Here is a 125100-nt window from a genome sequence, read left to right on the forward strand (position 1 = left end):
CAATAACAAAGACTATAATTTAAATTTACCTATTTATATTTTTAAAGTGAGAAAAAATTTTTGACCTTTTTCCTCCTCACAAACCTTTGTGACGATGAGGACTAGATATTCCTAGAATATACATGTGAGAGAATACTCTCCCTCATCAATTATCATGAAAATTTCCCATTGCTTAGGGAAGATCTGGGCAGAAGGAGGTGGGAGGGACAGGAGACTGGCACTCCCTTATCTGTGATTTCACCCTGGCAATCTCCAACCACTCCTGTTCTCTTTTCCTGCTGGCTCTGGTGCCCAAGGAAGCCCCATTGGTTTTATCTTAAGGTGGCAGTTAGGCAACAGAGGAAAGTGACTGCAGCCTTTTGCTTTTGCTACCACTTGGTTTCAGTTGTTGGTTGGAAAGACTGACTACCTCATGGGTACCAAGCAGCTGGTGGAATTCATGAACCCTAGTGTATGCCTACGGTGGCCTGCTTGGGCAGTGTTAAGAGAGCACCAGGAGTTGTTGCACGTTCTATGTACTGGCCAGTCCCTGCGAGCCTTCACCCATCTGAGTGGAGCTGGGGGATGGCTGGAGAAAGGGACAAACAGTGGCTACTCACCTAGAACCTGGGGTGTCTAAGGTATTGTAGTCCTTAGGAAGTGTGGGGATGGGGGAGGCATTTAATGCTTTCCTTGTCTCGAGGCAGCACTGCAGCATGGCACCTCGACCACTTGACCGGCAGCAGCTGGGATTGGCAATATGACCCTGCTGCAGGGTTTAGAGGAAGGACTTGCATCAGAGCATTCTGATTTCAGAGGCTGTGCTCTGAAGAAAGGTGTGTGTGTGGGGGTAGGAGACTACTTTAATACTGTGGTAAAACAACACTATATGATATGTTCCATCCATTTCATTTCCTTTCTAAGCACACAGGAAGGCCATTTCCCAGCTCCCTGGCCTTAAAATGGGCCCTGTGACTAATTCTGGCTAATGTAATGTGGATTGATTTATCTATCTATCTATCTATCTATCAATCATCTATCAATCAATCAATCTATCATCTACCTACCTATTTATCTTGTATTACCACCAGGACACACACCATCTTCTTGCCCATTCCTTTTTTTTTTTTTTTTTAATGGGAATGGGGTTTGAACTCAGGGCTTTCCACTTGCAAAGTAGGCACTCTACCGCTTGAGTTAGTCCTAAAGTCCATTTTGCTCTGGTTATTTTGGAGATGGGGGTCTTGAGAACTTTCTGCCCAGGCTGGCTTCAAATCTTGATCTTCCCAATCTCAGCCTCCCAAATAGCTAGGATTACAGGCATGAGCTACCACAACCGGCTGTACTAGTGCAATGTAAACTAGCTGCGATACCAAACAAGCTCTAAATCGCATGACTTGACAGAGTTTTTCTTATGTTCACAAAGCTCCATAAAGCTCAAACTTAGTAGAATGAATTTTGGGGGAATTTTCAGTCAATAAAGCTACCCTAATACAATCCTTTGCCTTCCATTTTATTCTCACATGATTATAGCTTTAGCAATAATTAACCTTTTATTTTTCCATGAAACAGGATCAAATGACCCATCAGGAATAACCTGACTTGGACAAAATGCCATTCCACCAATATTACACAATCAAAGACAGCTTAGGATTCCTTTTCAAAATTTTAACCTTACTAACTCTAGACTATTTTCCTCCAATCTCCTAGGAAGCCCAGACAACTATATACTTGCAAGTCCCCTAACCTCCCCCACATTGAACTTCGTGAGCATAAGAAAAAGTCATTGAGATTTTAGATTTGTTTATTACTGCAGCTAGCTTAAATCATACTAGTACAGCAGGGTGTGGTGGCTTACACCTGTAATCCTAGTTATCTGGGAGGCTGAGATCAGGAAGATCAAAGTTGGAGGCCAGCCTGGGCAAATAGTTCATGAGATTACCATCTCCAAAATAATCAGAGCAAAATGGGCTGGAAGTGTGGCTCAAGTGGTAGAGCACCTGCTTTGCAGGTATGAAGCCCTGAGTTCAAACCCCAGTCCCACCAAAAATTTTTTTTAAAAGATGGCATATAAAAAATAAATTATACTAGTATAAACATTAATTTAAATCTTTTAAAATAATTAAATATTTAAAATAGTGAAAAGTACAGAATACATTAAACAATCATCTCCATCCCAAGATTTAACAGATAATATTATCACATTTTGTCCATGTTTTTCTTTAAGAAATCCATTAGATATAATAGCTACTAACCAATAAAACATTGCATCATTCCTTACTCCTCCCTAGAAGTAACTACAATCTTGAAGGTAGCATAGACCACCCTCATTTACATCTTTGCTTTTACTACAATATATTAGAGTATTATCTTGTGTGCTTTGAAAATGGACAGAAATGGTATTAAAAAAAGACTGCTATTTTTCATTTAATATCATTTTTTAGATGTACCCAGGCTGGCACATGTAGCTCGAATTCATTTCAACAGTTAGGTAGAAATGCAGCAATTTAATTATCCATTCTCTTATTGAGAGTTATGATTGTTCATTTTTTTTGCTTCAACAAACAATGCTACAATGAATTTCCTGGCAAATGTCTAATATAATAGTCAGGAGGGCCTTTCTGAGGATTTCTTTCATTTAAGTTAATACTTGAAAGATGAGAAGGCAGCCATGTAAAAAGCCAGGAAACAAGAACTTCAAGTATCTAGGTAGGTGCTGGTGGCTCATGCCTATGATCCTAGTTACTCAGGAGGCAGAGATCAGAAGGATCATGGTTCAAAGCCAACCTGGGCAAAATAGTTCACGAGATCCTATCTCAAAAAAACCCATCACAAAAAAGGGCTGGTGTAGGCCCTGAGTTCTGACCCCAGTACTGCCAAAAAAAACCCAAAACAAAAACGTCAAGTATCTTTGTCATCAGTCAGCTATAGCAATCCCTAGTGTCACTCCTGGACCCAGATTCAGGGCTACAGCTCCAAGCACTTGAGAGCTAGGGGCTTATTGCTCCAGGCCTTAGAAGTCAGAGACACGTGGCTCTAGGTACTCAAGTTGTAATTCTTGGCTTCTAGCAGTAGCAGAAGGCAGCACCTGCTAGTGCTGCAGCTGCTAGATGGGCCTTAGGTCTTCGGCCCCTTGGCTCCTACAGCAATTTGTGTTACAGCTCTTGGGCCTAGGGTATTGGAAACCTTGACCCTTGACAACAGCTAGTGTTACAGCTCTCTGGCTGAGGGTATTGGGACCCTCACCCCTTAAGGCTTAACAGCTCCCTGGAACTCTTCCAATGACTACAGCAGCCCAATTTCTCTCTCTCATCTTTATCCTGCCACCTTCCCCTCCCTTGTCTATGCTGCCTCTGCTTCATCATTTCTGTCCTTGGATGTTCTCTGGAACTCCTTAGCTGCCCTCCCACTGCTACTACTGCTGTGGCTACCAGTATTGCCAAGGCTGCTGCCTTCGCCACTTGCATTGATCTGCTGCTACTTCTGCCACCTCCTCTTCATGTTGCCAGTTCAGCCTACTGTACTACTGTACTGATAAAAGAAGGCAGGAAAAGACCACTCAAGAGAACCCTTTCAATGGGCCTAGTGGCGCATAAGAGGGCATCTCCAGACTGAGTTGAAAAGTGAGTTAACAGCCTGCTTATATAACCGAAAGGGGATGAGGCAAGAGTGTTTGTACCAATCATAGTCTTTTATGCAAATGAAGGATCTTATTCATAGCAATCATGGCACAGTCCTGCATGCAAATGAAGGACTGTATCTGCCCCACTCACAGCCTTTCATGCAAATAAAGGTTGTGTCTGCACCAATTATACCCCATCATGCAAATGATTGTCTGCACCAACCAGAGCACATTCCTTCATGTAAATAATGCGCTTGTTCCAATCACAGTCCTAAATGCAAATAATGTGTCTGCACCAATCACAGCCCATCATGCAAATGAAGGATTTGGTGTTTGTACCAACTACAGCACATTCCTTCATGTAAATTAAGAACTATACCTGCATCAATCAGTCCTTCAAGCAAATGAAGGACTGTGTTTGTACCAATCACGGGGTGGTCCTACATGTAAATGAAGGACTATATCTGCCCAATCACAGCCTGTCATGTAGATGAAGGATTGGGTCTGCACCAGTGATGGGACAGTCCTACCATGACCATAGTCTAAATGACTGTCAAAGAGGGGCTGCTTGGCTTACAATTCTCTCCACTCACCACATCCAGGCGTAAAGAGCCTGCCAAAAGGCCCACCTTTGACAGTTTTAATCATTCACAGAAAACATTAAAGGGGTGACTATAATAAAGATTTAATGAAACATTAATGCAGAACCAATAATTCTAATTCTAATGGTACTTAATAGTATCTTACCCCAGTGTCCCAGAGAGAGATGGGTCCATCTGATCTACCTCATCTGGCATAGTGAACAGGCCTTAAGGTGAGAGAGAATGGCATGCACTAGATCCAGTGAGGTTATAGTGTAGTGAAGGAGGGAGAGAATGTCAGGAGACAGGGGTAAAGGGAGAAGCAGATAAAGGCCACTCTGCTAATGGTGTTAGAGGCCACTGTAAACAGTTTGGATTTTCTCCAAATGCAAAGCCATGAAAGTGTTCTTGTTTTTACTAGGCTGGTCAGACAACACCCACAGTATTTGTAAGTTCCCTTTCCTCAGCTTCACTATTAATGAAGCATCTGCTGAATGAATGCAAGTTACTGCTTTTGCTCTCCATTTTGGAGGAATTCATTGTAATATATTATAAAAAGAAAAAATTATTTGAAAAATTCCTTTCCTACCCTTTTGTATCTGAGCAGCATATATATATTCAAAATGAAACCGTATGTATTCCAATTTTATTTTTCCATCAAAAACACTTAAAAGGGGTCTGGCAGAGTGGCTCAAGTGGTAGAGCACCTGCCTAGTAAACGTGAGGCCCTGAGTTCAAACCCTATTACCGCCAAAACAAAACAAAATAAAACAAAAAACCCACTTAAAAGGAAAAGCCCTTTTTTTTGGCCTGTTTTACAACCAATTTGTTGTTCCTTTTGTTAAAATCTGACTGACTTCATAAAAACTCAAAAGCATTTAGATCAATTTAAGAGCTAGAAAAAATTCTGTTGTTAATTCCAAAATTATCTGAGATGTGACAGAATCAGGGGATGATCAAACAAAGGAACTGAAAAATGGGAATGAAGAAAGTATAAGCCTGAGTCAGCAATGGTGGTACACACCTGTAATTCCAGCATTGGGGTGATGAAGACAGAAGAATCATGGGTTTGAGGACAGCCTGGGCTACATAGAGAGTTCCAGTTCAGCCTGGGTTACAGGGTGAAATCCTGTCTCAAAAAAGAAAAAAGTATATAACTATATTATAGTGCTAAAGATTGTACTAAAGAAATGACAAGTTATAAGCTATTTCTAAAAGTGGTTTGAATGTGGGTCATTCCTTTAGTTCTCATTTCTCTTACTAGCCCTTTGTAAGTTTGTAAAATTACAGTTGGGAGGGGGGACAGCACTCTACTCAGGAGCTTTCATTTACCTTATTCTTGATCATAGCAAGGCTTAGTCCTATTGCTGTATTTACATCTTGTTTTTCTTTAGAACATCCTTTTTGATAACTAGCACTTTTCATTTTAAAAGAGATCTACTCAAAGTCAGAAAAATGTCAATAAAATCAAATCTGATTGATGGTGAGATTTTCTCTTTTCTAAAACAACCTCCCCAACTGTTGTTTTTTCTTTTACTTAACAAATTGGTTATATTCTCACTAGGTAGAGACTTATTGCCAAATAGAATGAATACCAAAAGACAAGGAGCATAGCTGTGTTTATATAATAAAGCAGAATTAAAACCCCATAGCATCATATAGAATCAGAATGTGTTATAAAAGACTTTAAAGACCATCTTACACAACTGCCTATCTTTTGTGTGTGACAACCAAGGTTTAACTGAAATCAATATTGTTTTCAGAAAAGAGAAAAAAAAAAACTCAATAAAACAAGTCCAACTGCAGAAGAAAATTCTGTCTCATCTCTATGTAAATTAAAACCATAATGAAACTATATGGTGATGCACACCTGTAACCCCAGCACTTGGGAGGCTGAAGCAGGAGGATTGCAAGTTTGAGGCCAGCCTGGGCTACATAGTAAGTTTGAGGTCAGCCTGGGCTATACAGCAAAACTGTCTCCTCTGTCTCAAGGAAAAAGAAAATAAATGGTGAGGAGGAGAAAAATGAACCCTTTTATACTGATGGTGAGAATGCAAATTAGTACAGCCACTTTGGAAAACAGTATGGAGGTTCCTAAAAAGACTAGAGATTACCATGTGATCCAGCAACCCAACTTCTGGATGTATTTCCAAAGGAAATGAAATCAGTGTGCCAGAGATGCCTGCAGTTCTATGGGTAGTGAAGCAGCATTCACAATAGCCAAGAGAGTGAAACAAATTAAGTGCCTATCAACAAATGAATGGCTTAAAAAAAAAAAAAAGTGACTGGGCATGGTAGCCCATGTATGTTAGCACAGCACTCAGGAGGCTGAAGCAGAAGGATCTTGAATTTGAAGCCAGCCTGGACTACATAGTGAGGTCCTGTCTTTTTTTTTAAGGTGCTCTATACTGTATGTACACAATGGAGTACTATTCAGTTTTCTTAAAAGAATGAAATGCTATTATTTGCGTCAACACAGGTAAATCAAGAAGGGATTATACTAAGTAAAATAAGGCAGGGACAAATAACACATGCGGAATCCAAAAACGTTTGAAGTAAGAAATAGGAAGTGTTTACCAGAGGTTGAGGGCAGGGAAAGGGGAAACGTGGCTCAAAGGATACAAAGTTTCACCATGTAGGAGTAAATTCTGGTGATCTACAGCACAGCATGGTGACTATAGTTACCGTACGTATGGTTAAACATTGTTTTTTTTTTTTTTTTTTTTTAAAGTAGACTTTAAATGTTTCCACCACAAAGAATGAAGTATGGGAGGTGATGGATATTTTAACTCGCCTAATTTGCTCATACATGCATTGAAACAGTACATTGTAGTCTGTAAGTATAGTTTACCAATTGAAACTAAAAACAAAATTGCAACATAAACTGTTTCGTGAGGTAGGTTGCATAGGGACTAATGATAGTCTCTGCTGTCCAGAAACTGTACCGGTAGGAGGTTAAAATAATCCTAATTTTTTCCCACCCCCAGCAGTGCTGGGGTTTGAAGTCAGGGCTATAGGCTTGCTAGGCAGGCATTCTACCACTTGAGCCACTCCGCCAGCCCTTTTTTTGTGTGTGTGTTGGTTATTTATGAGACAGAGTCTCGCTTTATATCTGGCAGGCCTTAAATCCATCCTCCTGATGTCCACCTCCCAATTAGCCAGGATCACAAGTGTGAACCACGGCGCCCCGAAAGGCACTTTGATAAATACCATGATGATATTATGAGTAAGTGTGCTTTAGGCTCAGCGAGGATGGAAGAAGTGATTACACCCTAGAAGTTACACCCTTAAAAGACAAGTCAACGGCTTTAAAAAATGACTACGAAGTAGCCGGCCGTGGTGGCGTCGGCCTGTGGTCCTGGCTACTAGGGAGGCTGAGCAGGAGGATCGTTTGAGCCCGAAAGCTGCAGGTCAGCCTGGGCAACGGAGCGACACCTTGTCTCCAAATTCCAAAACAAAACAACTAAGAGTTCTTATTCTAATTGAACAAGTGGAGGATAAGGAGAGTATTCTAGCCTTAGGGAGTCCCCCCACCCCCAGCATCTCTTACACTTAAATTAGAGAGCTGAAGCTGTAAAGGGATGCTTAAAAAGGAAAGTGTGATTTTAAATTTCTGCGTGAGCTGCGCATTAGAATCACTTAGGAAACTAAAGAAGATCCGGAAGCCCAGACTGCATGCCATACCAATTACATCTGAATCCATGAGGGTGGAACCCAGAAGCCTAAAGTATTTTTTAATAAAAGGCTCCCCAGGTGATTCCAAAGCGCAGCCAAGGTTGAGAAAGAGACATAAAATACTGCACGTGGATTTGGGGGCGGGGGCGGCGGGAGAGCTAAGTGGCAGTAGACATAGAGTAACCGAAAGCCCTCGGATGGCTGGGCAGGGCGGCTACTATTAAGGCAAGAACAAAAGCCATCTCGGTTTTAAAGGCTGATTCTGTGTTGGCCCGCTGGGGATTTGGGTGACAGTACCGAGCTCAGAGTACACCTCACTCTATTAAAATAATTGTTCTGTCGGCGGCCCTTTGCCTAGCCCTAGTCCTATATTCTCGCACATTTTCCCACAGTTGTTTTAAAAAAAAAAAAAAAAGGCCGGAAGTGTTCTCTCCCACGCACGCAACACGCCTCGGACGTCTGTGGGCGGGGCCAAGGCTTGAGAAATCACGAGCGCGCCGCCACTCCAATTTCTTCGCGATTCCAGAAGCTCAACTCACGAAGTTCTAGTGAGGGCCTTCGCGGCCACGTTTGTGTCTCATTTAGGGAGCGATGACCGGTTCTTCTGGGCAAATGGTCGTCTTTAAGACGCTGGGGCGGCGGGAGAGAGGGGGCGAGGGTAAGGCCCAGGAAAGTGCTGACGTTCGCCATGACGCGGCCCGCTCCGCCGTCACCCCGGCTTCCGGCAGCATTCAGCCCCCCTTTTCCGCTTTCCCGCCCACGCACCGGCACCGCCCCACTCCCACGCACCCTCCGTGACCCCCCTGAAACTCTACCGCGTAGGACAGCCGCGAATGCAGTTACGGTTGCTATCTGGCGGCTCCCTGCAGGCTCCCCTTCCGCTCTGTCTAACGACTTCCGCTTTTGGCCGTCAACATGGATGCTGCAGCTGCATGGCGAAGCTGCTTCTGAGCAGCCGCAGAGTTGCAGCTTCATCTGCAGCAGCCATCACGCTTCCCCGCCCTCTCAGCCTCCCCCGCCCCCCCGCTCGTGTCCCTGAGGCTGGCGGGCTCGTCGCTACATGGGGGCGGGCCTCCACGGCCCGGGCACTGCTTCCTGTTCAGAGGCAGCCCAGCGGTAGGCGGCAGCTATTCTGCCCGCGCCCGCTCCGGCACGGTGACCGAGCACCCGGGAGGCTCAAGGGCTGCATCTTGTGCCGTTGCGCCAAGCCCGGCTCTGCTCCGCCATGGCCCCAGTGCAGCTGGAGAACCATCAGCTGGTACCTCCCGGTGGTGGCGGCGGGGGCAGCGGCGGCCCGGCGTCAGCCCCTGCTCCTCCTCCTCCCGGAGCTGCCGTGGCGGCGGCAGCTGCGGCGGCGGCTAGTCCTGGCTACCGGCTGAGCACTCTGATCGAATTTCTGCTGCACCGGGCCTACTCCGAGCTCATCGTGTTGACAGACTTGTAAGTGCCGGGAACCCATGCCTGTTCCCCAGCCCCCCCTTCCCGCCTAACCGGCTGAGATGGGGTTGCGCCTCCCTCCTCCCGAGAGCCTGCTGTTTGCTCCGCTGGGCTGCTTAATCTAGAATTCCTAGCTCATGGGGTTCAGGGGAGATGGAGGAGAAGCTTTGTATCGAGGGTCTCTTTGAGCATTGAAGGCTTGCTAATTTTGCATGCTGTTACACTTTCACTGAAGATGGTCTTTGGGATTTTTGTCCGAGTTCCCAACAGAACTCTATTGACTCTTTGCTGGAAGCCCGAGTAGAGTTCAAAATTTGGAACTAATGTTCGAACTTAAAAAAAAAATCCTAAAGATGGGAAATCTGTTTTACAGTCTCTTGACAATACGTTTTAAAGGTAGGTCGTAATTGCTTCTAACTGTTTGAATGCAGGAGATTGTGTTTAAGATAATCCAACATTTTGGGTCCCAAGTATTTAGTTTCTGAAACGTTCTAAAGGGTTTGAAGTTTTCACGAATTTAGTGAAAGTAACTAGCTTGCTGTTGTTATTTCAATCACTTAGTTACCTATGAAATGCCTTGGGACATGATTAGGGTGTTAATCCTTTTAGAATAGGCTCAGAATACACTAATGAGTCGGTGTGTGAAGAAAAGACACTAAAATTTTGGAACTCTGCTTTACATTTTATAACCCAGATTCAGAAAAAGTAAGTCAGAATTACTTTTTATCTAGATTAATTTTTATCTTTTATCTATGGTAAGACTTTAGGTCAGGGTTTTGAAGTGAAATACATTAGTGTGCACAAATTAAGCTGTATCATTTTGTGATACTTTGTTACTGGAAACTGTTAAAATATTTGTAGATGACTGACAGAATCAGAAACGTACTACTCGTTCAGTTTTGATGTACACTGAACAAGACAGAAAGAAGTAAAAGTTAAGCCCATTCTTGTGTAATGGGAAATTAAATAGCTGTCATGGATCATTGTAGTAATATATTTCTCCGAACTGTTTACTGTAGGAGTTCATTAAAAAAAAAAAATCCAAGAGCGTCTGTAAGGAAGTTTAATGTATGTGAAGGTCACCTGCCTTATATATAGTTCTTGGAAAAAAGAGGGCTACTGCTATCAGTGGTTGTGTGATTTATTTTTCCATAGAGAATTTGTAGAAATTCCTTGAATTGTGTTCGTTTTAGTATTTTAGGGCTTGGTTTATGAAGCGAGGAACATCTGTCTTATTGCTGTGAAATAAGTATATATAGTTCCATGTCCTTGGGGGATGAAGATTCTCATATATAATATCTCCAGCATAGAGCTCTATCAGATGCCTACATTTCACTTTCTAATGGGAGCCAGGTGGAAGCTGAGGCAGGAGGATCACAAGCTTGAGACCAACAAGTTCAAGGCCAGCCTGAGCTACATGTAGAGATCCTGTCGCAACAGACAAACAGAATATCCAGTGGGTATTTCAACATACCAAGTCCAGACCCAAACTTCTGGTTCTATTTGATGCTCACCCCCTCCTCCCTATAAAAAACAAAAAACCCCCCAAAAAAACCTTTTCTATCACTAAAACACCAATCTAAAAAATTTTGCAGTAATTCCTGGCTCCTTTTTCTTCACATCCCACATCCAAGTGTACATCAGCAAGTCCTGTCATCTCTGACTTCAGAGTTTGACTTCTCAACACTTCTAGCAAGTGTTGGTCCAAGCCACTAATCCTTAGCCTGTATTCTGCAACAGTCTGCTCATTGGTATCTCCCCCACCCCCAATCACTGGGATATATGCTCCATGAAGACAGGGATTTTTGATTTGTTTGCTGCTTTCCCCAGGGCCTAGAAAAATGTCTGGCACATACTTGAGGCTTAACTAAGTATTTAGTGAGTGAATTTCAGAATTGCCATTGTAAACTGTGGGTAAATTGGTACTGGGGTTTGAACTCAAGGCCTTGTGCTAGCCTAGGCAAGTATTCTACCACTTGCCTCATCTCCAACCCCTAAACCATGGATAATTTGATGGGGAATGGCACTGTTGCTCTTGATATAAGTTTAAAAAATTTTCGATTTGTGCTGACCAAAATTAGTTTAGGAACTTACTGTGAAAGTTTCTAGTGTCTTTCTTCCATCCTTTCTCTCTCTCTCTTTCTCTCTCTCTCTCTCTCTAGCTGTGTGTCTCTCTCTCTTCCTCCCATTCCCTCCCTCCTTCCTTTCCTCCTTCCCTCCCCCTCCCCCTTCTCTCTTTATTTTCTTCTTTGTTTCTTTCTTGACTGGGTCTTGCTATGTAGCAGAGGCTGGCCTGGAACTCTCAATCATCATCTCTCCACCTCCCAAATACTGGAATTGCAGGAATGTACTACCATGTCCAGCCAGTGTGTTTTTCCTTATTCCAGGTAGAAACTGTCAGAATTGATGTATTGATGCAGAGTCAGTGTTCTAAGTATGCTTTATAAGAGTCTTTAGGGTCACAATAGTTATTTCTGCAATACTTGATGCTGTCCTTGAGTGATTGAAGGTCAAAAGAACAGCTTTGGTAATTTAGATGACTTGATTTTGGCCCTAGATTTCTGAATATCTTTCCTTTTGCTTGTCTGCCTCCTCTCCTCCAGAGAGTTTACTCTCTGCCTTGACTTTTAAGGAACTTATACTCTCTCACGTTTTAATCTCTCTGAGTTAAAATCAGAAAATGCTAGGATCTCAGTCATGTAAACTTGTCTTACTGAACTTTAGAATAAATAAGTTTCTGTGCTTTCTTCCAGAAAGGGCTTTTACCCCACATGGTGAATTTCTTTTTCATAAAGGAATTTAAAATAGGTAGGAAGCATTGAGGGAAAGGGGAGGCAGGAAACAAAGCTTGTCCTTTGTCCCAGAAATAGCAGCACCTCTGATGTGAGATCCTTTTAGGGTCTCTGGGACAGGTTGGAGGGACCAGAACCTGGTTCCTGGTTTTTCTACCTCCAAAAGCTTTACTCTCCTCTCTTTCCCCCACATCCTTTTCATTTTCTGTCTCCCTTGAGGACAAGGATCTGTGGTTTCTCAAAGAGTATTCTCAGGAGCTTTTGCATGTAGAGGAACTTAGCAGTGACTGTTACTTGCAGTCTTATAATAGGGTCTTAATTTCTGCTTTATCCTTGTGGTCTGATGGCCCTCTCAGCCCATACCTAGATCCCTTTATCCATCCAATCATACGTTTAGCTTCCATCTGACTGTCTTCCCTGATAATAGCAGTTATCTACAAGACATAGCTTATTTTAAGTTTCCCTTCCTTGTACCTTGAATCTTTGGAAGTGCTTTTAGTTTTTCTGTTCCTGTGATACACGGGCAGGAGAAGAGTATTCAAGTGGCTGGTGTACATTCTTCTGGCTCTGAAAGGTGTGAGGCAGGCACGAGAGTTGTTTGGGCCATTGAGTCTTGACCATGGGGTGGGATAGAGATTAACAGAATGTGGCAGTTCAGGAAGCAGATGCAAGAGTGTTAGATGGTATAATTTATGAAGGAAGAATGTAAGATTGGTTGCTGGAGAACTAGCAAAAAGAAATCAAAATCTATTGGAGTTGTTTTAAAGCAATACAAATGTTTCATCTAGCCATCATGCAACATCATTATAATTACCATGAAACTTTTGTATGTTTAGCTTCCAGTTTCCCTCTCCATGACAAAACAAGGAGGGATTACTGCTTAGGACAAAGTATCCATTGGGTGTAGAGAGGCTGGCAACCAAGTACTGTTACTATATCTGTCACCATTTTGGTTCTAAAATACTTTTTCTTACTCTCTTATGATATAGTGTGCTGATGTAAGACTTACGCTTTTTAAATGCTTGTGGTTCATGCATTATCTTTTGAAGCATTTTGAATGGAGGGCAATGTTCCTCTGTTGGCTTTTCCTTTATGGCCATATTGCTGGTAATTGTCAGTATAAAGGGTTGGTAGCCTTTTGAGCCTGTATTAGCTGTTTACCCAGTTTTTCTGAAATACTAAGGTATTTTATAGAGTCAGGGTAAAGATCATTATCATATTTTGATGAAGGTACTCATATGTTTAATTAATTTTTTTTCTTAGATTGCCAAGGAAGTCTGATGTGGAAAGGTGAGTATGAAAAAAATTTAAATCTTTTTCATTATTGGTCTATCTATGAGTGGGGCTGTATGGGTATTGCTGGTATGGGGCTGTGGATTAGGACCCTAGGCCCAAAGAAACCTAAGGCCCATGTGCCTAGGAGTACTGGTAAATGTAATTTTCTCATTCCTGACAATACTTGGGTGTGAGGCCAGTTCTAGACCTTCTATTCTACAAACCTTTATTGAGAGACTGACCAGGTCAAGTCATTGAGGGAGACAGGAAGATATAGAAGGTATAGTCTGTAATGGAAGAAGCTGAGGAGCAAACTGGCTTTGGTTAGTTGGCTGCAAATTTGCCATTTGCTGTAATGATGCTTTTAGTTATCTTTAGAGAATTGACATTTGCCTCCTGCTATTGCTGTTTTATAGTTGAGAAAATTTTATTTCAGTTGGAGTTTGGAGCCTAAGACTTAATACTATTATGTTTCTATAGGCCAAAGGAACAAGATAAATTAAGGTTTCAAAGAGATCATGTGAGGGGGATTTAAATTGTAACCACAGTATAGCTACTTGACTGTGTCTTTTACAATACTTACACTCCTAGGTTGATTTAAAAAAAAAATACCAACTTGCTAAGGAGGTTTATAGTATTCATTAGTGGCTATAATCCACTGCCAAGTGACCCCCCCCTTTTTTTTTTAATAGAATTAGTCATAAATTTAAAAAAAGAGGTGAAAGAGACAATTGGAATTTAGCCTGTGTTGTGGTTTGGCTGCTTGCTTTTTTGTTTCCTTTTTTTTTTTTTTTTTTTTGTAGGTCTGGGGTTTGAACTCAGGGTTTCACACTTGCAAAGCAGGCACTTTAATGCTTGAGCCACACCTCCAGTCCATTTGCTCTAGTTATTTTGGAAATGGGATCTTGTGAACTCTTTGCCCAGGCTGGTCTCAAACCTCGATCTTCCCTATCTCAGCCTCCCAAGTAGCTAGGATTACAGGCGTGAGCCACCAGCACCCAGCTGGCTGGTTGGTTTTAAAAGAAGGAAACATAAGTCAAGTTTGTTTTGTCCTGTCTGGGGTAGAGCAGTGTATTTTGGAAAACAAATTAATAATATACAAACCAGTTTGCTCTGGGAGAGAAGCAGGGACTTCACATCTTCTGTAATCCTTTGCTGAGTTAGAGTGATAGTACTGAGGCTCCTAGCCCTGAGATGACTGCCAAGTTTCTAAATTTATTTTTTATTAATTTTTTTTGTGGTGCCAGAGATGGAACCAGGGAGTTAAGCAGCTAAGCAAGTGCTGCACCATTGAGCTACAACCCCAGTCCTGCCAGGTCTTAAAATACATTCAGCACTTCTGCTATGTCTCAGTCTTGCTTGTGATGCTCTGTTTGTTTTCTCTTATACTTCTTTGCAGACACTGGCAGAGTCATAATCGTGCCTTTGGTTTTTCTCTTTATAGTACTACTAATATTGTTGACTGATCTTAAGGAAGCCTTTCAGGTTGTTTGTGAGCTTCCGAGGATCTTGAGAGCAGCTTGACTCTGTAGCTCTCAGCAAAAACTTAACTTTGTGCATTGCATCCTGATGATATTATTGGCCAGATGCAAAGATGTGGGTTGGAGCTGTAAATCATTGAAAATATGTATTAAAAATTATTGGCTTAGAACCCACCTAGAGGGAGATAGGTATTTTGCTGGGTCTTATAATTAGCCTGGGCATGTTGAATTTTTTTTCCAGTGTCTTAAAGTAAACCGTGAAAGGTATGATTATCACTTGTGTAGCTGCCATGAAGTTGAGAGGTCTAGCTAACACACTGTCAACAGTACAAAGCTTTCAGTGAAGCTTTTAAAGCTTTATGAGGAGATAATAAAAATACTGGTGAGTATTGGGAGAAAAAGCCATAGAAGTGGGCATAGCATAAAAATAGATTTGGATAGACCATCTAGCTTTTATTTTTTATTTTTATTATTTATTTATTTATTTATTTTTTGAGACAGGGTCTTACTATGTAGCTCATATTGCCTTGAACTCACAGTCCTCCTGCCTCAGCTTCCCAAGTGCTTGGATTATAGGTATGCACAACAATACCTGGCTTTACCTTTTATTTTTAATATTTAACATACTTTTTTCACCTTGGCTTAGATTATTCATTTTTTCTCTGCTGCTGGGGAATGAACATAGTGCCTCATGCTTGCTTGGCAAGCACTCACCCACGTGAGCCATGCCCCTAGTGGCTTAAATGATTTAATGTATCCAAGTGTTTCATTGAAATTTGTTTGATAAAGTGTTGCACTGTTAAGTTCTTGATTCAGTTTTTCAAATTGTGCTCTTGCCACCTGGGTAATTGGCTCTTACTTTTATTGAAACATAGTTTCAAGCATTGGTAAAGATGTATTTCAATTCTCTTCTCTTATCAGAAGGGTTACAAAGTACCTATTAATTTCAACTGAAATTCATACTTTAGCCAGGTGCCATGGCGCATGTCTCTAACCTCAGCACTTGGGAAGCTGAGGCAGGAGGATTGTACTTTTGAGGCCAGCCTGGGCAACATAGTAAGACCCTGTCTCAAAAAAAACCAAAAAAAGAGATCTGGCGGAGTGGCTTAAGTGGTAAGAGTGCCTCCTGCCTTTCAAGCATGAGGCACGAGTTCAAATCCCAATACCACAAAATCATATTTCAAAACTTGTAAATTGGTCCCCTCCCCTCTGTGATTCAGTTAACTTCTGCTATATATCTGTGAATTTAATATATTTTAATAAACAGTTTTTATTACAATATAAAATTAGTTTAAAAATGTGAGTCATTACTAAAGCATACTATTGAATTTGTTGCATTGAGGTTAAAAAAATGCAGATGACATACAAAACATAATAATTCATATTTGGATAAATATTTTAGGAGGTTAATTTTGTCCTTTTTTTTTTTTTTTTTGGCGATACTGGTGTTTGAACTCAGAACCTCTTGCTTGCTAGGCAGATGCTCTGCCACTTGGGCCACTCCAGCAGTCATTAGGAGGTTAATTTTGTTGTAGCAGTTACAAAAAAAATTTGATGTTTTTAGCTTAGATGAACTAAATTGTGTATTACTCCTTCTAATATGTTGATTCGTTGAGAATTGTTTTGTTTTATAGGAAAATAGAAATAGTACAGTTTGCTAGCCGAACACGCCAACTCTTCGTTCGACTATTAGCTTTAGTAAAATGGGCTGACAATGCTGGCATAGTGGAAAAATGTGCGGTGAGTTAAACTTTTGATTTTACTTTGTATAAAGTAACTTTTTGGATGTTGCAATAGACAGTTCCCAGTTTTAGCTTTAGCATTTATCTGCTAATTTAAATGGCATTACTTATGTGAGTAACCAGATTTCTGTATGATAATCTATAATATTTCTGTGGAAACCTTGAATTTGTTTATGGATGCTTGATCAGAAAGAAGAGTAGGTAATATCTGGAGACATCATAATATGAGGGGACTTCAGATGTGAGATTGGAACAGAAGGGGGAAATGATTTGCTTAAAAATTGTGTTCTTCTTTCTCAATGAAACCCCAGCAGCACAGCAACTAAGAGATAGCATAGATAAATGGGACCTCATAAAACTAAAAAGCTTCTGTTCATCAAAAGAAATGGTCTCTAAACTGAAGAGAACACCCACAGAGTGGGAGAAAATATTTGCCAATTATACATCAGACAAAGGACTGATAACCAGAATATACAGGGAACTTAAAAAACTAAATTCTCCCAAAACTAATGAACCAATAAAGAAATGGGCATGTGAACTAAACAGAACTTTCTCAAAAGAAGAAATTCAAATGGCCAGAAAACACATGAAAAAATGCTCACCATCTCTAGCAATAAAGGAAATGCAAATTAAAACCACACTAAGATTCCACCTCACCCCTGTTAGAACAGCCATCATCAGCAACACCACCAACAACAGGTGTTGGCGAGGATGCGGGGAAAAAGGAACCCTCTTACACTGTTGGTGGGAATGTAGACTAGTACAACCACTCTGGAAAAAAATTTGGAGGCTACTTAAAAAGCTGGACATCGATCTACCATTTGATCCAGCAATACCACTCTTGGGGATATACACAAAAGACTGTTATTCCAGAGGCACCTGCACATCCATGTTTATTGTGGCACTATTCACAATAGCCAAGTTATGGAAACAGCCAAGATGCCCCACCACTGACGAATGGATTAAGAAAATGTGGTATCTATACACAATGGAATTTTATGCAGCCATGAAGAAGAACGAAATGTTATCATTCGCTGGTAAATGGATGGAATTGGAGAACATCATTCTGAGTGAGGTTAGCCTGGCTCAAAAAACCAAAAATCGTATGTTCTCCCTCATATGTGGACATTAGATCAAGGGCAAACACAACAAGGGGATTGGACTATGAGCACATGATAAAAGCGAGAGCACACAAGGGAGGGGTGAGGATAGGTAAGACACCTAAAAAACTAGCTAGCATTTGTTGCCCTTAATGCAGAGAAACTAAAGCAGATACCTTAAAGCAACTGAGGCCAATAGGAAAAGGGGACCAGGTACTAGAGAAAAGGTTAGATCAAAAAGAATTAACCTAGAAGGTAACACCCACGCACAGGAAATCAATGTGAGTCAATGCCCTGTATAGCTATCTTTATCTCAACCAGCAAAACCCCTTGTTCCTTCCTATTATTGCTTATACTCTCTCTACAACAAAATTAGAGATAAGGGCAAAATAGTTTCTGCTGGGTATTGAGGGGGGGAGCGGGAGGGGGTGGAGTGGGTGGTAAGGGAGGGGGTGGGGGCAGGGGGGAGAAATAAACCAAGCCTTGTATGCACATATGAATAATAAAAGAAAAATGAAAAAAAAATTGTGTTCTTTAGAATTTGTAAGGTTCTTTCTTAAAAATTTGCTTATTGATTCTTGACATCCTTATAAGAATAGCAGAGCCTGTATTTTCTTCCTATTTTACAGATGAGGAGATGATAAGGTTCCTAGAAATTACATGGCTTCTTCAAGGTCACAGAGCTGATAACAGTATTTATCTGTTCATTTGTTCGCTCATCTACTCATTCTGCAAACTTCTAATGAACGCGGGTTATAGGGCATGGTGGATAGAGACTTGAGGAAGGCTCAGAGTCTTTTTGACTGTTGAATCACTCTTTCGAATTCAAAGAAGTGACACGTAGTGAAGTTTACCAAAGATGTTAAAATTTACTCCCTAAAAAATTTTATGTTCAAGAAGCATGAGGAAGACAGCCATAAATAGGGACCTTGCATGAACTCATTGAGCTCCTAACTTGGGGAAGATGGTGTAGTGTTAACAGAGAGGCGCTTAGTTGCTCCTCTTTTACCTCAGTTATTCCTAATGAGGAGAATGGAGTTCATATTGGAAAGAATAACTATCACAAAACGAATAAAGTCCTGAAATAATGAGAGCCTTTATCCCTTTTTAGTTGAGGTCATCTCTTCAGGCCCAGCTTTACAAAGCCAAGTAAATTTCTAGCCACCGTCAGTTAAATTTGGGAAGTGGGGATGTTGTCTAAGCTTGACAAAAATGCTCAAATTCCTTTTTTTTTTCTTTCCATCCAGTTATATAATGGTATGTTTTCAGAGATTAAAGCAGAAAAACAACTCTGCTTTGGTTAAATTACATTTGAAGAATTTCAAAATTCTCTTAAGTTCATTAGGCTTCCTGGATAAAACTAGCAGCTCCCTGGTATTGAAGTAGCATAATAAACTTATTTCTAGCACCCTGACAAGTTGGGAATAATTTTATGGCAGTTTTTATATTTGTGAACCTATGAGGTGTTCCTGTTCCATAATACACTCCAGAAATCTTCAACACAGTTGTGTTTCTGCACATGATTTTCCTGACATCTCACCTCAGTTTTAGCTGCTGTCTTTGCTTTTTCTGTGTTTCATTAGATTCCCTTATCTTCAGAAATACAGCTTATATGAAAGTCATCAAAATGAAAGGAGGAAAAAAGGTTATGAGGTTGAGAGTTTTAAATTCTAGAATATGGATTCTTTTTTGGAAATAAAAAACCAAAAAACACCTGATTTTCATTGAAATTAATGTACAATTCCATCCCTAGCAGCCAAACCAATAGCAGGGCTGGAAGAATTCAGTAAGACACATTTTCTGTCTATGAGTAAACTGACACTTTTCTATATAACATCGATCAAAAGTTTGCTTAGGAGAATTTTTTCTTTCTTCTTTTTTTTTTTGGAAGCAGTGTCTTACTATGAGGCTCCTGCCTCAGCCTCCTGAGTACTGGGATTACAAGCCTGTGCCACTGCCACTGGGTTTTGGGAGACAGTGTTTTGTGTACTCTTATGTTTTCCTTATTGGGGGGGATAGTTTACATTTATTTATCTGTTGATGTCATTGGGAAATTAAAATTTGTATTACAGAAAGTCTTGTACATTGCAAAATGTTATTCAAAGAATAGTCTTTGTTATAAATATTAATAAACAGGCTTATTCTAAGTTTATCCAAGTTTACATTTCACTTCATTGTTTTGGAAATTTGTGCACCAAGTCTCACGAATCTCTTTTGGCTGAAATGAAGGCTCATGGTGTAGTATTTCTAAAAGGCCTAAGGTATCTTTTCAATAATTAGTTAATTTGGGGTAATATTTAATTAAAGATATCCAAACTTTTATTTAAAAATTGGGTATTACTGAGGTACATCAAAGCCATGTTCATTTTTTTTTTCAAATCTGATGTTAAACCCACAATTACACTGTGGGTATTTAAATTATCTGTTTGATAGTATTAATGTGCTTCAATAGTATAATATCAAGCAAAATTGGAAGCTCTTGGTTTTGATATAGCAAGCCATATTGTATTCAACTTTGACTAATTCATTGTACTGTGTAGCATTCTATTCATTTTCTGAACTAGCTATTCAAGTAAATCTCATTCTGAGTGAAGTCCCAAACTGAACTTACGTAAGTTTTGTTGTTTTTGTGAGTGTAGATACAGATGTGTTTGTGTCAGTGATTAAGTCCATTGTTCATATTTTGACACTTATGGTCTCAACCTAATGCTTATTTAACTAGTTCCATTAGAGGTTCTTAATAGATAATGATCTTTAGTTGTCAGACATATATATAACATCACAGTTTATACAACATTATACAACTCTGACAAATAAAATAGTGTAGGTAATGTTTTGTCTAAGGAAAAGAGAACATCTCTTACTTTCTTACAGCGTTACCCCTCCCCAACAGCTTAATTGAGATATAATTCATGTACCATGCAACTCGCTCATTCAAAGTGTATGAGTTGTGCTTGACATGTTTTCAAAACTGTTAATATTAAGGAGGTGTACAGCGCATGTTCTTAAAAATGACGCTGGACTATCTTTTGTTCTGAGCCATGCCACTTACTGAAACTGTATGTACATTTTTCACAGAATTTATTGTTAATTATTACCTTTTCTCGAAGCGATAAATTGCAACAGTTGCTTTTAATGTTTGTTGGCAACTGTTTTCATTTGTTTCAGTTATTTTGAATGGATACCCTAATAATTGTTACTTGGTAAATATAAAAAAAGATCTGTATATTGATGGTAGAATGTCAAAACAATAATTTTTCAGACATTTTCATTTTGGTCAATAATTCAAACAACCAGTTAGGCAAAGCATTCAAACACTGTGTCCTTTGTTTAAGGAAAGCATTCACATTTTTGTGCAAAGCAGTATATTATTTCAATTACATTTCAGAACTGCCAGAACAAGAAAGGGAAAAGCAAAATCATGTTAAGGAAAGAAAAAGAAGACCGAGTCACTTAAATAGGTATTTTTATTTGTAACAAATATTAAATTGTAAAGTATTTTGTACAATTTAATACTTTAATAGCATGGTATTTATTGTCTGTGTATGGTCTTGAGGAATTCAAAATTGTTGCAAGTATTTGTATGGGCAAAAAAGCTTCTACCAAATGGAATAAACAATGATTTTAAAAACCAAAAAAATGTATGAGTCAATGGTTTTTATTATATTCACACACGTGAACATCCATCACTGCAATTTTAGAATGTTTTTTATCACCTCAAAAAGAAAACCTGTACCCTTTAGCCATCAGCCCTAGCTCTCATCTAGCCCTGTGCAACAGCTCATCTCCTTTCTGTCTCTATGGATTTTCTTGTTCTAAACATGTCATATGAATAGAATCATCTATGCTCTTTTTTAGCTGGCCACTTTTATTTATGTTTTCAAGGTTCACTTATATTGTAGCTTGTATCAGTACTTTATTCCTTTTTATGGTTGAATTGCATAGGTATACATTTTATTTTACCCCTTCATTAGTTAGCTAGGGATTTGGTTGTTTTCATTTCGGGGCTATTGTGAATAATGCTGCTATAAATAGTCAAGTACAAGTTTCTGGGTGGACATATGCGTTTATTCCTCTTGAGTACATGTCTTGGAGTAAAGTGGGCTGGGTCATGGGTTTTGTTGAATTTGAGGAAACTGCTAAGCTGTTATCTAAAATGCCTGCACAATTTTAAAATCCCAGTAACAATGTATGATGGTTCCAATTTGTCCACATTCATGCCAACACTTGTTATCTGACTTTTTGAGTTTAGCCATTCCAGTAGGTGTGAAGTGGTATCTCACTCGCTGTGGTTGGTTTCTCTGTCTCTGTCTCTCTCTTTGTTTCTTTCTCTTTCTTTTTTCTTTTTTGAGACGGTGTTTCACTGTGCAGCTCAGGCTGGCCTTGAACTTGCTACATAACCTAGGGTGGCATCAAACTCAATCCTGCCTCAGCCTCCCAAGTGCTGAGGTTATAGGCATGTGCTAACACAGCTGACTTTCACTGTAGTTTCAACAGTCATTTCCCTTATGACTAGTAATGTTGAAATTATTTCATGTGCTTATTGTCCAATTTGTATATCTTCCTTAGAGAAATGTCTATTCAGTGCTCAAATTCTAAGGAGATTAGTGTTAATCAAGTTATAATTGGTATGTGAATACTTAAGAAATGAGCACAATCATTAGTGCCTATATGTTATCATTAGGTTCGCTAATATGTTACTTAGAACTAAACTTTTATCTTTATTAATTAGATTTCTCAGTCAAAGAAATGTAGCTGAGGCTAATGTATTTCGAGTTCAGCAAATATTTTCATTAATTACCCTTGTTTAAGGTGAAGTAGTGTGGGTTTGGTAAACTGGCATACCAATCGGGTTGATGTGCCTCTTACTAGAGCGAGGTATCTGGTACTTCTTGATCTTCAGTTTGATCTGGTAAGCATTTTCACAGTGACTTTAGTGAAAGGAGTCTTAGAATGGCCTAAATTTGAGTACAAACCTGTTCAGAAGTTGAGTGTGTTAGCAGTGTCATGGCTCCCATTAAGAAGTTAGCGTTGGTGGCATTGATAGAAATCCACTGTGCTCCTCGTAGGAGGTAGCATTTCTATTGGGTTAATCTACATACTGACTCTAAAGAGAAACAAAACATTTTTTTTTGTTTCCAGCTTTTCTGATTATTGGCTAGTTTTCTTTGGACAAGTGTCTTCACCTATGCCTCAATTTCTTCATCTCTAAGGTGATAGTAATTATCTGGTTCTGTTTCCTAGAGTTGTAAAAATAATAATAATAAAATAACTGTGGAAATACAAAGAAAGTGTACAGCACTGTGTGTGCACGATGCATTATTAATTCTGGGTGTCATGTTTTAAGTTGGACACTGACAGCCTGTTTGAGGGACACGGAAGAGGAAATGTTAAATATTCTAGAATAGAACTAGAAAAAAGTTTCAAGGAGGTAGTTCTCCGCTTAGATGAGCTCTGCTAGTGCATTGAATGGAGAACTGATAGAAAGGATTTTGTACTGGGCATGAAATTGGGCTATATCTCTTAATGGGCACCATTTATTGTTTTCTATGTTCTAGGTATAATCCTAAAGATTTTATGTGCATTAACTTTTAATCCTCAGAACAACTTTTTTTTATTTACTTATTTTTTCATTTTTCTTTTATTATTCATATGTGCATGCAAGGCTTGGTTCATTTCTCCCCCCCTGCCCCACCCCCTTCCCCTACCACCCACTCTGCCCCCTTCCTCTCCCCCCCCCCAGTACCCAGCAGAAACTATTTTGCCCTTATTTCTAATTTTGTTGTAGAGAGAGTATAAGCAATAATAGGAAAGAACAAGGGTTTTTGCTGGTTGAGATAAGGATAGCTATACAGGGCACTCAGAACAACTTCATGAAATTGGGAATCATCATTTCCATTTTACAGTTGAAAAAAACTATCTCTTGATGTTATGTAATGTTAAGGATGGAGAAATTAATTGGAAAACTTTTTACTTAAAGTGAGGGGAAATTACTGTTTTAATGTCAGATACTAATGTGATCAATAAGTTCTTTGTCAAATTACTGAGAACATTTTGAATAAATAGGAAAACAGTTTAAATTGGAGTTTATTTTGGAGCGAGTAAATGATGTTTAATGTAAAAAGCAGATAGTTTTCAAAGTAGTTTAACACATTTACCTTTTGCTTTAAAGATGATCTCAAGCTTTTTAGATCAGCAAGCCATCTTATTTGTGGACACTGCTGATCGCCTGGCCTCATTAGCTAGAGATGCCCTGGTCCATGCCCGCCTGCCTAGTTTTGCTATCCCATATGCCATTGATGTATTGACTACTGGCTCTTACCCACGCCTGCCCACCTGTATCAGGGTAAGTGCTTTGCCCTTGTGTTTGTAAAAGTTGAAGACTTTGGTTTTGGATTAAGTAGCCCCATTAAAAAAACCTATTTTTAAATAGTTAATGTAACTCACTTTTTTTTTTTTAACCTACAAGTAGAATTGTGGTTCTTTGAGATAAATTGGGACTGGGACTGGAATGTGAGTAGGTTTCAAAATGAGTCTTTTTATTTTTTTTGGTGGTGGGCAGGAGTGAGCAGATGTACAAATGTAATTTAACATTTATTTCAGGTATAAATACTACACACTAGTTCCTTTGTGGAGGTGTTTTAAAAATTTATTGTGGTAGCTTACTTAGTTGGTGCTATTGTATTTTATACCTTTCAGGAACAGGGAAAAGTGATAAGTTGTTTTCATAAATGGAGCATCAAGAAGACCATGTTATATAATGGTCTTAACTAGGTGACTAGAGGTCATTATTATGGGATATAGTCTGTAGAAATGAGTGTTGAGATTCTCTTGGAATTTAAGGAAATCTTGGAATGTAAGGAAACATTGTGTAAAGACAGGCACAGAAAAACAATTATGCCTCTTTGTACATTATCTTTAAAAATCACTTAAATTTTTTGTAGGATAAAATTATTCCTCCAGACCCAATTACCAAAATCGAGAAACAAGCCACTCTTCATCAACTTAATCAGATTCTTAGACATAGGCTTGTCACAACAGATCTTCCTCCTCAGCTAGCAAATCTTACAGTGGGTATGTACCTGATATTAGTTTTTTTAAGAATATTTTCTTAAATTACTTTTGGGGTTTTGTTCAAAGAATGTCATACCAAGTTTTGACCCACAGTTTTGGTGGTGTTTGAATCTGTGACTTGTCAGCTACACCATTCTCTTGAGTACCTAAAAATACAACACCAATATTTGAAGCTGGGTAGTGGGTGGGATCGCTGGGACTGGAGGTTAATAAAGGTCCTAGAGTTGAGCCTGGAGAACTTGCTCTTCATTTATGTTGGAAAAGCTGCCTTTGGTTTCTTAATGACCCGGATGCTGAGTACTCTTTATGCAGGAGCCAGTGACTTGTTTGGACACTTACAAAAGAACTTTTTTCTTATAAGCAAGACTCAAAGTTTTAGGTTGGCAGGAAGCTGCTTATTTTTTTTTAGTAAAGTACACTTCTTCCTCTTCTTCTAAAAGCAAATGGCCGTGTGAAGTTTCGAGTTGAAGGAGAATTTGAAGCCACCTTGACAGTGATGGGAGATGACCCTGATGTTCCGTGGCGCCTTCTCAAGCTAGAAATTCTAGTTGAGGATAAGGAAACAGGAGGTAAATAATAAGTACTGGTTTAAACCAGAAGTATTTATTTAATGTTTGGTGTTCTTATATTATTGAAATAGTACTGCAGAACAAATGTATATAGCAGTTTATTCTGTAATTTCAACTAAATTTTATGATAATCATAACCACTTACTAACTATAGAAGTTTCAGTGCTTCTAAGTATAATGTTCTCTAGTTTCTTTAGATAATTTCAGTTCTTTTACTTTTTTAAATTCATTATTAGTATGCACTTCCCTAGTTCACACTCTGACACGACCTTTCTGATTAACTGCCTTCTTTTCTCCTGCCAATGGAAGATGGGAGAGCTTTGGTTCATAGTATGCAAATCAACTTTATCCATCAGTTGGTGCAGTCGAGGCTCTTTGCTGATGAGAAACCTCTTCAGGACATGTACAACTGCCTGCGTATCCTTTGAGATGTGTGTTATAAGAATTTTGTGTCTCCCTCTTACCCCTGCATTTTCCATTTATGCTTCATCCTAAACTGTAGCAGCCTAGCCCCTCTTCTCTAATGTCTGCCTATTTTGTGTAGAAATAGGGTCAAGGAACCAACAGTGTGAAGAATAGTGATACATTTATAGTAAAACAAAATTCAAATTTTTACATTAACTATACAGGCAACCCCCCAGAATAGTTTGCCCAGTGTGGTGATACACGTCTATAATCCCAGAACTCAGGAGGCTAAGGCAGGTAGATATGAGTTCAAGGCCACCCTGGGCTACACAGTAAAACCATGTTTCAAAAAAATGTACTGTTTGGTGAAAAAATAGTATTATTTCATCAGTCTTGAAAAAATAGTATTTCATCAGTCTATATTTTCTAAAATACAGTGAATTAAAGGGCAATCTGGACTTGATGGTTTGTTTATATTGGGTCAAAATTAAATATAAAACCTTTTTTTAAAATTTATCACTTCTTGTGATGAGTCATTGGAAAAGTAGGATTACAGAAAACCACAAATTTTACCACTTTTTAGGATGAGTCATTGGAGAAATATGATTCCAGAAAATTATTTTGTAGCCAGCCTTTTCGGAATAGATCCTTTGTTAAATGAAATTTGCCTGTACTTGATTAGCCATTGGAGAAACATATCTTACTAGATTTGCTTAACAAGATGTATCAGATTCTTTCTGCCTATCACTTCAGTTAGAAGTGTTACATTCCCAGACTCTAATGTTAATTCGAGAGCGGTGGGGAGACCTTGTGCAGGTGGAAAGGTATCATGCTGGAAAGTGCCTCTCCCTCTCAGTTTGGAAGTAAGTAAAGTAGGTTCTGGTAGGTTCACGTTATGTCTTTTTGTTTTCTCTCTCATACATCTGATATAATATATACCAATAGTTACGTGCCTGTGGTAATACAACTTTATATAGTAAGGTCCCATGGTATTGTGTAGATCACATCTATTACACCTTTCTTAGAGCATTACATGTTTTAGATTCATAGACATTTATCTGTTTGCACTAGCTTTTTTTTTTTTTTTTTAGAAAAAATTAATTTACTCTGGATTCATACCAAATTGCTAAAAGACCATTAGATTAGATTGTTGAGTATTATTTTTAAAAACATTCTTACTTATCACAGTTTTCCGTTTTGAATTATTTCTTTTTGTTTCATTTTATTTTACTGGCACTACTGAAGTTTGAACTCAGTCTCACACTTGCTAAGCAGGCACTTTACCACTTGAGTCATTCCCTCAGCACTGAATTATGCCTTTTAAACTTTGTTTTGGAGAAAATAAGTACTGGGCTGTTTATATTCTTTTCATTTCTTTTTGAACTTGTTTTGATTCCCATTTCTTTTTTTTTTTTTTTTTTTTAGTGAAAGTGATAGTAAAGTTTATTAGGAAAGTAGTACACTTTTAATAGACTGAAAGCAAGTCATCTCAGAAAGGGAAATTGAGCACAACTTTGATTTCCATTTTCTGTAAATTAATCAGAGGCAAATAGATAACACTTAGAAGACAGGTTCTATTTGGGAGTTCTTTTTTGTGTATGCATGTATTTTTAAATTGCATATTTATGTTTTTTAATGTAATAAATATTGTATTGCATTACAGAATAGCTATCTTCCCAGTATTAATGTATTCCCTCCACAAACATTGAGGGCCTATCATGTTCCAGGTTCTGGCTGAAGTGCACAATAGATTATCTCTATTTTATTGTAAAAGTTAAGCTGTGTAAAAAAAAAAATTAATACTTTTTTTTTTTTACTCTTTAGTCAACAGGTTCTTGGGAGAAAAACAGGGACAGCATCTGTTCACAAAGTTACAATTAAAATTGATGAGAATGATGTCTCCAAGCCTTTACAGATTTTTCATGATCCTCCTTTGCCAGCTTCTGATTCCAAATTAGTAGAAAGAGCCATGAAGGTAAAAGATCTCAATATATATTTGGTGAAGGTGGTACTGGGGTTTTGAACTCAAGGGCCTCACGCTTGCTAGGCAGGTGCTCTACCACTTGAACCACTCTGCCAACCCTTCTTAGTGTTGGCTATTTTCGAGATAGGGTCTATTGAACTATTTGTGCATGCTGGCTTCGAACTGTGATCCTCCTGAATTATGGGCATGAGCCACTGGTGTCTGGCAAGATCTTAATATATTTTAATATTGGTTTGGTTAAATAAATATAACTCAACATTTATGTTTAAACTTTTAGTACAAATTCTTTAAAATAAGTAATCACGTTTTAAACCCCTTTGAAATTTGTTTTAAGTTAGTGTTATTCTTCTGGATTTGTTTTGGGTTTTTTTTTAAATACATCTGATACTATACCATGATTTTTAAGATGTTCTTTCAGTTTGGGGAGGGGAGTGTGGTGGGGGGATTGAACCCAGGGCCTCACACATGCTAAGCATGCACTCTTCCACTGAGCTTACTCTCAGCTTATTTCAAAAATTATAATTTAGATCAGGCCACCATTTTATTTATAAGGTCTGGCATTTGAGCACTGTGATAATTGCTATATTAATTATAGTTATCAAAGTAGTAATTATAGTTTTTAAATTATAAGATAATTTTCAATTTAATACATATTAGTTAAATTTTAACTTTATCTAAGTTATTTATGCTGGCTAACATTTTAACAGTATGATTCTGAAAGGAAATATCTATAAGCAAAGTAATCCGCTATCAGGCTTTTAAAATAAAAATGTTTCAGTTGCATATATGGTTTTATTGTTGTTGTTTATGCAGATTGACCACTTATCAATAGAAAAACTCCTGATTGACAGCGTCCATGCAAGAGCTCATCAGAAACTCCAGGAACTGAAGGCCATTCTTAGAGGCTTCAATGCCAATGAAAACTGTAGGTGTTTAAATCGACATTTTTTTTAAGGGTCTTTGTTAATATGGCAGTTTTTCCTGATACACTGTTTTGTTGTAGAGGCTGGCCATTTCTGAATTTTAACTTGTAATATACCACACGTGTCCTAATTTCTACCTTAATTTTCTTCTTATTTAGCTTGGACTTATTTTTGAAACGTTTGTATATTATCTTTCCTTAAAACTTTCTTCCTATTGAAATGGAAGTATTTTTACATGAGTCTGAATTTCTTTTAGTTTTTTTCCTCTAGTGATAAAGCAGCATTGTAAATATTTATAATGTATTTATGACATGACTGAGTAAAGCAAAATTCATCCCTTGTCTTAAATTTTTTTTGAGTCATTACTGTTTTAGAAGGGTTCAAAATAAGAACTGTCGATATAAACACATAGTGAGAAATACTCCAACTTTAATTACTTAGTAGAGCTTTGAGGGACATTCATTTAGAAAGCAAACCCTTTCATTCTATATAGTTTCTCAACATCATAACAAAAATATTTATTATCCCTACCATTTTTTCTTGGATACAGGGTCTCAATACATAGCCCAGGCTGGCCTTGAAATCGTGATTCTCCTGCCTCAGCCTCCCCAGTTCTGGGATTATAGACTGTGCACTGACATACCCAGCTCCTTCAGTTATTTTTGACCATGATATCTTGTGCCCAAGGTACAGAGTCTAATTGAGATGATGTAGGTGAAGTTCCTTAAAAGTAGGAAGTTAGGTACCGCATATCCTCATTATAGTGTCTAGCTCAGTCCATTACACTTAAAGCAGCTTCTTATGTATGTACTAGTAATCCTGGATTAAAGTCACTTTGAGAAAAGTAGATAAAAACACTGCCTTACAAAAAGGCAGAAGTTCAGAAAATTTTAGAATATATATTCATTCAAATAAGTTTTGGTGTTCTGTTGCATAGTAGGGTGACTAGAGAACTACAACGTATTGTTTGTTCTGTACCTAGTAGAGAGAGTTTTGAATGTTTGTATCATAAAGAAATGATAAATGTTTAAGGTAATTGGTATGCTCATTACCCTGATTTAATCATTGCATGTATCGAACATGTATCGAAAATCATATATCCCACAAATATATACATTTATTTTGTGTCAAGAAAAAATATGTGTTCATTCAAATAATATGGAAGAATAAAGTTGAAAAAAAGGATCTAAGACAAGCCAAAGCATTATCTTGTGTTTTTAAAGAGACTTAGGGGAAGAGCAGCTTAAAAAAAATGCAAACATGGACCTTAAGAATTGAAGGGTATGCCAGAAATCTGATGATGTATTGATTGAATCTATTTTTTTTGGTGGGGAATGTCCACTAATTGTCACCACTTAATAATCTTAATTAAGATCTTCAGGAGAGCTGGGTGCTGGTGGATCATGCCTATAATCCTCGCTTACTTAGGAGGCACAGAGATCAGGAAGATCATGGTTCAAAGTCTGTCGTAGGGGAAATAGTTCAAGAGAACTTATCTTGAAAATACCCAACACAATAAAAGGGCTAGCAGAGTGGCTCAAGTGGTAGAGCCCCTGCCTTGCAAGCATGAATCCGAGTTCAAACCCAGTATCACTAAAAAAAAAAAAACGCTTCAGGAGAGACCCCCCACCTTAATCTTTCAAGCAAACATGTTACATACGAGCTAAAAGTTATGATTGGAAGGTAGAATTGAAACTCACTGGGGCTAGAAAGGGCATTAGTCCTCCGCTATACCTTTGTTCTTTTTTCCTTTTCCTGATAGTGTTACTGAGATATAATTCATATACAGTGACCTCAGGCAGTAGTTTTTACCGTACTTCGAGTTGTGCAATTACCACCACAGTCTAATTTTAGAATATTTTGATCATCCCAAGAAGAAACCCTAGACTTATTAGCAGTCACTCTTCATTCACACTCCTAGCTCCTGACAAGTACTAATCTTCCGTCTCTGTAGATTTACCTTTGTGAACATTTCATATAAATGAATCATATCGCATGTGGTCTTTTGCATATTGTTTTCAGCATAATGTTTTTGAGGTTCATTCATGTTATAGTAGGTTTCACTACTTCATTTTTATTGTCAGATAATCCCCTGAATGGATATGTTGTATTTTATTTATCTGCTCATCATTGGTGGTTTGTTATGGTTATTTCTATGTTTTGGCTATTGTGAATAATGCTCCTAATGAACATTTGTCCAAGTTTTTGTGTAGACATGTGTTTTTATTTGTTTTGGTTTATACACCTATGAGCAAATGGCTGAGTCATGTGGCAACTCTTTGTTTAATCTTTTGACATGCTTAATACCACTTTAAATCCTCTCAGCAGTGTGTGAGGGTTCTGTTTTCTCCACATTCTCACCAACACTTGTTACTGTCTTTTTGTTTCTAGCCATCCTAGGGAGTGTGAAGTGATAATTCATTTTGGTTTTGACTTGAATTTCTCTAATGATTGTTGAGCATCTTTTCATGTATCTGTATTGGAGAAATGTCTATTCATATCTTTTTTCTGTTTTATAATTGGGTTATCTTTTTATTGTTGAATTGTAAGAGTCCTTTTTTCTGGATAGAAGTTCCTTTTTATCATGATATGCAAGATTTTCTCTGTTCAGCTGTCTTTTTCCTTTCTTTATGGCATCATTTACAGTAAGGATATTTTTAGTTACAGTCATTTTTCAATTTAATCTACGTGTTTTTGTTGTTTGTGATCTGATGTTATACTTAAGAATCTATTTTATAAACCTCGGTCGTGCAGACATACACCTACGTTTTCTTTTAGTAGTTTCAAATTCAACTCTTACATTTACCTCCATGATTCATTTTGAGTTAATTTTTGTGTATGATATGAGGTAGGGGTTCATCAGCATTCTTTTGTATGAGACTGTGCAGCTGTCCCAGTAATATTTATGCATGTATTTATTTTTTTATTCATTCTTCCCGGTAACATTTTTTGAAGACGTTTTTCCCTACTTACCACTCTTGTTGAAATTTCTTTTTTGTTCTTAAGGAAAACTTCTAAGCATTTTGCATCTTAATTTTTCTATTTCTAATTTTTCAGAATAACAAAATTCTAAAATTTCATTTACTTGGATTCCAGAAAATAGAGACTTAAGATCTTTTTATAGACTGATTTACCTTAGTATCATCTGTGAATAAAGTTTCATAAGTAAAAATGTTGGGATATTTAAATTACTTTAAAAGTAAACTCTAAGCCTATGTTTACGTGGAAATGGTTTTGTGTACTGTTCATCTAAGTTCTAAAGATTTATCTTTAGCAGCATTTTGTAGAGATGTCACTACCTGGGTAGCCAGGAGGTCTGAGTTCAGCTGTGTGCTCTTGAAAAAGTCATTTACATGCTTTGGGCCCCTTTCTTCGTCTGTAATTTGAGGATATTAGTGCAGGCTTTTCCTAATCTTTAATTCCAGTGGACTGTGCTACAGCAGTGTTTTCACGCCCTCGATATTTATAGAGTCCTAGGTATTAGAAAAGTGTTTCAGGGACTATGATTTGGAGGTGAGGGAAGAGCTCGCATGTGGTGTTGGTCCCCCCAGTCCTGTTTTTGTCAAGGCATTCTGGAAATGAGGACTGCTAGAGGAAAGGATCAGCTGATCCACTGTGCATTTGTACTTTTCCTGTAGTCTTATTTGATCCCTTTTGTGGTGACAAAACATACTTTAGAAAGATCCTTTCCTAAGACCAAGGACGATAATCTGTTCTTAGAATCCCTTACTGTACTTGTCCTTAATCAGTTTTTTCTTCCAACTCCTAACTGGAATACCCTGAGAAAATGAGTAACTTAGAGATTGGAGCATTTCAAGAAATGGCTAGGAGAATGCACACAGCTGCAGGTTTTAGACAGCCCAGACGGCAGTATGTGGTTTCATGGGGGTGGAAATGGCTCAGGGGAGGAAGCAGGACTTTGGAGAGATCAAAATAGACAGTGCAAGGCACTAAAGGTAACTTGATATAATATGGCCTAGATCACAGTGTTACCTAACTCTTGGGAGCTAGGGTGTGCTCCCTTGTGTTGTACAATAAATGGTCGTACCAGAATCGGGACATCATGGTCAGTTTAAAAGCTGTGAATCACATACAACCATTCCTAGTTGGGTTCAGTTGCTTCTTTTCCTTTTCTGTAAAGAAAAATAGAGATATTGCTAGTCATAGACTATATCCATAGATGTGCATCAAGATATTTTCCAACTTTTGGACGTCTTGTCTTCTAATGCCTTGTTTTTTTCAAGCATACTCAGTTTTGATAATTAGATTGAATTATAATTGCTATCCCAATTCCCAAAACTAATTTTACTCCATTGCTACACTTTAAAAATGGTTCAGGATTTATAACTGTATAGAAATGGTTTAAAAATCAGCAGCACTGTTTAAAATTTGTAAGTATTTTATATTATACTACTTAATGTAGTAAGTTCAGCAAAACATCATTGATTTTAACTAATATGTCCTACTGGTCTTGAATTATAAAATATTATAAAAGAAATTCTTGTTTGTGCCTTTTCTGTTTTTTTGTTGTTTGTTTTTTAGGTAAAACTTCTGGACTCAGATATTAAACATTTGTATTCAAACATGTATTTTTTGATAGTTTGTATAGATACTACCAATGGTAACTTCACCCATTTGAAATAATGCCAATTCATAAGAGGTTTTGGGTTATTGCTTTGATTCATAAAGGAATACAGATAATATACATTTGTTGAACACTTCACTTTTTAAAAAAAATCATTTATTTGGCTCTGGGATTCAGTCCAGGGCCTTGAGCATCCGCATGTGCTCTACCACTCAGCTATACCCACTTCCCCTGCTTTGCTGATTAAAGCCTTGTCATTTCTTCCTCCTCACTACCTGTGGCACAGAGGGGAAGATGTTATTGTCCTTGTTTGACAAAGTAGCACAGGGAAGTCATGCTTGATAAAAGACCTGTATCACCTCTCTTCTCCTTGCCTACCTTTCATCTGTACTATAGCTTTAGAGGCACTTGGTGACACAAAGTGGATATCCTTTTACAACCTTCAATCTCATCAGCACTTGGTGAGCTTTCAGTGCTTTGCTCATTTATTGGAATTCATTTTGCCAATTTGTGGGATTAAGGGAAAAAATTAACTGGGCCTGGTGGAAATACTATGAAACTCTGAAGAATTTTTTATTTCATATTTAGGTGGGACTGGGGTTTGAACTCAGGGTTTTGTGCTTGCAAAGCAGGTGCTCACAAAGTAAGCACTTTACCACTTGAGCCACACCTCCTAAAACTCTAGATCAAGTATATTGTCAGCTTTGGGGGTTTGTGTTTAGCAGTTGCCTATAGTCTTTTCTTATTTCATCTGTGACTTGAAAATGAGGTGCACAAATTACTTGTAGAAAATTTTTCCGTATGTATTTAATAATGCTTAATAGTTTTCAAGTGTTTTGTGAAACATCTAAGGCCCAATTGCCATAAAAACAAAACAAAAAAAACCCACTCTTTTTAAAATGAAGATTGAAGTTGAAAATCTTTAGATGATAGATGAAATTTATATTCTATTTTTTTTTTCATTTTTCTTTTATTATTCATATGTGCATACAAGGCTTGGTTCATTTCTCCCCCCTGGCCCCACCCCCTCCCTTACCACCCACTCCGCCCCCTCCCTCTCCCCCCCCCTCAATACCCAGCAGAAACTATTTTGCCCTTATTTCTAATTTTATTGTAGAGAGAGTATAGGCAATAATAGGAAGGAACAAGGGTTTTTGCTGGTTGAGATAAGGATAGCTATACAGAGCATTGACTCACATTGATTTCCTGTGCGTGGGTGTTACCTTCTAGGTTAATTCTTTTTGATCTAACCTTTTCTCTAGTTCCTGGTCCCCTTTTCCTATTGGCCTCAGTTGCTTTAAGGTATCTGCTTTAGTTTCTCTGCGTTAAGGGCAACAAATGCTAGCTAGTTTTTTAGGTGTCTTACCTATCCTCACCCCTCCCTTGTGTGCTCTCGCTTTTATCATGTGCTCATAGTCCAATACCCTTGTTGTGTTTGCCCTTGATCTAATGTCCACATATGAGGGAGAACATACGATTTTTGGTCTTTTGAGCCAGGCTAACCTCACTCAGAATGATGTTCTCCAATTCCATCCATTTACCAGTGAATGATAACATTTCGTTCTTCTTCATGGCTGCATAAAATTCCATTGTGTATAGATACCACATTTTCTTAATCCATTCGTCAGTGGTGGGGCATCTTGGCTGTTTCCATAACTTGGCTATTGTGAATAGTGCCACAATAAACATGGATGTGCAGGTGCCTCTGGAGTAACAGTCTTTTGGGTATATCCCCAAGAGTGGTATTGCTGGATCAAATGGTAGATCGATGTCCAGCTTTTTAAGTAGCTTCCAAATTTTTTTCCAGAGTGGTTGTACTAGTCTACATTCCCACCAACAGTGTAAGAGGGTTCCTTTTTCCCGCATCCTCGCCAACACCTGTTGTTGGTGGTGTTGCTGATGATGGCTATTCTAACAGGGGTGAGGTGGAATCTTAGCATGGTTTTAATTTGCATTTCCTTTATTGCTAGAGATGGTGAGCATTTTTTCATGTGTTTTCTGGCCATTTGAATTTCTTCTTTTGAGAAAGTTCTGTTTAGTTCACGTGCCCATTTCTTTATTGGTTCATTAGTTTTGGGAGAATTTAGTTTTTTAAGTTCCCTGTATATTCTGGTTATCAGTCCTTTGTCTGATGTATAGTTGGCAAATATTTTCTCCCACTCTGTGGGTGTTCTCTTCAGTTTAGAGACCATTTCTTTTGATGAACAGAAGCTTTTTAGTTTTATGAGGTCCCATTTATCTATGCTATCTCTTAGTTGCTGTGCTGCTGGGGTTTCATTGAGAAAGTTCTTACCTATACCTACTAACTCCAGAGTATTTCCTACTCTTTCCTGTATCAACTTAAGAGTTTGGGGTCTGATATTAAGATCCTTGATCCATTTTGAGTTAATCTTGGTATAGGGTGATATACATGGATCTAGTTTCAGTTTTTTGCAGACTGCTAACCAGTTTTCCCAGCAGTTTTTGTTGAAGAGGCTGCTATTTCTCCATTGTATATTTTTAGCTCCTTTGTCAAAGATAAGTTGCTTATAGTTGTGTGGCTTCATATCTGGGTCCTCTATTCTGTTCCACTGGTCTTCATGTCTGTTTTTGTGCCAGTACCATGCTGTTTTTATTGTTATTGCCTTGTAATATAGTTTGAAGTCAGGTATTGTGATACCTCTTGCATTGTTCTTTTGACTGAGTATTGCCTTGGCTATTCGTGGCCTCTTGTGTTTCCATATAAATTTAACAGTAGATTTTTCAATCTCTTTAATGAATGTCATTGGAATTTTGATGGGAATTGCATTAAACATGTAGATTACTTTTGGGAGTATCGACATTTTTACTATGTTGATTCTACCAGTCCATGAGCATGGGAGATCTCTCCACTTTCTATAGTCTTCCTCAATCTCTTTCTTCAGAAGTGTATAGTTTTCCTTGTAGAGGTCTTTCACATCTTTTGTTAGGTTTACACCTAGGTATTTGATTTTTTTTGAGGCTATTGTAAATGGAATTGTTTCCATACATTCTTTTTCCATTTGCTCATTGTTAGTGTATAGAAATGCTAATGATTTTTCTATGTTGATTTTATATCCTGCTACCTTGCTATAGCTATTGATGATGTCTAGAAGCTTCTGAGTAGAGTTTTTTGGGTCTTTAAGGTATAGGATCATGTCGTCTGCAAATAGGGATATTTTGACAGTTTCTTTACCTATTTGTATTCCTTTTATTCCTTCTTCTTGCCTAATTGCTCTGGCTAGGAATTCCAGTACTATGTTGAATAGGAGTGGAGATAGTGGGCATCCTTGTCTGGTTCCTGATTTTAGAGGGAATGGTTTCAATTTTTCTCCGTTAAGTATAATGCTGGCTGTAGGTTTGTCATATATAGCTTTTATAATGTTGAGGAACTTTCCTTCTATTCCTAGTTTTCTTAGAGCTTTTATCATGAAATGATGTTGGATCTTATCAAAGGCTTTTTCTGCATCTATTGAGATGATCAAGTGGTTTTTGTCTTTGCTTCTGTTAATGTGTTTTATTACGTTTATTGATTTTTGTATGTTGAACCACCCCTGCATCCCTGGGATGAAGCCTACTTGGTCGTGGTGAATAATCTTTTTGATGTGTTGCTGAATTCGGTTTGCCATTATTTTATTGAGGATTTTTGCATCACTGTTCATTAAGGAGATTGGCCTATAGTTCTCCTTTTTGGAGGTGTCTTTGCCTGGTTTTGGGATAAGTGTAATACTGGCTTCATAAAATGTGTTTGGCAGTTTTCCTTCCCTTTCTATTTCGTGGAACAGTTTAAGGAGGGTTGGTATCAGTTCTTCTTTAAAGGTCTGATAGAATTCAGCAGAGAATCCATCAGGTCCTGGACTTTTCTTTTTGGGGAGACTCTTGATTGCTGCTTCAATTTCATTTTGTGTTATAGGTCTATTCAGGTGATTAATTTCCTCTTGGTTCAGTTTTGGATGATCATATGTATCTAGAAATCTGTCCATTTCTTTTAGATTTTCAAATTTATTTGAATATAGGTTCTCAAAGTAGTCTCTGATGATTTCCTGGACTTCCATGGTGTTTGTTGTTATCTCCCCTTTTGCATTCCTAATTCTACTAATTTGGGTTTTTTCTCTCCTCATTTTAGTCAGGTTTGCCAGGGGTCTATCGATCTTGTTTATTTTTTCAAAGAACCAACTTTTTGTTTCATTAATTCTTTGTATGGTTTTTTTGGTTTCTATTTCGTTGATTTCAGCTCTTATTTTTATTATTTCTCTCCTTCTATTTGTTTTGGGATTTGCTTGTTCTTGTTTTTCTAGGAGTTTGAGATGTATCATTAGGTCATTGATTTGGGATCTTTCAATCTTTTTAATATATGCACTCATGGCTATAAACTTTCCTCTCAAGACTGCCTTAGCTGTGTCCCATAGGTTCCGGTAGGTTGTGTTTTCATTTTCATTGACTTCCAGGAACTTTTTAATTTCCTCTTTTATTGCATCGATGATCCACTCTTCATTAAGTAATGAGTTATTTAGTTTCCAGCTGTTTGCATGTTTTTTGTCTTTACTTTTGTTGTTGAGTTCTACTTTTACTCCATTGTGGTCAGATAGTATGCATGGTCTTATTTCTATTTTCTTATATTTGCTGAGGCTTGCTTTGTGCCCTAGGATATGATCTATTTTGGAGAAGGTTCCATGGGCTGCTGAGAAGAATGTATATTGTGTAGAGGTTGGATGAAATGTTCTGTAGACATCTACTAGGTCCACTTGATCTATTGCATATTTTAGAGCTTGGATTTCTTTATTGAGTTTTTGTTTGGATGACCTATCTATTGATGATAATGGAGTGTTAAAGTCTCCCACAACCACTGTGTTGGCGTTTACATATGCTTTTAGGTCTTTCAGGGTATGTTTGATGAAATTGGGTGCGTTGACATTGGGTGCGTACAGATTGATGATTATTATTTCCTTTTGGTCTATTTCCCCTTTTATTAGTATGGAATGTCCTTCCTTATCTCGTTTGATCAATGTAGGTTTGAAGTCTACTTTGTCAGAGATAAGTATTGCTACTCCTGTCTGTTTTCGGGGGCCATTGGCTTGGTAAATGTTCTTCCAGCCTTTCATCCTAAGCATATGCTTATTTCTGTCGGTGAGATGAGTCTCCTGTAAGCAACAAATTGTTGGATCTTCTTTTTTAATCCATTTTGTCAAACGGTGTCTTTTGATGGGTGAATTAAGTCCATTAACATTAAGCGTTAGTACTGATAGGTATGTGGTGATTCCTGCCATTTAGTTGTCTTAGTTGTTTGAAGGTTCGATTGTGTGTACCTAACTTGATGTTACTCTCTACTGTCTTGCTTTTTCTTATCCTGTGGTTTGGTGCTGCCTGCCTTTTCATGGTTAAGTTGGGTGTCACTTTCTGTGTGCAGGATCCCTTGCAGAATCTTTTGTAATGGTGGCTTTGTGGTCACATATTGTTTTAGTTTCTGCTTATCATGGAAGACTTTTATTGCTCCATCTATTTTGAATGATAGCTTTGCTGGGTAGAGTATCCTGGGGTTGAAGTTATTTTCATTCAGTGCCCGGAAGATCTCACCCCACGCTCTTCTTGCTTTTAATGTTGAGAAGTCTGCTGTGATTTTGATGAGTTTACCTTTGTATGTTACTTGTTTTTTCTCTCTTACACCCTTCAATATTCTTTCCTTAGTTTCTGAACTTGTTGTTTTAATGATGATATGTCATGGAGTAGTTCTATTTTGAGAAATTTATATTCTATTTACCAAACAACTAGTTTTCTTCTAATATCAAGAAGAAAATCCCTAAAAATTAAAACTAACCTCTAAGTGAAAATAAAACTAGAACTTGGCTAACTGATGAGATTTGACTTTTAAAAGGAATTTTAGGGTTTTTTTTTTCCTATAGTATTTGAGATGAATCTGTTTCAAATCAACTTGAAATTACATTATTTCTTTTGAGCTACCACTGCCAGAATTTGCAGAGTCTTGTTTTTTCCTCTACCATTCAGGATCTTCCAATAGTTGTTTCTACTCACTGAGAAATAATTTTGGAGAAAAATACTCAGAAAAATAATTTTTAATTCTTACTTAACTGTTCAGCTTCCATAGAGACTGCACTTCCAGCTCTTATTGTTCCCATCTTGGAGCCCTGTGGTAATTCGGAGTGCCTACACATTTTTGTAGATTTGCATTCTGGAATGTTCCAATTGATGCTTTATGGACTTGGTAAGTTACTAAATAATGTCACTCAATGTAAGAAAATATATTTTTGACATGAGCAAAATAAAAATTTCTGTCAATAGGTATTAGAAGGGGTGGTATATATGGTGTTGAAAGTAGAAAGGTATTTAAGGAATAATTAACTGGTGATGTCTGTTCCCTGGGGCCCTATTTTAACTGGATTTTTTTTTTTTTTCTGTAGCAGAAGTGAAACTTCTCAATATGAAGTAATAATGTTGATGGCTGGTGATTTTTAGGTCAATTTATCTGTCCAGTAATTCATTTTCTATTTTACCAGTAATTGTTAGGTGACCTGGAAATGACAAGGGATGCTAATGTCATTCATGGCTGGAAAACATTTATGACAGTATAAATATCTATGATTATAATGGGGTATAGACTTCTGGAGGAAAGAATTTTTCTCTGGCTTAAAAAACAGTTGAAATGAAAGCTTGATTTCTAACTTATTCTGTTAATGAGTACTGAAATGATGAAATAGTTGCTGGGAACTTAGTGTTTTTGTATTGATGCCGAACAGTGTTCTTGAATATATTTGCACAATTGTCATTTAAAATTAATTTTAAGCAAGATAGATTGATGAAAAAGGATTTTCTGGTAAATTGTATGGCTATAAAGGTAGATTTTTTTATGTGAGCTACTCATGGAAAACTGGACTCATTATTTTGAGTTACATCACTTATTGCGAAATGACAAATAAGTGACCCCTTTATGAATTCTTTTAACTGTGGCCAAAAACCAACATGGCACTTAATTGCTTGTTCTTTAAATTAGTTTCTTTCTTTCATCTAAAGCAGAAACATCACTTTTATTGACAGTTTAAGGTTATAACAGACACAACAGAAATATACAGTCCTGAGAAAACAGTGTAAAATTGTACCAGACTGGCAAATACTCTCCACCCATATCCTCTTCCTCAGCACTATCTGCTTCAGCCTCCTTAGAATCTTTTTCTAGGGCAACCATGTCCTCATGGGCATCAGAAAACTCTCCCTCCTCCATCCCTTCACCCTCATACCAATAAACAAAGGCATGCTTGGCATGCATCAGGTTATATTTGTGGTGTAGGTGAGCCAAGCCTCAGCAATGGGAGTGTGTTGCTCAGCATGCACACAGTTTACTGTACTTTGGCTGGCCAGGTCTCTACTAGGTACCACAGTGGGAAGCTGGTAATAAATGCTAACCTTGAAGCCACTAGGGCACCAAACCACAAAGTAGATGTTGCACTTGGTCTTTATAGTAATGACAGCATTGACATCTTTGGGAACAATATCACCACAGTACAATAGGCAGTAAATCATATATTTACCATGGCAAGGGTCACATTTCACCATCTGGTTGGCTTGCTCAAAGCAAGCATTGGTGATCTGAACTACAGTAGCCTGCTAATGGTAGACTTTCTCAGCAGAGATGATAGCATATGTGGCAACCAGAAAGTAGATGCAGGAGTAGGACATAAGGTTGGTCTGGAATTCTGTCAGATCAACATTCAAGGCTCCATCTACTCTGAGGGAGGTGGTCATCCAAGATACAATTTGGCTAATGCTTTAAGGTTAGTGTAGGTCAAGTGCCCAATATCAAGGTTTTTACAACAAATGTCATAGATGGCCTTATTGTCTACCATGAAGACACAATTAGAGTGTTTCAGAGTGGTGTGGGTGGTAAGGATAAAGTTGTAGGGCTCAATGACAGTCATTTCCCACAGTGGTCTTTTCACTAGGCATCTGGCTATCAAGCTGGACACCATGTTCTAGACAGTACAACTCCCAGCAGGCATTGCCAGTTTGGATACCATCTTGGCCAATGTAGAGTAGAGATGCATTCACATGTTGGGGACTCATAGGATTCTGTGGCACTGAAGGAGGTGAGGGTACAGTGACAGGGATCTCCCACTGACTACTTAGAAGTCTCAGACAGGTGGCACAGAGGGACCCTATATACCCCTGCCCTGGCTTGGAGGGTGCTCTGGACCCCACTATGGCCCTACCTCCTAAAGCTTTTTCTTTTAACTGTTTTTTTGATCATTTTGTAAATTTGCATTCTGGAATTGATGCTTTATATAATCATTAACATAGTACATACTCATAAATTTATAAAAACCAAACACATAAAATTGAGAGGAACAGCAGAAAATAATCCCTTATGGTTGTATGCTAGTCTTAGATCAGGCTGTTATAACAAAAATAATATATATTTATTTTCTCACAGTTCTGGAGGCTAGAAATTCACAGTTATGGTGCCAATGTGGTTGGTTTCTGATAAGGGCTTTCCTGGCTTGTAGACAGCTGCGTTTTTTTTCTACCTATCTCCTTACAAGGGGAGCTTTCTCTCTCATCCCTTCTTATAAGGGTACAGCCTGTCAAGAGGGCCCTATTTTCATGACCTCTTCTAAACCTAATTATCTCACAAAGACCCCTTCTCCAAATATCATATTGTAGATTAGGACTTCAACATAAGAATGTGCAGTGGGTAGGACACAATTCACTAATACGCTTTTTAAAAAATATTTTGATCTTTCAGTTTTTTTCTATACTTTTCTACTGTTACTTGAAATAATTTTTGTATCTTTTTTGCATAGTGTTTTTATTAGCATTTTCTTATGTCATTAAAAATTCAGAATGACATATTTAATAATTCCATCTTCAGCCAACAGCTCTTGCTTATGCCAGAGATCATTTGTATTTGGTAAACAAATATTTCAATGGAATCTTTTAGTTTGTATAATTTTCAGCGTCTAAGTTATAATTACGAGCTTTAAATACTTGTAAGTTGAAAATACTAATTAATTGGACTAAGAGTTTTGGTGATTAAATATAGGCAAAGAATTATTTGTGTATTTGTTACTTGTTCTTCCTGCTAGTATACATTTGCCATTAGTTGTATTATTTATGTGTCTGTATTGAAATGTTAAAGAAGGAAAACAGATTAGGTTGATTTATAGGTAATGCTGAATTAACTCAGTTTTTCTCTGCCTCAAAAAGTCACATGGGTTTCTGCCTAAGACAGTAATTTTCTTTTTTAAGTTTTATGCTGTATAGATAAAGATTTGTTTCCCATGTAAGCAGTTAATTAATTAAGTGCTATATTCTGTAGACCAAGCTACTCTGGATGACATGGAGAAATCTGTGAATGATGACATGAAACGGATCATTCCTTGGATCCAGCAGCTTAAGTAAGCTTATTTATTTAGCTCTATACTAAAAATGGACACCTATCTTGACAGGATATATTTTCTTCTCTGTTATTACTCTTGATCAGCCACTGTCGTGGTTCTTAAGGTTATGACATGAAACTTGAGCACCTTTTGGTACCTTTAGTCTCTAAATTCGCTTGGAATGGGTCCAGGATGGCAGAGCCTCATATCAGATTCCCCTGTAGATCAAATGTAGGTATGAAGGTTATGACACTCAACTTTCATTCCTTGCCACATTTTCTCCTCTACAAGCACTTTACAAGTCACTTACACAATGGATTTTTTTCTATTAAGTGTTTTCTGTAATACTCTTACTTGTCCATAGTCAACATAATCTTTATGGTATAAATTTACTACCTGACACTGCCAGAATAGTCATTTCTGCTCCTGTAATGCCATCATTCAATTTGTCTCAAAATCCACCGACTGCTTCATACTACTTAAATAAAATTGAAAATGGAGCTAGAGCTAATTCTGTGGGGTTTCATTATCACCCTGGTACACAAAGATGCCATTATGGCAATTGTAACATATTAGCTTTTAAAAATAATGAAAAAAAAATCTGAGGAATAAAAATAAATTTCAGAGATCAAACCCAAAACTGGCAAATGGTAATGAAGGAATGCTAAAAGAAGGGAAAGAAAAAAAAAAAGGACTATTTAGTGGGATCTGTTGTTTTTATTTTCTAGCGTCCCCCTCCTTTGGCCAATTTTGGTTTGTAAATATTTGAAGAATTCAGTATAATCAAGTAATTTTTCATTAATGACATGATTTTTAATGCCAGTGGAAACAGACGAGCCTCTTTTGAGGAGCAGCTGTTTAGGTATCTGTGTGTAAAGAAAATCATAGTCATTCATCATTTCTGTGCATTTTGGCTGAATAAACAAGGCTTAAGAACCTGGTATGCTTAATAATTCACATTTTGTATAACTTGAGATTGTTTATCTGTTAGCGGTAGCTATCAGAAATACAACCTAAAACCAGAAAGCCAAGTCGCCAAAGCCTTTAACTTATCAAATACACACCTGTACTTTAACTCATGTAATTTGTTTATAAGAAAAGTCCTAATTGTTACTTATAACAATGCTTCTCAAATGATCTGTAGTAAATGACCAGTTTTATCACTAATCTATGATGGTACATTATTTTTTTTTGAGATGTAATTTATTTGTCATAAATCTATCCATTTTAAATGTACACTTTGTAGAAAATTTACTTAAATGTACACTTTGTAGAAAATTTACCAAGTTTTGCTACCAGCACCACAATCCAGTTATAGAACATTTAGAACATAATTTTGCCACTCCAGAAAGACAATCATATATAGTAAATATAGTTAATCCCCATTCCCAGCCCTAGGCAACTACAAATCTACTTTCTGTTTCTCTAAGTTTGCCTTTTCTAGACATTTCATAAAAATGGAGCATAAGGTACATGAACTTTTGTGACTGGGTTTTTTTTCACTTAACCTATTTTTAAGAACCATGATGTAGCATGTATACATGATATATACAAAATGATATACAAAATGATATACTTCATCATTTTGCCTGAATCATATTCCACTGAATAGATATATCACATTTTCTTTATCCATTCATTAGTTGATGGTAGTTGGCTTGTTTCCACTTTTTGGCTATTGTGAGTGATTCTCTATGACTATTCACATGTAAGTCTATGTGTGAACTTACATTTTCACTTCTCTTTGATGGACACCTAGCAGTGGAATTGCCAAACTGTTTTCCCAAGTGGCTGTGCCATTTTGCAATCCAGTCAATGTATGAAGGTCTCTATTTTTCTGTTCTTGTTAACATTTACCATTGTCTTTGAATATAGAAAACTTAGTGTGAAGAAGTATCTCACTGTGATTTTATTTTACATTTCCGTAATAACTAATGATATCAAGCATCTGTTTATACAATGTTTTTATATTCAATGAAAATTGATTCTAGAAAAAAGAAACAAAAAACACATAATATAAGCCCCAACTTCTTTTATTAGTCAACAGACATAAAGTTATATATACTTCACTAATAAAATTAGAACAAACATAACATAGGGAAAAAGAAAATTACAGAAACTGCATTTTTCACCAAAAGTGTACATATAGGCAATTAATATAGAAAATCACTTTTTAAAAGAAAAATCACTCTTAGATTCAATTTTTTTGTTCCACAACATCATAGAAAAACAAAAAGTTGAGTGAAATACAATTCCACATATACTTTGAAAAGACTACCTCTTATATCAATATTCAGAATTTTTAATATGGAAAATGAGCTTGTTTCTTGGTTGTTGTAACTTACCAAGGTTGGATTGATAATACTAATTCTGAGATATAATGTGTATGTATCTTAACTATTTCTGTGTTTTTCTTTTAATAACATTCATAGTAGACATACCAGTCTGATAAAGGTAGGTGATAAGAATGGAAGATTTGAAAGTAATTTCAGCAAGTTCAGAATTCTCATATAACTTTTATACAAAATGAAACAAGTGATGATATATTTTCAAAATAATACCTTTAACCCTTCATCAGTAGCCAGTTCTAGCAATTAATCCTTTAAAGTCATATTTAAATTTAAGCTGTGTTTTAATGAGAAAGATGGCTTCCAGATTTTACCTACTTTTGAGTAACACTTGGCCAACTACTCGTTTAATGCACATGACTAGTGCATGGTTTGTACCACAGTTTATCATGTAAGTGTATTTGCATCTGAATTGATCTATAACCTGTTTAACAAGGTGAGTGTGTCTGCTGCTCAGGAGCTTGGATGCTTTGGCACTGTTACATTGCTGTGAAAATTATTATTTTGTGTAGTTAATCAGAAAACCCTATGATTTTATGATGTGAATTATCTGTTTTAAATTAAGGTTTTGGCTTGGACAACAGCGTTGCAAACAATCTATAAAACATTTGCCTACAATAAGCAGTGAAACATTGCAGCTTTCCAATTACTCAACTCATCCTATTGGAAACCTTTCTAAAAATAAGCTATTCATTAAACTTACCCGTCTTCCACAATACTACATTGTAAGTATGCGAAGGGGTGATGATGAAGTTCAGTAATTTTCTTGGTATCCTGAATGATTTATTGTTTAATTTGCAAGTGAATTTTATTGAATGTTTGACTTTCCCACAGTGATTTTTCAAGCTGGGGGCAGAGATGAGGAAAAGAAGAAAGTCATGTATGTCTTGGTTGGGGAATGTAAGGTAGCCTCCATCCCTCACCCTAGAATCTCTCCTAGTAAGGTCTAGTTTTTGAGTGGAATGAGGTACCTCTTCTATTAGAAGACAAAAGTTGAGAGCATCTACGATGAAGGTGTAGAAATATTTTGGTGCCAGATATACTTAATTGGTATCAATTGAATATGAAGTTGCACAAAGCAGCCTTTTAAATGTGGGCTGACTGAAATGGTTTTGTTTTCTCGTCCTCGATGGAAGGTATATTCCATTTTGTTGATTGCATGTTCCTTTCAGTGTGCAATATAACCCTTTATTTTTACATTTTCATTCTACCCAGATGTTTTCCAGTTGGTTTCTTTGAAATTTTTATTTAAATTGGTTAAAATTTGTAAGAATTTGAAATATGAATTCATCCTAAATATGTTTCCCTGCTTGTAGAAATTTCTGTGTAGCAAGTAGGTACTTGTGGCTAAGAATCTAAGGTGTTTGAATTAAAATTTTTTTGATTCAAGATTGCTGGTTGAAAGTAATAGATAACATTGATTTTCTTTTTTTAATTTTGAGCTACACTTTTTTTTTTTTTAAAGAATGCACTCTGGGGTTTTTTTGGTTCTATTTTTTATTTAGATTTTTTTTTTTTGGTGGTACTAAGGATTTGAACTCAGGACCTCATGTTTGCTAGGCAGGTGCTCTACCACTTGAGCCATTCCACCAGCCCCTGAGCTGTACTTTTTGAAGATGCTGTTTTAAAAAGACACTCCATGTAGGTTGATACATCTTGAGTTAACTTACATAGACTAATGAATCTTAACCTCTGCTGTGAATTTTCTTTTTTTCTGAATTTTAAAACACCAGCTGTGGAACTAGAGTTGATACACAACAAAGGGCTATTATTTTGGTTCTCAGCGAGTTGTGTGATCTACAATGTGAAATGATAATGTAGAATACATATATAATAACCAAATCTATGAATATATATAGATTTTTCATACTGAGCCACACACAAAATAAAGTTTAAATAGTTACATGTTTTTAAATTTTTTCTGACCTTATTTAGCATCAACACACAGCCAGGCTTTAGTGTCAGTGACCAATTGCAAAGCAATAATCTGTTTCACGTGGTTTAGACCAAAACTGTAGGTTACTTCCCATCCTTCAGACTTATCATTTAGAGATGATACATTTATAAAAGTAGAAAGAACTACTACCATGAATGTTAAGAAGAACAGAGGAAAGGCTTATGGCAGTCTTCTGCCATAAATGCTTTAAATGTTTTTTGCATTTTGCATTTACCCGTCAGCTTTATTAAGATGGAATTTGTCTACAGTAAAAATTCACACTTTTAAGAAATGCATATAGTTGGGTAACTTCCATTTCATTCAGGATCTAGAACAGATCCATCACCTCCCAAAATTCCCTCATGCTGCCCCTTTATAGAAATCCACTTCCCCCATAGCTAGTAACCACCGACCTCTTTTTTATCTTTATAGTTTTGCCTTTCAGTCTAGCTTTTTTCACTTCCCACAGTGCCTCTGATATTTACCATGCTGTTGTGTGTGTAATAGTTCCTTCCTTTTGTTGCAGCATAGTATTCCATGGTGTGACTGTACCAGTTTGTTTAGTCAGTCACCCACTGAAGGACATCTGAGTGGTTTACATTTTAGGGCAGTTATGATAAAGCTGCCATAAACATTTGCATGTATTTTTGTGTGAACATAAATTTTCATTTCTTTTGGGTAACTAATTGGGAGTTGGATTGTTGGTTCACCTGGTATGTGTTGTACTTTGCAAGAAATTGACAAACTGTTTTAGAAAGTGGCCATACCATTTTATATTACCATCAGCAATGTCTTGAGTTCAAGTTCATTCTTGCTAGTAATTGGTGTTATAATGGAAAAAGAAATGAGCCATCCCAGTAGGTATACGGTGGATTTTATTATAGTTCTAATTGCTCTGCCCTGATGGCTGACCATGTTGAGCATCGTTTTAGGGCATGGTGCTGGGGATTGAACCTGAGGTCTTGAGCGTGCTAGGCAAATGCTGATCTACATATGATTTGCTGTTTGTTTAAGGGTTTGTTTGCTTTTTTGAGATAGGATCTCGCTATGTATCTCAGGCTGGCCTGCAACTTGCTATGTAGCCCAGGTTGGCCTCAAACTCAGGATCCTCTTGCCTCAGCCTCCCAAGAGCTAGGATTACGGGCATGCACTACTACACCCATTTGGTGTTGAGTATCTTTTAATGTGCTTACCTGCCATTTATACATTGTTTTTGGTGAAGTGTCCATTTTTACTTTTAATTCTTCCATTTCTGGAGGTTCATCAGTAATGTATACTTTTCTGAAGAGAGAGTTGGTAGGGGGAATGAGGGAGGAAAGGGAGATAGGAAGAGAGACAGAAAAGAGTGTGTGGGTCAGAAGCCTTTTCTAATGGCATTAGTTTCTGTCACCAGGGAATTTTTCTTGAATTTTTTAGCTAGACCTTAAAAATTGTAAGCTGGTAAGGTGGGTAAGAGCAAGCAAGGTCTTATACTTTCATCATTCTTCTTTTTAAAAATTTTTTATTATTAGCATTGCACAGGAGGATACATTGTGATATTTACATATGTGTTTATAGTATATCTTAGATTCACTCCCTCTATCATTCTCCCTCATCCCTTCTCCCCCTTAGAACAGTTTCAACAGGTTTCATTCTATTTTCATATATGAATACAAATTACATCCACCATATTCACCTTCATTCACCCTTTCTTTAGGCCCTCCCATCTCCCACTGGTACCCACCCCTGGAAAAGACTTTACCCTCCTGTCCGTCCTTTTTTTTTTTTTTTTTTTTTAATAACATGTATATTGACAGTCCAAGGGGTTTTCACCTTGTCATTTCAGACATGTATATATCATGCTTTAATCAGATTAACTTTCCCTTTACTTACTCTTTGTCTATCACCCTGCTCCCCTATTTTAGAAAACAAATTGTCTAGTTATAAAGAATACTTTTTTGACCTCGTGGTTGATGCGTTCTTGTTTTTAAAAAAAGGACATGTGTATTAGACTTTAATTCTAAGCCCTACTTGAAATAAGAAGGAAACTATCTGATACTTCTTACTTGTCTGAGTCGCATTTCTGACTTGGGACTTTTTAGGTTGTGGAGATGCTGGAGGTCCCCAATAAACCTACACAACTCTCATACAAGTACTACTTCATGTCTGTGAATGCTGCAGATCGTGAAGACAGCCCTGTTGTGGCACTGCTGCTGCAGCAGTTCAAGGAAAACATCCAGGACTTGATTTTGCGTACAAAACCTGGGAAACAGACGAGAACTGGTACCAAGCGCAAGGTATGATTGCATATAGAAGTTAGCACAGAATTTGTGTGTACAAATGTTTGTTGTTTTCTTTCCCCATTTTTGATAAGGGAAAGAATCAGATAGAGTTTTAAAGAGACAAGGCAGCAATGAAGCATTAAGCACCCCTTGTCTAGCATTTTCTTTAAAATGCTGCTGCTTTTGTGTGTGTGTTTGTGTTTGGTGCTAGAACCCAGATCCTTGCTTTTGCTAGGCAAGCACTATACCACTGAGCTATATCCTCAGCCCTTGATGTTTTGAGAGAGGGTTTGGCTATGTAGCCCAGGCTGGCCTCAAACTCATGATCCTCCTGCCTAGGCCTCTTGAATGCTAAGATTACAGGTATATGCCACCATGCCTGCCTAGATCCTTGTTTCGATTGATAGTTACATGTCATTTTCCACAAGCCAACTTATTAAACACACAATATTTACTTACCAGTGTTTGCGTTAGTATTTGCTCAATAAACATTTGTTGAAAGAGGGGTATATCTGTTTTTGTTAACCCTGAGCTTTGTTTCAGTAGTTTAACTGCCTTAGTGAATTGTGTCACATGCACTTTTTTACCCAGTTGTGTTTTTTTTACTTATTTTCTAGTTGACTGATGATCCGTGTCCAGTAGAGTCCAAGAAAACCAAACGATCAGGAGAAATGTGTGCCTTCAATAAAGTTCTAGCTCACTTTGTTGCTATGTGTGATACAAACATGCCATTTGTAGGACTCCGGTTAGAGGTAAATTTTTTGTTTTTTGATCAGTTCTGGCTTCTCTAAAAAAAGTAATTTTTAACATGTGTTGCTAAAGTTACATGGATTCAACTAGGAGAAACCAGAATGGTTGTGGTTCTGTTCATTTTGGGAAGGGTGAGCTGTATTCATAGCATTTCATGGTATACATGTAGAACATGACAAATTATTTCATCTCTCATTGCAGATTCTGTCCTTCTCTATATAAATGGAAATTAAATTCTTCCCAATTAAAAAAAAGAACAACTTTTAAGAATTAATATCTTTTACTTCCTAGTAGGATCATTGTTTAAGCCTAACCTCCTAGTAGGTGCACTTTTTAAACCTATCAGAGATGGTTAGTTGATAAAGGCGTGGTTAATTGATAAAGGGGTAGCTCTATTTTGGTGAAGAGTTGGTAAGGCCATGCATATTGCTCAAGCACTAAGAAAACTGGACTTCTTTCTGAGAAGCAAGTCAGAAAGAATATTAAACTCAGTTTTTACTTTCATTGCATGGAAGAAGCAATAGACTTTTAAGAATATGCTGTTGTGATATCCTGCATGAACCCCAAACACAAAGCTGAAGGAAGGTAACATGTATTTTTTATATTTCCAAAAGAGGGGATTGGCCAAGGATTGGAATCTTTCCTGAAGTGATATACTAAAATTCTTAATTATCTCTTTCTACCTCAAAGTTTAAGTTTTTGTAAGCATCTCCCCCTCTGTAAGTTATGATAAGTGAAGGAGGAACCTGGAAACATGCAAATGGACCTTTTCAGTTTGGGTTGATGATGATGGCCTTGGGAAGACTTGTTGAAAATAGTTTTTCTACCTTTACAAGTAGAGAAAGATGAAAATAACTTTCATGTCTTAAAAGGGCCAGATAGTTACTATTTTAGGCTTTATGGGTCATACGGTCTCTATTACAACTACTCAAATCTGTTGTAGTGTGAACCAGCCAGAGTTGATATTTAAACAAATGACCATTGCTATATCCCAATAAAACTTTATTTTACAAAAGCAGGCAGTGGGCCAGATTCAGCCCATGAAGTGTTATTTGCTGACCCCTGCCTTAAAGGGCTTTGGAATCTGTAGGCAGAAGATAAGGTGTGAAATTGTGAAGAGCAGCAATAGTCCAGAGAGAAACCCAAGCCCAGAAACAGGCAGGTAACATAGGTGCTCATATCCTTAATGTACCCCAGCTCCTAGAACCGTGAATGAACTTGATGAATGTCCTCTTGTCTCGGAACTGACCATGGCACCTAAACTGTACAGAGATTATCTGTGTTTCCTGTCTACTCACTGTGTTCTTAGACTCTTTCATCTTGTCATTTGGATTGATTATGTGACTCATTCAGTTATTACCTCTGCAGTGGGCAGGTGCTGGGACAATGCAATTCATTTGTTTCCTCTCTCCCCTTATGCACAGGTCAAAATTCCCAAACGTGTGTTTTTGCAGGCTCACTTGGGCTAATGCCTGTGGACATATGTCTTCTTTGTCCCCCTTTGTTTACACCTATACTTGTTGTACACATTGGACTGTAAGAACATCCTATACCATTCTGTTGAATTCAGTCAAGCTCTTAAAAACTCGCCTACATTTTCTAATCTTAGTGAAAACTCTTTAACTATGTTAAAAACAAAAGGAAGCACATTTTCTTCTTACAGTAATTTACACTAAGATGTTAAAAACTAATCAAATCTTACCAAGGATGTTTATTTCTCTAATTGATAGAATAGCGGCAGCATTCACTTCCTTTTGAATCTGAACCTCTGCTGCCTATTTGGTCAGCAGATAGCTTTCTAAACCTATGCCCTTCCCAGGCCACAGAGCAAGGCTGAAATATTTAGAGGTACTGTAAATCCTTTATTAAATAAGGTATGTATAAATAAATACCCTGTCATAGAAGACATGGAAATACCTGCCACAGGAAAACATTTCTTTGGGAGATCAGATGACTTTCTGGCATACCTTAATAACTTATAGTTTCATGAAAAATGTTTTGAGCAATAACTCTGCATTCATTTTCTTAACTCACTTTCTGAATACGTGAATTGGAAAAGACATTTCATGGGGTAAATGCATAAGTTGGAAATTTTCTTGTTTCACACAGGAAATGGTATAATTGTTAAAAACAAAAAATTTCAACAATTATAAACTAAAAATATTTATGATTCAAAATGAAATATGACTATGACTTAAATTTTGTTTTGAAGAAACAATAGAATTACATAAGAAAATCTGTCTCATTTCTTAGTTGTCTCATTTGGAACTACCAAATTGATTTTGAGTTACTTTTGGTTCACTGTAAAAATTAGGTCAATCTCCTGAATTTTGAAGATTTGCCACTCAGGGAGATGTTTTTTAATCTAGAAACTCTAAGGCAGCTTGAGTGTTAGTGGACTTAATGTAGTTTCCCAGGAAATCTAATGATGGGGATGATGTTCATGCCTGATAGGTTGTAACTTTGGAAAGACTAGCCCTAGAACAGATGCCATGCAAATAGAGACAGTGGTGCATAAAAAAATAGTTTCCTTACAAAATTAATGGTCTGGTATTATTGTGCTTTTCTCTTCCAGTTGTCCAATCTGGAGATTCCACATCAGGGGGTGCAAGTAGAAGGTGATGGCTTCAGTCATGCAATTCGCTTATTAAAGTAAGCTTCTGTCATGTGTCTCACTTGGTGCCACCCATTGTAGTCACACCACCAGAGCTGTTCCTCTCCTTCCATAAAACAGCATAAAGCAGAGTTCAGAACCTGTGGATCCGATAGATTTCTGCACAAAATTACTACCGGGTGGAGGGCCTCTTTAACCTGTGAGTGACAGTCTAGCACCACTTGATATTTTAGGATGTCTTTCCTTATTCAACAGATACTTACTGAATGCAACTGGGTATTGGGCTTGAATTCTCATGAGGCCTCACAGGATCCTGTGAGTTCGTATAGTATGGAGATGTTGGCTAGTTCAGAAGTCAGGAAGGGTATTGCTGAGAAAGTACCAGTTGTACTTGGATTAAAGAGAAGTGAGAATTAGCCAGAGGAAAGGAAGGTGGGGTTAGAGTTCAAGGTCCTCACCAGAGAGGACAACTGCTATTGTGAAGGTTTGGAGGCAAGAGAGAGCTCAGTGTTCTAGAGCTAAAAGGAGTTCAGCATGGAGGAAGTAGAAGAAATGAGGCTAGAGATGTAAGCAGGAAGGGTCAGATCCTGCAGGGTTTTTATAAGTGTCCTTCCACAATTTAGACTTTATCTAATGGCACTATAAGCTGGGTACTATAGCACTAACTTACTCAGGAGGCTGAGAGTGGAGGATTACTTAAGTTAAAAAGTTTGAGACCAGCTTGGTTAAAATAGACCCCACATCAAAAAAAAAAAAGTCATCAAATGATTTAAGACAGAAACTGACATCATTAGATAGGTGTTTCTGAAAGTTCAACCTGATAGCAATATGGAGAATAAATTGGAGACACACAGGACTAAAGTAAAACCAACTGATGAACTGGTTTACACCAGAGTTGTTGGTAGCTTGGACTAGGTTGGGTTCCACAAGGATTTAGGAGAGGAAATATTCAAAGATTGATGCTGGAGGTTAGAAAAGGGGAAGAAATGTCAAAGATGCTTCTTAGTTTTATCTTGGGTAAATGATAGGTGATGGTGGTGCTCTCTAAATAAAGTTTGAGGTATCTAGATGCCCTTTGAGCACTCAGGGATGTGTCTCAAGCTCAGGTAACAGGTGTGGACATCATTGTGGTCATAATAATTGAGCTGGAGCAATAAATTAGATCAGGAACGAGGAGGTGGACAGAAGGCTTAGTTCTAAATAGGGGACAAAGAGCGAAAGGATGCTTAGAAATGTAAAGACAATACAGTACATGTCCTTTATACTATGATCCAGTGTGGACTTGCAAAGCTAAAGTGCCATCTAATAAATCAGTCTTTTGGGTCCAGAAAACAGGGGGGTTTTTTTTGTTGTTGTTTTTGGAGGGAGTGGAGGATATTTTATTTCTTAGATATACATATTTTATTAATATGTAAGCTGTTTTTATTTATTGAATTTCTCTGTTGGCCAAGACACAGCAGGTCTGCAAATTTGAGCAGCAGGGCCTTAACATTTGTTACAGTGTAATCACTTTATTTATGTGGAAGATGGATGGGCGGACAAATAGCATACGTGACTTCGTGTGTCATGTTCACTTTAGGTGTTAAGAGTCAAAGAAGTAGAATAGCTGCTCTTCCTGGATGTCTTAATATCTTTACACGAAGTTTGCAGGGACAGAGCTGGTCTTATAATGGAATTCAGTAGGAAAATTGAGTACTTTTAATTGCATTTGGTGATTTTTTTGGTGGGAGGGGGTGGGTACTGGAGTTTGAACTCAAGGCCTCACACTTGCTAGGCAGGCTTTTTACCATTTGAGCCACTCCACCAACCCTGTTTTGTGTTGGGTATTTTCAAGATAGGGTCTCAAGAACTATTTGCCCGGGCTGGCTTTGAACCACGATCCTTCTGATCTCTGCTTCCCAAGTAGCTAGGATTTACAGGCGTGAACCACTGGTGCCAGCTTACATTTGGTTTTGAATTGCTTTAGATTTTTAAAAATTCTTCTGGCAATCACAGATAAGTAGGTGTTAACATTTTTAGTTATATTTTTCGTGGTTTGCAAGATTTTGAAAATATATTGTTCTCAACATTTTTATAAGAGAAGTTTCAGAGTTCCTTTTCTTGAACTCAAGACATCTCCTAAGAGTCTTGCTAGGAGGGAAGCATTTCATATTTTTAGCTTCATCTTTACCTTTTGTTGTTGTTGTTGTTTTGGTGGTACAGGGATTGAACTCAGGGCCTCCTGCTTGCTAGGTCGGTGCTCCACCACTTGAGCCATATCCTTGCTCCTTTACAGTAATTTGTAAAGAAAATCTTTAATCTTAGTTTTTGTTTTCCTTACTTAGAACTTAAAGAAAAAAAATACAGAAATGGGTAAGTTAAAGATATTTTAGTCTAGTAAATGCTGTCCATTATCATGGTAGGGTATAGAAGTAAAGAAGGAAAAAGTAAATAATAAATGTCCATAATTTTCCAAAATTAAAATCCTGAATAGATCTAATTACTATGTAGATGCATTTAATCTAGCAGAACTCTTAAGCTTTTAGTCCTAGATATATTAATATTAAATAGGTATATGAATTGGTCTTTCAAACATTTTCTCCTTCTTTGCTGAAAATATGCTCTTTGAATATGAGTTGAGCAGGCCTCCTTGGTGCATCTCAAAAACCACAGTATCAGATGTATTATGGTAAATTCCAATTGTTATGTTTCATCAATCTGCTGCCTCCAGCCTTCAGCACAGACAGGCTTGGGACACACATTTTGAGAACCACATGCTTATAGTGCCTAGTTTCGAACTCTTGGGCAGACTTCCTATCATCTAAACTCACTGTAGTCCTGGGTGGTGGTCCTGGTCCTCTGGCCCACAACTGCAATGGGTTTTTGTCTCTTCCATTGTTGCATTGCTTCTTGTACCTTATGCCATGACATATAGGCACAGCTTTCCTTTACAAGTTGTATAACTCTGCTGGTCCGTCATGTATACATGTACAGCCTTTATAAAACACTCCTTTCCCTTTTAGGCATACTTGTTCTTCTTTTACTAGTTCTTCCAGTGACTTTCCTGCTTTTTGCACTACAAGACCATGGTGTGCATACTGATGTTTGTAAAACCCTTCAGAACAAAGCTGAGACACATCTGCCTTAGAGGAATGTAGCATTATTTAGTATTTGGAAGTACTGGAGAAAAATCAGTCAGGAGCCAGCTATTTACAACAAAAATGAAATTTCCAGATAAGGTTAATCTATTGTCCAAGAAACGATTTCCTCTGTCTTTAGTTTTTTGTTTTTGTTTTTTGTGGTACTGGTGTTTGAACTCAGGGCTTTATGCTCTACTCATTGAGCCACACCTCCAATCTATTTTGCTCTGGTTGTTTTGGGGTTGGGAGTCTCAAACTGTTTGCCTGGGCTGGCCTTGAGCCACAATCCTCCCTACATCAGCCTCCTAAATAGCTAGGATTACAGGCATGATCCACTCATGTCCAGCTCTGTTCTTAGTTTTTGACTAATATGATATTTTACAGTAGCAGTTTGTCAGGGTTTTAGTGACCTAGTCTCCCTTCTCCACTTCCCTCCTCCCCACTTCCTGTGCAATCAGGCTGGGAGGATTAATTATAGTGTATTTTTATTCTGTTACATGTATAACCTTAAAAGTGAGAAAGGGGCTGTGGGAGTGTGGCTCAGTGGTAGAGCACTTGCCTAGGATGCACAAGTCCCTGGGTTTCATCCCCAATACTGGAGGGGGAAAAGAAAGTGAGTAAATATTTTACAGGGTTTTTTTTTTTTCTTGCGGTACTGGGCTTGAACTCAGGGCCTTCACCTTGAGCCACTCCACCAGCCTTATTTTTTTTGAAGGGTTTTTCGAGCTAGGGTCTCGAGGAACTATTTACTCGGGTTGGCTTCAAACCATGATCCTCCTGATCTCTGCCTCGTGAGTAGCTAGGATTACAGGCCTGCACCACCAGCACCCGGTTACGTATTTTATAGGTTTTGGGAAGTGAAGCCAATTACATCTTTATCACAGATTGGTGTCACTGCATCTGAGAAGATAAATTGAAAACAGTAAATACAAGCACTTACCTTAGTTCTCACTTGAAAAAGAAAACATGCTGGGTTCTGTGCTTTTGTTTTCTAACCAGATGGATTTCATGAGAAACCTACCTAACATGAAAGGAAGATAATGTACTGCATTTATATTTTCAAAGTCAAGGTGAAATAGCTATCTGAATTGGCTGCTTTATAATTTCCATGAGGAAGGTTGTAATCATAAGGAGTAGGCAAGCCCTCAGTATACTTATCAAGTTGAATAACATATTTGCAATATATACAATTTCTATAACTACCTAAAATACAGTTGGGTAGAATTTTTTGGTAGTGATAAAAAGAATATAGTATAAAAGAGAAAGTTTAACTTTTTTTGTTGTTGTTTTTTGAGACTGTGTCTGGCTCTGTTTCCTGGCTGGCCTTAAACTCTATCCTCTTGCTTTAGCCTCCTGAATAGCTAGGATCACTGTTGGATGCCACCATGCCTGACTAACTTTTGAAAAACTTTAAAAGCTACATATTGAAGAGAAGATGTAATAAAAGTTTTAATTGAGAAAATTTCAATACTATGTTCTATTTTTATATAACCTATATAGCTTTCTTCCTCCCTACAACTATTATTTTTTGCCTCATGTAATCTGTTTCTTTCACTTTTAAGTTTCTTATTCCAGGTCAGTGGTTTTTGACCTTAGGGCAATTTTGACCTTCAACAAACATTTGGCTGTGTCTGGAGATATTTTTTGGTTATCGTTAACTGAAAAGAAGGGGTGGGAGGCCGCAAGGCTGCACAGGACAGCCCCCACATTAAAGAATTACCCAGCCCAGCATGTCAATTTACTAACACTGAAGAACCCTATTCGAGGTGTTATATTATGAATAAGGGGACTGAACCAAGATTCCATATTTCCAATTACATATGTTTTGTTACTTTTTTGCTTGTAATAGATAATCATTATACCAGGTCTGAGAATTAACCACCCTACAAGTTAAGAAATAATGTGTAATTAATCTATCACCACATTATTCCATCCATTATTGAAATAACTCATTAACAGCTAAAATATATTACCTCATAATGTTTTATGACAGTGAATAGTCCATAAAACTGTATAAGAAAAATGGATAGGTAGGTATTTTTAAGACACCAAAGCTACTACATTACTCTGTGTGTGTAATATATATATGACAATATGTATGTTTAATGAGTTAACACACATCAAGCTGTGTCGCAGTAAGGTTCACCTCTACAGAGAAGGAGATAAAGGAGAAATAACGAGCCCAGGATTTTATCATGGCAGTTCATTCAGTGACCAAGATTTGCTTTTACTGCAAGGGTGAATTACATATATGCTTACCTGCTCTATCAGCCACGATAAGTATCCCCCCCCCCCCCCACATTGGGGTTTGAACTCAGGGATTCGTGCTTACTAGGTGGATGCTCTACCTCTTGAGCCAAGTCTCAAGCTCTTTTTGCTCTAGTTATTTTGAAGATAGGGTCTCGCTTTTTGCCCAGGTTGGCTAGATGGCAGTCCTCCTCTTTTATACTTCCTACCATTGCTGGCATGAGGGGCATGTGCCAACATACCTGTTTTTTTTTCCATTGAAATGGAGTCTCTTTTGCCCAGGCTGGCCTGGAATTGCAATCCTCCAGATCTCGCTTGGGATGACAGGTATGAACCACCAGCACCCAGCTGTCTTTTTTTTTTTTTTAGAGTTGAGAAACTGAATTCAGAGAGGTTAAATGTGGCTGAGTAAGAATTAGAATCCATGTCCCTGACTTCAGAACTCTTATTCTTTGTTCTGTATTGTCCTGTCTTCAAAGAGTGGTTTTATACAAGTATTTTGTTCCTCTTAGCTTTTTCCTGAGGATGTTTTAGGTAGATTTTATAGAACCAGTATTCTTGATTTTTCATTTTGTAGAAGTGTGGTCTGTTTTTAATAACAGGATTACAGATAGCAACAAACATCACTTTTTGAAAGCAGAGTCCAAATCTAGGTTGATATGAATGGAAATGGGTTTAAATATTATCACTTGCTGTGAGTGAATTGCTTCCTTCGCAGAAGGTCTGTAGAAGTGATGTTTTAAGCTCTTAATGTCACATCCTGCCCATCATTGTGTACATTGTGCTTTGTCTTTTGTGTAAAGTACACTTCATATGCTATCTTTCATCACCAGAATTCCTCCCTGTAAGGGTGTAAATGAGGAAACCCAAAAGGCTCTGGACCGTTCTCTACTCGATTGCACTTTCCGATTACAAGGTAGAAATAACCGCACGTGGGTGGCAGAGTTAGTGTTTGCAAATTGTCCACTTAATGGCACTTCTACCAGGGAGCAAGGTGAGATCTTTGACACACTTTGCCTTTGCATATTTCTGCATTTTTAAAAAAGTATTGATTACTATTAATCTTCTCTTTTAATTCTGTAGGACCATCCCGGCATGTTTACCTGACATATGAAAATCTATTGTCTGAACCTGTTGGTGGTAGAAAAGTGGTTGAAATGTTCCTTAATGATTGGAATAGCATTGCACGATTATATGAGTGCGTGTTAGAATTTGCATGTTCTCTACCAGGTACACGTAATAATCATCCTTTGTGTGTGTGTGTGTGGTACTGGGGATTGAACTTGGCCTAGCACTCGCATAATCTTTCTTTTAAATTAAAAATCTTTCTTTTTGCCTGAAAAAGTAAAACATGCACTTTGTTTTAAAAAAAAAATCAACAGAATGTCTAATGAAAATTGTGTATCTTGCACCTCAGACTTCAGTTTTCTTCCCCCAGAGACAACCACTGTTAAGTTTCTTTTGTTTTCAGAAATTTTGACTCACAAGTATGCCTGTGAGTAATATACCTGTGTGTTATAATAGTATAGTACTTATTCCTGATGTGCCATACATTGTAATAAACATTTTGCTTGTGTTAACTTATTTAATTCTCACAGTCACCTCGAAGTAGGTGATTCTTTATTTTACAAATGAAGAAAACAAGTCACAGAGACATAAGAACTTTGCTGAATGTCACATAGCCAGTGAAATTGGAGCTGAAATTGGAATCCTTTAGCCTCTATGCTAGATCATTTTGGTATATTGCCTTCCCTGTCCTGGCCCCTTTTGTAAAAATGGAAGAATACTGAATGTTGTTGCCTTTTTTTTTTAAAAACTGAATTACTTACATATATACCTTTTTATCTAGACAAATAGTATTGCCAAAATGCACTCCTTTTTCAGTTTTATATTTTAAATTTTTACATGTGTACTATTAATCCTTTTGTTTCCTTTCTGCTTAGATATACCTGCTCATCTAAATATCTTCTCAGAAGTTCGTGTTTATAATTACCGAAAACTTATCTTGTGTTATGGAACCACCAAGGGGAGCTCAGTAAGTTTATGAATTAAAACATTGAAGTTCCTCTTCTATAAATCTTAAAAATCAAGAACTCAGGGGTACCCTCTCTTCAGCCTCCTCCCCAACTCTGGGGGCTCTACTGTCCCACTTTACACTTTTCCCTCAATAAACTCTCCAACTTTTTAAAAAAAAATCAAGAACTCAAAAACTATTAAAACTGCCTTAAGTAAGGGTTCAAGTAAAAATCAGGGGTAAAATGATATATTTTAAATGTTTCGTTCATACGAAAGAGTACTATAGTGCTTAATTTTAAATTGAAAACAAATAATACCCTCTTCGGTGGGGTATATCATCTTGAAGAACTTTGAACAAGGCAATGCACTTTGGTGTTTACATTTTTTTCTTCCCTGATTTCAAATCTTGGCACCATTATTATAAGGAAGAGTATTATGAATGATTATGGCAATCTGATATGTCTTCGCTTTGGCTCATGTGAATGTTATCATTGTTCGATCTTATCTTAGTCCTGAAGGTATTCCCTATAATCTACAATTCCTTATTTTTCTCCTACCCCATATGTAAAGTTCTAGAAATGTAGTATAAAAATTCAGCCAGTTGGATTCTCTCTCTTTTGCTGGGCGCAGTGACTCAAGCTCAAGCCTATAATCCTATCTACTCAGGAGACAGAGATCAGGAGGTTGCAGTTTGAGCTGGGGCAAAAATTTGTGAGACCCCCATCTCAACCAGTCAAAGCTGGGCATTGTGGTATTTGTCTTTTATCCAGCCATACAGGAAGTGTAAGTAGGAGGACTGTGGTTCAGGCTAGCCCTTGACACATCTCAAAAATAGCCAAAGCCAAAGGGGTTGGTGGGGGGAAGGGTGCATGGTTTAAGTGGTATAGTGCCTGCCTAGCAAATGTAAGGCCCTGAGTTCCATCTCCCAGTATTGCCCCCACCCCCAATTTTTTTTTCTTTACATTTTCTCTTTGTTTCATTTAGTATAAGAGGGCTAATATACAAGTGCTGGTCCATATTAATAGCGTACCTGAAATTTGAATCGAGACTAATTTTATTACTTGTTTTTGAAAAGCATCATCTCATTTAGGTCTTTCACTTTAGGCTTTAACATTTTTTTCTTCTACTTAAATCTGTTACTTTCTCAGTTTCTGAAACATACTATCTCTTTGATTTAGATTAGTATCCAGTGGAATTCCATCCATCAGAAATTTCACATTTCTTTGGGCACAGTTGGCCCAAACTCAGGTTGCAGTAACTGCCACAATACCATTCTCCATCAGCTTCAAGAAATGTTCAACAAGACACCAAATGTGGTTCAGTTATTACAGGTAATTAAGTTTGTTCTCTGTCTAAAAATTAGACCTTTTTAGTGTTTCATGCAAAAATCATGTAGACTTACTTTTCTTTAATGACTGAGGTGGGTGCCTTTGTCTTTTACATCTTGAACACTGCTTTGAGAATTTTCTCTGATCAAAAGTTGATACAGCCGGATGCAGTGGTGCATACCTGTAATCCTAGCTACTTGAGGCTGAGATCGGGAAGATCATGATTTGAGGCGAGCCCAGACAAATAGTTCACAAGACCACATCTCCAAAATAACTAGAACAATGGAGTGGGGGTGTGGCTCAAGTGGTAAGAGTGCCTGCATTGCAAGCGTGAAACCCTCAGTTCAAACCCAACCCCACCAAAGAAACAAACAAAAGTTGATACTGTGATCTATTCTACTCTCGCCAAGGGAAAGTTTTACAGAATGTGCCAGAATGACATTGTTTCATTTGTGATAGTTATACGTTGAAATTTTCTGAGGCATTGGCATTTGTACTGCAACTACCCTCATTGTTTGTTTTTTATAGGTACTGTTTGATACTCAGGCTCCATTAAATGCCATCAACAAACTCCCCACTGTACCGATGTTGGGCTTAACCCAGAGAACCAACACCGCCTACCAGTGCTTCTCCATTCTGCCGCAGTCGTCCACCCACATCAGACTGGCCTTCAGGAATATGTACTGTATTGATATATACTGCCGGAGTCGAGGTGTTGTGGCAATACGGGATGGTGCCTATAGTCTTTTTGATAACAGCAAGTTAGTTGAAGGTTTTTATCCTGCACCAGGATTAAAGGTAACAGACTTTAATAGTATAGCATGGCAGAGTAAACCTAAGAGTGACCTCTAAAACAGTTTCTCTGAGGGAGAAATAATGGGCAAAAGCAACAAAGTCCTGTTTGAATTTAATAAGTAGCAGTTAATCAGATGAGTTAATTCATCCTCAGCAACTTTATTCTAAGGGAGCTAGAAGTTCTGATGAAGTGCCGTGTTTATGTGTACAAGATGATATTAAGTCTTTCATTTCCTTACCCTGTAATAAATATGGTGGAAGATACTGAAGAGCGTCATACTTGATTTTTAGAACTTTAAACGTAGTCTTTAATAACCAATGGATTATTGAAAAGGTTGTACTATCAGTTCATCTGTGATGCTTTCTAAAAATGCAATGTCCTGTGCCACAACTGCTGGAGATTCTCATGTGATGGCTCGGTGTTTAAGTCGAAAGTCAAATAGTTCTAAAAGCTTTGCTTTACAGAGGTCTCTTGCATCCCACTCCTGCCGTTTTCCTGCTCCTCAGACACTTATTTTCAGTTCTTATATAGGTGATTCTTTTGATGCTTATATCCATACCTCTAAATAGCATACTTACAATGTTAGGACTTACTGCTTGAGGGCATTGTCTGAGTCTCTGTGGAAAGGGACAATTTATTCTTTTTAATTCCTTTTTTTAGATATTCCTTCCCCCCTCTAGCCTACTCTTAGTATATGAACATGTTCCTCTTTCCTCCTGTCTTTGCAATATGATTGGACAGCAATTGTGATTACATGATTTTTTAATGTTCACAGGATGAAAGCGTGAACACTGTTTCACCAAAGCTTGCTGTGATTACTTTTCCTTGTTCACTGCTTTATTTTCCTGAGAATTATTCATTAGCTTTTTTTATTTTGCTTAGCTTTCTCTGTACCTTACCATTAACTCAACCTTAAATCTCTCACGGTTATATAACTCTCTTCTAAATATATTCAAACATCAAATAACTTACTGGTTTCTTGTTTGCTTGTTTGAACTAAAGCTTTGTGCTTGCTAGGCTCTACCTCTTGAGACACACCCGCAGCCCTTTTTGCTTTTACTTTATTTTTCAGATAAGGTCTCATGCTTTTTGCATGGGGCTGGCCTCTGATCATGATCCTTCTACCTCCACTTCTTATGCAGCTGATATTACAGGAGTGTGCCATCGCACCAGCTTACCTTATTGGTTCCATCTTGAAGAAACCTCTTCCACAGTCCTCCAACCTGCTTCTATTTGGACTGGTAGTATCTCAGTTCTTTTGCAGAAAATCTGCTTCAGTATAAAAGGAGACATTCCTTCACATTTTTCTTCTGTTGCATGCCCAGTGATTTAGACCCCATTTCTTTTTCTTGGTTACTTTGTCATTTTGGTGGCAGACCTCTTATAGTGCAGCCTGGGGGAAGAAGGTACATGGGATGTCAATTTGAGACCATGGGAAGTTATTTGAGACCTTGTGTGACTGAAATTGTCCTTAGTTTGCCCCATCTAACTGAGGGTGACTAGGTGTAGAATTCTAAGTTGCAGTCATTTTCTGTAAAAATTTTGAACGCATTGCTTCATTGTTTTCTAGATTCCATTGCAACTGTCGGGTGTTTGATACTCTTCTAATTCTTGAACCTAAATGACTGAGCGGGCTCCTTTAGTCTGAACACTTACATCTTTTTAGCTGGGAAATTCCCTTGCATTATTTCTTGATTTTTCCTTTTTTTTTTTTTCTCTCTTTTAGCTCTTTCTGGTAACCCTACTGTTTTGGTGTTGAACATCTTAGACTTGTCCTTTCTTATCTCTTCTGCATTTTTTGTTCCATTGCTTTTGGAAGGTTTTATTTTTTTCCCCTCTAGCCCTTCTATTTTTGTTTTCTCTCAAGATTTTTTAAAACATTTCAAAAAGCTCTTTTTGGCTTCTAAATGTTCATTTTTATGACATGTTCTTATATAGCAATATTATCTTTTCTTTACATAAATCTCCATTTCTTGCTTTTTTGGTGGTAGGGCATTGATACTTTTCATGCTAGTGTCTTTCTTCAGATATTAAGTAATTCTTAGCCTTCTGCTCTTACTTAAAAGTGAGATTTATTGACTGTGGTCTTCAATGAAGGAGCATCTGCTTGGGCCATATTCCTGATGCCAGTATCTTTAGGTCTTTTTGTTGGGTGGTAGGAGTACCAAAAGAAGACTATCCAAGTTCCTGCATAAATGGATTTGAGAGAAGTCAAAATGAGGAAATGAAAACGAGTATTCTCAACTTACAGTATGTAGAATTTAATCCCCATTTTCTCTCTGTTGATCTTGGAGTCCCCAGGTTAGCTCATCCTCCACGAGGTGGAGATCAGCTGAGTTCAGGTGAGAGTAACAAGTAATTGGGAGAGTTTAGTGTCTCTTAAAGAGACTTTCAACCAATACTTCAGTGTTTAGTCCCACCTCTATCCTCATTTCCAGAGATATCTGGTCCTGCCAGTTTCAAAGTGTCTTGGGGATCTGGATGGAAATAGCTTTGTTTCTTGGCTTTTCCCATGGCTTGCTTAGGATATGACTCTCTCGCATCGGATGGTTCAACCATCTGCTTCACAGCCTCCAGAATGTATGGTTATTTTTTCCCCTTCTCATTTATTTTTGTTTTTGTAATTTATTGCTTTAATTTTTTTTAGTAGTTTTAGTAGGATATTGAGAGAAGATAAAATATGTGTTGCAAGTCCATTAACTTTAAAACTCAGACTATATACTTTTAATAACACTTTAGTGATTCTGATAAGCTTACAATACACATTTTTGAAGAGTGGGAAGATAGGGGTATTAAAAGAAGGAAAATATATGCTTGACACAAATTTCGATAACTGCTCAATTTTTTGATGACATATCTTATAAAACAGGCTTTTCTATTTTCAGTGGTTCAAGATTAAATCATTTACATTATGGCCAACTTCATATTATGATTAATAACCATCAATTATGATTGATAATCATAATTTTAAAGCCAAAATTTGGCTTAATTTTTAGTTCAGTTTTCCCGTCATATAGTCTAGCTTAAAAAGTAAGAACTCCTACTAAATGGGAAATTTTATGCTACTTACATGTCCAACATACAACTTTTCACTCCCCCCCATCCCTCATTTCTGGGTCAGAAGTTAATAAGAAAATACCTTGATCTGGTGGTAAATGGTGCCAGGGTATACTTCTTTCTTCAATTTTTTGATGTACAGTTCTTCTTGATTTCTTAACTTTATTGTTAACCACTTTCCTCAATTCTCCCTTCCTTAAAAATTGGCAGTATCTCTTCTAGATTGTCCTAATAATAGTTTTCAGAGATAGACAAAGTATGTTTGTGTCTAAATAAATATTCTAAATGATTGCTGGGCGCTGGTGGTTCATTCCTGTAATCCTAGCTACTTGGGAGGCTGAGATTAGGAGGATCCGTGGTTCAGGGCCAATCCAGGCAAATAGTTCTTGAGACCCCATCTTCTCTAGAGCAAAATGGACTGGAGGTGTGCCTTAAGTGGTAGAGTGTCTGCTTTGCAAGCGTGAAGCCCTTGAGTGCAAACCCCAGTACCACCAAAAAAAATATTGATAGATATGTATATATCTCTATATATTCTAAATGATTGAAAATATTTTTCTGGAGTTAGGTAATCTAAATTTTACCTGTTTCTATTCGTAGACATTCCTGAATATGTTTGTTGACAGTAATCAGGATGCTCGAAGAAGGTCTGTGAATGAGGATGATAATCCCCCTTCTCCTATAGGAGGAGATATGATGGACTCTTTAATATCACAACTTCAGCCGCCACCCCAGCAACAGGTAATGTCTCACCGAAATTCCAAACAGGGTTGCATTTGTATAACTTCACATTCTTCAGGAGTCAGGGTTCCTTTGTTGGAAGGTGAGGAGATCCTTGGTGGGCCTAAGATGCCCAGGAAATCTTTATGAAAAAATAATGACAGAGGGAGATGAGAAACAAGCTTTCAGTGATGGGAAGTAAATAGTACCTGGAAAAGTCTTAACCTCAGACACTTAGATCACATGCATGCTTAAAATGGTGTGATTCCAAGGATGGAAACATCATTTGCAAGATTTAAGGAGCTCTTTGTGACAGTGTCCTCACCATGTCCTGCATGACAGCTGTTAATAAAGTCAGGCACAGAGAACTAAATGTCTAATCATGTTCAGAAGAGAACAAGTGTACAATTTCAAGGGTTCTCTCCTCAGACCATTTGGATAAGCCACATGGTTAAATCTTCAAAGATTTCAGGTCTGTCCTGACACCTCTACATGTCTGGGCATTGAACAGGCCCCCAGGTCAGCTTTTGTTCTCACTCTGACCCTCCTGAAATAGAGAGTGGACAGTGATCTTTCACCCCTTAACCTGTCCCTTGTGACTCCTAAACTGGAAAAGACTCAGTATGGTAGAGTAGAGGCTTCTTGCCTTTGGGCTTGATCCTTTAGTGGCTCTATTTTTAGTTGTATTTGAACACATGACCTGTGGGCAGGGTTCTTTGGCACAACCTTTAATTTGGTTTATAAAATAGCTCACTGCTTCTCACTCAGAAACCTTTTTGGGTTAGCAGAGTGGCTCAAATGGTTAGACTGCCTGCCTAGCAAGCATGAGACCCTGAATTTGAACCCTGGTAACACCAAAAAAAAAAAAAAATCCTTGGAACAAGCATTGTAAAGAGAATCTACTACTTGGTCTACTACCTAGCTTGTGGTCTGGTTACTTAGTAAGTGCTGGTTACTTTCCAGTGTGTACTTTGAAAGAGTACTAGATTCTTCTGAGAAGGAGGGTTCTTTGTATTGTTCCTGGTGGCTGTTTAGGTTTTTGCCTACTCTCTATTTACTTCCATTTTTGTTTGTTTTTGGCGGTACTGGAGAGTTGAACTCGGCCTGGCACTTACTAGGTAGGCACTTTACCACTTGAGCCATGCCACTAACCATTTCTGCATTGATTGCTTTTGAAATAGGGTCTTGCATTGTGCCTGGGCCAGCCTGGACATTGATCTTCCTGTTTGTGCTCCACATAGCTTGGGTAACAGTATTATGCCACTACTCCCAGCTGTTGGTTATCATGAAGTCTTAAAAGTTTTTTTGCCCACACTCACCTCAAATTGTGATCTTCCTTATCTCCACCTCTAAATAGCAAGGATTACTACTACTTCCTACCACACCCAGCTACTTCCCTTCATGACTTTCATGAAGGTACAGAAGAGTCATAGTGTGGGGCTCTGGTGACAGATGTTGACTCAGATGAGGTATCAGCCCTCTGAGGATGCTGGGCCACTGTGGGGCAGAAGTGCCTTGGTCAGCAGATGCCAGAGCAGCTTTTTTATTGTGGAAGCCACCATCTTGCATTGGAGGTCTTTCCTGTACCTGAAATTGAACAGAGGGTATGCCACATCTTCTTGGGGAAAGAAGTGACTGAGGCAGGCTGGTTGGACTGTCATTCTCCCTTTCTCCCCAAGTAAGTCATTCATTGGCCTCTCTACAAGGATCTGAAATAGTATAAGCCTAAAGTGCTAGTCTATTTGACATTCTGATTTTGCTAAGAGTTTTATGTACCAGTACCATTTCATACTGATCATGAGATTTTTAACTAGGAAAATAGTCATAGGTTAGGGCAAAAGAATTAGAAGAAGTAGGTGGATTGGGGATAAGTTAGAATGTTCTAGAAAACTTAAAATAATTTGTCACTGAAAACTCTAGGAATTTTCTGCTTTTTTCTTGTTGTATACTAAATCCGTAAGTAGAACTTTTCTTATTTCTAAATTTAAAAAAATTGACAGTATCAGTCAGAATTCTTTTATAAAAGAATATTCATCTGCTATGACTAAGTGTCTTTATCTAGTGGCTTTGGTTTTAGGTATCCTTAAGGATTGAGCATTTATTGACTCATACCAGTTTTCATTTATTTTCTGCTTACCAGATATTTGTTTTGTAGTCTTATTTGTAAACTGTTACTAGTCTTGATAAAAGGAAAAATGTTCATGAAGAATTTCATGTACATTTTACTTGATGTTAGCAGGTGGCTTTACTTCTTTTATATAAAATGCACAGTTTTAGTCCATAAGCTAGTCTGTGGGAAAGAAAATATAAAGGCTTAGGAGTATCATAGTTTTAATTATAAAGTACTATTGCCTTCAATATAAAAAAAAACACATTCTACATTATTGGGTAAAATAATACAGTTAAAACCTATGTTTTTAACTTAGATTTAGAGAACCTGAATTCTATAGTTTCTTTAATGTAGTTTAGGAAGAATCAATAAGGAAAAAAATAGACAACCTCATTTTAAAAATGGGCAAAAGAAGCCAGGCATGGTGGCCCATCTCTAATCCCAGCACTTAGGAGGCTGAGGCAGGAAGACTATGAGTTCAAGGCTAGCCTGGGCTACAGAAGGACCCAGTTTCAAAACAAACAAAAAAAGGGGCAAAAGATTCAAGACATTTCACAAAAAAAAGGATGTCCAAATGACCAGTAAGCACAAAAAAGGATGTTGAAACCTCATTTGGTGTCACAGAAATACAAATGAAATCCATGCCCACAAAAATGGCTTTAAGAAAAACAATCTATAATTCTTGCCAACATTTGGTATTTGGAGCAACTGAAACTCTCATTTACTGTCAGAAAGAGTGTAAGATAGTACAACTACCTTGCAGTGGTGTTCAGCAGTATTCTAGGGTACTACAACTGAACATTATGTATGCCAGTGATTTAACAATTCTACCATATGTAGCAGGAGTGCATCAGAAACCACAAAAAAAAGTTTACAGCAACATTATTCAAAAATTGTAAACAACTCAAGCATCCAGCAATAGTAGAATGAATGAATGAATAGGGGTATATTCATCCCATGGAATATGTTATAGAAATGACAAAACAGACTATTGCCACATGAAACACACTGGATGAATTTCACTGAGATAATGGTAAACAAAGAAAGCCAGTCAATATAAAGAGTGCATTCAGTATTTATGTGAAATGCAAAAATAAAACAAAGCTTGAGTGATATATCTTTAGGGAGGTGCTAAAGACTTGGGAGGGGGATAAGGAAGGCCTGTGACATGCTGGTAATGGTCACCTGAATCTTGATCTCTGTGGTAGTTACATTGTTAAACATTCATCAAACTGTACGTTTAAGATTTCTTCATTTTACTATATGTGACCCATACCTCAATTTCTACAAATAGACTAAGAACGTAATTAGATTGTCCTTGATTTTTCACTACTAGAGATAAAGATAAAGGTGAGTAGAGGTCAGGTTGAACTACTGTATCTCATTGACTCTCCACTCCACCAAATATAAAATGCACTACTTTTTATGTCGTGCTAAAAAAGAGAAACAAAACACTGCAAGTTAAACTAATATGCCAAGAATTGAAAGATTAACTCTGATTTCAGAAATGTTAAAATGTGGAGGTAAATGTCTTAGAACCAGTGAGTTGGTTGATAATACAGATAAATCAGTGATGTAAATAAAATGAGCAAGACATACCTTGAGGGATAGAAGCAGAGATGTTGCAAGGTGAGGATTGAGGAAGTTGCTATTTTTAAAATATTTGGAAAGCCAGAGTTTTTAAAGATTTATATATTTAGAACCCTTTGATCTCTTGTGTTTCCTGTTTGGTAACCAATGAAGGATATAAATCTTAATATTGTAGCTATAATTAGAGGAAAGCCATACTCTTGTACTATCTGTGGCTGGCCATTTTACCAACATTTAATTTTCTTCTTTGCAGCCATTTTCAAAGCAGCCAGGAACATCAGGCGCTTATCCTCTTACTTCGCCCCCTACATCTTACCACAGCACAGTTAATCAGTCTCCCTCTATGATGCACACACAGTCTCCAGGTAAGATACTATTTACTCTCTTGTCTCATTCAGTTTTCAAATCCAACACACACACACACACACACACTCACTCTCTCTCTCTCTCTCTCTCTCTCTCTCTCACTGTAGCCTTCAGTGAGAAGAGAGAATTCCCTTTCTAGTCTGTGGCTAGATAATTGTCACACGTTCAGTGTGGCAGGGCTATGAAATCTGTGTTCATGGTTCAGGAGCACCTTAGAAGATTTTAATTAAGTGGGGGTGTTGTCACCAAGATCCAGACTCATAGGATAGCTCCCAGGGGTACTAATCATACTATGGTCTGCATCCAAGGTTAACAAACCTAGGCCTCTGGGACAAATCCTGCCCCACCACCTGTTTTTGTAAATAAATTAAGTTTCATTTGAACACAGCAACACCTGTTTATTTAGAGTCAGTGGCTGCTTTCCTTCTGTAGCAATTCCATTTGCCAAGCCCTGGTCAATATGTGATGATGGACTGCTCCCCAGTCCCCAGAATCAGGCAGTGTACATCCTATTTGTTTCATGCGGCTTTGTTGGCAGCCCCATGAAGTGCATTGTAAAAGTATGTGAAAATGCCAAATGTTTGCTTTTGACTGAAGATTCAGTGGTATTTCTTGAGCACTTGCTTCTGTACCAAATGCAGATTGGTGCTGGGAATTCAGCAGGGAGACTGGTATCAGATTTCTTGGGGAAATGACCCCTGCTAGCTCCTGTACTTAATCAGTAATGAAGCAGAGTATAATGGGGTTTTAAAAAACCCTGCAACTTTTAGTGTAAAAGATATATGAAATGTGGATGTCAAATATAAAAGGAGTCTTTACTCCCATTTCCTGCTTAGAGAGTAGAAATGTTTCTGACTTCTCCCTACTTTATCATGTTAGACTAAAATCTTGCTAAAACTTCTTAACATATATATGTATGAAATTAGATAATTTTTAAACTAAAAATATATTACCATTCAAAGATGTTCTGGTGTATTAGAAAATAGGACACACATAAAGCTCTGACTTTTTTTTTGGCACAAACACTGATTTTTTTTTTTTTTTAGTCACAAACTCAAATACATTTGCTTTTAAGTTTTCACATTGTAAAGCAGAATTTGCGGTACGTACTTTTTTTCCTTTATATAAAAAGATCCTTGTATGTATATATTTGAGAAATTTGTATGAACCAGCAGAACCTGTTTATCTACAGATAGGAATATAGGGGTGTCACTTGTTCACCAACTAATTCCATTTGTAAAATAGGAATAATGTAAAACATTTTGCTTAGAGATGTGAGAATTTAATGAAATACATTACTTGACATCCAGCACTACTCCGGCACTCACATCCTGGCAGATCCCACACCCTGCAGTACATGTCTCTCACTTGGCCACTGAGATTGCTCTTCAGATTTTTATAGTAGCAGGGCTTTTTTTTTTTTTTTTTTTAAAGAAGATCCTTGTTTTAAAAATCTTTAAATTCTCATTTTTGGAGGTGGAATGTGCTTCCTCTGTTTAGATTCCTAAACAGTCTTCATCTATAATGTCAAGTGTGATGAGCATTGCAAAGAGGTCAGCCAGAGTTTTGAAAGGCCATTTGGCAGGGAGTTGACCATTTCTTCCCTGAAGATGCCTTGCCTGCCCTCTTCTCTCTGACACTGATTAAGCTGAGACCTAAAGGATAGGTCAGACGTGGCCAGGTGCAAGGACACAGACAAGGAGGGTATTCTAGGCAGAGTTCAGGGGGGTGTGTAAAGCCTGAGGTCCTAAAGGATAGTAGACTGTCCTGAGCAGCTGGAGCATGGAGAGACAGGGCCCTGTTAGAGTTTTTGGCTTTTATTGTGTGGGTAAGCCATTGTTGGATGGCCACATTGGGGTTCGGTTTGCATAACTGGCAGGGGCAGAGACTTCTACATCAAGACATGCAGTAGGTAATTGGCTATATTGAGGCCTGTGGCTCATCAGAGATGCTTAGACCATAGATGAAGACTTGGAAGTGGTTACCATGTCAGTGTCAGGTGAGTAAAGCCCAAGTGGGTGGGCAAGCTCAGTCTCTAGGAGCAGGAGTGTTCTGTGATGAAAGAATAGCTGGGGAGGAGGTAGGCAATAGAGAATTGGAACCCCAGGGGAGTATGTTTCTAGGATACAAGTTGAGATTGTTGTTGCATTGAACAAAGGGAGAATACTAATTTTGAAATAGTAGTGACAGGTATATAGTGCTTACTTTGGATATGCTAACCCCTATGCTGAGCACTATACTCATTTAATCCTCATAGCAAACTTGTGGCATAGGTCCTATTATCCCTATTTTATGAAGAAAGACTGAGGCTTGGAGAAGTTAAGTTACTTGTCAGGTCATACGGATAAATAAGTAAATATAGCACTTAAAGGTTAATTAAGTTGATCAACATACTTATTGAGTATAAGACATTGCTTAGGTATTATAGAATATAAAAATATGAAATCCTACATAGTACAGAGTTTGACACCTGCTGACATTGAAGATAGTGATGGTAATATAGCAAATATTTTAATGTTACATTCATTCATAGTTTCGGTAACCATAGTTCTCCTTTTTGTAATCCTAAGTTATAACTAGTCCTCTGGCTTTAAATACTATCTTTAAGTTTTTGTATCACTATTCTAGATCTTGCCCCAGAACTCTATGCTGGTATTTTCTAGCTATCTAGTCAGCATTTCTGAATAATGTTTAGTAGCTACCTGAAATTCAGCATGGCTGAAACTAAGCTGATGATCCTCCAACCCCCCAGTCCTGTTCTTCCCATAGACACCCCAGTTCAGTAATTGGCAGCCCCTTCATTCCTGTTACCTGGGCCACAGCTGTTAGAGTCATGTTGGACTCCTTTTTCTTTCACACCCACATTTAGTCACTTACCAAATACTGACAGCTATCTTTAGTTTTTACTCTGAATCCAACCACCTTGTGCTACCACAACTTTTGGTCACCCTTGCCCAAACCACTGGTCCTCTCTTACTTGGATTATTGCAGTTGCCGCTAACTGGTTTCTCTTGCCCTGCCACTACTGTTGCTCTATAGTTGTTGTTTTGGTTTTTTTTTGTGTGTGTGATTTGTTTTGTTTGCAGTTCTGGGAATAGAACTTGGGGCCTTGTACATGCTAGGCAAGCACCCTACCACTGAACTACATCCCCAGTGTTACAGTCTAGAGGGATCCTTCTGAGACAAAAGTTAGTTTATGACTGCTGTACTAACCTCCCACTCATTCAAGATAAACCCCGGAAGTCCTTAGAGTGGCCTACAAGTCCCCATGTGACCTGTGACCTACTTCTAAACTCTCTGACTCTATGTTCTCCCACTCCATCTTTACTTTGTTCTGCACACCACTCCCATCATGCATAACTGTGTCCTCCTTTGAGGCCTTTGTACTGACTCTTCTGTTTGCCTGGAGTACCTTACGCCCTTAGATATCCTCTTGCTGTGTCCTGTACTTTCTTCATGCCTGGCTAATGGGTTCCCTTCTTAGAGAGGTCTTCTGTAATTGTTCTATATAAAGATCAGTACCCACCTTTACCACTATACAAAACTGCCCCCTTACCTTGCTGTAGTTTTCTCCATAGCCCTCATCATTACCTAATTTAGGTTTGTTTTTCTCATTTACTAGAATGTAAGAGTGTAGTAATTTTTGTCTCTTTTGTTAACTCCTGCATCCTCAATGCTTAGAGCAGTGCTTGGCATGAAGTTGGCAATCATACCTACTTGTTGAATGAGTGAGGAAGTTAATAAAAAGTATACTGGTTTTGTTTTTAATTAGTCAATATAAGAGTTAGAATTTGGGCTCATGGAATTGAGCTCTTTTTTTTAATAATGAAATATTTTCAGTTTTTCTTTGTGCTTTTATGGGAGCTTTACTACTATCTCTTTCTTTAGTCTCCAGGGAGATTTTTAGCTTGGAGTCCTTGAACAGGACATAATATGTGTCCTGCAAGATCATCTGTAATTATTTTCCTTTATTAGGAAATCTGCATGCTGCCAGCTCCCCCAGTGGGGCTTTGAGAGCCCCATCACCAGCGTCATTTGTTCCAACTCCTCCCCCATCCTCGCATGGAATCTCAATAGGACCAGGGGCCAGTTTTGCTAGTCCACATGGTGAGTCCATACATGGAAATCGGTGTAGCATAAAAGCTTGACATGAAAGTAATTTTTGTTGAATAAAATTTCCTATTGCAAATCAGTGCTTGTTTATTGAGAAATAGCAAAAGTATTGCTTTAACGAAAAGAAAATAGATTTCTCCTAATCACACCACACAGAGGTAATTACCAGTTGGTCTGTCTCTGCTTTGAACTCTCCCTCTCTCTCTCTGTTTTCCTCACTCTACCCCTTGCTCTGCCTTGCCCTTCCTGTCACACACTCCCTGCTGTCTGCCCCTCACATCTCTGATGCTTGCTTACTCTCTACCCCTTGGTTTGTCTGTCCCCTGAGATACCTCCCCTCAAGATGGGCACCTTACCATATGAATTGCTTTGAAACTTGAATTTTTAAAATGTTTAACTCAAATATTCTGTTTTGAATATATTCAAATAATTAAAGAATAGATGAGGTAGTCAATAGAATGTTTCCTTTTTATTCCACAAAATGACCACCTAATTTCCTCTTCCCAGAGGCATTTGTTGTTACTAATTTCTGACATGTTCTTGCAGAGCTATTTTATGCATACACAAGCAAATGTGTGTATCTCCACATGCACAAGCATAGCTACATACTGTACACAGTGTAATATATCATGAATACCATGCCACAGGAGAAAATAAAGAGCCTCCTTAGCTTTTAAGCTGTGTACATCTGTGATTTACTTTTTACTATTAATATTTGTGAGAACATTTGTCAGTAAAAACTCCATATAGTCATACTACACAGCTTCATAATATTTCCTTGTCTGAGTATACTATAATTTAACTGTTCTCCTATATTATACATTTAGAATGTTTCCCTTTTTCACAATTAAAAATGGTGCCATCTGTGCTTACATTCATGATTATTTCCTTAGGTAAGATCCTAAAAGTGGAATTATGGTCTCAGAGGGTTTGAGAAATTCTAATGCTTTCAAAAAACATTACAATTTGTTCACTTAAAAGGCTGAACCAATTTCCTGTAGCATAGAGTAGGGGGGTGTCTGTTGTCCTGCATAATTGTCAACACAGGATATTATGATTTTTTACAGCCTTGGCCATTTTGATAGGTGAAAAAAATGCCATGTTTACTGTCTAATGTGTTTCTCCAGTTAGTGAAGAGGAACCTTTTTTATGTTCATTAGTTTTTAGTGTTTCTTTTTTTGTTCCTGCTAGTTTATAAGTAAAGACTATTTATTTTCTGATACATATGGTAGAAATACCTTCTCAGTTTCTCATTTGATGATAAAGAGATAGAAATAATATATCAAGTATTTGCAGGAAGAATTTTTTTTTTTTTGCAGGGTGAAATTTAAATATCAAATTGTTGAGGAAGTCACTGCTTTCAAAAGTTGATTCTTGGTGCTATTTCTTAGTCAATGTAGCATTTACTAAATAAAGAAAATGGAAAATATTCTTCTCACCTTTCTCTCAATAGGATGAAAATGTAATTTGTCAGGGTTAATTTAAAATTATAATACTTTTGCTCCTAAAGGAGCTTTGCAGTTGTTTGCTTAATATTTTCAAGCATATTGTGACATAGATTGCCATGTAAAACATGTGGAAGCTTGTGTGAAGGAAAATTTTATCCTTTCTTAATCTGTTTATTTTTCTAATTCTTGTATCTGGTTAAAAAGTACATAAACTACACAAAATAGAGATTCAGATATGATATGTTAAGAGACATCAAGATTAGTGAAATACCATCTTGAAAGGAAAAAATCAACCACAGTTTAAGGATTTGAATGCCATCAAATATTTTTGGTTATTAAAATACAGATTTTGAGAACCACCCATTTACTTTTTTTCAGGAACTCTTGACCCTAGTTCCCCATATACTATGGTGTCACCAAGTGGAAGAGCAGGGAACTGGCCAGGGTCTCCTCAAGTGTCCGGCCCCTCACCAGCAACACGTTTGCCTGGAATGTCACCAGCCAACCCATCACTTCATTCTCCAGTTCCAGATGCTTCTCATTCCCCTCGAGCTGGAACAAGTGAGTATGATCAACATTTTTACGTTCTTTTTTAGTGTAGCTAGTAAAGTAACCTATTTTATTCCATTCTCACATTTGCAAGTCATGACGTATGTGTTGAATGGGGATTTCTAAAAACTTAAACTTTTATTATTTAGCAAAGTTGGTTCACATAGTTAATTTGCAGTGGGTACACAATGTTCAGAAAGGGGGCTATCTCCTCCTTAAGTCTCATGAAGTAAGTCCCAATACCTTTGTCATGAGTACTGTTTTAGGTGTCATATTGGACTATAAAAGATACCCTAAGTTAAATGACGAAAGTTATGCAAATTAAAACAAGAGAAGAATATTTGTTAGCTTCTGTTGCATAACTTTTAGTGCTTAAAACAAGAATCGTATATTGGTTCATAATTCTGCAGTTTGGCAGACCCTGCTGAGCTTACTTATATCTCTGGTCAATTACTAGGTTGACTAGGGATTAGTTGGCCTCAGATAGCCTCAGCTGGCATGGCTTCTCTCTGCTCTGTGTGGTCTCATACTTATTCACAGGTTTGTTCACCTGGTGACTAGACAGGGTTTCAGGAGGGCAAGTAGAAATCTAGGCTTACAACTGGCCCAGTGTCACTTCTACCACATTTTGGGCAAAAGCAAGTCACAAGGCCAGACAGGTTCTAGGTGGAGGAAGAAACCCCACCCATTGAAGGAATTCCTGTAGAGTTAAATTGCAAGGGTTCCAAATACAGGTAAGAAAATAATTGTGGCTAATTTTGCTAACAGAGTAATTAATGTAGCACAGATGGATTTAGAATAGCAATGATTTATAATGAAAACAAAATCGGAAACAATGAGATAGTATGTATTTGTAAATGAAGTGACACGTTTTCCTTCCCAAAAGGTTCCCAAACAATGCCAACAAACATGCCTCCACCTCGTAAACTACCTCAGCGCTCTTGGGCGGCATCCATACCTACCATCCTCACTCACAGTGCCTTGAACATTTTACTGCTGCCCTCTCCAACACCAGGCCTCGTGCCCGGCCTGGCAGGTAGTTACCTTTGTTCCCCACTTGAGAGATTCCTTGGATCCGTCATCATGAGACGACACCTTCAAAGAATTATTCAACAAGAAACGGTATGTGTATCTAGTGACCTTCTAAGTGGTCATTATCAAAGGCAGAATGCTGAATTGGATCTTAGCTAACAATCTCTCACCTTCTTAAGCAGCTTGTTAGGATTATGCTTTTCATCCTGCCCTAGCATTAGAAATGACCCCCCACCATTTCTTTCCATTCTTAGGTTAGCATACTTCTGCGTTTTATAGTTTACTGTGCTGTGGCTCCTATGTCCTATAGCTAGCATGAACTGAGAAACAGGTTACCACATTATGCAGAAATAGTACGCATAGTGTCTGGCCTTGCAGAGAATAGCCTATGAGTCACTATTTGCTCTCCGGTGCACCCTGGCAGGCAGGCTGAGTTTGAAGCTGAGCCTCCATTGAAATAAAACTGCTCTGACTACAAGGATAAGAGCTCCTTTTTCAATACATGAACAATTGATCGTATTTTAAAAAACCCTTGCGGAAAAAGATACCTATCCCGTGATGATACCTTTAGGAGATAGTTCATAATCAAGAGCACTGTTACTGAGTCTGGCTGCCTGCGTTTGTAGCCAGGCCATACAACCTGGTAGTAGGTACTTGGGCAGATTTTTCTACCTTTTTTATAATAGTAGATAATATTTTCTAGCTAACTGATAACAATTGTGGGAATTTGAGATAATTTGTGTAAAGTCCTTAACATTCTATATGTGTTATTTATCATTACTGTTATTATCCATATCTGTACATTAATGAAGTGGTCAAAATGGTGAATATCCACTCCAAAGTTGGCACAAAGCCATTTTGAAACCTTTATATTCATGTTGAGAAAAATATATAAACTTAAATTTATTAGTGTATATTAATTATACAAAGTAATGGATTTCATTATGACATATTTTCATACATGTATACAATGTACTTTGATCATATTCTCCCCCCATTACCCTTTCTTGTCCTCCTTCTCAAAAGTAGAAAAGTTTTAACATAAGTTGAATAAATTAGCATTCAAACAGTAACCATCCAGCCTGAGCTCTGTTACTTACAGTCCATGTACCCTTCAAGCTCTTCTGAACTTCATCTTGCTTATCTCTGTCAACTTAGTTTTTTTCATTTTGAAACAGTTTTCTTAGTAACACTTTCATTGTTTCTTTATCTTCCATGCTAACTTGATTCATCTTCTTGTTTTGTAGCTACAACTGATAAACTCCAATGAACCTGGAGTAATCATGTTTAAGACTGATGCACTGAAATGCAGAGTAGCTCTCAGTCCCAAAACCAACCAGACCCTTCAGCTAAAAGTGACGCCTGAAAACGCAGGACAGTGGAAACCTGATGAACTTCAAGTTTTGGAGAAATTCTTTGAAACAAGAGTATGTGTTTAATAATGCATAATTTTAATATAATTTAACAGAGAAGTCAGGGGAGAATGAAGAGTAACTTGGCTTTCTTTAACCCCATAGGTTGCAGGACCACCATTTAAAGCCAATACATTAATAGCTTTCACCAAGCTGTTAGGAGCGCCTACACACATCCTCAGAGACTGTGTGCATATTATGAAGCTAGAGCTGGTAAGTTATGGAGAAACAAACACTTTTCTATCAAGGACTGTTTTAGGGAGATTAGTTAGCGAGAGCAGTATTTATTAGTTTTAACTTATTTATGTACTTCCATTTTTGATTTAAATTCTTAATTTTTAACTTTAATTTGATTTTTTGACCAATTCATACGATTGTATCTTTTTAAATTCAGAACAAGATGATATAGTGAGAAATTCCCCTTCCATCTCTATCCTGTCATCTTCTGTCCAAGCAGAGTTCTCAGTGGTTTGCCTCTCTTTGCAGAGGTTGTCTGTTCATAAAAGCCAATACATCATTCCCTTACACGTCTTCAAAAGTGAAATGATAACATTTACATATCCTATTTTGTACATTTTCCTATTTTTATTATGAAATATATAGAGATATAGAAATTTATGTGTTATGAAAAAATTTTAATCTAACACCCCGCCTTCATTGTTCATAGATTTTGTATTCCCTAAATAGCTGTGAAGACTAAAGTGCCAAATCATAGACAGCAGATGCTGCAGGGGTAGCAGTTGCCTTAGAGCACTAGATATCTGATCTTGCTTTGTTTTGGGCCTTTAGGGAATTTTGTTAGTTTCTGCATAGCTCAGTCTGCATTTACATTTGTTTTCTAGGGCCCATGAACAAATTAGCACAGAGAGGCTTAAAAGTACAGCAGTTTATTCTCTCACAACTCTAGAAACAAGAAGTCCTAAATCAAGGTGTTGGTAGAGCCATGCTCTCTCTGAAGGGTGTAGGGAAGAGTCCATTTCATGCCTGTCTCTTAGCTGCTGATGGTGCCAGCGGTCCTTGGTGTCCCTTCGCTTGTATATGCATCACTCTAATCTGTGCCTCCCTGTATCTCTTTCTCTTCTTAAAATAGACAACCACCATATTATATTTAGGCTCACCTGATGATCTCTTTTTAATTTATATCTTCAAAAACCCTATTTTCAAGTTAGGTCATATTCTACTGGTACTGGGAATTAGGGCTTCGTATCTTTTTTCAGTCACTCCGTTCAACCCATAACACTTCCATCCCAATGTTAGTGTTTGTGGTAGAAGTGATTTCTAGGATATGGACCTGGGCATGTTGCCTGAACTGGAGGAGGCTTAGTTCACTAAGCAAATCTTGAAGATCTTTGGATATCTGTGCATAAAGAATGTCCTTGTGTTTTCCTTTTTAAACAATGCTTAATATTTCTTTATATGAATATATTAAAGTGCCTAAGCACTTGGTGATCATTTTCGTGGATTCTAATATTTTGCTATTATTATAAAAGGGCCACAATAAAGAGCCTTTTTATGGATGTGCCAATTTATCTGCAGGTTCCATTTCTAGAATGAGTTGATGGATCCAAAAATATGTATGCTTGTAGTTTTGATAGATAAATTGTTCTCCAACTGGCCTAGTTACACCAGTTTATATTTCTAGTAGCAATTTAGGATAATAGTACCCGCCTTCTTACATCCTTGTTAAGTTTTATTAATCTTTACATTTTTTAGGTCTTTCTCTTACTGATTTGTAGGTGCTTTCTGTATATTAGAGAAGTTAGCCCCTTCAGATTTGTTTATTTATTTTGCAGGGCTGGTGATTGAACACAGGGCCTTGTACATGCTAGGCAAGTGTTCCACACCAAGCTACTTCCTCATCTCAGTTGTAAATATTTTTTCCTAGTTTACATTTGTACTTTTGGTAGCTCTAGTTATTTCCTACAATCATATAGATGGAATCCAGGTAACAGCTGACTATATTTTTTCAGTCTTACAGTAGTCTTTTCATTTTAATGTTTCTAGTGTTGATTTGAGTAACTCTACTACCTCACTCTTTCTTTTAGTTGATATTATATTATTAGTATTGGGGAAGCAGTGTTCTTTTGTTAATAGTCTCAAGATTTGGCTTCTGATATGATAGGCTGTAGCAGACATTTATGTCAGAAAGAAACCTTTGAGATTTTAAAGGAGTTCTTTTTAAAGGATTGTCTGTAAAAATACCAGTGAATATAATTTAAAATCATAAACACAGTTTGACTAGTTTATGTTTGGGGAAGGAGTTAGAAACAGGACTTAGAAGTCTAAATTGACACCAGTCAAGAAGGTTCTTCATTGTCAGGTGTTAGTCCTTCAATAGGAAGCATGTGACACTGAATATCACTGAACATTTTTGAGCTTGATTAGAACCATACCCAGATATATGACTGACAGTAGTATAAGGATAGACTGGGAGAGGCAACCACTGGAAAGGTTATGAGATTCTGGGACCATGGGAAAGGTAATAGAGCCCTGAATTTAGATAAGAGGGACTAAGTATCAGAGACACTGTAGAAACTGAACTGTAGGCCTTTGGACTTCATGAAGTGGCAAGGAAGGGAAGGGGAACATACTAAAAAAATTCAGAGTTGACTTTTCACTTTGTTATTTCATGTATATATTTCTTTTGAAAAAAAATATAGGTTATCAATTTCATATTCTGTGAATAATTGGATATAAAATTAAATTCTGACTTTTCAGACTCCTGTATTAGAATATGATTTTAAATTGACTTTGTTATGATTTTTTATTTTTCCAAAACAGTTCCCTGACCAGGCAACACAGCTAAAATGGAATGTCCAGTTTTGCCTGACCATCCCTCCCAGTGCACCACCAATTGCACCTCCTGGGACTCCTGCTGTAGTGCTAAAATCCAAAATGCTGTTTTTTGTAAGTACCACCCAACATCTGTTTGTGCAGAGCTTCTGAGAAAAAAAGCCATGTAGGGTAATAGAAGAGCTTTGGCTAACTGGATAAATTATCCATTGCTGCCAAATACAGGCCCAAATTCCTTAATTGTCAGTTTAGACTTCATGGGGTCTTGGTTATGTTAGTATTAATACAAATTTATTGACCTAGGTAATTGTGTGACTAACCATAATATTCAGTTGTGACTTTCCTTGTCATATTTAATTTTCTTTTGATTGCTATGTCTTAATATGAAAGTATAGTAAATGACAAATTTAGACAAATACTTTATTTTGTTTTTTTTATTCTCTTTGTGTGTCTACAGCTTCAACTAACTCAGAAAACACCAGTCCCTCCCCAAGAACCAGTTAGTATTATAGTTCCAATCATTTATGACATGGCTTCAGGTACAACCCAGCAGGCAGACATTCCCAGACAGCAGAACTCTTCTGTTGCTGCTCCCATGATGGTCAGCAACATTCTGAAGAGGTTTGCAGAGATGAATCCACCACGACAAGGTACATGACCAGTAGACGGTATTTTATTGCATATATGTCATAAAAGTTCTTTTGAGAGACACTCCTCTCTCTCCTCTTCTCCCTCCTTAGCCACTCCACTTCCCCAATCCCAGTAATAGAAGCTCGTTGCTGTGGCCCTCTTAATGTCTGCCTGTCGCTTTCTTCCTTTCTCACGGTTTTTCATTTTTTGTCCATTTCTCTGCTGCCTGGACTTTATTTTCTGTTAGTGATTTACTATTGGGACTGACTCAGTTGCTAATGCCAGAAGCTTGTATTTATAGCACACATTGCCACAAAAGTTCTAGGTTAGGATGATAGAATTTTCCATGGCTGTGAATTCCTGCCCTGCCATCAATACCTGCCACTCTGTACATCACAAAGTCGAAATGCATGTTGGTTTCTCATATTTCATGGTTCAATCATGAATAGAATACTATCATTAAAAGTTCTGTATCTTCTATCTAAATGTTTTGTGAAGAATAAAAGCTGATACAAATGGCACCACTGCTTTTTGGGCTTCTTATATAAATATCAGGCGGGTGCAAGTGAACCTTTTCACCAAGTGCACAACGAAGCTCTCAAACTCAACATACCTGAGGAAACCAGAATGTTTCTAGAAAGATAAAGTCCCTTCAATACTGGAGTAGCCTACACTTAACATGTAACTCCTAGCAGTGCTAAATTTGGGGTTACAAAACAGCTTGGCAAAGAGAACTTTTCTACTATTTTACTCATTTCTAATATTAAGAAAATTTAAGTTTTACTTATTTCTAATATTATGAATTCCTCTTTATTTTTCTGTTTAGAATAGCTTGACAACAGAATTCTGGTAAATGAGGGAAAGTTGTTCTCTGAAACATTTTTAGGTACCACAGTATCATAGTTCTAGGAATCATGAAAGAAATGATATTTTTAGCTGTTTGCTTCCCCATACAGTATCTAGGTGAGTTCTCAGTTTATAAGGAATACACTGGGCAGTAGAGAAGAATATGCTTGTTTTGTTATAATACTTCTACTTCTTACAACTTTATGCTTTCATCCTTTGACTTCTCTCCTCTTTCAGCTGAAACTAGGTCCTCAAGAACCAAACTTTAAAGCTATCAGAATTCTTAAGGTAGCAGAAAATAGAACTTTGATAATCAACAACCACTCCTTCACAAATAGATGACTATCATTATCTTACGTGTTTTTATGTATTATGTCTTGTGGAATTTAAAATTAAAAGGAAAATGTTTTGATTCTATTGGGATCAGCAAATTTTTCTACCTATCAATGAAAGTTATTAAAAAGTGTGTGTGTGCGTGTGTGTGTCACGCACACACACATCTTTTATTTAAGAAATTGGTGAGATATTTTGGAAGTTTTTTCTTTTTTTCTCCCCCTTTGGCTGGACAAACCTTTGGATTTCCTTTTCGTTTGTGCCTTAATTTTCCAGTGGTTGGAGAGAAGGTTGGCAGTGACTTGCACAATGTCACTGCACATCCTGCCTTTTACCAGAAGGCCGTGATTCACATGAGGTCTTCAGTTCTCTCACTTACTGCCACTGTAATGTCAGACTATGCTCTAGTGGAAGGGATCCAGCTTTTGGGTTACAATATTTAAATATCTGCAGTATTTACAAGAAGTGATAGACAAAGGGGAAACTGAGAGGGTGAGTCATCAGTCTTCTCAATAAATTTTATTTTTGAATTGTTGATATGCTGTACTTTAGCCTCCCTGCCCTCCTCCCATACCCATCACTTCTCCCATGGTGAAGTGCTTTGAAGGAAAAAATCACAGTCCTGTGTGTTGGCACATGCTTGTAATCCCACCACTCGGGAAGCTAAGGTAGGAGGATCTTGAGTTCAAGGCCAGTCTGGACTATATAGCAAGACTCTGTCTCAAAATAAAATAAAGCAATAAATAAATCACTTAATTGTTGTATTTAATTGATTTTCATTTTAATCTTGAGCTGCAGAAGTTGACTGTTTCCTTGAAATTTGGAAGAAATCTCCAATAGGTGTCAAACCTGTACTGTCCAATGTAACTGTCAGTAGCCAGATGTGGCTACTTAACTTAAAATGAAATAAAATTTAGTTTTTAAATTAAACTTAAATTCAGTATCAGTCAGACTAGCTGCATTACAAATGCTTGGTAGCCACTGAACACATATACAGCATTTCCATCATTACAGAAAGTTCTTCCAGACAGTGCTGTAGGAGACATTTTTATCTGGCCTTTAATGCAACATTGGAGGGATACCACCAAAATTGTAACTAATAACACGTAAATATAAATTAAATCTTTTCATTAGATTAAAAAACGCATAAGCAGTCAGTAGCCCTAAACTTTAAACCCCAACTTTAAAGGCTTATCCAGTGCAACATTGTTTCTATACAACCTTAGGCCTGTCTTCCTATATCCAAATGTAGCTGGGACTTGCCCAAAATATCCTCCTGAGTAAAAACACAAAATCTAAACCAAATATACTCTTAGGTATCACACCACAGTTGAATCTCCTAGTAGCTACACAGTTAAAACTTAGTCTTTTATTTTGATCTTTAAAGTTCTTACTAATTTTAGATTTAATTTCCCCTTCCCCCACCGGTGTGTTAACATCATCTTTCCTGTATTGCGAATAGCTAATGACCATTTTTCTCTGTTGCAGGTGAATGCACAATATTTGCAGCTGTTCGTGATTTAATGGCTAATCTTACACTGCCCCCTGGTGGGCGTCCATAGACACTATTGTTTTTAAACCAGGAAGGCTGACAAATGAGACAAAACAACAAAAAAAAGTCTGAATTCAGCCTTCAATTTAAAAAAAGAAAAAGGACATTTTTTTTGACTTTAAGAGCTAAATATTCTAAACTGGCAGAATCTTTCAGGGTGCACTTCTTTCATCAAAAAGACCATCAATCTTTTGTATAGTGAACTTGTATAGTGTGTTTAAATGGGACACGTTTCAAACTAGGTAATACATCAGTGTCCGCTTGCCAGTTATAGATTTAATATTCTGTTTTATACTATAAAGTTATGAAAATGCCAAACTTGTTTATTTAATTGTTTTCTTATGTTTTGGGTGTAATAGTCCTTTTTTGATTTTTGTTTTGTTTTTTAAGGCAGGTCTGTCATTTTTGAATACTGTAAAACTGTGACAAACTTTATATTGAAGCTGTATTTTAATATGACTGCTTTGAATCCTTACATGAAAATGTTCTGGGAGTTGTTATAAACACATCCCAAGGAAGCAATATTTAATAAAACTAGGTTAAAAAAGTGACACTCACTTGTGTGTGTATAAGCTCTCTAGACTTCTTAGGGCCTCCCTTTATCTTTAACCTGGTGGGGCCAGTAATTTTCTAATAATATATGTCTGAAATTTGACCAAAAACATCTTTGTTTAAAGGTTAAGTTTTTTTCTTCAGACATTCCTAACTTGAGAGGTGGTAACATTTAGCACCTCAGTTGCCTTTCAATGTAGGATTTGGGTAAAAAAAAAAAGAATCATGTTTTTGAGAAAAGACAGTAATTTATACTGATCAAGGATTTCAAATAATGCAGTCATTCTCATCTGTTGAGGATATGGAAACTTTTCTGTTAGGCAAATTTCATTTACAAGATACTTCTGCATATAGCATTAACTAGGAAACAAAAAACTTTAGTGCTCACCCTTGCATGAAGTTCTGTGATTTTTCTTTATCTTACTTCTTGCCTTCCCCACCAAAATTGGGGTCGTTCCAGACAGTCTCAATTTAACTCGTAGTCAACAAAATGATAGAATTTTTTACTTGAAAGAAACCTGGTCCAATCATTTTTAAGAGTCCTGAAGACTCAAGGCCTGTCCAGAGTCCAATGGAGTTTCTGGTACTGACACTTCTCAGCAGGGTTTCTTTTTGGAACACTATACTATATCTCCCAGTCGGTCAAGGACTTTTTTAAGCTTCAAAGAACATGATCTAAAGCAAAGGTCTTCTGGTGACTTGTTGTTATTTGGAAAAAAATTTTTAAATGATAATACCATGCTAAATTATCTAGTCATTGTAATACTGGTTCTCCATTAAATTTTAGATGCCTTGTCTATTTCTACTTTAAGATGATTTAATTGAACTTCTATAACTCTAATACCAAAATTCTAGTTTCAAGCATCTCACTGCAACTGTGTCATATCTGTTCTCAACTTTGCTTGATTCTCCTATTTCTGGTCAGAGTTGAGACCTTCTTTGTCTTCTGTGTCTTATTTTCTGCCTTTGTCTCCTGCTTCTCACCCAACTCTGCCACTATTCCAGAGTAGGTGACTAAACTTTTATCTTTCCTTTAACTTACCTTTTTATCTTTCTATTTTCTGTTTCTCCTCACATTGGTTTGGCAATCTAACATACCTTTATCGGGGATCAGCCCTTTTCTGTTTGGAGCTGAATCCCTTTCTTTCATGTAGAAATCTACATGTATATATAAGAAATGTATTTTTATCTGCAGGATGATATTGTGTCAAATTTTATTAATAGAGTTAACTTTTCAGGTATTTTCCCTTTTTAAGTGTGATTTTGAAATGTTTAATTGCATTTTTATACATGATGCATTCAATGGACATTTTCCTAATTATTACTCACCTTTGGATGCATTGTGCAAATCAAAAGATAGGAATCAGTGAATAGAATTTGCTTTTGATGCTTATTAAGAGTAAATCCATGAATTTGAATTTTGATATCATGCTTGATACTTGGAATTGATATATACTTTATTAAAGCTTGAAAACATTTAGCAATGGAATCGAAGTTTCATCACAAACCATGTCTTTTGCCTCTTTTGTTACTCAGGTTCGATCAGAGGGACTGGATACCTATAGCAATTTTTCCCTAGTAGACGGTTTGGGACTTAATTTTAAGGTACTTTCCATGTAATTTTAGTATTTACAGTAATAAATAAAAATTTACATGAGTTTCAGAGAACTACCAACTCTCTAGTTAATTTTGGTGACAACCTTTTGTATTGTAGTCTGGTTTAGTATTAGCTTAAACTTGAAAGAAGTAATTGGTCCTGATCTGCCATCTTCCTTTTAACATCAGTTGAAATGCTGTTTCAAAAATATATGGAAGTACTTTTAGAATTTGGAGGAGAGTAAAGACTTCAACAGAATATACTGAATTATTAATAACAGGAGCTGAACCTTACATTTCAAAATTAACTGAGTGAGCTAAGCACAAACATAAATTAAAATAAACCGTGGTTTTGAGTTTAAATACCACTAATAACTTTTTTGTGTTTAACACAGTAACCTGTTCAGCTACAGGATGCTAACAGTCACTCCTAGGGCTGTAGTTAATTCTATAATTACAAGAAGTATAACTCTGCTACTCTGAATTCTGACACAATTTCAACATAAAAGTTCTTCCTTTCATGGGTGTTTTTTTTTCCTCCCCAAAAGAACAGCCATCACACTGTTTTTAAGAGAGAGGGTCCAGTGTTGCCCTCCACCTCCTGAGCTCAAGCAGTCCTCCTGTTTCAGCCTGTAGAGTGCTGGGATTACAGGTGTGTGCCGCCACACCCCACTGTCAGTGTTCTTGGTATAAAATTAACTCACAGAAAGTTTTAAGAGAACTTACATTCAAGGGTCAGAAAGGAAAAATGTTAATGTAGGTTTCATTGTTTTTTGTAGAATTTTCTTTTTTGTTTGGTGGGAATGGGCAGGGTGTTGGAGGGTATTTGAATTTACTTAGGAAGGATTTGGAATTGAGGTGATTAAGACGGGCAAAAGCCAGCCTGCACTGTGGTACACATCTCCAAGAACACCATGATCTGCTCGCAATTTTCTGTAAATTGCCTGCATTTCTGAGTGGCCCATGATCTGTTACTACACCCTAAGAATATGCCCTTAATGAAAGGGCATATTTAGGTCAATGTAAAATAATAACTAATATTTACCAAGAGCTTACTGTGTGCCAGGCACTGTTATAAGTGTTTCTATGTATATTTAACACCCCCCACCACTCTATGAAGTATCAGTATCTTCCCTTTACAGACTCTAAATAGGCCCCCCCAAATGAATTTTCTTTGGATGAAATTATAATCACCTATCAAACCACTAAGAAGAGGCAGTTTGATTCCAGAGCTAATATTCCTAAACGTTGTGCAGACAGTAGAAGGCGTCAGTGTTTACACTCTGCCTCAGCCTTTTGACTACACACAATTTTGAGATATTTCCAAGCCCAAAGTCACAAAAAGCAACTAAAACATGGCTTTTGGTCAGTTGCAGTTGACAATCTGCTTGCTTTATCGCACTTGGAACTTAAATCAGACTGCCCTGTTCAGTCTATATAGCCATCGTTTGACCTTTGCCTATGCTTCCGAGTGCTGGTTAGCGGCTGTGCAGCCCTCCAGAATCGAGGAAATGGCGTTGCCCTGTTTGCCTCTGCCAGACGGCCTAGTCGCGGAGTTTTTTGAGTTTTGTCTCAGCTTGGCACACTGCGGCCGCGCAACAGATGTGCGGTACTGGCAGCCAAAGGTCACGTTTCACTGATGTCAGGATTTTCTATAGGTAGTCTGGACTTAGGAACCAGTTAGTTTTACAGAATTGCGTAATGCAAGGAAAATACATTAAAAAGGTACCTTGAGCACTTTATAATCTCAAAGTAGTTAAAAGAGCCCTACATCAGGAGAAGGAGTCCAGTTGGGAGACTGGGAAGAGTATGGGTTTGGGGACAGAGAAGAGGGCTTAAAGGTTTCAACCAGAAACTGCCTTGGTAATGGAGGTATTGAAACATGAGCGGTCCCCTTAAAGGGCGGGACTGGCGCGTCCGGGAAACTAAAGCGTCCCGCCCGCGGGATCAGTGACGCAGCGCCGCGCTCTCAGCCACTGCGCATGGACGCGGCCTCAGGGTGCGGCAGCGCCTGCGCCTTGGGTAACTCCCAGGCGCCGGCGCTTACGCACTTCCGCCTGCCCGGCCCGGGCCTTGGAGCCGGACATGGTGCTGTCGGAGTTGGCCGTGCGCCTCAACTGCGCCGAGTACAAGAACTGGGTGAAGGCAGGACACTGTCTGCTTCTGCTACGCAGCTGCCTGCAGGGTTTCATCGGTCGCGAGGTGCTCGCCTTCCACCGCGGCCTGCTCGCCGCCGCCCCTGGCCTGGGCCTCCGCGCCTCTTGCAGCGGCGGCTCACGGTGCAGCCCGCGCGCTCGCCAGGTGAGCTCCTGACCCGGGGCCTTGACTGCTACCCCCCACCCCATCCCTATTCCTGTCCCAGTCCCAGAGCGCAGTGTCCTCTTCCCTCCGCGAGCCCACCGCGACACCAGAGGCTCAGCTTCCCAGACGCCGCCCCTCTCCCCCGGACCCCTCCTCACCGCTGCCCCCTGTAGTTTCAGCCTCAGTGCCAGGCGTGCGCAGAGTGGAAACGGGAGATTTTGAAACATCACCTCAACAGAAATGGAGACGTGTACTGGGGGAACTGCCAGCCGGGCCGGTGGCCCGTCGACGCGTGGGAGGTGGCCAAGGTAAGCGCCTGCGGCTGGTGAGGCTGTCTGGAAGCCCAGTCACTATAATATAAACAGTGGTGCAGAGAGATGAGTGGTTATGTAAGGTCTAGTGTCTAAGTGGTTAGGAGGCCATTGAGAAGAACCCAACTCAGCTTAGTACAGGGGCCGCTTTCTTCTACCTCTCTGCTCCCCGCCCCTGCTTGGAAAGCTATGGGAAAGGTTTCAACAGGAGATATGGGGCAAGATGTAGACCCAGCATCCTGAGCATAGGCATGGAGGGAGAAACGAGTAAGACATTTTTCACCATAGGTTCACAGAATGGCTCATTTGGGCTGTAGAATGGCAGCGGAAGCCAAAGGAAGCTAGGACTAGAACAGGACCGCTAAGTGCCCAGCTAAGGAATAAAACTACAGGAGGTGGAGAGGGGGTAAGCACCTGGATAAAGATGGGCTATTAGGCTCGACTTCAGGTTTTGGCAATGTAACTTCCTAGCCAGGCCCATTGGGAATTTTTTTTTCCGACTTCGTGACGTTTGCCAGAAGCCCAGTGAGTGGAGAGGAGCAATTAGAAATGGTTTCCTAATGCGAATTAACTTTGAGTCAGTCTAGATGTCAGTTAGTAGCAGACACAGGGTTGGCATTGGGGAGCAGATGATCAAGGCCCAACCCCTGCTCCCTAACCCTCAAAAATGAAGAAATTAAACTGTGTCTGTGGTCCCCAAACTTGGCTATCATGGATCACACTTACATCCTCATTCCCACATTTTTCATTGCATAGAGTTGCTAATTTCTGTTTTTACCTAGAAAAGGGAAAAAAATGAAACTTAACCAAGACTCTATTTTCTGTGGCTGCCTCTCACCTGTTTGGTCTCCATTACTGCTTTTACAGCCTTAGAATCCTCTTGAAGCCCATACTGCCTGCTTATACCAATCTTTCCTCTTCTTGTCTGGTCACCTGCAGACCTTCTAATCCAATCCTGGGTGTGTATTCCCTCTCTAACCCCATCCTTTCAGTCCCCTGGGCTCCCTGTTATATCCTCATTGGCCTACTCTACCTCAGCCTTTGCCTTGAATGCTCACACTCTGTGAGCATGGGAAGTCTCAATGTCTCACATCCTGCTCTCCTGTGCATTTACTATATGCAATACAAATTTTTAAGATGCTGCTTTCACTGCAAGGAAGATAAAGCTGTAACTTGGGAAAGATGAGTTTGTATCAGTGAGAAAATGCCAGACAGAACCTACTTTATAATGGAAAAGAAAAACTACACCTGGTTTGGAGGCAACTAAAGCCCCTCTCACTGCATTTTCCTCTCAACAACAAATGAATTAAGTAGTTTCTTTTCTTCAGTTTTGTTGCATTCATTTGCCTGTGTAAGTTACTTAGCATCCTTGTTAGCTTTTGTAGGATCCATGATAGACTTCTTTCAGAAGGTCAGCTTGTTAGTGGGTATTGAGACAGAGAGCAATGGTACTAGTTGCTGGAACTTTCATAGGGGTCATTCAGTACATAAAATTTTTCTAAATTATGTGAGGCTCAAGTGTATGATTCCCCCACCATCAGGAACAAAATAACCCTGACTCTCCTTGGAGTGCCTTAGCAGTGCCAGCATTTTTGGAATACCAGTACAAGCAGCACTGTAAGAGGCATCATAGTTGCTTGCTTGCTGAAATGTGCTTGCTCTCAGTGGAACAAATCTCTTTTATTTAGAGTTCTTATGGACATTTTTCATATGTCATCTGTTCTAGTCCCTTGGTAGGAATGTACCCTTGAGACTCTTAGCCTGATAAAGATGCTGCATCTAGATGTAAGTTTGGAAATATTTCAAGAAAGATATACACCCACGTCTTGCTACCGTTTTTTGTGGTCCATGTCATAAAATCTTACTGAAGGCAAGATAGTGCTAAATGAGGCCTTCTGGAGCATCTAGTGTGTCAAATCCTAGGATTCCTTCTGTCACTCCTATGTAGAGCCTACTCACCTTGCACTGTTGACACAATAATTGTTAGTATTTATGACCTGCCAGTGCTCTACCTGCATTCACTACTTAATTCTCACATCATTCTTTGAGGTAGATGAGGACAGTTATCCCCCATTTATTGACAAGGGATCTGTGGATAAGTTGCCTAAGGTCATACAGCTGGCAAGTGGCCAAATTGGCATTTGAACCTAGCTCTGACCACATTTTTAATGCTACCAATAAATGCTACCATACTGAACTTTCTCAGGGCACTTTGGAGCAGCTGTATTATTTTAAGTCTTTTTAAACATTTCAGCCACTAAAATTTCAGTAAGGACAAGGGAAAAAAAAAGATAACTTTTACCCTTTCTTCTGTTTATGTGCCATAATGGCACATAACAGGATAAAAAAAGTTATGTCATTTATATCTAATAGCAGAAGCCTGCAACTCTTGCCCTTGGCCAAGGCTTAGCTGTGACACTGTTTTCCCCACTTGCATTTTGAACTCATGAGATGCTAGCTTGACACTTCAGTGGGTAGGAGAATTTCAGTTGTCCAAGTAACATTGCCTCTCCAACTCCTAGAGTTAGAGGAGGCTCAGGTGCCCCTCGTTCCTCCCCTGCTGTAGGCCTTCATGCCCCGAGGACTGGCAGACAAACGAGGACCCGAGGAGTGTGATGCTGCAGCTCTTTTAAGTCTTATCAACTCCTGTGATCACTTCATGGTTGATCGAAAGAAAGTCACAGAGGTAAGAGCTCAGATTCAAAACCATACATTGAGTTAGTCAGGTCAGTACTGGGAAGGCCAGTGGTGAGATACCCCGTGACATTAAGCCAGCCATACAGGCATAGCACGTTAGCCCCTCAGAACAGTGGTGTGCAAAGAAAGGTAGACTTTGGCCCAAAGTTGGCATCACTAGGCAGGCTCATGGGGCTCATCATACACACCTGCTGTGATGTCTAAGAACCCTAGAACGAATGTGGTCAAGAACTACCCCTACAGTTCTCCCTAATTCAGGTTTCCTGACAACTTGTTATTGTGCCTGTGCCATTTGCCACTGAAATAGATGAAGCTCAGATTTCTCTTCCCTGCTCTGCCATAAACAGAGGCAAAGTAATTTTTCATATTAAAAAAAAATTAGAGGATGTGATTCAGTGTAGAGTCTTGCATGAGGCCCTGAGTTCCACCCCAGCACCACAAAACAACAACGGAAAATAGTAATGCATCATTCTTGTCTATTGTATGCCAGTGTTTGAATCCTGGCCTTCAGAATCTCATTTGGTTGTTAAGACCAAATTACATAGAACTGAAGAAAACACTAATGCATAGCACTGTCAGAATAGATCACTATGCTTGTCAGATTTCCTCTGGGAGATTTAAGTTTTTTGCTGTGTTACCAGAGAACAACTCATACACATGTATTACTCTGAGGGTCATTAGAAAGAGTACATAGTACCCTGGATTATTTGTAATATGTAGAAAAAATGATATATTTTGCAGGTGATCAAGTGTCGTAATGAGATCATGCACTCTTCAGAGATGAAAGTCTCATCTACATGGCTTCGAGATTTTCATAAGAAGATCCAAAATTTTCTGAATGAATTCAGGAACATCCCAGAGATTGTGGCAGTGTACTCCAGAATAGAACAGGTAGACCTCCTATTTAACAGTTCTGGCATAAAGAACTAAGGAATCATAAGCAAGCAGTCACTCGTTTAAAATTTGACATTTATTAGTTTCAAACTAGATTTTTTTTGTGTGTGTGGTGGTTGGGATCCAACCCAGATCTTCACAAATGCTAGGCAAGCACTACCACTGAACTTCACCTCCAGCCCTTATTTTTCTTAAACATTTTTATTAGCATATATTAGGTCTACAGGGGGTTTCATTTTGACATTTACATATGTGCTTATAATGTGTCTTAATTAGATTCCCCTCTACTTCATTCTCCTTCATCCCCTTTCCCCTTTCTTAACAACAATTTCAACAGGTTTCATTGTTCAGTTTTCATACACATATACAAAGTATATCCACTGTATTTGCCCTTCTTTACCCTCTCTGTTTACCCTCCCACTGGTACCCACCCCAGGGTAGGACCCATTAGACCTTCTGTCCTTTGTTTTTTTAAGTATATGTTGATTATTCTAAGGGGGGTTTGTTGTGGTATTTCACACATGCATATATTGTACTTTAATCAGATCGACCCCCTCTATTATTTACTCTTTCTCTATTGCTCTACGCCCCTGTTATTCAGCAGCTTGCAGTGTGTTTCGTTATACTGTCTTCATACACAGATGAAATGTATTTTGTTATTATTCACTCTCTAGCATTCTCTTTTTCTCTCATACCCCGCCCCATCCCCTCTGACAGACCCACTATTACAATCTTGTTCTCTGTGTATGTGCATGTACATATGTATGTATGTATATAAGATTATGTATATATTTATGTATACATTTATCTTTTAGGTCTAGCTTCCACAGATAGGGCAAAACATGTGGCCTTTGTCCTTCTGAACCTGCCTTCCTTTGCTTAGCATGATGATCTCCAGTTCCATCCATTTATCTGCAAACAACAAAATTTCATTCTACTTTATGGCTGAACTGTGTATATATACCGAATCTTCTTAATCCATCCATTCATCAGTTGTAGGGCATCTGGGCTGTTTCCAGAGCTTTGCTATTATGAATAATACTTCAGTAAACATGGGTGTGCAGGTGCCTTTATTGTAACCTGACTTACATTCCTTTGGGTATATGCCCAAGAGTGGTATCATTGGATCAGTAGGTCTATTTTTAGTTTTTGGTTGGGGGGAGTGAGTTTTTTGTTTGTTTATTTGTTTTTGCAGTACTGGGGTTTGAACTCGGGGTTTCATGCTTGCTGGGCAGGCATTCTATTGCTTGAGCCATGTTTCCAGCCCTATTTTTAGTTTTTTGAGGAATTTCCATAGTACTTGCACTAATTTACATTCCTATCAACAGTGGATAAGGGTTCCTTTTTCTCCTGCATCCTTGCCAACATTTGTTGTTTGTGGGGGTTTGTTTTGTTTTTTTTGTTTGTTGTTTTTTGGTAGTACTGGGGTTTGAACTCAGAACTCAGGGCCTCATGCTTCCTAGGCAGGTGCTCTTCCATTTGAGCCACTCTGCCAGCCCTTTTTGATGTTGGGTATTTTCAAGATAGAGTGTTTTGAACTATTTGCCTGGGCTGGCTTCAAACCATGATCTTCCTGATCTTTGCTTCCTGAGTAGCTAAGATTACAGATGTGAGCCACCGGTGCCCAGCTGTTTGTGTTATTGATAATAGTCATTCTGATTGGAATGAGATGAAATCTTAGTGTCACTTTGATTTGTATTTCCTTTATGGTCAAGGATGTTGAGCGTCTCTTCATATATTTGTACTTCTTCTTTTGAGAATTGCCTGTTCAGTTCATTTGCCCATTTATTCATTGGGTTGTTGATTCTTTGCAGTGTTAGTTTTATGAGTGCCTTGTGTATTCTGGTTATTAATCCCTTGTCAGATGTATAGCTGGCAAAGATTTTCTGCCATTCTGTAGGCTGTCTCTTCAGTCTGGTGACTGTTTCCTTTGCCATAAAGAAGCTTTTTAATTTGATGCGGTCCCATTTGTCAATCCTTTCTGTTAATTGCTGAGCTATTGGAGTTCTGTTCAGGAAGTTATTACCAATGCCTATACATTCCAGTGTTTTTTCTATTCTTTCCTGTAGCAGTTTGCAGTTTCAAGTGCTACATTGCGATCTTTGATCCACTTTGAATTGATACTAGTACACAGTGAGAGGCTGGGATCTAGTTTCAATCTTCTACAGTGGATATCCAGTTTTCCCAGCACCATTTGTTGAAGAGACTATCTTTTCTTCAACACATGTTTTGGGCTTCTTTGTCAAAACTCAAAATGGTTGCCTGGGTTTGTGCCTGAGTCTTCTATTCTGTTCCATTGGTCTTTGTATCTGTTTTTATGCCAATACCATGATGTTTTTATTATTGCTCCAGACCTTATTTCATTTTATTTTGAGGGGTTTTGTGTGTGCCGGGGATGAAACCCAGGGCCTCCTCACCCATTCTGGACAAGCATTCTTACCACTGACCTACATCCTAGCCCCAAACTAAATTTTAGAATATGAGCAAAGGAAAGAGTGCTAATGTGAAATCTGGAATTATGCCAAGCCAAGAAACTTTTCTTTAATAATAATGTGTGGTTAATGTGATTCCAATTAATGGTGTTTAATTATAAATTCTTTGTGTAATTCAATGGAATGTCTTTTCCATTAAAGCAGTTCAACGGATTAGCGATATAGCTCAGATACAGAGCACTTGCCTAGTGTGTGCAAGGCCATGGGTTCCACCCCAAACCTTACAAAATAATTATAATGTTTTAAAAATAAATCAGCTCATATAATTGTGTGGTCTCACAGCTATTGACATCTGACTGGGCTGTTCACATCCCTGAGGAAGATCAACGAGATGGGCGTGAATGTGAAATAGGAAGTTACCTGAGTGTGAGCCAAGTAAATGAAATCGAAATGGAATTACTAAAGGAAAAACTACAAGAGATATACCGTCAAGCGGAAGAACAAGAAGTGTTTTCTGAAGAGGTAAAGGAAAGGATTAGATTCTCTGTGAGTGAGGAAAGAGGGAGGAGCAGCTCATTTTGACACAGAACCAGTTAGGGTTCTGATTTACAAGTGAGTAATTTCCAGAAGTGAATGTTTTCGTGGATTCGATAGGAGTTTGGAAAATTGGCAAGGGAAAAAGTATGCTCTTGGCTGAGGGAACACCATATGGAATGACATGAAAGACTAGTTTGGAACTTGGCAATGGCCAGGTGAGCACAGGTAGAAAAGCATGGTATGGTGGTTGAAACCATATTTTAGGTTTTCTGTGCCACACCAATGGGTTTGAGCCTTATTCCCAGAACTCAGGGACGCAACAGATGTTTTTAAGCAAGAAAGAGCAAAAGAATCTGATGTGGCTTTTAGAAAGTAAATTCTTATAGCAGTTTGAGGTTGGATAAATGACCAGAGATTATCCAGAAGGCTCTTGCAGTGAGGGTGAGAGGCTGTGGAGGAGTAGCCAGACTTTGGAGGCTTTGTTAGGCAGAGCTAATGGGTCTTAGTGACTTGGTACATTACTTGGGACATGGCATGACACTGGAAGAAGGGGAGATGGGCTAGAAGGTCATAACGGTTTCTATCTTAGGACCTGAAGACTAGTGATGGTCTTAGCCCTGATAGAAGCACAAGCGACACGAGACTCCTTAGTTATTTATGTGTAAGGTCTAAAAGAAACTAACAATTGTAGAATTGTGTTCTAGTAAGGTTCAGAGAGATTCCAGACCTGGCTTAGTTAGAATTCTAGATTACCAGCACTCTCCATTCCTCCTTGTCTAAGGCAAGTGGGTTTTCTGATGACCTCATTTAACACAGGGGAGTATCTATTTAATGTAAAAGTGTGTATTTCACTCACTACATCACATCTCCTGGTAAGTAGGACTATATTAACCATGTTTACTTTGATCCTATGCTTCAGTCAGCATGATGAGGTCAGTTAGCGTTAGCTTGATGACCAGGTACCGCCACTGTTTGGGTGTGCCTGCCATGGTTTGGATTTGTTTTGTTTTGTTTTGTTTTGTTCTTTGGTGGTGGTCCTGGGGTTTGAACTCAGGACCTCACGCTTGTGAGGTAGGCGCTCTACCACTTGAGCCATTCCATCACCTGGCCATGATTTCTTAAATGATGACTTAGATTTAATGATGACATTAAATCTTCTCTTCTCTAAATTTACATGTTGTGTCACTGTACTTTAAAATTGCATTAAAACTAGCCCTAGTTTTCTTCCTACTGCTTCTTTTAGAAGTAGGAAAGAGCAAGAGAAGACAACCAGAGGACCAGGCTCTCACTGCCCCTTAGTCATTACTGGTTCATTCTTCTCTCTTTATGTGACAAAGAGCAAAATATAAGAAGCAACCAGCTCATCAGGAGTCTCTGTCCAAGAGCTGGAAGGGAGCCTGGCAATCATTTGATCATCACTCCTGCTGTAAAGGTGAGGCCAGGGTCCCAGGTCGCTGGTGCTTGGGTAAGGCTGGCTGGAGGTCTTCCCGTTCTGGTCCTGTGGCTTTCCTGCAGATCTGGTATCACTGAGGCACTGACAACTGCACATGTCCAACCCTCGTTATCTGTCTTACAGAGAGGAAGTAGTGGTTAATGGGCTGGTCATCTGGATCACACAGTCTCTACATGGAGTTGATAAATTCCCATTTTCCATGCTTTCTGTTCAGCAGACTACAGCAGTTCTCCTATTTCACTTGATCAGAATGTAGGTTGGGATTGGTTGGCACGTTATCTCAAAGAAGTTGAAGGTCAGCTTTCCACATGTATGGCACTTGACCTTTTCTGAAATTCAGTACCATGTAGGTTATCCATGTTTTCTAGGGCTAGTCTCCAAAGTCAGATGACTCGATAAGGCCACATTTCAGTGAATGCTATCAATTGCAAGACATAACATTGTTTCAGTTACTTCTAAGGAAGAAAACAAATGCTGCTAGTTTAAGACACTATCAATGGTGAGATGCATTCTCATTTGAGGTGGTAAAATAAGAAAAAAACATGTATTGAGGAATGAAGAAATACAGTGGCTATGTTATGACCACAGGCCTTTTTTTGTGAATGCTTACCAAGACCTATGTCTAGATTTTGTTAAAACAGTAGAGCTAGGGTTGGAAAGCTAAGTTGAGAAAAATGGTCCATAGTGGTAATTTAGTGTGAAGTATCCGCCAACACATCATGGGACAATGTAGCATCTCTATTCTTTTCTGGTAGCTCAATGAACCTTTATGATAGATCATATTATTGAAAGGGGGTTTCCACTGAAGTGCACTGTGCATGTAGAGCTGTAGGAGTAAGATGCTTTCTGCTTTGGAACCAGATGGGAGCAGCAGCTGCTCAGGCCACTCACCATGTTGGGAATGTGTGTCCAGCATGGGCCACTTGTCCTAGGATTTGGCTACCACCCAAGTACCCTTCACATAGTCTGCCAGCCTCAGTGCTGGGATAAGATCTGGGGGTTTAAAAATTCAGCTAAAGAACATTGAATACAAGAAATGGGTAAAAAAACCTGTAAAGAATTTGTACATGTTTCAAAGTCATTACTGATTTCTTTATCTGTGATGAGGTAACCACCTCACAGAGATCCATGGGGAAGCTTAGGGAGAAGGGGTGGTGACAAAGTGCACTCTAGGCCATCAGGGAAAGGATAGAAAATCATACCTCATTTGTTATATTCCAGAAATATTAGTACAATTTTCTAGGCAAAAGATGATGGCAGTTCAGACCAGGGTAAAGTATAGGGGTGGTGAGGTGGCTAGTGGTGGCATGTGAAAAGAGGGGTCAAAGTCGAGCCCAAGAGTTTTGGCTTAAAATACCTAAAAGAGTAAAGTTGCTCAGCATCCTTTACCTAGGATAAAGGTAGGATACTGGCCATCTTTACACACCTAGTAGATGGGCATGTAGTAGACTGACCCTCAAATTCAGCATGAACTAAATGAACATGGGAAGAAAGGAATGTACCATTTACAATGCTGAGATCATTTCTAACCACCATCCCCAAGACTCAGATGGTATTGGTATCAACATCGATAATTTGAATACATAGAAGTAAGCTTGAGAGGTCAAATGTCTTGCCCAAAGCACACAGCTAGTTAAGTAACAAAGCTGGGCTTCAGTGTCCAAGCTTGTATAACTATTGTAATTTTTCTAGTGCTTTCAGTTTTCTGTCTTCACTTCCTCTTTCCACTTCGCATATAAATGTATACAAGCCTTCTCTATTCTTACTAATTTTTAATCAATTGTGCAGTGCCAAGGATCGAACCTTCGAACATGCTACAGAAGCACTGAGCCATACCCCCAGCTCCAATAGTTTTTTTTAAACCCTCCTTTTGACTCTGTCTTGCTGTCAAGCTAAAATAATCACCCCAGCCACAAACACCTCTTAAGCACATTTATTGCTTTACACAAAGGGAAAACCGAAGATCCAAAATATGTCAGTTATGAGGCACTCCTGGTGGAAACAATGAGAAAGAATAGTGATTTGGAATGGAAAAAGAGAACTGGAGCAGGTGGTAGAGGAAGAACAGAAGTTTTTGCATAAAACCCCTGAGTCCAGAAACAGGAATTAAACGGAATGGAACAAACCAGTTTGAGGCTTTGTGAGGAGGGTCAAGAATTAGCAGCACAAGGAACACAGCTTCCAGGTACCAAGTGAGAAGTTCTCAGAACAAGGAGAAGAGGGCGAGGAGTCCTGCTGGGATCCGTGTGGTGTATGGAGCCAGCAGTGCAGTCCCATGTGGGCATCAGCTGGGAACTACAGATAGCCCTGCAAGTGTGGCCAGGGCTTTGGGCATGGTCCATAAAAGCTCATGGTTTTTATTGCATGGGTTTTTTTTTGTTTTTGTTTTTGTTTTTGTTTTTTGGCAGTACTGGGGTTTTAAACTCAGGGCTTCATGCTTACTAGGCAGTTCCTTCATGTTTTTATGGTTTCCAAGTTGTTATTCAAAGCCTAGCATCTTGCAAAAAGTTCTAGGCTGGTTCCAGCCGTGCAACTAATAGCTCCACCTGAAGGGCATGGCCCCAATCTACTTACTGACCAGTCTGCAGTCCTCATGTCATCTTCAGTGCCTTCCTTTCCTTCCCTGCTCCCTAGTCATCCTAGCCACAGCCTTTCCAGTCTTCCCCTCCCTGCCATTCCTGGCAGATATCATCTGGCATCTGGCTTTAGTCCCATGTGTTCTACTAAACAGTACTTGTTGGACCTACCACGACCCAATCTGTTAGGTCTGCTCTTTGAAGCAGAAGAGCTACCACTCCACTAGGGCAGGCTGCTGCCCTATTTTTCGTCATTAGATTTTAGATAATTTTGACTTTGTATAGAGCTGAGGGTCATCCATCTGAAAACATTCACTGAGCACTGGGAATGGTGTAGCTCAATCATAGAGCACTTGCCTAAAAACATTCCCCACATCCCAAAATAAGAGTACCTCCTGTCTTTGTAATAAGTACAGTGACCAGTGAGAGTATTCTGAGATAAGGTCAGAGAAAACACTTGCCTGGTACTACTCTGTGATTCTTTGTTCTAGCTTAAATGTTGAGAATTATGTTGCTGGGGGCAAGTTTTAATTGGTACAACCTCTATACATAGTTGTTGGGGCAAAATCTATTCAAATTAAAATAGCAAACTCAATCAGAATTAGAACTGCATTTTACTTCTAAAAACAGATCCTATAAACAGATGTGTCACTTATGCAAAATAACACATGTAACAGGTTAATTACTGCAGCATTATGCTAAAATATGTTAGAATATGAAACATCCATAGTTGGAGTACTATTCACCTATTAAAAATGAGGCTGCTCTTGATAATTTCCCACAGAAGAGATCAGTTGAAGAATAGTGTCTAGTATACTGCCATTTGTGTTTTCAAAAATGTTCACACACATGTTCACCTGTAAATGCATGGGATATCTCAGAAAGAAACAGAAGAGGTGGTTCATTATGGTCACCTCTAGGAAAAGGAGCCTGGGTAACTAGAAACAGGGTTTGGAAGAGGACATTTTATGTGTATAAAATGAAACCTTTTCATATAAATGCAGGAAGTTTTAAAGCAAAACATTTGAGGAGACAAGCATACAAGGGTATAGTCTCAGAATCAGCTATCCTGGATTGTGTTCTGGGCTGTATTTTCTTTGAGTGGAGGGTTTCTTATTTTCAAACCTTAACCTGTCTGTGTACAGATTCCTGTAGCTAAGATTTCTGTCTCTTGGTGGACATTTGAGCAAGAGCAGATCTGGAGGTTTCAGGTGGGGAGGGTGCTGGGAATAGAACCCAGGGGTTCGAACCCTAGCATTTTATGTTGTCCTTCAGTCACAGGAGCCAGTCTTGAAGCTACTAGTTTGTCATTTGAATTCTAAGGCTCCTATAAAAATTATCCTAAGCTGTGCTTTGTATGATTTCTTCTTGCAGATCTCCAATCAACTGGAAGTGGTAAAGGAATTTTTGAGAAACAATGAAGATCTTAGAAATGGTCTTACAGAAGTTATGCAGAAGCTAGACAGCCTCCATCTACAACATCAAAAACTGGATTCAAAGGAAGCTGTGATACAGACACCTGAAAAGAAGGCCTGAGGTGAGTTTAGGCCTAGGATGTTTAAATGACACAATAGTCTCGCCTCTTTAATGTCTGCTCTCTTATGTGAGGCCATACTGAACACACAGCAGTCTAACCCAGGTTCCCTGTACCCTTACTATTTCAAAGGAAGGGCACTGAGCTTGGTGCTCTTTCTCTAATTAATGTTCTCACATCTGTGAAGTCATTCAACATCAACTCTCTGGCAGTTTTGTTAGCCAGATATACCCGAAGTCGCTGGTCTGATCTTAGGTGAATCAGTTTTTTGTTTGTTTGTTTTTTTTAATTTTTTGTTGGATTGAGGTTTAAACTCAGGGCTTCGTGCTTGCAAAGCAAGCGCTCTACCACTTGAACCACAAACTCCAGTCCATTTTGGTCTGGTTATTTTGGAGATGGGGGTCTCATGAACTATTTGCCGAGGCTGATCTCAAACTGCAGTCCTCCCAATCACAGTCCCCCAAGTAGCTAGGATTACAGATGTGAGCCTCCGGTGCCCGGCTGTGAATCATCTTTATAACAAAAAATTCAGTAAGTATGTCTGCCCCCAAATGGTGCTGGTGATGCCCCACTCTTACTGTGGCATTAATAGCAATTGACTAATTTCTGTAAGGAACACTGGTTAACATAAATAACCATCTTCAGAAAATAAAACATTCCCTTTCATTTTAGGTTGTCCTTCAGCAAAAATCAGGCATGTTCTGTGAATGACAGCATGGCTTCCAGGTCAGGCACCTTTTCTATGCAAAAGGAGAAAGTTTCCAGAGTACTGTACCCAAACAAAAGGGAGTTTTTGTTGTCCTAGACTTTTTTCTGACTCTTCGGGAATATTTTTTCATATACATAAACTTGGTGTTGTGTAATATATACCAATCAAAAAATATTAGATACACCTGTTCCACACCTTGCTGCCATCAAGGGACTTTTTCCTATTTCAAAGGTAAGAGTCTTTTCTGGTCCTGAACTACAGCTGCTTACCATGGTGAAGGCCTTCAGGCCAAGAGCTCACAGAGAGTGCTCCGCCCCCTGGCAGATGTGTCCTATTCCCTCTGCCTCTGCCTGAAAGTCATACTCATGATGATGCAGAAGAGGGGACTGGAATATAAATGTTGAGGTAGAAATATTTTTTGAGAGAAGGCCAGGGGAAAACTTGCCTGGAAGGCTATTTTCTAGCCATTTCCACTTAATACAGAAATGTTAGTACTAGATCTGAGTACAACTTAGCAATAGGACAAGGAGACTGCTGAGCTGCTCATTGGGGGCCCAGAGTACAGTGATTTTACTGACCTATGCAAGGGGAGGGTCCAGGCTTCTCACAGCAGAGATGTGGGGGAAGCTCAGTTGCAGCTTAAGAACTCCTAAGAACACTTAGGAGAAGTTAAATCCATGGCAGTCCCAGCTGGTTTTGTATAGTAGTCCTGGTACCAAACCTGGCCCTCATCCTCAATGAATATTTGTTTGAAGGTTTATCTGTTAGCCTAGGAGTATTCATAGGTATAAATACTAGTTACATTGTCAACTAAACTTGGCCCTTCATTATGAAATTTTAACATTCTTATGGAAACTACAAGACATCTTTTTTTTTTTTTCAAAAAATTGACAAATTCATTCATACTTCTTCTATTCCTTTGACCTAAAAGTCTTCCACTCTGAACTTTTATCCTATTTGTTCCCAAACCACACAAACACTGTACCATTACATGCAGTGGTCTTTAGAGTTGACTTCACTTCCACCTTCCCTTCCATCTGCTCATCTCCAAGGCCAGGTTGCCTCTGGACTTTCTGAGATAGAATTGCCTTGTTCTCACAACTCTGCCTGGAAGAATTGCTCCATGCCAAGCATGAGTAAAGATAAATGTGCTCCTTCATCTATTCAACTGCCCACCATTCTATAGGGCAGAGGAATGGAATATATTTGGCATATATTTTTACTTTAAAAGGCATTTAATACAATTCTGTGAAATTTGAATAAATGCAAATGTGTTCATAACTTTGTGCTTTAATCTTCCCAGTTGCTATTTAGTCCTTAGTCTTGTGTTTTCTTTCTCCCTTCATTTCTTGAAGTTCCTTGAGAACTTCAGTAATAATTTTTATTCATCTTGCAACTGTCCCAAACTAAGAAACTTTAATAAAACATCTCCTAGCTTCTAGATCTGAGATGCAAAACATGGGATGAAATGGAATCTTGATTCACTAACCAATTTAAGACCTGATTTTTTTTTCCTTTTTTTTTTTTTTGGCGTACTGGGGCTTGAACTCAGGGCCTACACCTTGAGTCAACCACCAGCACTTTTTGTGTTAGGTATTTTTGAGATAGGGTCTCAGGAACTGTTTGCCTGGCTGGCTTCGAACCATGATCCTTCTGATCTCTGCCTCCTGAGTAGCTAGGATTATGGGTGTGAGCCACTGGTGCCGGCTATTTTTTTCTTCAATACAAGGTCCAGAGCTATAGTACCATGCACCTGGCTAAGACCTGATCTCTAATTTTAAGACCATTCGGATATGAACCCTTCCATTTTATACCTGTGTCTAGTTTTTCCTTATCTATCCAACACACACTTACCAAGTGCCAGGCATGTGCCAGGCATTGAAGTAGATGCAAATACAAGGATTTGTAAGATACAGATGATGATATCCAAGCTGTCATCTTACTGGATTTATTTGTCTTCTCTGATAAAGGCATGATTCAGACAACTTTATACCATACCAGTAACATTTACACTGAAACAGAGAAGGGAAGACCTGCTTAGAGAGAACTTTAAAGGAGATGTAGCCTATGGAGAGACATCACCCTGTGGGCATCTCCCACAGAACTGTGCAGTGGGCCCAGGTATGCTCAAAAAGATGCACTCAGCAGCATTGTTACCAAGCCATCAACAGTGAGAGGGCCCATTAATACAGCACCTCTGCTGCAGAGTGTCATGTAAGCATGAGAAAGAACAAGGTGACGCTGCAGTGCAGGAACGTGGAATGACCTGTAAGATATACGAAGCAGGAAAGCAGGGCTGGGAGTAGAGCTCGGTGGTCAAGTGCTTGCCTAGCATGCATGAGGCCCTGGGTTAAAACCCTAGCACTGCCAAAAGTAAATAAATAGAACAACAAAATGTTTACCTATGCATAGCATGCTGTAATACTATGTATATTTTATGAAAAGTGAAGTGTGGAAAGTTGTGTGTTTTTGCTTAAGCCTTTTTGCTGTTATTCTGTGAAAGGAATTGGGACCTTGGAGTAGTCAGAAGGAATTAGGCTTTCCTATTTTGTATACTCTCATATGAAATTTTCACAATAAAAATGTACTTGTGTATTTTTAAATTTTTTAATTAAAATTTGTAATTTCAGAATAATAAAAGAGACATGAACAATGTAATTTCAATTTGCAAATCATCTGTATTTCCTGGATTTTGTTGCAGCCTACCTTTTGTAGCTTCACCTCCAGGGGCACTTCTCAGTCACAGGAAGAAACCCAAGAAGGACATTCCTTTCTTCCTTTGTTTCCACATGGAATACCCCAACTTCATCCAGCAATGTGCTTTAGTCTCAGCCTCTTCCTGTTCCTCCCAGGAGTGGGGGAAGCATGCAATATGTGGTTCACAGTTTTGAAAGAATTCAAGGAGAAAATTACTTGAGCCTTACAGTGCAGGCCCTTGACTTTAGCGTGTTCTTTACCAGGAAGCTCAGATGTGACAGGACATAAAAACATCTGAATCCTGAAGAATGACTAAAATGTGTTAGTAACCAAAACCTCTGGAAAACTAGCTCTGCCAACTCAGAAAATGTTCCTAGCTTCATAAAATGGCAGTAGAGATCTGTAGACAGTTTTAAATTGCCATGGTCAGAATTATGTTTGAGAGTTTGGGGGGATTATGAAATGATTACTACTCTGATGACTTGAAAGGTTCATTTTTGTTCAAGTATTTTCTTATGTGCCTTTAAACAGTAATATCCTAGCAACAAAGGGTACGTCTAGTTGGGTGGGCATGTTATGTGTCAGATGTAGTAAGGGCAGCATTGCAGTAGACTAGAGGCGTTGCAGTCTTTTAGGTATTTTCTCTAACCATTTTGATCTCTCAATTACAAATGTAGACTGATAGGAAATTATCAGCAGGTTAACCTCAGCAGGATAATTAGAAACCTACCTGCTCTGAAATGTCTTAGAGTGGGCTTTTTTGAAATATATTCAGATTACAAAATCACATTTTGTAAGACGTGCCTAAAGATATATTGATTTCTATTCACGTAATGCTTAGTGAAGTGAAAAAAAGACATTAAAATCTTAATCTTGATATATTATGATTCATTTAATAACTTTAGGAACTTGTTTTATTATTGCTTTGTAGTCTCAGTTATCTAAAATGTTAAGAGTTATTATTCCAAAAACAACTCAAACCCATGCTCTGATACGGCACATTAGTAATGACCACACAAGTGTAAATTGAACATTATGTGACATTTCTTCAGGAAGGTGGGCAATGACCTTACCTGCTTTATTTATACTGAGTATTAGATAGTCATTACAGTTCTTATTTCAGAACCGTGTACAGTAGCCAGCCTCCGATATGGCCCCGAATGATCCTTGCCTCCTCGTATTCCCACCCTCATACTGTCTTCCCACAGTGGACTACAGTTGGTCTGTGTGAACGAAGCACTAGTGATGGTGTGTCACTTCACAGTTAAGCTGTAAAAAACTAGAACTTCCATCTTAGGCTCTCTTAGAGCAAGCACTCTGGAGTAAGATAGGCCATGCCATGAGCAGCCCTGTGGAGAGGCCCACAGGATAAAGAGCCAGAGCATCCTGCAAACAAGTGAGCCTGGAAGTAGATCTTCCATCCCCAGATTCTTGGCCCTAAGAAATTGAGGGGCAATATTTGTTTTAAACTGTTAAGTTGTGGAGTTACTGGTTGCACATCAATAGGTGATACACTATATTGTCTCACAGTTTGTTCCTCATGCCCTGCCTCCAAACACAGAATTGGCAACAGAGACTACAGAGAGGACTAATGCTCCAAAGTCATAACAGATGAGGAATCTTCCAGACTTCCAGCTAAGAGCTGATAACTTCAGAACCTTTCATGGTTTTCAACTTTTTGCAAGGTTTTAGCGCTTGGGTTCCCTGTAACCACTTTGAACCTTCCCATATCCTCCAGAGGCAAAAGCGGGGGAAATTTGAGGTCTGATCCTAGAGGACAGCCTCTGAGGTGGAGGTAATGCCTCAGCTCAACTCACAGCCCCCCCCCCCTCTTTTCCCTCGTCTTGTGCTCCCTGGCTTAAGAAAAGTCAATAGTACTGGATTCCTAGGAGGAAGAGTCAGCTACTGCTGTTGACCAGTGACCCTTACCCCCAGTCCTAGCTAACATTCAGCACGGGGGACAAGGCTAGCCACTTTTACAAACAGCCATCTCTTCACTTTTAGGGATAAGGAAAGGATGAAGGAATTATGATCTTGGCACCTTTACTTTACCTAGCAGAGTTGACAGCAACCATTTAAGTCGTTTATCTGAGTCTCCATAGTAAATTCTATAATTAATTGCTCTTGATCACTAAGAGAGTCTAGATTTTCTTAATAAGTACTCCTTAAAAGTCCAAACTGGATTTTACTACGTTCATTTAAACCCACTTCAAAACGGTTCCCTCCTGGTGGCTCACGCCTGTAATCCTGGCTACTCAGGAGGCAGAGATCAGGAGGATCACGGTTTGAAGCTGGCTGGGCAAATAGTTCTCCGGACCCTATCTCAAAAACACCCATCACAAAAAAGGGCTGGTGGAATGGCTCAAGGAGCAGGTCCTGAGTTCAAACCCCAGTACTGAAAAAAAAAGTTTCCCTCCAGCTGGCAGAGTGGTTCAAATGGTAGAGTGCCTGCCTGCCTAGCAAGCATGAGGCCTGAGTTCAAACCCCAGAATTGTGAAGAAAAAAATACCCTCCCCACAGAAATAGGACCCCCCCCCCTCAGCCTTTTTGGGTATAGGAATTTGTGACAATGAAATTTTAAAGGTCGTGCAATACTAAATGCCCTAATTTGCCCTGGACACCCAAAGCAAATAATGAAAGCATGTTCCCCAGAGTGCTTAAAAAACGAAACAAGCAAAATAAGCTATGGTTTACTGGATAATGTGACTTTTTTTCATTCAGTCTTCCATCCCTATCTAACCCTCAATTTGCAGGTCCTGTGAAAAAAGCAGCCAATCCACCGTCACCCAGAAAATACTTTGTCCCCTCCCAGTTCACAAAATAGAGGACACTAAAGAACTTCGGTTTGATTAACCAAAACCGCAGATTTAAGTCAAGTTTGCACCTTTTCAAGAGTCAACGCCAAGTTTTCCTTGGTGTTAGGAGGTGGGCACTGGTGATTCACACGTGTAATCCTAGCTACTCAGGAGGCAGAGATCGGGAGGATCATGGTTTGAAGCCAGCCCAGGCAAAAAGTTTGCAAGACCCTGTCTCAAAAAAACCCTTCACAAAAAAGGGCTGGTGGAGTGTCTCAAGGTGTAAGCCCTGAGTTCAAGCCCCAGTACCGAAAAAAAAAAAAATAGAGTTCGGTGCTTCACAAACTGCCCGGCCATTAAGCTCCTTTCGGGGACAGTCGCGAACTGGGGCTGGTGGCCACCTTGCTCGAGCTGGGATACAGGGGATCATGGGCCTTGGCAAGGGTGGTGCTGCCACAGTGGTGGTGTACATTCAGGCTCGCCTGCACACTGCGCCACCACGTTGGTGGCATGGCAGCCATCCCAGGTCCTTTCGAGGCTGGACACAGTAGGTGAAGTGCGTGAAGCCCATGGAATAGATGAGCGCTGCTGTCATGCGGTCACTGACCGCTGGCGCCTTCATGTCCTTAAAGGGCCCAGTTGGCCACAGGACCCTAGAAGTGCGTGCTGGTCAGGTTATCGCAGAACTCCTTGGTCTTCATGTAGTCGTTCATCGTCCACAGTGGCACTGCCATTCCCGTCATGGTCGCCTGGCAGTAGTAGCGCCAATGACCCAACTTTCAGCTGATGTTGAAGCAGAGTGCGTGGCCTTTGCCCTGCAGCTGAACCTGACGCCATCCATCGCCTTCGGCCTCCTGCGGTGAGCGCGTCTCAGGTGGGCGTCACCCAGCCGGTGGGTGTGTGGACCTGCATGTTGTCTTCCCCCCCAGGCGGGATCACAGCCTCGCCCTTCCCCCATGCCACGGGCCACCACAAAGCCCCCAGGGAGGGAGAGTGCAGCGGCCTGCCTCTCCCGTCTATGACTAGATGCTGGTTCAGAATTCCTCACCCAGGTTCAGGGCTAAATTTCACCCTAAATACTTTAGCATCTGGCTCCAAAATAAGGAGATTTGCCTACTTCCCCACAGTACAATAATCTCACAATGAATGTGAAGTATGGCTACCATCTAATATCCAGTGCATATTAAAATTGTACAGCTTTTTGGGCTTTTTTCTGCCTGCTTGTTGAAGGGGGAAGATTCAAGATCCAATCAAAGTTCACATTTCCTTAACTCCGAGTTAATCTCCTTTAATCTAGAAGAGTCCTCTGATATTTTTGTCTTTTGTAACAATGATTTTTGTGTGTGTGTTTGGTGGGACTGGAGTTTGAACTCAGGGCTTCTCGCTTACAAAGCAGGCATTCTACCACTTGAGCCACACCTTCAGTCCATTTTGCTCTGGTTATTTGGGAGATGGGCTCTTGAGAACTATTTGCCCCAGCTGGCCTCCAACCACAATCCTCCTGATCTCTGCCTCCCAGGTGGCTAGGATTACAGACGTGAGCCACCAGTGCCTGCAATGACAGTTTTGAAGAGTCCAAGACAGTGGTTTCTCAGAATGTCCTTAATTTGGTTTTGTCTATTTTCTCATAATTAGATTCAAGTTAAACATTTTTTGGCAAAACAACTAGGCAGGTGATGTGTCTTTAATGCATCAAAATGGGAGGCACCTGGCGTTACTTTGTTCCATCGTGAATAAGTTTGATACTTAATTAAGGAGTTGTCTGACAGCTTTGTCCATTGTAGAAGTAGCTTTCCTTCAGCAATCCACAAATAATCCAGGGGTGGCCTACTTTGAGAGTGTGTGCACCTCTATCCTCCAGCACTCTTGTGTTGAGAGTGCTCATATCTGTTGATGAAAATTCTTTAATGACAAAATTAGTGATTATTTTCCCAGTTTTCTACTTTTTCCAATCAAAATGGCAATTATTGAAAAGTAATTGAATATACATTGAAATATAATACTTTATGTAATGATTACAAATAAATCCATTATACCTTTAAAAATTAATATTATCTGCATTCATTTACATCCCAAATATTTTTACAAATATAGCCATTGCTCCAAAGGAGGGGGCCCAATGTTTGGATAACCCTTTTAAAATGCTGGGCTTCTGAATATGATGGCTGGTATACTAGGATAAATCAGTCCAGTATGAGTTTGAACTAAACAAACATGTATTTTTTGGGGGGGTTGTGACACTGGGGTTTGAACTCAGTGCCTCACACTTGTTAGGCAAGCACTCTACCACTTGAGCCACTCCACTTTTTTGTGTTAGGTATTTTCGAGATGGGGGTCTTTCAAACTATTTGCCTAGGCTGGCTCCAAACCATGATCCTGCTGATCTCTGCCGCCTGAGTAGCTAGGATTATAGGTGTGACCACCGGCACCCAGCCAAGCATGTATCGAATGACGTTTTAGGCCCTCCATGCCAATTGCCTCAACATCCTAGCAGAAGTATAAGTTACTACTCTGTGTGCAGGAAGCTGTCAGTACTTGCAGGTCCGATTACCTAGGTTATTACTTGGCTTTGATTACCTATTGCTGTGTAACAAATCATCCGGAAACGTAGTGGCTTAGAACAACAACAGTCCTTTATTTTACTCACAAATTTGCAATTTTGACAGGACTTAAATGGGGACAGCCCATCTGCTCCATGCACCGCTGGGGTGGTTCAGCTTGTGACTGGGATCCCCTTTTTTAAATGGCTTACTCGTGGCTGGCAAGTTGATTCTGGTTTTTGTCTGGGAGCTCAGCGGGGGCTGTTGTGGGGCCCAGTTTCTCTCTACTGGGCTGCACCACAGGCTGCTCACAGCGTGGTACCTCAGCATCCAGAGCAAATGTACGGCTGAGGTGTGGCTCAAGTGGTAGAGCGCCTCCCCAGCAAGTGCAGGGCCCTGAATTCAAACCCCAGAACTGCACCCCCCAAAAAAGAGTGTAAAGCTATGTGGTAAGCAGAATTCTAAGATGATCCCAGTGTCCCCTTGTATAAACTCTTATCAAATCTGAGCAGAACCTATGAATGTTATTGGACATCACTCCCATGATTATGACAAAAGGGATTTTGCAGATGTAATTGAGGTCTAAAATTGGTTGACCTTAAGATAAGGAGATTGTCCAAGTGTACCTGACCTTAACTACATGTTCCATTTAAATCTGGATCTAGAGGACAGAGGAAGCCAGATTTGAAACATGAGAGGGAATTGACATAGCTGGCTTTGAAGGTGGAGGTAGCCACATGGCAAGGAATGCAGGCAGACCCCTGCTGACATCCAGTAAGGAAACAGACCTAAGTCTTATGACAATAAAGACTGCATTCTGCTAATAATAGCAGTGAACTTGGAAGCAGATTTCAGCCCAAATCTCTAAGGACTCAGTCCAGCTAACACCTTCATTTCAGTCATGCTGTGTCCAGACTTCTGACCTACCCATGTGTCAATAAATGCATATTGTTTGAAGCCACTGAGTTTGTGGTAATTTGTTGTGGATGCAATACAAAACTAATATAAGCTATATTGGTTTTTATGGACCTTACCTCAGAAGTCACACAATACAACAATAAGATGATAATAAAAAAGAAAAAGTAACAAAAAAGAAGTCACACAATATCACTTTTTCCATGCCCATAAGCTCACCCAAATTCAGTGTGAGGGGACATAGACTCACCTCTCAAAGGCAGGACTGTCAAAGTCACAAAGTCAGAGAAGAGTATATGAAATGAGAAAACATTGTTGTAGCCATCCTTGGAAAAGACAATCTGCCATATTACCTGAAATCACCTAATTACAGAGCTGGAGTTAACGGGCTCTCACAAATTATCTGGAACAGGAAGATGACTCGGTGTTGTAAGGTTTAGGTGTGCTAATCCTTGGCAAGTGCTTAGTGTAGGGCCTGGAATATAATAAGTGCTTAGTGAATTTTAGCTATTATCATCCAATCCAACCCCCTCATTTGGCAAAAAAGGCATGAGGCCTTAAGAGATAATTGTCATTTGCCACGGTGACACAATGCATGCATGGAAAAATAGGATAAAGTTTTCTTGTTTCTCACATTAATCTTTTCCACAAATCACTGTAACTTCTGACATGTTTTTGTCATTCCAACTATGTTGTAAGTTTCTTTAGGCCAGGGACGAAATCATCAAATAGAATACCTTTTATGGGGCTGGGGCTGTAACTCAGTGTAGAGCACGTACTTAACACGTGTGAGGCCCTCAGTTAGATCTCCAGCGCTCCCTCTGCAAAAAAGAAAACAAGATAGTTCTCTCCACAGATCTTTCCAATGCATTGACGGGATGTGGCCTGACTATTCTGAGGGGCATTTTACAGCTAGAGAAATGAGAGTACAGCAATGTGTGAGTGACTTTCCTGGTAGATGTGGGGCAGGTCAGTGCTGGGCCAACTGACCCTCTGTATCCAAGGCTTCTATATCTGTGGATTCACCCTGCCAAGAACTGAAAGTAGAAAACAGTTCTCATCTGTGCGGAACATGTACAGACTTTCAGCTTGTCATTATCTCCTGAACAATAAGGTCTAACAGTAACAACTGTTTTCATGGCACTTATAATTTTGTTAAGTGTTGGAAGTGATGTGGAGTGATTTAAAGTGTGTAGAAGGATGAGCAGGGGTTCTATGCAAATACTATGCCATTTTACAGAAGGGACTTGAGCATCTGCAGTTTGGTTTCCAGAGGGGTCCTGCACCAGATCCTTTGTGGATACTGAGGGACGACCGTATAGCCTTTTATAAGATTTCTACCTGCTAGATCGCTGTTGAGTGTTATAGTCATGGTGAATGAACCAGGCCTTGACTAGCAATAGAAGGTAAGATGTTATAATGGAACTTGACCAGTAGTTAAAGGGAGGCATAGAAGTAAGAGGGTCTCCAAGGTAGATTGAGAAAGCTAGACAGCTAGAATAAGCAAAATCATAGAGAATGTTACCTGTGTGAAACAGAGGTAGTGAGTGACAAAGTCGTTTTAGGAATTAGAGAACATCAGTAACGCTGTCCTGTGGTCACCCATCCCACAGGCAAATTGCTCCTGTGTATTTCATTGTGTTTTAAAGATGAGACTAAACAGCTAAAGGTTTGTTATTATTTTAAGTAACACTTAATGCCACATTGGAAGTGGCTATTCTACTGTTTGTGAGGCCTATCAAACACTCAGGTGACATGTGGCACTCACTCAAGGAGCAAACATGAACTTGCTGGCCAATTCACTCTCATCCTTTAAAGGAAATTGGTGGGAGAAGGTGCACTCATACCTGTCCCAGTCTTAAGAATGTACCATCGCACACTTTGTTTAACCCAGATTCTTGGTCACAGGTCCTATGAAGTGCTGCTTAACACGAATGACTCTGGGCCTACACAACTCTCCAGTGAGTTCCAGTGCAGCAGACCAGAGAGAGTGCATTTCGCTTGCTCTTTTTCAAACTTGTGGAAAAGTTAGAACAGTCTATAGAGTAATAACAAAGCAAGAGATATCCAAAACCACTCTCTCACACCCTTCGGCTAGATTCACCAACTTTTAGCATTTTCTTATATCACTTTATCTCTCTACCACTCAGGATCTGTCTTAAGAACGTTAGTTCCTAACACATAGATAGATATGCTTGGTTCCTAAGCATATAGCTATTCGTAGACTTTCCTTTATGTTACGCCAATGTCTATCAAAACCAAGTCACTTAACACTGATACTATACAACCCATAGGCACATTTTCCAATTTTCCCAATAATGTCGCATATAGTAATTTTATTTTTCTAGTTCAGACCAGGATCACACATGACAGTTAGCTGTAACTATCTCTTTAACTCCTAGTCTGGAGCAGTTGCTCTTCTTTTCTTTGATTTGTGACCTTGACATTTTGAAGAGTTCAAGCTCGAAGTTAGATAGAATGTCTCTCAGTGTGGGTTCACTTGTGGTTTCCTCATGACTCATTCTATGATCTGAATTTTTATGTGTCCCCTGAAAATTCCTATTTTGGAACCTAACTCCCAAGGTGATAGTAATGATAAATGAGGCGTTTGGGAAGTGATTGAGTCACTGCCCTTGTGAATGAGATTAGCACCGTTAAGAAGAGAGGTGGACGAGGATGCGGGGGGAAAAAGGAACCCTCTTACACTGTTGATGGGAATGTAAACTAGTACAACCACTCTGGAAAAAAATTTGGAGGCTACTTAAAAAGCTAAACATAGATCTACCATTTGATCCAGCAATACAACTCTTGGGGATATACCCAAAAGACTGTGACACAGGTTACTCCAGAGGCACCTGCACACCCATGTTTATTGTGCCACTATTCACAATAGCCAAGTTATGGAAACAGCCAAGATGCCCCACCACTGACGAATGGATTAAGAAAATGTGGTATCTATACACAATGGAATTTTATGCAGCCATGAAGAAGAATGAAATGTTATTCGCTGGTAAATGGATGGAATTGGAGAACATCATTCTGAGTGAGGTTAGCCTGGCCCAAAAGACCAAAAATCGTATGTTCTCCCTCATATGTGGACATTAGATCAAGGGCAAACACAACAAGGGGATTGGACTTTGAGACATGATAAAGGCTTTAGCACACAAGGGAGGGGTGAGGATAGGTAAGACACCTAAAAAACTAGCTAGCATTTGTTGCCCTTAACGCAGAGAAACTAAAGCAGATACCATAAAAGCAACTGAGGCCAATAGGAGAAGGGGACCAGGAACTAGAGAAAAGGTGAGATTAAAAAGAATTAACCTAGAAGGTAACACCCACGCACAGGAAATCAATGTGAGTCAACTCCCTGTATAGCTATCCTTATCTCAACCAGCAAAAACCCTTGTTCCTTCCTATTATTGCTTATACTCTCTCTACAACAAAATTAGAAATAAGGGCAAAATAGTTTCTGCTGGGTATTGAGGGGGTGGGGGGGAGAGAGTGGGTGGTAAGGGAGGGGGTGGGGGCAGGGGGGAGAAATGACCCAAGCCTTGTATGCACATATGAGTAATAAAACAATAAAAAAAAAAAAGAAGAGAGGTGGACGAGAGCACTTTAGTCCCCCGCAACACACTTCTGTCCCTTCTGCCATGTGAGGACACAGCAAGAAGGTGTCATCTTGGAAGCAGAGAGATACCATCAAACGTTAAATTTGCCCATGCCTTCATTTTGGACTTCTCAGCCTCTAGAACAGGGGAAATACATTTCTGTTGTTTATAAGTTACCCATGCTAAGGTATTTTATTGTAGCATCCCAAATGGACTAAAACAGCTGCCTTCAGGGTGTTCACTTTTGGCAAGAGCATGGTGGAAGTGATGTTTGGTCCCCTGGGTGTCACCTTAGCTAGCATGCGGTATCTCTTTGGCTATTCATGACACCAAGGTTGTGTTTGCCAGCTTTCTCCGCTCTGAAGTCCGTGTTTTACCCTTTGCAGCTAGTAAGCAATTTGTGGGGAGATACTTTGAGACTTTTAAATACCTAATTCCCCATCAAATAGTCAACACACTGGTTTTAACATCCTTTGATGATTCTTGGCAGAATCAAGCAAACAATAGCAACATTTTACTTTTTAAATGATTGTCTGTCTTGTGGTTTAAAACAATGAAAGTCAGAAACATATTTCATTAAATTTGCCCTGGAACGCTGAGCAACATTTACAAAAACCATGCAGCTATTCCTGAATTACGGCTGTGAAAGTGGACCATTTCGGATTCGAGTATTTTATGAAACATTTATTTATTTAGCCGCATCCTGTGCTGATTTTCTTGGAATATTTGCTCTTCATTTCTACCAAAGGGAATAAATAGCATTCTGCCTCAAGAGAAGCTGGGTGAATAAAACAACAGGCAGATATATTGGCTCTGCTATTTTCACATACTGCTAAAAGTAATTTTAGAGCCATCTGTGGCCCTGATTCTAGTCTTTCACGTTCTTTGCTGGTTTTCTCATGTTAACACAGTGGCTGGAGACTGGTGGTTCTCCAGCGTCTTCCCAGAGCCACCAGGGTGAGGTGTGTTTGTACATCAGTTTCTTTTTTTTTTTGTCTTTTTTTTTCATTTTTCTTTTATTATTCATATGTGCATACAAGGCTTGGTTCATTTCTCCCCCCTGCCCCCACCCCCTTGTACATCAGTTTCTCTAGCTATAAAATATCCCTTACATTGTCACCTGGTCTGGGTCCCTTGGTGCAATGAAGTAACAGAAGGGAACTGACCGTGTTCAGCCCCTGTGGAGCTACCACGTTTTCTCCGTTGTTTGGGTGCATCTTGCCTTTCTGCCCTATCCACGTGAACCAAACAGAAGGCTCCAGTCTCCCTCCACCCACCTTCCTGCCAGGACCTCCTTTAGAGGATCCTGTTGTAGGTAAGAGAGGCAAAGCTTTCTCCTCCCCTTTTAGGGTCCCAGCTGGACATGTCTGAGACTTAAATTCACATAAGATAGATTAACAGGAGAAAAACATACAAATTTAATGTCAGATTTACATGACTGGGAGCCCTCATAAGGAAATGAAGACCCAAAGAAGTGGCAAAACCTACATGCTTTCGTATTAAGTTGACCGAAGAGAGGCAATTGTGGACAAGTCAATTATGTGGGGAGGCTAAAGGAAGAGAATTATTTTAGCAAGATGCGTTTGCGCACGTTTCTCTTGGCTATGACTCTCCACTGAAAAATGCTTTTCCCTGTGCGGGGAGGGCATCTTTCACATGGGAAGCTTCACCTCCTGTTTTCAGAAGAAAAGGGGGAAACTAGAATGCCCTTCTTGAATCTGCTATCAACTCGAGCAACCCCTGTGTCCAAATGGCACATTTCGGAGTGACAGCAAATAGGCTAGTGCCTAGTCTTTGCACGAGAAATAAAAACTTCTTCAACATTCTAGTGAGAAGACCATCTGATATTTTAAACCTTAGAAAGATATATAAAAAGCTCAGCATTTTGGCTTTTAAAATTTTTGGTGGGGGGGGAGTTGCTAGGCAAGCATCTTACCCTGAGCTACATCCCCAGCCATAAAACTTTTTATTTTGAAAATATTTCACACTTACAGAGAAGTCGTTAAGAATAATGCAGAGCCAGTCCAAACCCCAATAACACCCTCCCCCCCAAAATAATACTACTAATACAGAGCCTGTAATCCTAGCACTCAGAGGGCAGAGGCAGGAAGACTGTGAGTTTGAAGCCAGCCTGGGCTACATAGCGAGAACCTGTCTCAAAACAAGCAAAGCAAACCAAAAAAGGGTAAAACAGGGAACCCCCTTTCGTAACCCATTGCTCAGGCACCAGTATGAGCTTCCATGAGGGAAGCAGAGTCACTAAGTGACAAGGGACTTCTTCCAAGGATCAGATGGGACAGAGATCAGAAGGAGCTGGGAGGGGTGTGACATCTGAGAGGAAGCGTGGAGGATCAGAGGAGACCCAAGCAGTCAATGTGAGAAGTCAGAGTGGGGCCTGGGGCCCTGAAGGGAGGCTGGTGATGGGCCAGGGAGGGCACAGGAAGAGTCACAGTCAGGGAGTCACAGTCAGGAAGAGGAGCTGCAGGGTGGAGAATGAGCAGCCTACACCCCTGCATGTGTCGTCCTCTGCCTTTAACCATGACTTCCTTCTGCGAGGAATCCTTCACTTCCACACTCCAAGTCTGTCACAACGACCTCTAAGTCAGTTCCTACCGAACCGTGCGGGAGGAATCTGGGAAACGTGGTTCTACCTTAACGGACACAGAACCAACCAGAGCTGCTTTTGCACTTGGCCATGTTTGTTTCACCATGCTTTTCACCGACGGACGTGCGTGTGTACACATATGTAAGCACGTGATGTGTATTTATGCACGTATCCGTATACGGATGTGTGGGTACACGTATATGTTCTGTACACACGTTGCTGTTTGTTTCCTCTGAACCTTTGAGAGGAGATTGCAAGTACCATTCTGCTTTATTCCTTAATACTTTAGGGTGTGTTCCCTAGGAACAAGGATCTCCTCTGGTGAAACCAGTTTGTTTGGTTTTTTTATTCATATGTGCATACAATGTGAGGAAACCAGTTTTTAATTCAATTCAAGGCAGTGTAGCACTGATGCAGTCATCCAGTCTATACTCCACGTCTCAGTTTGTGAGTTGTCCCGATAATGTTCTTCGTGGAGTTCTTTTCTTTTCTTTTTTTTTTTTTTGCAGTACTGGGATTTGAACTCAGGGCCCACCTCTTGAGCCACTCCACCAGCCCTATTTTGTGATTTTTTTCTTTTTTTTTTTTTTAGATAGGGTCTCAGGAACTATTTGCCCAGGCTGGCTTCAAACCGTGATCCTCCTGATCTCTGCCACCTGAGTAGCTAGGATTACAGGTGTGAGCCACTGGTGCCGGCTACTTTTTTTCTTCAATACAAGGTCCAGATCTACAGTACCATGAAAGGCATTTGTTAAGTCCTCTAATCTGGAGCAGCTCCTCAGCCTGCCTTTGTTTTTCATGACACTGATATTTTTGAAGAACTCAATTATTTCATAGAATGTTCCTCAGTTTGCGTCTGCCCAATGCTTCCTCAACATTGGATTGAGATTCTGTAGTCTCAGCCAATATACTGTGAAAGTGACCTGTGTCCTTCTCAGAGTTCCACATGCGGAAGTGCATGCCTATCTGTCTCAGATCAGGGATTTGGGGGGAGGGTGGCTGGAGTTTGAACTCAGGTCCTTGCACTCGCCAGGCAGATGCTCTACCACTTGGGTCATACCCTCCAGCCTTTTTTGCTTTGTGTGTGTATGTGTTGCTTTGATTATTTTTTTAGGTAGGGTCTTGCGTTTATGCCCAGGGCAGCCTGGCCTAAGAGCTTCCTGCCTATGCTTCCTACATAGCTGGGATGACAGGTGCACAACACCACACCCAGCTTTTTATTGGTTGAGATGGGGTCTTATGAACTTTTTGCCCAGGCTGGCCTTGAACCACAATTCTCCTAATCTCTATCTCCCATGTGGCTGGGATTATAGGCATGAGCCACTATACGCAGCCGTGTACGTTTGGATCACCAAGTCAAAGCGTTGTCCAGTTTCTCCACTGTAGTTACAACTTAACCCTTTGCAGCTAATACAGGTCAGTAGGCAGATACTTTAAGACGGTAACAGCTTGCTGCTTTTTAGAGTTTCTCACCCACACAGTCAGCATTCAGCAGCAATTCTTGCCCCAATCAATGTTTACTGTGACAGCAATGGTTTTCCAACTTCACCAAACTCCTCTGTAGGCAAATGAACCAGTATTTGAGAGTGAGTACTCCTCCCCTGCTACTTACCTATTTTTTTAGTCAATATGGTCTCATGGATTCCTTCTTTATTTACTGGGCTATAATCTCGCACTGTCCCCTTAATTTTGGTGCTCAAATAGGCCCGGCTTTGGACAGTGTGTGGCCCTAGAGCCAACTCCTCTGCCCTTGCGGCTTTAAACTATTTGAGGTTTGCTCTCAAAGTGCTGTTTCATCCCTTCTTCATTGCATTCTGTCTCCCTTCACCCCTTATAGGAACTGCATTGTTTTCTGGGATTTGCTTCTGAATTTTTTGTTTCGTTGTTCGACACAGATTCTTGCTCTGTAGCCAAGGCTGACCTCAAACTCATGATCCTCCTACCTCAGCCTCCTGAGTGGTGGGATTACGGTTGGGAACCACCATGCCCAGCCTACTTCCTGGATTTCCTTTTATAGAAAATAAGGAGATACATGTTGTACCTGTTTCCTTATTTCCCTTTCTTACACAAAAGCTAACACAATATACTTTTTTTTATCACTTATCATTTTTCACTTAACAATGTGTTCTGGAAACCACTCCTTATCACTTCATAGAAATCTTCATATTTTTGTCTTTTTAATAGCTGGTGCGCCGTTGTGCAGATGTATCATAATTCAACCAATATAGTTTGGAAATTTCTAGTATTTTAGAAGTGTAAGTAATGCTTAATATCTTTCTATATGGGCATTTTCTTACTGCTACTGATATATTTTAAGGCCAAAGTTCTAAAAGTGGTATTGTTTGGTCAAAGAGAGTATCAGCTCAGCTTCCTGTTTCTATAACAAACACCTGAGGTAAATCAACTTTAAAAGAAGAACGGGCAGGGTTGGTAGAGTGGCTCAAATTGTAGCACGCCTGCCTAGCAAGCACAAGGCCCTGAGTTCAAACCCCAGTACCACCCTCCACCAAAAAAAGAGGAAGGGTCCATTTTTTATTTGTTTGCAGTGCTGGGGAGGAAACCCAAGTCCTTATATATATGCCAGGCAAGCACTGAGCTGTACCCTTAGCGTGTATGTGTGTGTGTGTGTGTGTGTGTGTGTGTGTGTAAGAGAGAGAGAGAGAGAGAGAGAGAGAGAGAGAGATTTATTCTGGCTCATAATGGAGGTTCCAGTCTGTGGTCAGTTGGCGCTGTTGCTTTTGGGCCTATAGCAAGGCAGAATATCATGGTGGCAGCTGGGAAGCAAAAGAGGTGGGGGGAAGGGGCTGGTGTCCCAATATCCCGTTTCCAGGGCACACTTCAGTGACCCACTTCCTCCTCCTAAGCCCTTCCTCTTAACGGCACCACCTCTAGATGGCGTCAGGGACCACGGATGGCGTCATGGCCTTTAACACATGGGCCATGGGGGAATAAATTCCAAATGATATCGGCAAATTTGCCCTCCCCCTTGCATTATCACAAGCAGTGTACCAAGAGTGTCACCCCACAGCCTTCTCAACAGAGGACATGGTCACGCTGTAGGATTCTAATCTCATAGGAAATGGTGGACGGAGGTGTAACTGACCAACAATTCACCAAAGAAGTCAGTGGGTTTAGTACAGTCACGAAATTGTGTGACCATCCCTGCAATCAATTTCAGAACGTCCTCACCCCCTCAAAAACCCTCCTCGAGAGCAATCACTCCATCCCAATTCTCCAAAACCCATAAACTCCTACTAAACTGCTTGCCGACTCTGTAGCCTTCTCCATTCTGTCCACGGAACAGAACGCTGTGTGACCTTTTGCGCCTGACCTCTTTCACTCAGTGTAACACTCTCACGTTGCAGCATGTACCAGCGCTCTTTCCTTTCGCAGCTGAGTAATATTCCACTGTGTGGATCTACCACATTTCTTTCTCCAGCCATCAGTCACTGGACGTTTAGGCTGTTTCCATTTGGGGCTCTTATGAATTAGGCTGATGCGTACATCTGTGTGCACATTTTTATATAGCTTTGTGGCTTGATTTCTCCTGAGTATTCCTAGGAGTGGAATTGCTGGGTCATATGACAACTCTGTTTAATCTTTGAGGAGCTGCCAAACTGTTTCCCAAGGTGGTTGCAACATTTTTACATTCTCAGCAGCAACGCGCAAGGGTTCCAGTTTCTCCACATCCTCACCAACACTTGTTAGTATCAGTCTTATTTTATTCTAGGCATCCCAGTGGATGTTCTTAATAAGTATTTGCACTTTTTTTTTCCTGGTACTGGGGTTTGAACTCAGGGCCTCATGCTTGATAGGCAGGCTTTCTACACTTGAGCCAAGCTCCCGGCTTTTTTGCTGTAGCTATTTTTCAGCTAAGGTATTGCAAGGTTTTTTGGTTTTGTTTTGTTTTGGTCTGGTAGGGCTTGGGCTACAATCCTCCTACTTATGCTTCCTGCCTAATAGCTGGGATGACAAATGCATACTCCTGTGCACAGCTTTTTTGTTGAGATGGGGTCTTGCTAACTTTGCCTGTGCTGGCCTCGGCCCGTGATCCTCTGGATCTCTGCCTCCAGATTCAGTTGAGATTATAGGCATGCACTGGCGTACCTGGCACACAATTTGTACTCTTATTGGGAATGAATTTGAACCTTTCATGTGTGCAGGGGTCATTTCAATAGCTTTTTCGTGAATTGTCTTCATTGTCTTTGGCTCATTTTAAAATTTTGAACTTCTTCCTCTCGAATTTTGAAGTTTCTTTCTATATTAGGGCTGTTAGTACTTTGTGATGTATGCTGCAACTATTTTCTTCCAGTTTGTCTGTTGTCTCTTTAATGATGTTTTTAGCAGCATTGAGCAATGTTATAACACCCCCAAATTATGAACGGAGAGCAAAATGTGGCTATCCATACAAGGAATGCTATTTGCCAATGGCCTGTGGATACATGCAATGACAAATTAACCTCAAAGCATTGTTATTGAAAGAAGCCAGACACAAGAGACCACACACATATTGTATTTCATTTAAATAAAATGTCCCAAAAGGGTAAGTCTATAAAGACAAAGAGTGGTTGCCTGGGGTAGGGGTCAGAGTGGGAAGCAGAATTAACAGTAAGTGTGCGGGAGAGATCTTACCAGGGTGACAAAAATGTTTTAAAGCAGTTTATGGTGATATCGTGCAGCTTGGTAAATGTACTGCAACGCTATTGAGTCGTATACTTGAAATGCTACATCATATATAAAACACCTCCATAAAGTTATAAAAAGCTTTAACTGTTTCATGTCATCAAATTTTATCAGCATTTTCTTTTGACTGCATCTGGATTTTGAGTCACATTAGAAAAACTCTTGCACTCAGCCGAGCTCTCTCATCCATTTAGGGTTCATTCTCATCCATTTAGGGTTTATTCTCGTGCACGCTGGGAGGTATGGATCTACTTTTATCTTTTCCCAAGTGGGTAGGTGTCCTAAAAGTCCACCTTTGCCCAGAGATTTGAAACGTCACCTCCATCGTGCACTGAGTGTCCCAAGTGCGTCAGTCCATTTCTGCCCCGTTGGCCGGTCTATTAATGCAGCAGCACCACGCTGCCTTAATCGTGGAGGTCCCCTAGCGTATTTCAGTGTCTGGTAGAGCTAGCTTACCCTTGTAACTTTTCAGTGCTAGGTTTTCATTTGAACTTTGGGGTCAAATTGTCTGGTTCCATAAAAATATTTATTTTCACAGGGATTACATTAAATTTGTTGATAATTTTGGGAGAACTGACATCTTTATGATGTACTTTCACCCTCAAAAGGATATCCTGAAGTTCTAATAACCTCTGCCCCACCTCAGAATGTAAGTTTCTCTGGGAATAGGGTCATGGCAGATGTAACTAGTTAAGATGAGGTCATACTATACTGGAGTAAGGTGGGCCCTTTTGGGTACTGGGGTTTGAACTCAGGGCTTCACTCTTGCTAGGCAGGCACTCTTACCACTTGAGCCACTCTGCCAGTCCTGTTTTGTGTTGGGTTTTTTCGAGATAGGGTCTCTCAAACTATTTGCCTGAGGCTGGCTTGGAACCACAATCCTACTGTTTTCTGCCTCCTGAGTAGCTAGGATTATAGGTGTGAGCCACCAGTGCCCAGCCCCTAGCATTTCTTGAAGATGTTGCTCCAGTCTTGCAATATTCTTCAGAAGTTTCAAGCCAGCCAAATTTTCTTATTCATAAAACTAATTTGACCTTTTGCCTGGATTTTTTTTTTTATGGTATTGGAGTTTGAACTCAGGGCCTAGCACTTGCTAGGCAGGCACTTTACCACTTGAACTATGCCCCATCCCTTTTTGCTTAGGGTGCTTTTCAGGTAGGGTCCCATGTTCCTCCCCCCCACGCCTTGACCATGATCCTCCTACTTCTGCCTCTCTCGTTGCTAAGATGACAGGTGCACAGCCCCACGCCTGGCTTATTGGTTGAGATGGGGTCTCACTAACTTTTTGCCCAGGCTGGCCTTGAATCCTCCCAATTTCTGCCTCTCAAGAAGCTGGGATTACAGCTTCTAGCTAATTAAACCACCAGACCCAGCTAGACTTTTATTTTTAGTTCATGGTGGACTAGTATTTTTATAAAATAAATATGAATTATTCTGAAGATGAAATCTTAAAAGTATCAGCTGAGTATAAGCTCAGCTATGTGCCAGTGGCTTCTAGCTACTTGGGAGGCTGAGATTGGGAGGATCATTGTTCAAGGCCAGCTTGGGCAAATAGTTTGTGGGATCCATCTCCAAAATAACCAGACTAAGAGGGACTGGAGGTGTGGCTCAAGCAGCAGAGTGCCTGCTTTGCAAGAGTGAAGCCCTGAGTTCAAACCCCAGTCTCACCAAAACAAAGATAAAATTGCATATTAAATAAATATAACAGTAAGAAACACAAGGAAAAATCTAGTCTTTGAAAGTGAATATGAGCAATTACTGATAATAAACATTCATAATTTTGTCATTCCACAAATGCAACTAAACAATTGAGTCAAAGAATGCCCATATGCACACTTTGAACAAAAACTGTATATATCAACAAAGTTTTTCGTGTGACGGATAAGCTTGTTAACCTGTCTAATCTAGGTTGGATTGTTGACAGTTACATGCAGAGGATGACATGTAGGAAAGTCTTTTTATCTTTATAACATTTGTAGTACAGAAATGTTGAGAGGTATGTTGGCAGCAATGGAAGGAGATATTTTAAAGTACTTCACCGTGCTCATGTTCAATTTTCCTCCAAAATCTAATGCTTTATTTGCAAAATGTCTTCAAACCTGTATCCAGTTCCAACAATTTATGATACCATAAAATTCTGGAGTTTATAATCTTTTGGGTAACAGCTGGCAAACTAACTTGAATATATCTCCCATTATGACCTGGTTTTACTGTGCATGACTAGGTTGCAGGTTGTTCTGTATATGATTCACTCTGCAAACTTTACCACATCCAAACTGATCTGTACCTTGTTCAATGAGTCTATTGTTTTGTTTGGGTACCATGGAATGTGAAACTGTTATAAAAAATTTTCGCTGGGTATGATGGTGTACACCTGTAATCTCAGCACTTGGGAGGTTTAGGCAGGAGGAAGAGAATTTGAGGTCAGCTTGGGCTGTGTAATGAGACCATGTCTCAAGACAAAAACACTGACCTTGAGTTTTGTACTTGCCAGTCTGTACTTGTCCACATGCCTGGCCTACTGGCAAGTTATTGGAAGTCCTCTTTTATCTTCAGGGGTATCGGAGTTTCACTGATGAGAGAACTAGTCAAGGTGTTAGCTGCAGGTAAAGAGAACACTGACAGTAGTAGGAAAAAGAAAACTCCTAAAACCATCATCTTGTCTTTTGAAGCATCAAGAACATGTAACCCTGGTTCTTTCATTTTGTCATGTATGTATTTTCTCCAGTGATACCAAAGGTAAGCTCATACTTACCTTGAACATTTAGCCCACAAAATATCCTATGATGCCAAAAATAAAATCCTCAAAAAATGATACGTCAAAAAGACATGAGGCAACTTAGAGGGGCTCCCAATGGCCAAATCTTAGATGAGTGAGCAACAAAATAAATGACAGTAATAGACTGTAATCCGAGACTAAAACAACGCCCATGAGCTTCTGCTGATATAATAAATTAATGAAGAAGAGAAAGCTCTTTACAGATTCCCAGTTAATGTAAAGAATGGTGGAAACAGAAAATTGTTTGACAAACACCACAGTAACAATTGTTTCACGCAGGGATCTTCAGTGGCTACAGATGCTAAAATAAATGGGT

The 125100-nt window shown here is 39.0% G+C and overlaps 2 protein-coding genes and 1 pseudogene across 12 annotated transcripts; 2 read left to right on the plus strand and 1 right to left on the minus strand.

The window, feature by feature from the left end:
- The first annotated feature begins 8942 nt into the window (after positions 1-8942).
- On the plus strand, positions 8943-86611 carry Med14 (mediator complex subunit 14). 4 transcript variants are annotated; one of them, XM_074062719.1, is made up of 31 exons: positions 8943-9297; positions 13350-13376; positions 16477-16582; positions 23857-24030; positions 24629-24758; positions 25199-25327; positions 25637-25744; positions 26463-26595; positions 27557-27707; positions 28530-28641; positions 39316-39441; positions 42547-42625; positions 45521-45680; positions 48973-49167; positions 49770-49904; positions 52478-52554; positions 58716-58876; positions 58966-59112; positions 59826-59917; positions 61077-61229; positions 61755-62024; positions 65677-65817; positions 69750-69861; positions 73838-73969; positions 75802-75984; positions 76859-77094; positions 78252-78431; positions 78522-78629; positions 81198-81323; positions 81667-81859; positions 84507-86611. In XM_074062719.1, exons 1-31 carry the CDS (start codon positions 9083-9085, stop codon positions 84578-84580), a joined length of 4365 nt encoding a protein of 1454 aa, XP_073918820.1. In that variant the 5' UTR covers positions 8943-9082; the 3' UTR covers positions 84581-86611. The 4 variants fall into 4 exon arrangements, with proteins under 4 accessions (XP_073918820.1, XP_073918822.1, XP_073918821.1 ...); XM_074062722.1 differs by lacking the exon at positions 8943-9297 and adding an exon at positions 9325-9690; XM_074062721.1 differs by lacking the exon at positions 73838-73969.
- Positions 40279-41137, minus strand: LOC141419801 (tubulin alpha chain-like; annotated as a pseudogene).
- Positions 86612-88733: 2122 nt separating the features above from the next.
- CXHXorf38 (chromosome X CXorf38 homolog) lies at positions 88734-111151 on the plus strand. Of its 8 annotated transcripts, none has more exons than XR_012444251.1 (8): positions 88743-89019; positions 89193-89327; positions 91897-92016; positions 92769-92918; positions 95696-95875; positions 101294-101456; positions 102126-102393; positions 104864-105736. XR_012444251.1 is itself a non-coding variant. In XM_074062723.1 (7 exons), exons 1-6 carry the CDS (start codon positions 88804-88806, stop codon positions 101453-101455), a joined length of 963 nt encoding a protein of 320 aa, XP_073918824.1. In that variant the 5' UTR covers positions 88740-88803; the 3' UTR covers position 101456; positions 107613-111151. The 8 variants fall into 8 exon arrangements, 5 of the variants coding, with proteins under 5 accessions (XP_020017249.1, XP_073918824.1, XP_020017248.1 ...); XR_002212247.2 differs by lacking the exon at positions 104864-105736 and adding an exon at positions 104133-104834; XR_012444252.1 differs by lacking the exons at positions 102126-102393; positions 104864-105736 and adding an exon at positions 97228-97322 and having other exon boundaries at positions 88735-89019; positions 101294-101429.
- The last annotated feature ends 13949 nt before the right edge of the window (positions 111152-125100 follow it).

Source organism: Castor canadensis, chromosome X (genome assembly GCF_047511655.1).
Source record: "Castor canadensis chromosome X, mCasCan1.hap1v2, whole genome shotgun sequence".
NCBI lineage: Eukaryota > Metazoa > Chordata > Mammalia > Rodentia > Castoridae > Castor > Castor canadensis.

Coding starts and splice junctions, on each gene's coding strand:
- CXHXorf38 (XM_074062723.1), top strand. CDS start 88,804: ATGGTGCTGTCGGAGTTGGCCGTGCGCCTCAACTGCGCCGAGTACAAG. Junction 92,017..92,768: donor ATCGAAAGAAAGTCACAGAG/GTAAGAGCTCAG, acceptor TATATTTTGCAG/GTGATCAAGTGTCGTAATGA. Junction 92,919..95,695: donor TGTACTCCAGAATAGAACAG/GTAGACCTCCTA, acceptor GTGGTCTCACAG/CTATTGACATCTGACTGGGC.
- Med14 (XM_074062719.1), top strand. CDS start 9,083: ATGGCCCCAGTGCAGCTGGAGAACCATCAGCTGGTACCTCCCGGTGGT. Junction 27,708..28,529: donor TAGTAGAAAGAGCCATGAAG/GTAAAAGATCTC, acceptor TTGTTTATGCAG/ATTGACCACTTATCAATAGA. Junction 59,113..59,825: donor ATTTGCATGTTCTCTACCAG/GTACACGTAATA, acceptor CTTTCTGCTTAG/ATATACCTGCTCATCTAAAT.